This window comes from Canis lupus, chromosome X (assembly GCF_011100685.1).
Source record: "Canis lupus familiaris isolate Mischka breed German Shepherd chromosome X, alternate assembly UU_Cfam_GSD_1.0, whole genome shotgun sequence".
Lineage (NCBI taxonomy): Eukaryota > Metazoa > Chordata > Mammalia > Carnivora > Canidae > Canis > Canis lupus.
In genome coordinates this window covers 45,435,793-45,555,194 of record NC_049260.1, presented here as the reverse complement: position 1 = coordinate 45,555,194, position 119,402 = coordinate 45,435,793, and the positions used below count along the sequence as shown (strand labels likewise).

Here is a 119,402-nt window from a genome sequence, read left to right as displayed (position 1 = left end):
TCCTGCACTCAGCACCAAGCTCCCCAGTTACCCCAGGTGCAGGTCTGGCAGCCCATGCCATGGGGACATGGTGCCTCCACCCAGATTTCAATGGACCAGGCCTCCAGGCAAAGCTGCAGACTCATGCCCCCAGCCAGGAAAGCCAGGGGGCCACAGCAGAGAACTACCTGGGGACCAGCTGGGCAAAGCCTTAGGAGCCCAACCCATGCCCAGCAAAGCTGTGGAGAAGCCTGCCACCATGTGGCCTCTCCCCAGTGTGTCTGGAAGGCGGGACATCCATCTCAGTGGGCCTGGAGGGAAGAGCATCCAGCCAAAGAGGAATATTCTTGAGACTTTAAGTCTAATGGAATTTGCCCCTTGGATTTTGGACTTGCCTGGACCCTGTCACTCTTTCCTTCTCTCCTATTTCTCCCTTTTGGAATGGGAATGTCTACCCTTTGCCTGTGCCAACAGTGTATTTTGAAAGCACATGACTTGTTGGGTTCACACCTGGAAAGCAATTGGCCTCAGGATGAATCATACCTCGAGTCTCACTCATATCTGATTTAGATAATATTTATTTTTATTTTTAAAAGGTTTTATTTATTCATGAGAGATACAGAGAGAGAGGCAGAGACATAGAAAGAGGGAGAAGCAGGCTCTTCGCAAGGGAGCCCAATGTGGGACTTGATCCCAGGACCCTAGGATCATGACCTGAGCCAAAGGCAGATGCTCAACCGCTGAGCCACCCAGGTGTCCCTGGTTTAGATAATATTTAGATGAGACTTTTAGATTTAAGAGTTGATGCTGTAACAAATCAAGACTTTGGGGATTGTTGGGTTGGAATGAGTATATTTTGCATGTGAGAAGGACATAAATTTGGGGGCCAGGGGTAGAATGCTATACCCTTAATGTGTCCCCACAGTTCATATGTTGAAACCTAACCCCCAGTGTGATGGTATTTGGAGGTGGGGTCCTTGGGAGGTGATTGGGTCATGAGGGTAGAGCCCTTGAGAGTGAAATTGGTACCCCTATGAGAAAAGCTCCAGAGAGATTTCTGCCCCTTCCACCATGTGAGGACACAGTAAGAAGATAGCCATCTATGAGTGAGGAAGCAGATCTCAACAGACACCAAATCTGCAAGTTCCTTGATCTTGGACTTCCCAGCCTCCAGAAATATGAGAAGTAAATATTTGTTGTTTATAAACCACTCAGTCTATTATATTCTGTTAGAGCTGCCTGAACACACTAAGACAGGCTCTCTGTATTCAATGGGGATGATGGATTCCCAGAGAAGCTGAGACCAAGTGGCAACACTTAACTGCAAAAGACAAGGTGAGAACATCTACCATAAAGGGCAGCATTAATGTATAGGCAAATTGATCATGACGGCCCTAGGAATGAAATAGATGAATAACCTACTAGAATATTGCTAATATATATGATAAGAAAAGTTCTAGATCCAGTACCCAGAAATCTGACTCAAGTCACCAGAGTGGAGAGTTGGCATCTTGCTGTTTCCAGTCTGAAGTCATCTCACAGACCCAGAGACCTTTGATTGAAGGAGAGGCCAGGTTCCCTTGAGGAAGGAGCATGAATCATTGCTGCAAGAACATACTGTAAATCTTCCTCCAAGCCTTCCCCAAAGGGACCTCTATTTAAAATACAGTGAGTGTCCATTGGGGAAAAGGAAATACCCAGACTTTATGAGGACTCCTAGGTACTGATTCTGAAGTGACACTAATTGCTAAGGACCCAAAATGCTACTGTGGCCCAACAGTCAAAGTGGGGGCTTTACTTTTACTTTATAAAATGGTGGTCAGGTGATAACATTTTCCCACTGAGCCCAGTTGATCTAGTAACCCACCTTGTGGTTGTTTCCCCAGTTCCTAAATTTATTTTTGGAATAAATATACTTAGAAACAGGCATAATTCCCACATGGGTTTGCTGATAATAATGAGGGCCATTATGGTAAGAAGGGGCTAAGTGAAAGTGAATTTCCTCTCCCTTCAAAGTTACTAAACAAATGATAACATATCCCCAGAAGAATGCAGAGATTAGTGTCACTATAAAATACTTTAAAAAGGAAATGTGATACTTATCATGTCTCCCTTTAACTCTCCAGTTTGTCCTATGCAGAAATCAGCTGAATCTTGGATAATGACTGCAGACTATCATAAATTCAATCAGGTGGCGACACCAGTTGTATCCGTTGTTCCAGATACAGTATATTTAATGAAACAATTCAATATAACTCCTGGAATTTGGTATGCAGGTATTGGCCTGGCTAACGACTTTTTCTCCACACTAAATTTCAAGGACTACCAGAAACCGTTTGCTTTAATTGCCAAAAACAACAGTATAACTTGGGGGCATCTGGCTGACTCAGTTGGTAGAGCATGTGACTCTTGATCTCAGGGTTGTGAGTTCAAATCCCACATTGGGAGTAGAGCCTACTAAAACAAACAAACAAAAAAACCATCAAGAGTATAACTTGAAAAAAAAAAGAGTATAACTTGAAAGTGTTGCCTCAGGGATACACTAAATCTCCTGGTCTCTGCCATAACATAGTCTGCAAAGATCTTGGTCATCTTGACACTCAGCAAAACATCACACTGGGCTACATTGATGAAAGACTGATTAGATCTGGTGAAAAGGAAATATCAAGTATCTTGATGCCTTTTAAGAATGAAAAGGTTGGGGCAGCCCCCGTGGCTCAGCAGTTTAGCACTACCTTCAGCCCAGGGTGTGATCCTGGAGACCTGGGATCGAGTCCTGTGTCGGGCTCCCTGCATAGAGCCTGCTTCTCCCTCTGCCTGTGTCTCTGTCTCTGTCTCCCTCTGTCTCTCATGAATGAATAAATAAATAAATAAAATCTTTTTTAAAAAAAGAATGAAAAGGTCGGTGTGATGGTTAATTTTATAGCGTTGACTTGGCTGAGCCGGTGCCCACATATTTGGTCAAATATTATTCTAAGGTGGTCTGTGAAGGTGTTTTTCGGATAAGATTAACATTTAGATTGGCAAACTTTGAGTAAAGCAGATCATCCTTTATAATATGGGTGGGCCTCATCCAATCAATTGAAGGACTGACTAGAACAAAGACTGACTTCCCCTGAGCGAGAAGGAATTCTGCCAGCAGCTAGCCTTCAAACTTGAACTTCAACACTGGCTCTTTCCTGAGTCTTCAGCCTGCAAACACATCCTGCAGATTGTAGGCTTGCTAGCTTCCATAATCATGTGAGTCAATTCTTTAAAATAAATCTCTCTATAATATATACACAACCTATTCATTCTCTTTCCCTGAAGAATACTGACAATTATAGTTGGGAATAAACCCCACAAAAATTCAGGGACCTGCTACCTCACTGAAGTTTCTAGGAGTTAAATGGTTGAAAGTATATTGAAAAGTTCCCTCTGAGGTGAAAGACAAGTTGCTACACTTCATACCTCCTGCCACACAAAGGTATAACCCTTGTGCTATGGTCTGAATGTTTGTGTCCTCCCAAATTCATATGTTGAAATCCTAGTGCCCAATGTGAAGGTATTAGGAGGTGCTTTGAAATGTGGTTAGGTCATGAAAGTGGAGCCCTCATAAACGGGTCCAGTGCTCTTATGAAAGAGACTCCAGGGATCCCTGGGTGGCGCAGCGGTTTGGCGCCTGCCTTTGGCCCAGGGCGCGATCCTGGAGACCCGAGATCGGATCCCACGTCGGGCTCCCAGTGCGTGGAGCCTGCTTCTCCCTCTGCCTGTGTCTCTGCCTCTCTCTCTCTCTCTCTGTGACTATCATAAGTAAATAAATATTAAAAAAAAAAAAAAGAAAGAGACTCCAAAAGAGCTCCATCCTGCCTTCTACTATGTAAGGTTACAATGAGAAGAGAGCTGTCAGTGAGGGAGCAGGCCCTCACCACACATCAGATCTGCCAATGCCATGATCCTGGTCTTCCAGCCTTCAGAAATGTGAGAAATAAATGTTTGTCATTTATAAGTCACCCAGCCTGTGATGTTTTCTTATAGTAGCCCAAACAGACTCAGATGCCTTGGTAAGCTTCCTTGGATTTTGGAAGCAACATTGAGGATGCGACTTTGAACACATCTATAGAGTTGCCCACCAGGCTTCCGGTTTCAAATGGGATGAAAATGAGCTAAAGCTCTGCCATTCAGACTTTGGTACAAGCTACTCTTCAATTGCGGCCTTATGATCCAGCAGATCCACTGGCACTTAAAGTGTCTATGACAAATAAGAATGCTATGTGAAAGTTCTGGCAAGCACCAATGAGAGAATTAGCATATAATCCACTAGGATTTTAAAGCAAGTCTGTACCCTCTTTTTTTTTTTTAGATTTTATTTATTTATTCATAGAGATGCAGAGAGAGAGAGGCAGAGACACAGGCAAAGGGAGAAGCAGGCTCCATGCAGTGAGCCTGATGCGGGACTCGATCCCGGGTCTCCAGGATCACGCCCTGGGCTGCAGGCAGCGCTAAACCACTGCGCCACAGGGGCTGCCCTCTGTACCCTCTTTTCCAGATAACTATTCTCCTTTTGAGAAACAGCTTCTGGCTTACTACTCAGCCTTGGCAGAGACCAAACACCTAACCATGAGATATGGTAACCATACATCCTGAGATTTCCATGTGGGGTTCTTGTCTGACCCAAATAGACATAAGGTTAAACATGCATAGCAGCAATTTATTATCAAATGAAAATTGACCAATTTAGACAGGTCCAGAAAGTCCAAGTAAGTTGTATGAGCAAGTGGCTCAGACTCTTTTGATACCAAATCCTGTAATATTGCCTCCTCTCCTAAAGTCCATGTCTATGGTATCAAAGGGCATTCCTCATGATGAGTTGGCTGAAAAAGACAAGACTCAAGCCTGGTTTATATATGGATGCCTGCACGATTTGACATCATTTGGAAGTGGAAAGATGTGCATTACAGCTCTTCTCAGGGGTAACTCTGAATGACAGTGGTGAAGGAAAATCCTCTCCAGTGAGCAGTCACAGAGCAGTATATTTCATTGTCTACTGTATCTGGAGTGAGAGCCAAAAGAATGGACCTACACTGATGCATGTGGTCAGGGACTTGGAAAGAATAGTACTGGCATATTAGTGACAGAGAAGTCTAAGGAAGAGAGAGGTGCATGGATCCTCTGAATGGACACAGTGAAGATACTTGCATCCCATGTGAATGCCCACCAAAAGGCACTTACTGCAGAGGAGACTCTTGCTCTGTGCACATCAGTCAGCTTCTTTCACCAGCCACCCCAGAGTTTGATTAAAAAAAAAAAGGGCCCATGTGCTAGTCTTCTTAGGCTGTAATAACCAAGCACCATAGAACAGACTGGGTAGCTTAAACAACAGTAATTTATTTCTAACAGTTCTGGAGGCTGAGAAGTTCTAAAATCTGAGTGCAGGCAGATTTAGCTCCTGCTGAGAACTCTCTCCATGCCTTGCAGACAGCCATCTCCTTGTTGTGTCCTCACATAACAGAGAGAAGGCTCTTTCATGTCTCTTTTTACAAGGACACTAATCCTACCATGACCTACTTACTTTCCAAAGGCCCCATCTCCAAATACCATCACACTGCAGGTTAGGGTTTCAACATATAAATCTTGATGGACACAATTCAGTCCATAGCAGCCCAGGAACAAAATAGTGGAGGTGGAAACTATGTCTGGGCTCAATAATATGACCTTCCCTTCACTGAGGATGGCATGGTTAATGCTGTTGCTGAGTGCCTAACTGCCATCAAGCAGAGATGTAAATTGAGTCCCTGATATGGCACTATTCCTCGTGGGAACCAACCTGATGGCAGGTTGATTATATTGGACCTCTTCCATCATGAAGAGGGACAGAGATTCATTTTCATAGGAATAGACACATTTTCTAGATAGGATTTTCCCTCTCCCACCCATAATGCTTGTGCCAACACCACCATCGGTGGACCCTTTTGCACAGCATCGCATCTAATACAGAAACTCATTTCACAGCAAAGGAAGTATAGCAATGGGTTTATGCCTATGGAATTAACTCATCTTACCACATACCACATCATCTGGAAGCAGCTGGCCTAATTGAAAGGTGGAATGGCTTTGAAGACTCAATTATGATGCTAGTTAAGAAACAACACCCTGAAAAGATGAGATGCTGTTTTATAGAACAGAGTATATACTTTGAATCAGAGACTATTATATGGTGCTATCGTCCCCCATAGTCAGTGTATATGGGACCTGAAACCAAGGGGGAGGAGTAGGAATGGTACCTCTCACTATTACACCTAATAATCCACTCAGAATTTTTCCTTCCCATCATGGCAATTTTGAGTTCTGCTAGTTTGGAAATCTAAATCCCTATGATGGTTAATTTTGTGTGTCAACTTGACTGAGACATGGTGTGCCCAAATATTTGACTAAATATTATTCTGGGTGTGCCTGTGAGAGTATTTCTGAATGAGATTAAGATTTGAATTGGTAGACTGAGTGAAGTAGATTGCCTCCCCAATGCGAGTGGGCTTTGCACAGTCCATTGAAGGCCTGAATAGAACAAAAGGCTAACAGAGAATTCACTCTTTCTCTGCCTGACTGGCTGTCTTTAAACTAGGATATCAGTCTTCTTCTGCCTTCAGACTCAGACTGGAGTCTCTCCATTGTCTCTCCTGGTTCTCAGGTTTTTGGACTGGGACTAGAACTATACCATTAGATCTATATACTACATAATGTGTATTGTCCCACTATATACTACACCAGTACACAGTAGTACTGTATATATACTACACCTTCTCTGATGGCTGCAGATCTTGGGACTTCTCACCCTCCATAATCTCATGAGTCAATTCCTTGTAATAAATCTCTTTATATATAAGCATATCCTATTGGTTCTGTTTCTCTGAAGAACACTGACTAATACAGATTTTGGTGCCAGGTTTGGAGTTAGATGAACAGAATGTTAAGGATGAGTTTTCTAAATTGGTTCTGAAAGTTCTGGAGTTGGCTCTCTAATCTGATTAAATTTAAAGATGCTGAGGGGCAGGGAAGGTGGCAGAGGAGTAGGGTCCCCAAGTCACCTGTCCCCACCAATTTACCTAGATGACTTTCAAATAATCCTGAAGACCTACAAATTTGACTTGAGATTTAAAGAGAAAACAGCTGGAACGCTACAGAGAAGAGTTTGCACTTCTAACAAGTACAACTTGTTTTTAGCTGCTCTGCACTGAGCAAAATGACTAGAAAGAAGCACTCACCACAAAAGAAAGAATCAGAAACAGTCCTCTCTGCCACAGAGTTACAGAATTTGGATTACAATTCGATGTCAGAAAGCCAATTCAGAAGCACAATTATAAAGCTACTGGTGGCTCTAGAAAAAAAGCATAAGGGATTCAAGAGACTTCATGACTGCAGAATTTAGATCTAATTAGGACGAAATTAAAAATCAATTAAATAAGATGCAATCCAAACTGGAGGTCCTAACGACAAGGGTTAATGAGGTAGAAGAAAGAGTGAGTGACATAGAAGACAAGCTGATGGCAAGGAAGGAAGCTGAGGAAAAAAGAGAAAAACAATTAAAAGACCGTGAAGAAAGGTTAAGGAAAATAAATGACAGCCTCAGAAGGAAAAATCTACATTTAATTGGGGTTCCAGAGGGCGCCGAGAGGGACAGAGGACCAGATGTGAACAAATCATAGCTGAGAACTCCCCTAATTTGGGGAGAGAAACAGGCATTCAGATCCAGGAGATAGAAAGATCCCCCCTAAAATCAATAAAAACCGTTGAACACCTCGACATTTAATACTGAAACTTGCAAATTCCAAAGATAAAGAGAAAATCCTTAAAGCAGCAAGGGACAAGAGATCCCTAACTTATATGGGGAGAAATATTAGATTAACAGCAGATCTCTCCATAGACACCTGGCAGGCCAGAAAAGACTGGCAGGATATACTCGGGGTCCTAAATGAGAAGAACCCGCAGCCAAGAATTCTTTATACTGCAAGGCTCTCATTCAGAATAAAAGAGATAAAGGGGTTCCAAGATAGGAAGAAATTGAAAGAATATGTGACCACCAAACCAGCTCTGCAAGAAATGTTAAGGGGGACTCTGTAAAAGAAAGAGGATGCCCAAAGAAATAATCCACAAAAAACAGGGACTGACTAGGTATATGATGACACTAAATTCATATCTTTCAATAGTAACTCTGAACGTGAATAGGCTTAATGATCCCATCAAAAGATGCAGGGTTTCAGACTGGATAAAAAAGCAAGACCCATCTATTTGCTGTCTACAAGAGACTCATTTTAGACCTAAGGACACCTCCAGCCTGAAAATGAAAGTTGGAGAACCATTTATCATTCAAATGGTCCCCAAAAGAAAGCAGGGGTAGCCATCCTCATATCAGATAAATTAAAGTTTATCCCAAAGACTGTAGTAAGAGATGAAGAGGGACACTATATCATACTTAAAGGATCTATCCAACAAGAAGACCTAACAATCATGAATCTTTATGCCCCTAATGTGAGAGCTGCCAAGTATCTCAATCAATTAATAACCAAAGTAAAGACATACTTAGATAATAATACACTAATCCTGGGAGACTTCAACATGGAGCTCTCTGCAAATGACAGATATTCTAAGCACAACATCTCCAAAAAAACAAGAGCTTTAAATGATACAATCAACCAGATGGATTTCACAGATATTTACAAAACTTTACATCCAAACTCAACTGAATACGCATTCATCTCAAGTGCACATGAAACTTTCTCCAGAATAGACCACATACTGGGTCACAAATCAGGTCTTAACCAATACCAAAAGATTGGGATTCACCCCAGCATATTTTCAGACCATAATGCTTTGAAACTTGAACTCAATCACAAGAAGAAATTTGGAAGAAATTCAAACACATGAGATCAAAGACCATCCTGCTAAAGGATGAAAGGGTCAACCAGGAAATTAGGGAAGAATTAAAAAGATTCATGGAAACTAATGAAAATGAAGATACAACCCTTCAAAATCTTTGGTATATAGCAAAAGCAGTCTGGAGAGGGAAATACATTGCAATACAAGCATCCCTCAAAAAATTGGAAAAAACTCAAATATACAAGCTAACCCTGCACCTAAAAGAACTGGAGAAAGAACAGCAAATAAAACCTACACAAGCAGAAGAAGAGAGTTCATAAAGATTTGAGCAGAACTCAATGAAATAGAGACCAGAAGAACTGTAGAACAGATCAACAAAACCAGGAGTTGGTTCTGTTTTTTTTTTTTTTAAGATTTATTTATTTATTTATTTATTTATTTATTTATTTATTTATGATAGACATAGAGAGAGAGAAAGGTAGAGACACAGGAGGAGGGAGAAGCAGGCTCCATGCAGGGAGCCCAAAGCGGGACTCATCCCGGGACTCCAGAATTGCGCCCTGGGCCAAAGGCAGGCGCTAAACCGCTGAGCCGCCCAGGTATCCCGGAGTCAGTTCTTTGAAAGAATTAATAAGATAAACCATTAGCCAGGCTAATTAAAAACAAAATAGAAAAGACTCAAATTAATAAAATCACGGATGAAAAAGGAGATATCACAACCAATACCAAGGAAATACAAACGATTTTAAAAATATATTAGGAGCAGCTATATGCCAATAAATTAGGCAATCTAGAAGAAATGGACGCATTTCTGGAAAACCACAAACTACCAAAATTGGAACAGGAAGGAAGAGAAAACCTGAACAGGCGGATAACTAGGGAGGAAATTGAAGCAGTCATCAAAAACCTCCCAAGACACAAAAGTCCAGGGCCAGATGGGTTCATAGGGCAATTCTACCAAAAGTATAAAGAAGAAACCATACCTATTCTACTAAAGCTTTTCCTAAAGATAGAAAGGGATGGAACACTTTCAAACTTGTTTTATGAGGACAGCATCACCTTAATTCCAAAACCACACAAAGACCCCACCAAAAAGGAGAATTATAGACCAATATCCCTGATGAACAAAGATGCAAACATTCTCAACAAGATACTAGCCAATGGATCCAACAATATATTAAGAAGATTATTCACCATGACCAAGTGGGATTTATCCCCGAGATGCAAGGCTGGTTCAACACTCGTAAAACAATCAACGTGACAGATCATATCAACAAGAGAAAAAACAAGAACCATATGATCCTCTCAATAGATGCAGAGAAAGCATTTGTTAAAATACAGCATCCATTCCTAATCAAAACTCTTCAGAGTGTAGGGATAGAGGGACCATTCCTCAGCATCTTAAAAGCCATCTATGAAAAGCCCACAGCAAATATCATTCTCAATGGGGAAACACTGGGAGCCTTTCCCCTAAGATCAGGAACAGGATAGGGATGTCCACTCTCACCACTGCTATTGAACATAGGACTAGAAGTCCTAGCTTCAGCAATGAGACAACAAAAAGAAATAAAAGGCATTCAAATTGGCAAAGAAGAAGTCAAACTCTCTCTTCGCCGATGACATGATGCTGTACCTAGAAAACCCAAAAGACTCCACCCCAAGATTGCTAGAACTCATACAGCAATTCGGCAGTGTGGCAGGATACAAAATCAATGCCCAGAAATCAATGACATTTCTATACACTAACAATGAGATTGAAGAAAGAGAAATTAAGGAGTCAATCCCATTTACAGTTGCTCCCAAAAGCATAAGATACCTAGGAATAAACCTAACCAAAGAAGGAAAGGATCTATACCCTAAAAACTATAGAACAATTTTGAAAGAAATTGAGGAAGACACAAAGAGATGGAAAAATATTCCATGCTCATGGATTAGAAGAATTAATATTGTGAAAATATCAATGCTACCCAGGGCAATTTACACATTCAATGCAATCCCTATCAGAATACCATGAACTTTTCAGAGAGTTGGAACAAATCATCTTAAGATTTGTGTGCAATCAGAAAAGACCCCAAATAGCCAGGGGAATATTGAAAAAGAAAACCAGAGCTGGGGGCTTCACAATGCCGGATTTCAGGTTGTACTACAAAGCTGTGATCATCAAGACAATGTGGTACTGGCACAAAAACAGACACATAGATCAATGGAACAGAATAGAGAATCTAGAAATGGGTCCTCAACTCTATGGTCAACTAATATTCGATAAAGCAGGAAAGACTATCCACTGGAAAAAGGACAGTCTCTTCAATAAATGGTGTTGGGAAAATTGGACAACCACGTGGAGAAGAATGAGACTAGACCATTCTCTTACACCATACACAAAGATAAACTCAAAATGGATGAAAGATCTAAATGTGAGATAAGAATCCATCAAAATCCTAGAGGAGAACACAGGCAACACCCTTTTTGAACTTGACCACAGCAACTTTGCAAGATACATCTATGAAGGCAAGAGAAACAAAAGCAAAAATGAACTATTGGGACTTCACATCAAGATAAAAAAGCTTCTGCACAGCAAAAGAAACAGTCAACATAACTCAAAGACAACCTACAGAATGGGAGAAGATATTTGCAATGACATATCAGATAAAGGGCTAGTATCCAAGACCTATAGAGAACGTATTAAACTCAACACCATAGAAACAAACAATCCAGTCATGAAATGGGCAAAAGACATGAAGAGAAATCTCACAGAGGAAGACATAGACATGGCCAACAAGCACATGAGAAAATGCTCCGCATCACTTGCCATCAGGGAAATACAAATCAAAACCACAATGAGATACCACCTCACACCAGTGAGAATGGGGAAAATTAACAAGGCAGGAAACCACAAAAGTTGGAGAGGATGCGGAGAAAAGGGAACCCTCTTGCACTGTTGGTGGGAATGTGAACTGGTGCAGCCACTCTGGAAAACTGTGTGGAGGTTCCTCAAAGAGTTAAAAATAGACCTGCCCTACGACCCAGCAATTGCACTGCTGGGGATTTACCCCAAAGATACAGAGGCAGTGAAACGCCGGGACACCTGCACCCCGATGTTTCTAGCAGCAATGTCCACAATAGCTAAACTGTGGAAGGAGCCTCGGTGTCCATCGAAAGATGAATGGATAAAGAAGATGTGGTCTATGTGTACAATGGAATATTACTCAGCCATTAGAAACGATGAATACCCACCATTTGCTTTGACGTGGACAGAACTGGAGGGTATTATGCTGAGTGAAGTAAGTCAATCGGAGAAGGACAAACATTATATGGTCTCCTTCATTTGGGGAATACAAAAATAGTGAAGGAATAAAGGGGAAAGTAGAGAAAATGAGTGGGAAATATCAGTGAGGGTGACAGAACATGAGAGACACCTAACTCTGGAAAATGAACAAGAGGTGGTGGAAAGGTAGGTGGGCAGGGGGTTGGGGTGACTGGGTGATGGGCACTGAGGGGGGCTCCTGATGGGATGAGCACTCGGTGTTATACTATATGTTGGCAAGTCAAGCTCCAATAAAAAAATACATACAAAAAAATTTAAAGATGCTGATGCCTCAATTTCCAATATAAAGAGAGCACTGATAGAACATGGCCTGATCTAGCAATAGAGATACAGAAAATATCTCCATTGGATACTCCTAATCAACTACTTTTCAGAAAGAGCTGAGTGACAGTGTATATGACAGTTTCAAACATTTTTAGGAAACAAACAAATATAATAGGATTGTCCAGTTGTTCCTAATGTTGCTGGACAAAGTGGAGAAAGTAAAGGATGAGCTCAGAGATTTGAATTCCCAGCTCAAGCACCACACAAATGACCTAAGAACTAGGTGTGTCCTAAAGGAGACCCTAATCTCCTGTAGCCAGAGAGCTGAAATTACTGAAAATCAACTGAGGAGCCCCATCCTGCATTTGGCTTAATTACAATGGAAATTGAACTTGCAGCCTTGCAGTATATCTACTGTTAAAGTGAAGGCATTGATGGGAAAGGATTAGGGTCCTGTAAGTTGGCTTGGGTATATGTGGGAAGACCCTAATGAAGCTGGAGATACTGCCCCCTAAATTTTGATGATTCTTTGCCAGTGGGAGAAGCCTCTACCAGGGAGCACAACCATAGTTCTACTGAATTGGAAGTTGAGACATTTTGGACATTTCGGCTCCTATGCCAGTAAAGCTAGGGGCAAATAAACATGGGGGGAGGTAGAGTTAATGCACTGGCTGGAGCGATTAATTTTCATTACCAAAGGGAAATCAGATTGCTTACACAATAGAGGCGAGGAAGACTATGCCCGCAACTCAGAAGTTTATCTGGAGTGCCTCTTAGTACTACCATGCCCGAGTAAAAGTTCATGAAGATCTAAAACAACTCACAACAGACAGGATGATGGAGGACTCAGACCCTTTAGAAATGAAAGTTTGGATCACTCCATCAGATAAAAAGACCACCCGAGGTGCTGGAGGAAGGCAGGGGAAATACGGAATTGATAGAGGAGGAGGAAAGCCACAGATGGGAATACAGTTTCATGATCAATTACAGAAATGAGTACTATTGTAGCTTTGCTTTCTTTATTTTTGCCGGTTATATTTTTGTGTTTCCCTGTATGTGCTAGCTATTTTCTTTTTCTCCCTCTTTCCCATTTTTATTTTATATACAAAGAGTCATTGGAGGTCAATCTTACAATTTAGTCTTCCAATACTAGAGTATCAGTGGGGCTGTGACTAAATTTGAGGAATAATTAATATAGGCAACAATGGATACAACGACCCTTGGGATTATGTGTCTCATTTGGAGGAAAGAATGATAACTTCCTCTTTAAGAGAAGGAAAGCTACACATATGTAGAAATAAAATGGTTTGGTTGTATAAAGATTCAAATATTTGTAGAGGGGTGCACATGCAAGCTGAGTAGTCAAAAGGGTGGACTGTGCTGCTTACTGACTTTTCCTCTTGGCTTCAAATCCATTCTTTATGCCTGCTCTGTGAAAATGGATCTGGCCCATTTAAATGTTTTCCCTTTGCCAGTTGGCACTGAAGCTTTGCCAGTAGAGGGCACTGGAGAGACATTGCAAGAAGGAAAATGGTTCTGCTTCCTGACTGTTGTGCCTACTCAGCAGGTTCCTGCAGCAGACACAGGTTTCTCCAGCACCAGGGTCCTCCTAGATTCTCCAGGGCCTGGTTCCTGCAGGGCATGATGACCACCAGCACCAAGGGGCCAGCAACTTCTCCCTGAAATCCACCATCACATGGGCTAGTAGCAGTTTGCTTTTGGCTTCTGAAGCACGCACAGCTCCCCATGAACAGCTTTCTTTGGTATCGTAGAGGGTGGATTTCTGGCAAGTTCCAAAACAGATTTTGAGCAAGTTCCACCATGTCAGCTCTGAATTTGGGATAGTATCTTCCTTGGGTGTGGTATTTTAGCCATGCTCATGCTTTCCCCTACCTTCTTGAACATATGGATTACATTTATAATAGCTTTTTTTTTTAAAGATTTTATTTATTCATGAGAGACACACAGAGATAGAGACACAGGCAGAGGGAGAAGCAGTCTCCTCGGAAGGAGCCCAATGTGGGACTCGATCCCAGGACCTGGATCACGCTTGAGCTAAAAGCAGATGCTCAACTGCTGAGCCACTCAGGCATCCCTATAATAGCTGTTTTTTTTATATATATATATAATAGCTGTTTTAATGTTACTTGTCTATTGGTTCTATCGTCTGGGTCATTTCTAATGGATTATTTTTCTCCTCATTAAGAGTTGTATTTTCCTGCTTCTTTGCATGCCTGATCATCTTTTATTGGATGCCAAACATTGTAAATTTTACCTTGTTGATTGCTGAATTTTGAGGGAGAGTTACTTAAAACACTGTGTGTGGAGGGGTATTCTAGGGCACAGTTAATCAATGTGATCCTTTTGAGGCTTGCTTTTAAGTTCTTAAAGCTGGACCTGAATGGTTTTTAGTTCAGAGCTAATTTGATAGTCTAGAGCTAATTGGGTACAGAGGCAATACCCTTCTGAGTTCTCTATTCAGTGACTCATAGGCTTTTCCACTCAGACTAGTGTGGAGATAACTCCTGCCTCTGAGGTTTTTTTCTTCCTGATCTTTTTCAGTGGACTTTTCTTGGCTTCAGGCAGTTTCCTCACATATGTTTGCCGATCAGTACTTGGTTGAAGACTTGAAGGGACCACTCTGTAGACCTCCAGAATTTTCTGTCTCTGTGAAGCTTTCTTCTCCATAGTACTCTGCCTTGTTCTGAGAATTCTGGCTATTGTGACCTCCAAAACTCTTACTATGTCTTCTAAACTCAAGGAGATGACCAGGCTCCTTTAGAATCCCTCCCACATCCCACAGAGCACCTGGAAATTCTCTCCAGGCAGTCCTATGGTTCATTCATTTGTTTACCTTCTTTCAGGGATCATGGTCCCATGTGACCTGTTGTTTAATGTCTAGAAACCACTGTTCCATATATCATCCATTTTTTCAGTTGTTTAAGGAAGGAGAGTAAATCTAATCCCTGGTACTTTATCATAGCTGTAAACAGAGGTCCCCAAACTCTCTTTTCTGACCCTTCTGAGACATTGGCCTTCTGCAACTCACACTCAGTCCTCACCAGAATCCCTATATCCTCAACTTCTTTGCTGAAGGTTGAATTGACCTTCTTGCTCCAATGGGAACCTGAATCTTCCTGGACAATACTGTAGCTCTCTCAAGCACTGCATTCTCTCCCATAGCTCATGCCAGTGATTCAGGAGGCATAGGTATCCTCCCGGAAGTTCATGCACAACCCCAGACCATGCTCCTTCCCTTCCTCAGGAAGTCCCCCAGTTCATTTGAGGCACAAACATCAGGTTATATGGCCCTCTATGCATCTTTATTACAGTCATCTACCAAAAGCCCCTTCATCACTCCCCTTTGGGTTTTGAGGATTTTTTCCTGGCTCACTGTGACTGCCTCCAATACCTCTCTTGTCCAGAATCTTGGTGATTTCATAACCCAAATCGATGGTGGATTCAAAATACACATTCCAGCCACCTAGCAATTCTCTGTGACATCAGCTGGGCGTCCTATGACAACTTAATTCTAACACTAACTGCCTACAGATAATGTCAGATCCCACAGGTTAAAGGCTCAGTCCTATAACACTGCCCCAGCCCCAAGTTCAGATGTCAGTCACAAGTCCAGGTTATCACCTATGCTCCTGACCAATAGGCTATAGATATGAGAGTCTAATGATCCCCCTCCTTGGGTTTGATTAATTTGCTAGAGGGGCTCACAGACCTCAGAGAAAGATTTACTTATGTTTACCAGATGTAAGAGATGTGAAGGGCAAGCTAGGGGGGAAGAGGCACTGAGCTTCCATGTCCTCTCTGAACATGCCACTTTCTCAACACCTTTGCACCTTGTTCATTAACCCAGAAGCTCTACAGACCTTGTACTTTGGGGATTTTATGGAGGCTTCATCATGTAGGCACAGTCAGTCATTAACTCCATTTTCAGCCCTTTTCCTTTCTTTTTCTTTTTAAAGATTTATTTATTTATTCATGAGAGACACAGAGAGAGAGGCAGAGACATAGGCAGAGAGAGAAGCAGGCTCCCCACAGGTAGCCCGATGTGGGACTCGATCCTGGATCCCAGGATCATGCCCTGAGCCGAAGGCAGACGCTCAACCACTGAGCCACCTAAGCGTCCCTGCCCTTTTCCTTTCTCAAGTGAATGGAGGGATAAGCCTGAAAATTCCAAGTTTCTAATCATGGTTTGGTTTTTCTGGTGACCAGCCCTCTTCCAGGAGCCATCCAGAAGCCCACCCAGAGTCACTTCATTAGAATAAAAGATACTCCTCCTGGGATCCCTGGGTGGCTCAGTGGTTGAGAGGCATAGGGAGCCCAAAGTGTCCAGGCGGCAGTCTCAACTTCCGGTTCAATGGAATCGTTGTTGTGTCTTCTGTTAGAAGTATTCCTCTTTTTGGAAATAAGGCCTTCAGAGTTTAAGGTCATGGGACCAGGAAGCACTCTGTGGCCCAAATTGACGCATAAGATTAACCATCACACACTTCAACCCCATTAGCACCTAGAATCTATTGACTCTATTACCTTTTCACTCTTCCATACCTCTCTCCGTCCTCACTTCCCAACTTACCCAGCTTAAATTCTATGCTCCATAATTATGTCCCTCTATTACACCATTTAATTCACTGTAGCCTAGCTGCTAACAAAATCATGGATCTAAGCAGTGATCACTAATGGTTGCTATACCCCAAGAAGAGACACACGGGATATCATCGGTTATGCATGATGATGCTGTCTTTCTGTTTGCCTGTGTCTGACAGTGAGGGTTTTTTTAAAGATTTTATTTATTCATGAAAAACAGAGAGAGAGAGGAAGAGACACAGGCAGAGACAGAAGCAGGCTCCCTTCAGGGAGCCCGATGTGGGACTCGATTCGATTCCAGGACTCCAGGATCACACCCCCGGCCAAAGGCAGGCACTCAACCGCTGCCACCCAGGCATCCCTGACAGTGTGTTTTAAGAAAATTTCTATGGGGGATCCCTGGGTGGCGCAGCGGTTTGGCGCCTGCCTTTGGCCCAGGGCGCGATCCTGGAGACCCGGGATCGAATCCCACATCGGGCTCCCGGTGCATGGAGCCTGCTTCTCCCTCTGCCTGTGTCTCTGCCTCTCTCTCTCTCTCTGTGACTATCATGAATAAATAAATAAATAAAATCTTTAAAAAAAAAAAAAAAAAGAAAATTTCTATGGCTGGCTCTGGGTATATATGACCCCAGTCTGCATGCTCCTCTGTTTTTTAGTATCTTTGTTTGTGAGTGTGTACCTTTGTGACTGTGTCTGCACAGATCTGGTTTGGTATCACTATATGTCAGCCTGTGTAGGCTCTGCCCATGTGTGGGTTTGTAGGCTGTGTCTATGCTTGGCATGTGGGCCTCTATGTGACTTATGTCTCTTTGTGAGTGGCTGACAGTCACTACACTCAGTGTTTCTGAGGGACTGTGTCTGCATGTGTCTGTTTGCTGTTGCCATATGTCAGAGTATGTGTGCCTGTATCTATGTTTGTGCTGTGTGTCTGTGTATGTATGAGTAATGCATGGTCACTCTCTGTGGGTGTCTCCGGGTGATTCAGGGGCTGTGCCTGTGCTGGCCCTTTTCTATATGTTTGTGCCTCTGACTGAAAAGAGGGAGAGAGAAAGCAAGAGCAAGCAAAAAGACTCTGATCTAAAATTTGCTCCCTACTCACTCTCAGACCAAGGCAACCATCTTGCAGCCTCAGGCATATACTACAGGAATCAGGTGATACACTGGGTGGGAAACACCTGCCATCTGTCCCCAAGGCTCTGCCCAGATGCAGGAGGGGCTTTCCCTCAGGGAGGGAGCAAAGGAAAGAAAGGGGAAGGAAGATGAGGTGGCCCCTTGGTACCCTCTGCAGGGTCCAGGAATCCTACACCTCCCTGTCTACGTTCCCTCCCTGTCTTCCCACTCCCCACATTCTAACTCTGACTTACCTTCAAGTCTTAGTTCTATGCTGACCCTACCCCCAGCAGAGTCACTGAAATGCCATACACCCATACCTATCTCCTGTGCCCGTGATCCTTCCCACCACCATCTGTACCTGTCCTGCTCCAGGAAAGCCTCTCCCCTCCCTCATCCCTCTGTGCTACTAGATTGAGATACGCTGGAATGTGTACCTGGCAAAAACCTGAGCCCCTAGCATTTCTGCCTTTATTGGATCCTAGTCACTAGCCAAGCTTATTTCCAACTCAAGACCTTTACACTATCCTCTGCCTGGAACACCCATTCCCCCAGATCAGGGCATATTTGGCTCTTTCAGGTCACCATTCCAATCTAAGTTCACATGTCACTGAAGTGTACCCTCCCTGCTTCATTTCCTTAAGGGAATTCATCACCACCTGACATAATGTGCTGATTTGTTTGTTCACTGTTTGCTGTCCCTGTCAGAATGGCAGCTTCCCTGGGGCAGGGGTTTAGAGCTGTTTTGTTCACCATCATTTCCCCAGCACCTAGAATAGTATAAGTGCTCAATAAAGAACTGATTGGATAAATTAAAAGATCTTCTGGTGTTAGATGTGGGCCCTAATCTCCCCAGCCCACCACTGGGCCTCGCTGCTAATGGCCCTAACAGAGGGCAGGACAGAGCAGGCTGAAGGTAAAATCACAGAACCAATTTGGTAAGGGGCACCAGGCCAGCCTGCACCTGGCAATTCCCATGCTGGGCACATTCCCTACACCCAGAGTTGGTTCTAGGGACCTCACACCTGGGGAGCTGGTGCCTTAACCATGCCAGCTCAGATTAGCAACATGGAGATTTTGTACAGCTGAGAAGCCTCTGGTAGCCTGGGGTAGAGGGTAGGCCCAGAGTCCCTCTAGGGAGGGTCCCCCTGCCACCCCTCCCACCCCCCTGGCCCTGAAAGTGGCAGAAATGAAGGGTCCAGATGCCCACCATGTCCAGATGCCCACTGTGACTCTGGGATGAACAATTGCCTTCATGTATGATTTATTCTTCCTGGGTTTCTTTCTTTGTAAAGATAAGCAGACACATGTCTATATTCTTTTAAAATATTTATTTATTTATTTATTTATTTATTTATTTATGAAAAAGAGAGTGGCGGGAGGTGGGCAAAGAAGAGGGAAAGGGAGAGAATTTCAAGCAGACTCCACACTGAGCATGGAGCCAGACAAGGGGCTTGATCTCATGACTCTGAGATCATGACCTGAACCAAAACCAAGAGTCAGTGACTTAACCAACTGATCTACCCACGTGCCCTGACACGTCTATATTCTTATTTCTTCTTCTTTATTATCAAGATAACACTTTATTTTTATTTATTTTTAAAAGATATTTATTTATTTGAGAGAGAGAGCATGAACAGGGGGCAGAGAGAGAGGGAGAAGCAGACTCCCACTGAGTAGGGAGCCCAAAACAAGGCTCCATCCCAGGACTCTGGGATCATGACCTGAGCTGAAGGCAGATGCTCAACTGATTGAGCCACTCAGGTGTCCCAACACTTTCTTTTTGAAACCCAATAGATGATGTTGCCAATTCACCAAACCATCAAGTCTCCTAGAACCCAACTGATGAAGCTAACTTGCTGAAAAACCAACGTGCTGAATTCTTGAGAATTTGGGAAAATTTTAGTTTTACTCTAGTCTTGGGTAGTACCAGACAAACACCTTCAACCAAGACTAGGTCAATTCACTGCAGCTGTTCTGCAGCCAGAGGCAGCAGCATGGATAATCAAAAAGCAAAATCTTGGGGAAAAACCCCAGGCACGGGTTGTCTTGCTCACTTGTCAATTCAGGATACAGGCGAGAATCCCAGGCAGCAGAGTAGCTTCCTTCTGTGGGGCTCAAAGCTGGGGTGAGGCAGGAGTCAGAAAGTGAAGATGAGAGGGAGCAAGGTCTATCTCAAAGTCAAGCTTCTCTAGATACTGAGAGCCATAAGCTGAGCCTCACCCCAAGAAGAGGCTCTAGTAATCTTTATGATCTCAGGTTTGACAATGGAGTCTTAGGTATGATACCAAAGTACAGAAAACAAAATACAAAATAGATAAATTGGATTTCATCAAAATGAAAAACTTCTGTGTATCAAAGGAGAATATCGAGACAATGAAAAGACAACCTATAGAACAGGAGAAGGTATTTGTAAACCATATATCTGATATATATTCAGAATATGTATAGAACTCTTACAACTCAGCAATAAAAACAATTTGATTTTTAAAATGGGAAAAGGGCTTGAATAAATATTTCTCCAAAGGTATTTGCCTAGGAAGCACACAAAAAGATGCTTAACAACATTCATCATTAGGGAAATATAAATGAAACCCACAGTGAGGCACCATCCCCACTAGGAGGGCTATAATACAAACAAAATATGTATAAGCAATGATGTGGAGAAATTGGAACCCTTGTGCACTGCTGGTGGGAATGAAATATGGCTCAACCACCGTGGAAACAGTTTAGAAGTTCCTCAAAAAGCTAAACAGAATTGCCACAATTCTGGCAATTCTGCTCTTGGGTAGACACCCAAAAAGGAACTGAAAACTGGTACTCAACAAATACATGGACACACACGTTCACAGCATCACTACTGACAATCACCAAAAGGTAGAAACAGCCCCTATGTCCATCAACAGATGAATGGGTAAACAAAATGTGATATACACAGACAGTTGAATATTATTCAGTCATAAAAAGGTATGAAGGACGTGATACATGCTACAATGTGGATGAATCTTGAAAACATTGTTATGTGAAAGAAGCCAGACACAAAAGGGCATATACTGTATAAAAATCTAGAATAGGTAAATCTATTGAGATAGAACACAGATTGGTGACTGTCAGAGGCTGGGAGGGGCAAGGGGGGGGAACAGAGAACAATTGTTTAATGGGTACAGGGTTTTCTTTTGAGGGTGATGGAAACATTTTCGAGCTACAAAGAGGTAGTAGCTATACAACACTGTGAATATACTAATTGCCGCTGAATTACTCACTTTATAATAATTTTATTACAAACTTCTAAAAAAGCAAAAAGGAATAAGGAGGAGGAGAAAAAGAAGAAAGGGAAGGATGGGGTGGATCCTGGATCCAACTCTGATGGGCCCTAGGAGAGTGAGTTTTCCTTCAGACATTTTTTTCCAGCTTTATTTTTTTTAAGATTTATTTATTTGAGAGAGAGAGAGCACAGGGGGAGGAGCAGAGGGAGAGAGAAACTCAAGTATACTCCGTGCAGAGCAGGGAGCCAACACAGGGCTGGATCTCAAGACCCTGAGATTAAACCTGAGCTGAAGCCAATACTTGGACACTTAATGGACTGAGTCACCCAGGCGCCCCTTTTCCAGCTTTATTGAGATATAATTGACATATAACAGTGTGTAAGTTTAAGGTATACAATGTGTTGACTTGATACACATTTATTGTGAAGTGTTTATCACAATAAGGTTAGTTAATGCCTCCTTTATCTCACATAATTATCACTTTGTTGTTGTTGTTATGTTATGGTGAGAATATTAAAGCACTATTCTCCCAGTAACTTTCAAGTATACAATATAGTATTGTTAACTATAGTCACCACATTGTACATTAAATCCCAGGAACTTACTCACCTTATAACTGAAAGTTTGTACCCTTTGACCTTTAAACATTTTTATCACAGCAATTCATGAAGATGGGAATAAGTCCCACAGTACAAAGGGGCTTTTGGTGAAAAGCAAGATTTCTGTCTGCCCTTCCCCACCCCATATTGCAGCCTCATCGACAGCCACTTCCACCTCTTAAACTTCGTTTTGATTTTAGTTCTTCCAGTGCTTTCTGCCATAACTCTAAACCAGCACTGTCCAATAAAATGCTCTGAATGACAGAAATGTTCTATATTTGCACTGTTCAATACAGTAGCCACTAGGCATATATGGTTATTGAGCACTTAAAATGTGGCAAGTGTAACTGAAGAACTGAATTTTTACTTTATTAAGTGTGGTAAAATACACAAAATAGTAACAAAGTAACATGAAATTTACCATCTTAACCATTTTTAAGCATACAGTTGAGTGGAATTAGATACATTTCATTGGTATGCAACCATCATCACCACCATGCATCTCCAGAACATTTTTCCTCTTGCAAAACTAAAACTCTGTAATCAAACAATCATTCCTTTGTCCTTGGCAACCACCATTCTACTTTCTGACTCTATGAATTGGACTATTCCAGGTACTTTATATAAGTGGAATCATATAGAATTTATCCTTTTGTAATTGTTTTATTTCACTTAGCATAATTTCTTCAAGATTCATCCATGTCACAGCATGTGTCAGATATTTTATTTTAATTAATTCATTTTCAGGGATCCCTGGGTGGAGCAGCGGTTTGGCGCCTGCCTTTGGCCCAGGGCGTGATCCTGGAGACCTGGGATCGAATCCCACATCGGGCTCCCGGTGCATGGAGCCTGCTTCTCCCTCTGCCTGTGTCTCTGCCTCTCTCTCTCTCTCTCTGTATCTGTCATAAATAAATAAAATATTTTTTAAAAATTAATTCATTTTCAAAAAGATTTTATTTATTTGAGAGAGAGAGAGAACATGAGCAGGAGGGAGGGGTAGAGGGAGAGGGAGATGCAGACTCCCCACTGAGCAGGGATCTCCATGCAGGGCTCCATCCCAGGACCCTGGGATCATGACTTGAGCCGAAGGCAGATGCTTAACCGACTGAGCCACCCAGACACCCTAATTTTAATTAATTTAAATGTAAATAGATACATATACCTAGTGGCTACCATACTGGATGGTACAGCTCTAGATATGTTTCTATCACTTTGTCTCAATTTATCAACTAGATATATACACTGTTCCAGAATAAAGAAAAAGGAAATTCCCCAACTGACCTATTGTGATTCAAGTAACTCTATGTACTGGGAATTTGTCCAGAGAATGTTGATAGAATTTTATTCCTCATTTTCTTCCACTCTGGGAAAAGAGAAACAGAAGTCATATTTATTTGTATTGAGGACTGAGGGAGTGTATTTTCTAACAAAATGTGCAATAGCCTTTGAAGATGAGCCATGAGCCCCACTTCTGCCTTAATGTCCTGGGGAAGGGCTTGGAAATAAGGTGCCCACCTCCTTCCAATGGACAGAAAACAGGTGGGAGAATTATCATGAGGGCTGAGCTGGGCTGGGACTACTGCTCTGATGCTCTGCCAGATCCATTCACTCATGTATGCATTTATTCCACAGATGTTTATGTATTGCTTAAATCTGTACCAGGCCATGTTCTAGCTGCTGGGGACACAGCAACACAGCAGACAAAGACCCTGGCTTCATCAATGTCACTTTTTTTGTAGGACACAGACAAATAATAAACAAATAATGAAAATTAAAAACTCAGAAAATAGGGGCACTTGGGTGGCTCACTGGTTCAGCAACTGCCTTTGGCTCAGGTCGTGATCCTGGGGTCTTGGGATCGAGTCCTGCATTGGGCTCCCTGTGGGGAGCCTGCTTCTTCCTCTGTCTATGTCTCTGCCTCTCTCTGTGTGTCTTTCATGAGTAAATAAATAAAATCTTTGAAAAAAACTCAGATGATGATACTGAGTGCAAAGCAAAGGGATGAGTGCCAGGTGGTTGGGGATAAGGGAGGATATACTATTTTATATGAGATGGTCAGGGCAGACCTCACTGAGGAGGTGAGCTTCAAGTACGAACCTGAAGGAATTATTAAGCTGATTATTTCTCATGGTCTTGTTCAACATGTTCCTCTGTTGCCTAGATATCTATAAAATGGGAGTTGGATCCCCAGGTTGATCCAGTCTTTAGGCAAGTATACTTCATAGGTGGTAGTATGAGTGCTTCCATCAGGAGGCATGTATGTCTGGCTCTCTCACAAAACTTTCTGGCCCTAGATAGCCATTGTTTGGATCCATTATTTCCTTAGGAGTTTGCATGTGAAAAAAAAAAAAAAAGGAGTTTGCATGTGATGAGAATCAATCATTCTTTTTTCAATGCAAGAGTTCTTTTTAAATCCCTGGGGTATAGAGGATATATTCAAACACTCTCCCTCCCTTCTTCCCAAAACCTGTCAGTTCTTTTACATTTTAATTCCAGTATAGTTAACATACACTGTTATATTAGTTTGAGCTGTACAATATAGTGATTCCACAATTCCATACATCACCCAGTGCTCATCACAAGTGCACTCCTCAAACCCATCACCTATTTCACCCATCCCTCCTTAACCCCGCTCTGGTAACCATCAGTTTAGTTTGTTCTCTATAGTTTGCCTTTGCTCATTGTTTTGTTTCTTAAGTTCTACATATGAGTGAAATCATATGATATTTGTCTTTCTCTGATTTATTTTGCTTAGTGTTATACTCTATGGATCCATCCATGTTGTTGCAAATGGCAAGGTTTTGTTCTTTTTTTTTTTGAGAGAGAGAGAGAGAGAGAGAGAGAGAGAGAGAGTGTGTATGACTGGGGTGGGGGTAGGGGCAGAGGAAGATAGAGAATTCCAAGCAGGCCCTATGCTCTGTGCAGAGCCTGATGTGGGCCTTGATCCTCAACCTTGAGATCATGACCTGAGCCCAAAAAAAGAGTCAGACACTTAACCAACTGAGCCACCCAGGCAGGCATCTAAGGGTTTCATTCTTTTTTATGGCTGAATAATATATTCCATTGTATATGTGTGTGTTCATTATCCATTTATCTATGGATGGACACTTGGGCTGCTTCCATAATTTGGCTATTGTAAATAATGCTGCTACAAACAGGGGTATGTGTATTCCTTTGCATTCGTGGTTTTTGTATTCTTTGGGTAAATACTCAGTAGTGCAATTACTGGACTGTACGGTAGCTCTATTTTTAACTTTCTGAGGAACCTACATACTGTCTTCCACAGTGGCTGCAGCAGCTTGCATTCCCACCAACAGTGCACAAGGGTTTCTTGTTCTCCATATCCTTACCAACACCTGTTGTTTCTTGTGTTTCTGATTTTAGACATTCTGACAGGTGTAAGGTGATAAACTCATTGTAGTTTTTTTTTTAATTTTTATTTATTTATGATAGTCACACACACACACACACACACAGAGAGGCAGAGACACAGGCAGAGGGAGAAGCAGGCTTCATGCACCGGGAGCCCAACGTGGGATTCGATCCTGGGTCTCCAGGATCGCACCCTGGGCCAAAGGCAGGCGCTAAACCGCTGCGCCACCCAGGGATCCCTCATTGTAGTTTTTTAAGATTTTATTTACTTGTTTGAGAGAGAGAGAGAGAGAGTGCCGATGAGAGTGAGAGAGATCACAGAGGGATAGGAAGAGGGAGAAGCAGACTCGTCACTGAGCAGGGAGCCCGATGCAGGGATTGATCCCAGGACCCTGAGATCATGACCTGAGCCAAAGGCAGATGCCCCACCGACTGAACCACCCAGGCCCCCTTCATTGTAGTTTTGATTTGCATTTCCCTGATGATAAGTGATGCTGAGCATCTTTTCATGTGTCTGGATATCTTCTTTGGGGAAATGTCTGTTTATGTCCTCTGACCATTTTTTAGTTGGATTATTTGTTTTTTGGGTGTTGAGTTGGATAAGTTCTTTATAGTTTTTGGATACGTCATTTGCAAATATCTTCTCCCATTCAGTAGGTTGTCTTTTAGTTTTGTTGATTGTTTCCTTTGTTGTGCAGAAGCTTTTTTTAAAAAATTATTTAAATTCAATTTACCATCATACGGTATGACATCCAGTGCTCATCTCACCATGGTGCAAGAGCTTTTTATTTTGATGTAGTCCCAATAGTTTATTTTTGCTTTTGTTTCCCTGCCTCAGGAGACACATCTAGAAAGATGGTGCTATGGCCAATGTCAGAGAAATTACTGCCTATGCTCTCTTCTGGGATTTTTATGGTTTCAGGTCTCCCATTTAGGTCTTTAATCCATTTTGAATTTATTTATGTGTATGGTGTAAGACAGTGGTCCAGTTTTCCCAACACCATTTATTGAAGAGACTGTCTTTTTCCCATTGGATATTCTTGCCTCCTTTGTCAAAAGTTAATGAACCATATAATTGTAGGTTTATTTCTGGGTTTTCTGTTCTGTTGATCTATGTGCCTATTTTTGTGACAGTACCATACTGTTTTTTAAAGATTATTTACTTATTTATTCATGAGAGACACACAGAGAGAGGCAGAGACATAGGCAGAGGGAGAAACAGGCTCCCCGCAGGGATCATGTCCTGAGCTGAAGGCAGATGCTCAACCACTGAGCCACTCAGGCGTCCCAGTACCATACTGTTTTGATGACTACAGCTTTGTAATATAGCTTGAAGTCTGGAATTGTGATGCCTCCAGCTTTGTTTTTCTTTTTCAAGATTTTCTTTTTCAAGATTCAGGAGTCAAAAAAAAAAAAAAAAAAAAAAAAAAAAAGATTCAGGAGTCTTCTGTGTTTCCATACAAATGTTAGGATTGTTTGTTCTGGTTCTGTAAAAAAATGCTGTTGATATTTTGATAGGGATTGCATTTAGTGTGTAGATTTCTTTGGGTAGTATGGATATTTTAACAATATTTGTTCTTCCAAGCCATGAGCATGGAATGTCTTTCCATTTCTTTGTGTCGTCTTTGATTTCTCTCATCAGAATTTTATAGTTTTAAGAATACAGGTCTTTCACCTCTTTGGTTAAGCTTGTTCCTAGGTATTTTATTATTTTTGGTGCAATTTAAATGAGATTGCTTTCTTAATTTCTCTTTTTAAAATTTTTTTTGGTTTACTTTTAAGCAATCTCTACATCCAATTTGGAGCTCAAAGTCACAACCCTGAGATCAAGAGTCTCATGCTCTATAATGAGCCAGCTAGGTGCCCCATATTTTCTCTTTGTGGTGCTTCATTATTAGCGTGTAGAAATGCAAAAGATTTCTGTGCATCAATCTTGTATCCTGTGACTTTACTGAATTCACTTATCAGTTCTAACAGTTTTTTGGTGGAGTCTTTAGGGTTTTCTATATATAGTATCATGTCATCTACATATAGTGAAAGTTTTACTTCTTCCTTACCAATTTGGATGCCCCTACCCCCACCCCAGTCATACGTACTCTCTCACTCTCTCAAAAAAGAAAGAAGAAAGAAGAAAGAAAGAAAGAAAAAAAAAAAACCTTGCCATTTGCAACAACATGGATGGATCCAGAGAGTATAACACTAAGCAAAATAAATCAGAGAAAGACAAATATCATATGATTTCACTCATGTAGAACTTAAGAGGGCAGCCCGGTGGGGGGGGGGGGGGGGCGCTCAACTGTTTAGCGCCACCTTCAGCCCAGGGCTTGATCTTGGAGACCCGGGATCGAGTCCCACGTCCGGCTCCCTGCATGGAGCTTGCTTCTCCCTCTGCTTGTGTCTCTGCCTCTCTCTCTGCCTCTCATGGATAAAAAAATAAAAATCTTTAAAAATAAATAAAGAACTTAAGAAACAAAACAATGAGCAAAAACAAACTATAGAGAACAAACTAAATTGATGGTTACCAGAGCAGGGGTGAGGAGGGATGGGTGAAATAGATGGGTTTGAGGAGTACACTTGTGATGAACACTGGGTGATGTATGGAATTGTGGAATCACTATATTGTACAGCTCAAACTAATATAACAGTGTATGTTAACTATACTGGAATTAAAATTGAAAGCTTAATTAAAAAAAAGGGCGGTGATCCACTGGCTCACACAATTAGGGTATTGGTCAGCCATTTCCACATAATAATAACTACATGAATCTAAAAGAAAAAATACTGATGCCTGGGTTCCATCCCTAGACCATGCAAATTAGAATCTCTGGGGAAAGGGGGCATTGGAGCCCAGGCATGGATTTTTTTTTAAGATTTTATTTATTTATTCACGAGACACATAGAGAGGCAGAGACACAGGCAGAGGCAGAAGCAGGATCCCCTTGGGGATCTCAATGTGGGACCCCAGAATCACACCCTGAGTCGAAGGCAGACAACCACTGGGCCAGCCAGGCGTCCCCAGGCATGGATATTTTTAAAAAGCGCTTCAGATGGTTTTGCTCATTTGTATCAGATTATTGGTCCCCTTGCTGCACTGAGATATATCAGGCTCATTCCTGCCTCCACATTTCCCCCTACCCCTGCTTGGGAAGCCTTTTTCTCCACCCCATATCCCTGCCTGTTGAAATTCTATCATTTCCAAGCCCCAATTAGATGCCCTCTCTTCCATGAGGACCTCGTTGTTCTCCCCCACACTCTTCTCTTTGATCAAGATTCCGTGATGCCTAGAGGGTGTAAAAAAAAAAAAAAAAAAGAACAGGCCCACCTTTCGGACCTCGTCACCTGCTTCTGTTCCACTGCATAGTCATCCCTTGGGCTTCTACCATACTAATTTGCAGCTCCACTTATACCTAACTCTTTGCAGGTGCTCTTCCCAACCCCCAGCCTCAACTACGTCCTGAAACAACTCCTACTTGCCCTTTGACACTCAGCTCAGGCAGCACGCCTATAAAGCTCACCCTGAGCCCCTCTGCCAGTCTCCCTGAGACTCCTCTCTCTGCCCTCTGTTCCCTAGCACTTTAGATTGATCACTGGCACTCAGCACATTGTGTTCTCTTGTATTTGTCTGGTTGCCTGTTAGTATGAGTTTCCTGAGAGCAAGGGCTGTGATTTTTTTCCATCTCTCTTACTTCCCAGCAGCACAGACCTTGCATAAAGGAAGTACTCAGAGAATGTTTGCTGAATGCTTTTTACTCTGTGGGGGGTTACTGGTATCCATTGTGAAAATTGCTGGTCTTCCCTTCAAGTTAAAGCCCGGTAACTGAACACAATAGTATAAGCCTAGTATGAACAGCACCAAGGAAACTGGATTATCACCTCTTTCGTTTTAGCCCATTTCTTTCCATACAATCTAGGGCTAAGATCTCAATACCTTATTTACATTGCATTATCAAGCCAGGCTTTGAGGTCGAAGATCTTATTAATGTTAATAAGCCAGTCTTTGAGTACCGCCTCCTCAACCAATTCACTGCTTGATAAATTGCTTTGCTTAGTCAATGGTTCACAGCCTCAGCTATACATTCAAAACCAGCTGGGGAGCTTTTCAACATCCAGCTGCTCAGGCCACCCTGCAGGCCAATTACATTAGATCTCTGGGGGTGGATTTCAGGCAACAGTATTTTTCTGAGGCTCCCAGGCGATCCCAAAGAGTGGCCAACAGTGAGAATCACTGGTAGATTTAAAGCCATACAGCTCCCTCCATTGGTTCTGCCCTTTTATTTCTTCCTCCCTTATCTACCTTTACTTCCTACCCTCATCTCCAAGCTCCTCTCCTCTCCTCTCCCTCCCACTTGCCGCTCTCGGGTCTGTCGCTCACACTTGTCTTGCTGACACAACTCACATTATCACCCAGATGGTAGTTAACTAGTGGAAACTGCACCGAGCTAGGAACTGGTAAGCCTGGGCCTCTGCCCCTCTGCGGCCCTGGGGCAAGTCCCTTCACTCCCTGAATCGTCGTTTCTTCTTGAGCTGAATAAGGATCATAACACTTGTTTAGCTTCCTTAGGAGGTCTATGTGAAGATCACAGGAAATAATGGACCCTAAAGTCCTTTGGGTGCTGGAAGCACCATGTAAATATAGAGAATTCTACAGCTTCACTACCAACACAGGGGCCACACAGTGTTAACAATGCTGGTAGAGAACAAGACTATGTCATGTTTACAAAATACTATGAAACATTTATGGATGCTTTGAAATAAAGTTGGAGAACAAAACCTGCATGAGCTTGATGAACTCCAGATTCAGGATAATGGTAACTGGAGAAGGAAAAGGGATGCACCTGAGGGAATTGCAGAGATAATTAACCACTTTGTTAATGCTCTCTTTAAAAAAAAAAATCAGATCTTGAAGTAAACATGCCAAAACATGAAGATCTGATGAAACTGGGGATGTTTTATATTATGATCTGCCTTTCTGCACACTTGAAAAGAAGATGACAAAATAACTATATGCAACATAAGTACTCAATATAAACATTTTTAAAGCAAAATAAATAGGGGCACCTGGCTGGCTCAGTCAGAAGTGTACAACTCTTGATATCAGGGTTGTGAGTTCAAGCCCCATGTTGCGTATAGAGATTACTTAAAAATAAAAGCTTTAAAAATATAAAGCAAGACAAATGAAGAGATTCTTATCATCATCTTGCCCTACGTTCGTTCTATCATCCACCTTAGTATAGTGGCAGGAAAAGATAACTCTTTTGACAGCCGCTTCAAATCCTTTACATAAAATAGAAAGGTATAAATCAGTAACTCAATACATTTAGAAAAACGTGTCTGTTTCCTCTACCTGATTTTGGGGACACCAGTGAGGACATTTTTGCATGCACTGTACCAGGTAATGAATGCTCAATTCTGTTGAAATAAAAGGAATGGGAAGGAGAGACCCAGAGAGAGCCTGAAGGGGGAGAGAGAAGGGGGATGCAGGAGGAGGGGGCTAAAAGGGGTTCAGTCACCCGAATGAAGTCACACTCAAGTATCAGTGAGTACTGGATGTATCACACTTTCCTCTGTTTAGTCCTCACTGCTGTTTCTCCATGGAGGGGTTGAACACGCCCACCGGATTACCACTATGGGCCCTGTGATAAGGTAATGTACATTCATTGTTCATGGCACTGGTTTTTTGTTTTTGTTTTTAAGACAACTACTCGGGTGCTTCAGCTTTTCCAGTAACCTCATACCTGGTCTGCTACCCTGGCAACTACTAGCTCAGCACCTGGCACACAAGCCACAGCTTGCCTATTTAGCACCTTCATTCTGTATAGACAAAGGTGCCGTTCTGGGCAGCCTGCCCCTCCTGCTCACAGTATGGCTGGCCTGTAGTTATTAGAAAAAGGCACCCCTCTCTCCTGGCCGATGCAGCCCTGTACAGCTGGGTGACCATAGGAAAGGTTAACTTTAAAAACAAATTTTTTTTAGGGGCACCTGGGTGGCTCAGTGGCTGAGCATCTGCCTTTGGCTCAGGTCGTGATCCTGGGGTCCTGGGATGGAGTCCCGCGTCGGGTTCCCCACAGGGAGCCTTCTTATGTCTCTGCCTCTCCCTCTGTGTCTCTCATAAATAAAATAAAATCTTAAAAAAAGATTTTTAAAATTCATTTGAGAGAGAGAGAGCACGTGAGCACAAGCAGGAGGAGGGGCAGAGGGAGAGGGAGAAGCAGGCTTCCCGCTGAGCAGGGAGCCTGACATGCAGGGCTCAATAATAGGACCCAAGCAGAAGGCAGATACCCAAACAACTGAGCCACCCAGCCTTCTCCCTCCTCCCTCATCCTCCCTTTAAAATACCCAGTCACGGGGTACCTGGGTGGCTCAGTTGGTTAAGCATCTGACTCTTGGTTTCAGCTCAGGTTGTGATCTCAGGGTACAGAGATAGAGCCCCGACCTGGCTCTTGGCTCAGCGGGGAGTCTGCTCTCCCTCTCCCTCTCCCCACCCCCTCACTCACTGTCTCTCTGAAATAAATAAATCTTTAAAAAATAAAATACCCAGTCACTTCTGCAAAAATTGGAATGGAGCTCAACTCTTTCCCCTACTGGCAGTAGTTACTGGATAAAATCTGTCTTCATTGCTTTAACAAATGTTGGGTTTTGTTGATCTTTGACACCCTCCACCTTCACCCTCCCTCCGAGACTCCAGGACAGGGACCATGTCCGTTTGGGTCACTGCTGAATCCTCAGTGCCTGCAAGAACATTTGCATGACAAACATCTGCTGAATGAACAAATAAATGTTTGTTAAAATGCATGTAGTAAAAAAAAAAAAAGGCCCCAGGATTGAGAGATAGAACTAGATTTTAGTCTCCTCAGCTGTCTTGGCTAACTAATTTGTTACCAAGTTGCTTCATCAACTTGGTCCAGCTACTCTCTGTGACCTGGGCAGGATACAGAACCTCTATCAGTTTCCTCCACTTCCTTCCTTACAGAGTTGTTGGAAAGATTGAAATAATGTGTGAGAAACACAATAGTGTGAGAGTAGGTACTCAGAAAATGAGTTTCAATCTTCATCTTCTACTGAGATTCTCTTATGTGGTCTCTATACCCAGAGCAATACAAGCTTGTGCTCATAAGAATGCAGACTCTGAAACCAGATTAAGTCCTGCTTTCCTCCTTACTAGTTACATGAGTTTGCAAAGTGGCTTAACTTTCCAGAACTTACTTTTCTCATCTGTAAATGGGGATGATTGTAATGCCTACCTCGTAGGGTTGTTGTGAGGATTAACAGAGTAAATACACTCACAACAGAGCCTGACCCATCATATAGTTAGATGGTACGATTGGGCCTCAGGATCCTCATTTATAAGAAGTACTTAGGCTTTAAGCTCCTTGAAGCTTCTGTGACTTTGCACCTGGCTGGAGAAGCCAATGGCTCCTTTCCCTTTCTGTACAGGGGTCATGTGTCAGTCATTAATTTAGTCTCACGCTGGGCTCCTGTGCACCTCTTTCAGGCTTCACTTCCTGATCAGTGGTCTGAAGTCACTCTTCTGGGGGCTTGCCAGGCCCGTCTGGCGTCTTCCTCAGGTCCAGTGCTGGATGAGGAAGCAGCCGTTCTTCCCAGGCCATGGAGGCAGGAGGCTCCATAGCAGGTCTTTCAACCCCCGCCCTCACAGAACCTCCTCTTTTTGACTTAGAGTCCTCCAGAGTGTGGGGTGGGGCCCTGGAACTGCCTGGAAGACTAGGGGTGGAGTGCAGCGCAATTACTGTCCAAATGTAGATTTTCTTCCGAGGGGGATATTTTTGTTCCATTCTTATGTACTATTTTTTTTCCTTCTACAGGCTTTTTCATTTATATTTCTTGAAAAAGTTCTTACTCTTGCTTTCCCCGTCATCCCTCCCCCAGTTTCTTTTATTTAAAGTTTTGAGAATTTCTGGAGCTGGGTAAGACAACAATTACAGTGTTGAAAAAAAGCATAATATGCTTTACAACTTGTACAAACCGATGACAGCCAAATGTCATTTGCTTTCAGTGAGAGGCTCCAGTATCTTTACAGTGAAAAATGCTTTGTACTTCTTTGCTCTCAATTTGATTGTAGCACATTAATACTAATATGCCTTGTTTAAATATACTTTGTGCATAGTTTAATTTTTTAAAAGTTGTATCTAATAAAATGTCCTTTAACCATTATTATTTGACTATACAGTTGTATTACATTTTGTTTACAAAAAAAAAAAAAAAAAAGGGCGACCAGACTTGATTGAGTCCCTTTTAGGGCATGGAGATGTAAGGACGGGATGGAGAGGTGTTTCCTCCGGGTTTAACACTCTCACTCCCTTCAGTCCTCTGGTTTCCAGTCTCCTTCGGGAGACAGCAAATTGCAATCCAGGCGAAAAGAGCAACCCCAATTGCCCTTCAACCTCTGAGGACTCTGGACCGGTGTAAACCGCCCTTGGGGGCCGCACTTATCCTCTTCAGCCCTCTGACTCGTCGCTGTCACACACCGCTTCGTCCAAATCCCCAAACAGCCACCCCCTATGGGCTGGGCTATGGCCCTTCCACTCAATCTCCCAGCCAGCTCCACAGGGGACTCCTCCAGCTCCACTGGGAACTTGAGAGCGGGATACGCATGCGCGGACAGCACTTCCACCGAGTACCGCCCGACTCTTGAGGGAAGGCCCGGTCTGAGCGGAGAGCGCATGCGCGGACGTCGCGCGCCGCTCCAGCAGGCTAGGTTCTGTGAGTGGCGGCGCCGAGCTGGGCTGGCCCATCTCCGAGTCCCCTGCCACCCTCCTTCCTCTCCCTGGATCTTGTCTTCTCACAGTAATTCAGGTCTGTAGGACGGCCCCATATTGGAGTCTAAGTGTGAATCCTTCTGTTTAGCTAGCAGTCCCTCTAAAAGAGTAAGTAACAAGCATCGTGAATCTAAGATGACTTAGAGGGGGTGCAGCCTGTACGTCGCTGTCCAATCCTTGGTCCCAGAGCGGGCGTCTTTCTGGAAGTTGCAGAAATAAAAAAAAATAGGATTTGCGGCCAGCCCAAGCCCCTTCACCAGGCCTTTTAGGTTCCCTCAGGCCTTTTGAGGGCTTGAGCCACCTTTGGGCTCCCTGTGGTGACGAATCAGAGTCTCCTCACTGTGCCCTACACCTCCACATGGCAGTCCCACATGGTGCAAGTGGACTAAGGTAGAGGGCACAGCAATGAGGATGATCGTTACTACTCCCCCTGCCGTCTGGCTCTACTCCTCCTCTGATGCCAACTGACTCCTCATTTCTATTCATTCCTACCTGCTTGCTCTTCTGCCTTTCCTTCAAGCTGTCCTCATTCTCTTTCTTTCCTCCCCCACTTCTTCCCTTGCTCCCGTCCTCTTTGCCTTCCTTGACCTCCATGTAGTCAGAATAGGGGTAGTCTTCCACTGCTTTTCTTCCTCCGACAAGAACCCCAAACCGGTCCTATAATGGCTTCACTAAGCCTGCAGATGACTTTTGGCTTTCTAGCTTGTCTGCGGGGTGAATGTGTAAACCTTGAGGTAATTCTTTCAAAGCTGTGAAGGGGAGGTGGATATAAGTGGAACTGACTCTATGTACTGATCATAACACTTGTTGATTCTGTAAAAATCAATAAAAGGAAACCCCATTTAGAATGGAATTCGGAGGCTGGCAGGGGGAGCTCTCACTCCAGCACTAGTTATGAATACAGACCCAAAAGGATTCGGAAACACATCTTGCAAGTTCATGCTACTTTTCGAACCCAGCAGGGGGAAGGAAGATTTCTTCCTCCTACTGTCTCAACAGCCCAGCCAATGAGAGACGGTGACATTTTAGCCAATGAGAAGCCGCTATACTTCTCCCAGTTTACTCCAAGAGACTTTTAATTTATAACAGCTCCTCCCACCCCCACCCCCACCCCCGACTTTTCTTTTATAAAAGAGAGTTCCCCCCTTTTGTTCTCCTGACTTGCTTATGGCTTTGTCTTAGCTTATTTGTGTTGGATTGCAATTCTCGGGTATTCCTTTTATTTTTCTGGTAAAATAACTGAGAGTTTCAATTTTTTTAAAGATTTTATTTATTTTTATTTTAAAGAAAGAACGCACAAGCAGCGGGAGGTAGAGGGTAAGCAGACTCCCCACAGAGCATAGAGCCAACCCAGGGCTTAAACCCATGACTCTGAGAATCCTACCAGAGCTGAAACTAAGACTCAGACACAACCCATTGAGCCACCCAGGTACCCCCTGAGAGTTTTATTTTTAAGCTTAATATTACTTGGTGGTGGGCAGCCCGGGTAGCTTGGCGGTTTAGCGCCGCCTTTGGCCCAGGGCCTGATCCTGGAGACCCAGGATGGAGTCCCACGTCGGGCTCCCTGCGTGGAGCCTGCTTCTCCTGTCTGTATCTCTGCCTCTCTCTCTCTCTCTCTCTCTCTCTCTCTCTCTCTCTCTCTGTGTGTGTGTGTGTCTCATGAATAAATCAATAAAATCTTTAAAAAAAATACTTGGTGGCCTTGGGACACCTAGGTGGCTCAGCCATTGGGCCTCTGCCTTCAGCTTAGGGTGTGATCCTGGAGTCCCCGGATCGAGTCCTGCATCGGGCTCCCTGCGTGGAGCCTGCTTCTCCCTCTGCCTCTCTCCCTCTGTGTGTCTCTCATGAATGAATAAATGAAATATTTTAAAAAGTATATTACTTGGTGGCCCTAAATGGTATCCAGAAAACATCCCAATAACTACAAGGCTGGTGAACAAATAGATAACCCATTGGGCTCACTGCTTTCTTACAGACCTTGAGGCTTTGAAAGTAAGTTTTCTCCTGGTTTTCTAGCTTAATGCTTTGTGTCTGAGCTCTCCAGAATTTACTCGGGGTCTATTTAAGGTCTTGTTTGTTCGTTGTTTTTTTAAATCTCTGACATTACTCATTTGGCCTGGTGGAACTGTGCTGACCTTTGGTCTGAGTCATGTTTGGAACCAGACTGTTCCTGTTGGAATGGGTGCCTGTTTGAAACATGTAGGACTTTGGACCAACTCCATTTTGAGATGGGACTGTTCTGGTTGGAACTGTACTTTAAAAAAAAATTCATTTATTCATGAAAATCTAGAAAGAAAGAAAGAAAGAAAGAAAGAAAGAAAGAAAGAAAGAAAGAAAGAAAGAAAGAAAGAAAGAAAACAAACCATAGAAAGAAGCCAAAATGGGGATCCCTGGGTGGCGCAGCTGTTTGGCGCCTGCCTTTGGCCCAGGGCGCGATCCTGGAGACCTGGGATCGAATCCCACGTCGGGCTCCCGGTGCATGGAGCCTGCTTCTCCCTCTGCCTGTGTCTCTGCCTCTCTCTCTCTCTCTGTAACTATCATAAATAAATAAAATTAAAAAAAAAAAAAAAAAGCATTTGCCAAAATTTCTCCCAAAGGGGGGGGGGAGTAATTCTAGAATTTGACAGTAGTGATCAAAATAGCCAACTTGGGGAATTAAATGGCTGACATCTTTTATTTGTTCTGTCTCTGATGCCATTATAGCTGAGTCCAGGGGCACTGATCATGTGCTCCTGTTGGATCAACTACCCTCTTTATGGGCAAAATTTTCAACTGATGTTGGCAAAATCCATACCGCACTTCCGGTCAAGATTCAAATAGATCCTTCAAAACCTCTTCCCATAATTAAGGCCCTCTAAATAAAGAAGCCCTCAGGGCATCAGGCCCATAGTAAATTACAAGGCTTAGGGCCTCATTATTCCCTAGTTATAGGGGATATTATCCCCCCTCATTATCACTAGTTCCTGTAACACCCCTATTTTACCTGTGAGAAAACCCAATGGCCAAGGATGGAGGCTTGTGCAGCACCTCTGAACAATAAATAATACTGTTATCCCTTAGCACACTGTTGTTCCTAAGCTTCACATGCTACTGACATCCATGCCCACTGAAAGCACATTTATCACTGTAACTAATCTATGCGGTACATTTTTAGTACTCCAGATGATAAGGATAGCCAATATCTTTTTGCTTTCACTCAGGAGGAATGGCAATACACCTTGACAGATGAACACTTGTCCCAGGGTTTTACAGAGTCCTTGCTTTTCACAAACCTTAAAAGCTCACATGGATGATATAAAGTTTTCTGCAGGCTCTACCTTGTTATAATACATAGATGATTTGCCTCTCTGCTCCTTTACTCAAACCTCTTCACAGGAGACAGCAAACACCTGTTAACACTTTTGGCCTTGGACCCCACCAGAGCCACCTCTGCCAGCAACATGTTTAAGGTAATTCAGAGGTCTGTGGAGCCAGCCAGTCTGAGTCTGCTCACCTTCAGTCTATGCTTCACCTAAAAAGCACCTCACAAAACTTCCATGAAGGTTGAGGCACCTGGGTGGCTTTGTGGTTGAGCATCTTCCCTTTGGCTCAGGTCTTGATCCCGGGGTCCTGGGATTGAGTCCTGCCTCCGGCTCCCTGCAGGGAGCCTGCTTCCCCCTCTGCCTATGTCTCTGCCTTTCTCTCTGTGTCTCTTATGAATAAATAAATAAAATCTTTTTAAAAACCCAGCTTCTGTGAAGGTTAATGAGCTTTCACTCTACTCCATTCTTGAGGGTCAGTCTAAATATGTAGAGGAACCAAGGACCCAACTTGAAAGCATCTCACATCACCAACATTATTGCAAGCCATATACAAATTAGTGTTAGGAAATATACTCACAAATTAAGCCCAAGATGCAGAGCTTGGTTAGATAGCTATGAATATCTCCAAAATATACTTCCTGGATTTTTTCCAAGACTTGGTGTTATTGGTTTTGCTGGCATTGTTGGACTACATTTGGCTAGAAGTTCAAAAATTAAAAAAAAAACTGGTGTATATACCTGGGTTCATGGGATTAACAGCCTCTGTTTATTATCCACAATAAGCCATCGTATTTGTCCAGGTCAGTAGGGAGAAATTATATGACTGGGGTTTACAAGGATACAGAATCGTAGATTTGTGGAAGGAGGACTTTCAAAAGCCAGGAAATGTGAAAAATTCACCTGGAAATTAGTAGAATGCTCCATGCTCTACCCATTATTTTTTTTTAAAGTAGGTACCATGCCCAGTATGGAGCCCAATTCAGGGCTTGAACTCACCACCCTGAGATCAAGACCTGAGCTGGATACCTAACTGACTGAGCCACCCAGGTGCCCCTGCTCTGCCCATTTTTATCAGTTATAGGTAAATATTGGAAGCTCCATGCCGTAAATCAATATTTCTACAGAAAAATGGTACAGAAGTCAGTACTGAATATACCAAGTTGGCTTTATTCTTCAGGAAAAACTATACTAAGCTTCTTTGTTATCTTGGGTGATGCCATACTACAAGTGAGCTAATCAGAAATTCTTTATTTTTTCTTTTACGATTTTATTTACTTATTTGTCAGAGAGAGAAAGAGAGCACATGCATAAGCAGGAGGAGCAGCAGACAGGGGGAGAAGCAGGCTCTCGCCAAGCAGGAAGCACAACGTGGGACTCGTTCCCAGGACCCTGGGATCATGACCCGAACCAAAGGCAGATGCTCAACCAACTGAGCCACCCAAGCATCCCATCAGAAATCCTTTCACCTAGAGATAATGTCCAGCCTTAGAACCCCTCCTTCTCATGTTGCTATTTATGTACATAATTAAAATTCCAAGGTAAAAAAAAAAAAGTTTGGCCTTAAGTGGACATAAAGTCTCCAAAGAAAAATTAGTTTGTTCAAGCTCAGGTTAAATACTTAGGGCATCTGATCTTACAATAAGAGCTACATTTGGATCCAGGTGAGACCCCTCATGACTGCTGAACATTGACAGATTACCTTTTGACTCTCCATGACACTTTACAGGAAACTCGTGACCAAGGCAGATTTCTCATGGTTTATTGACAGTTACTTAAAGGATAAAAATGGCAAATATTGTGCTGGGTATGCTATTGCGTATTTCCTTTTCATGCCATTGCAATAGCACCTTTACATTTTGGCTACTTCAGCACAATAGGCTGAATTATACACCCTCATATGGGCTTGTACCTTAGCCAAAGGTAAAACCACAAACATTTATAATGATAGTTGGTATGCCTTCAGGATAGCTCATGACTTTGGAATGTTATAGAAACAAGGAGATTGCCTTATCTCCAATGGGGATGAACTTAAAAATGGCTTCTATGCCCTAAGTTTCTTAGATTACTATACTTTTGCTGGTGGCCATAGCTGTTATTAAGTTTCCTGGGCATTCCATACTTGATTCTCTGGAAGCCAAAATAAACCACCTCACTGACATTTCCTCCATAATTGCTACTCTCAAGAAAACCAATAGCCAACCCTCTGGCCCCAGGGGGTATTCTGCCATAAGATTTTAGAAAAATTGACTAAGAGATATCCCAGAATTTGCCCCAGAGGAAAAAAAAACAATATTGGAAATCTAATAATTGTTGGTTTGATAAAAATGAGAGAACTCTGGTTTGAGCCAGATAACAATCCAGCCCTACCAGAAATTCTAAAATGTCAACTGTATAGGCTCAAACCATTGGACTATTGAGGAAACGATGGTATTCATGAACCAGTTTTGGCGGAAAAAGGTTAATAATTCTGTAAAGGTGCCTCTATTACTTTTTCCACCTGTCCAAAGTATAACTCAGGAAAAGTTGTTCATATGAATGGATTTCATATTGCTTCCCCATATCATGGATATAAATATGTTTTAGTCAAGATCCATATGTTTACTCACTGGACTTAAGCTTTCTCTTGTAGACAGGCCTCTGCTGCTTCTGTTAGAAAAGATTGTCCCTACCTGAGGAACCCCTCACTAACTTCATAGTGATCAGGGAACCCATTTTACTGGCCAGGTGCCTCAGTGAGTATGTGATGTTTGCTTTCGTTGTGCATGATTATCCCCAGTTTTCAGTTTGTCACATGAACTAATGTCACCATTCAGACTCAATTAGCACAAGTTCTAGCAACCCTCCAAATACCTTCGCCAAAAGCGTTGTCTTGGTACTTCAATTTTGTGAAGGCCTAACTGCTTATATTAAAAATAACTGTGCTTTGATAAAGCAATCTTTTCACAGTGCACTCTTGGGGAATGATAACCTTAAGCATCACACCTTGCATCCTGGAGATTTCTTAGGTTGGAAAAGACATGTCCAGAAAGACTCTTCAACCTCGCTGAAAAGGCCCTTATCAGGAACTGCAAACCAGCCCCTATGCTGCCAAACTCCAGGGAATAGACACTTAGATTCATGTGATGCATCTAAAGAAAACACGAAACCTTGACCTGCACACCATCTGAAAGTACAGATTTCCCGGAATTGAAGGAGATGACATCTGATGAGACAACTTTTTCAAGAGGTCCAGATCACACCTGTACACCTTTTTCTCACTGTTGCTTCTCTCTTTTTTGTGGAAAGACAAGGCCCTCATCTGCATTTCCCAAATCCTTGTGGAAGGAGGAAACCTCTTCTTTTGATTATGGCCTTTCAGAAACAGTCTCATGATGATCCCAGGACAAGTTAATTTTCATTTGCTTTTTCCAAAGGGTTGGGAGGTTCAGAATTCACAAAAGTCTTTCTTTCATCTGAACTATTAACTGACTTTGGATTCTTATCCAAATACATGGTCTCTGAGTTAGCAACCTTACAGACTGTATTATCAATAACATGCTTGGTTCCACACAGTTTTTTGAGATAATACTATTTTAAAATGTCTTTGAAATTTTGCTGTTTTGCAAAGAGTTAATCAGATGTTGCTTCATGTTTATGTTTGCACTGTATCTTCTTCCCAAATACATTCAGTTAATTCTTTCAGTGTGCTCTTGCAGTATTCACTATTCGGTGTTCATGGCCACTTTAAGCAGAGACTTCCATGAGGCATACATGACTCCAGCTTTGCCTTCATAAGGAGAAAGTTTCTCCCCTAAGTTGGAATGGGTGCCAATAGACATTTCAGCTGGCTACTTTCAGATCTAGCATCCTTATTTGGAACCATCATACATTTTGAAATTGTAAATGTTATTTCTGTTTTGTATAATTATTTTAAGTTTCATATTTTGTCACCTATCAAACTTTAAAAAACTTAATATACCCAATAAGGCTATCTGGCTCAACCCTTCAAGATGATTTCCAACACATGACCTTGAGAAGATAAAGACTTTAGGTGGGAAGTACCTAAGGTTTCTCCCTCCTAACCTTCCTGGTTGCTCAAATGTGGCCTTAAGTGATTTCTAACTGCTAGGCGCTTTCCCTCCCACGTAGGACATAACAGCCAGAAAAGGTCCTTCCTGATACTGAGGGACAAAACCACTCAATATAAAGAACCTGAGCATTGATCAGTGATGCTTTCAAAGAAAGATCTTGATCAAAAGGGGAAAATATGAAAATTAATAAAAGGAAATCTCATTTATTTATTTTTTAAAGATTTTATTTATTTATTCATGAGAGACACACACACACACAGAGAGAGAGAGAGAGGTAGGGACACAGGCAGAATGAGAAACAGGCTCTATGCAGGGAGCCCGATGTGGGTCTCAATCCCTGGACCCCAGGACAATGCCCTGGGCCAAAGGCAGGCGCTAAACCACCGAGCCACCCAGGGATCCCTGGAAATCTCATTTAGAATGAAATTGGGAGGCTGGCAGGGGGAACTCTCACACCCCTACTAGTTATCCATTGCAGAACTAACAGGAGGAGGTGGACCTTGCATGTGGAAACTACTAATACCGTAGAGGAAATGAAGATTTCTTCTTCTTTCAGCAACAGCTCGCCCAATGAGAAACCACTATATTTCAAAGTCCCAGTTTACTCCAATGGATATTTAGTTTGTATCAGATCCTCCCAACTCCCCCTTTTCCTCTATAAGAGTTCCTCCCTTCTGTTCTCTGGAGTTTCCTGTAGTTTTGCCATAGTTTTCTTGTCCTAGATTGCAATTCTCAGCTATTCCCAAATAATCTCCCCCCGCCCTTTTTTTCTGGTAAAATAACTGGTAGTTTTATTTTTAAGGTTAACAATTCCACCAAATGATGCAGGTTTATTGCAATGTCACGCATACACATTTATTCACTCAACAGACACTGCCATCTGTTCTACATCAGGCCCTGTATCAGGTTAAGTGTGGGACTCTTGATTTCAGCTTAGGTTGTGAGATCAAGCCCCTTGTGGGCTCCAAGCTCAGCAGGGAGTCTGCTTCTCTCTCTCTCTCTCTCTCTGCCCCTCCCTTCACCCTCTGCCCTTACCCTTCTCCCTCTGCCCCTCTCCCCACTTGTGCTCTCTCTCTCTAATAAATAAATATATTTTAAAAAAACATTTCATTTATTTATTCACGAGAGACACACACACACACAGAGGCAGAGACACAGGCAGAGGGAGAAGCAGGCTCCCCGCATGCAGTCCAATGCGGGACTCAATCCCGCACCCTGGGATCACACCCTGAGTCAAAGGCAAGTGCTCAACCGCTGAGCCACCCAGGCGTCCCAATAAATCCATCTTTAAAAAAAAAAGAGGAAGGGATCCCTGATCTCTCAGGAGGGTAAGTATTGGTTCAGAGGTGGGCATGCAGAGCTGTGGGAGCCTGATGAGGGGGATCTCACCAGTGGTATCCTGGGGGTTAACTATGGGGTAGACTTGGCAGATTTAGCAAATAAAAATACAGGCTATCCACTCAGATATAATTTCATAAAAATAACAAAAAATTTTAAGCATGTCTCAGATATTGCATGGGAGATACACTAAAAATTATTTGCTGTTCATTTGAATTCAAATTTAGTTACTGGGCACCCTGTATTTTATCTGGTGGCATTACTGTGGATAGTTTTGTTGAGGGAAACAAAGGCAATAGAAATGCAGATTAAGTTAAATCTCCTTACAGTTTACAGCCCACCGATAGATACCTGAAACATACAGAGCATGGCCTTCCTCAAGGAACTCATGGCTGCCTTAATGCCTTACTCTTTCTGTTTTATTAAAGACTAAAATAACCGTATCTTTTAAAAATTTTTATTTTATTTAAATTGAATTAATTAACATAGAGTGCATTATTAGTTTCAAAGGTAGAGTTCAGTGATTCATCAGTTGCATATAACACCCAATGCTGATTATATCACACGCCCTCCTTAATGCACATCACCCAGTTACCCCATCCCCCCACTGACCTCCCCTCCAGCAACTTTCAGTTTGTTTCCTATAGTTAAGAGTTTCTTATGGTTTGTCTCCCTTTCTGATTTTGCCTTATTTTATTTTCCCCCATTTTCCTATGATCTTCTGTTTTTTTCTTAAATTCCTTGTATGAGTGAAATCATCTGATAATTGTCTTTCTCTGATTAACTTATTTCACTTAGCATAATACCGTCTAGTTCCATCCACGTCGTTGCAAATGGTAAGATTTTTTAAAATACTGTATATATATATATACCACATCTTCTTTATCCATTCATCTGTTGATGAACATCTGGGCTCTTTCCATAGTTTGGCTATTGTGGTCATTGCTGCTATAAACATTGGGTTAGGGCAGCCCCGGTGGCTCAGCGGTTTAGCGCCGCCCTCAGCCCAGGGTGTGATCCTGGAGACCCAGGATCCACGTAGGGCTCCCTGCATGGAGCCTGCTTCTCCCTCTGCCTGTGTCTCTGCCTCTCTCTCTCTCTGTGTGTCTCATGAATGAATAAATAAAAAATATATATAAAAACATTGAGTTGCAGGTGCCCCTTTGGATCACTATGTTTGTATCCTTTTGGTAAATACCTAGCAGTGCAATTGCTGGGTTGTAGGGTACTCTCTTTTTAACTTTTTGAGGAACCTCCATACTGTTTTCCAGAGTGGCTATACCAGCTTGCGTTCCTATCAGCAGTGTAAGAGGTTTCCCCTTTCTCTGCATCCTTGCAAACATTTATTTCCTGACTTGTTCATTTTAGCCATTGTGACTAGTATGAAAATAGTATCTCGTTGTGGTTTTGATTTGTATTTCCCTGATGCCCAGTGATGTTGAGCATTTTTTCATGTGTCTGTTGGCCATTTGTATATCTTCTAAACACTTTATCTTAACAGCAGCTAGTCCCTCAAGGTCCTGAAAGTCTTGTTTCCAAATTCTTTAGAGACTTACGCTATCCCTAACCCCCACTAATTTAAAAGTATGTTATCAGTCACTTCTCACAATCCCAGTGCAGCTCTTTCTGCCCACAGGTCCTGTCCCTGCGCTACAGTAAAATCACCTTTTTGCACCCAAAACATCTCAATAATTCTTTCTTGGCTGCTTGCTCACAAACCCAAAAACTTCCAAGTTTCATCGGTATCAAGTAGTGCATCGTTGCTGGAAAGTACAGTGTTATACATACTGAAGTCAGACATCAGACAGCAGATTATGGAGAACACTAAAAGCAAGGAGGAACCCCTGAAAAGGTTTAAAACAAGGAGGATAAACTAATAAAATTTGAGTTTTAGGAAGAGGCTTCTTCTGGTTTCTTGAAAGAGGGATGATTGTGGGATCTGACCAGTTACAATAGACAAGAGATTTGGAGTGGTGATAATTGTAAGCTAAAAGGAGGCGCCAGATTCAAGAAGTATGTAGGAGTTAAATCAACAGGATCTGGCAATCAATTAGAATAAAGAGGGCATCAGTCCCAAGATCCAGCTTGGGAGCCTGGGAAGATGGTGTTATTACCAACTGAGATAAAGAAGGTTTAAAGGGCAATGATTGAGTTTAGTTTAGGACAAGTGTAGGTGCCTGAGGGACAGCTGGTATAGGGGGACCAGCATATGATTCGCTACCTCATTCTGAAGTTCAGTGGAGAAAGGTGAGCTGGAGGTAGAGATTGGTAAGTCCTCAGCAGAGAGGCAGCATTGAAACTAAGAGATGATTGAGCTCCCCAAAGACAGGGAGTGCAGAAGAAAAGGAACCCAGGGAGAAGACCAAGAAGGAACAGTCAGAGAAGTAGGAGGAACCAGGGGAGTTAGGTGTCATGGAAACCTAGGGGAGTTTTCTAAAAGAGGAAGTGATCAAACATGCCAAAGGCAGCCAGAAAGTTCTGAGTATACAAAGGTTAAACAATGGCCATTGATTTGGGCAATGGTAAAGTCATGATGAACTTAGGCTGGCATCAAAAGGGTTCATTCAGATATCAGTCCCATTATTCAAGTGGTAAATATTCAGGCAGCATGCATCCTCAGCACACTCTCAGATGCTGGCCACACTCTCGTGTTCCACACATGCCTTCAGAATTTAAACCATTCATTCAAATTGTGCCCCAACAGGCACACATTTGGAGGCTCCCCATCATCTGGAGTCCTTTATATTTGCCAATGCCACCTCAGAGTCAGCTGAAGCCAGTGCAGTTCTGTCTTTACAGGGGTAATGGCAGGCACCCACAAGGGTTAAATGGGTTATTTTGTGATTTTTATCTCCCAAGGGTGAAACCACCTTTGTTTTTCTCTTATCTCCTGGTAGGGCAAATACCCCCCCGGGGATTGTGAGGTAATGCTGGATGTTGCTTGTTACAATGTCCCTGACATACCCCTTTTCTCACTTCTCGCCCACATACACCCAAAGTAATGATTATCTGTTGTGTGCAAAAGTTGATTTTGCTCAGTTCCTTGTTTTCTTTTCTTCTTCTCCTTTTTTAAAAAGATATTACTTATTTATTTGACACAGACAGCAAGAAAGCGGAGCAGAGAGCCCGATTGGGGGGGGGGGGCCTCAATCCCAGGACTCTGAGATCATGATCTGAGCCGAAGGCAGACACTTAACTGACTGAGCCACCCAGGTGCCCCTCAGTTCCCTGTTTTCTAATGATCTTGAGACAGAGGTGTGTACAATAGAGAGGATGCTCAATGGCACAAAGCCCCGAGCAAAAGAGAAGGGCTGGGACCCAGAGCCCAGTGGGAAGAGCAAGCCCCAAATAGGACCTCTTTTCTCTGAGACCCAATGAAAGGATAGTGTGAGTAGAGACAAGAGAGGAAGTGTTCACTTAATGGCCTCCATTTGCTCTAAACACAAGTGTTCTTAACCCAGGGTCCATAGCCCCTTCAGAGACTGTAGGGAGAATTCAAGCAGCCCATGGACTTGGATAGGGGCAAATTGCATCTTTATTTTCACTATCACCAACACAAGTGTAGTATGTCCTTCCAGAGGATGTGAGTAACAAAGTACAGTAGTATTAGCAGTACCTGTGGCTTTGTTACCAGTAGAAATCAGATTTTCGTAGCATATCAGGATTGTTACAGATCTCTCAAAATAACGTCACTATTTTGAAATCATGGTAGTCACGAGACCTGTTGATAGAGCTTGGGATTTAATATATAAAGAAGCACATATATTACTACATTGCAGATGTGTTTCTTTTTATGTTGGTAATTATATTTCTTTTGCAATCCTATTTTTATATCCTATTTAATGCAGTATTATTTTGGGAAGGGATTCCTTAGGTTTCACCAGACTGCCAGAGGTTTTTACAGCATAAAAAAGGCTAAGAGGCACTGCTCAGAAGAGTAAGAATAGCTAACATTTACGTAGCTCTTGCTAGAGGCTAGGTACTGCTCTTAGTACCTTTTTTTCTTATATAGTCATTCACTCATTTATTCCTAATAACTACAAGATAGGTGCTTTGATTATACCCATTTTATTGAAGAGAAGACTGAGGTACAACAGTTAAGTAACTTGCCCAAGGTCATTCAGCTAGTAAATGATGGAGCTGAAATTCAAACCCAGGCCTTCTGGCTTCAGAGTCTGTGCTGAACAGTCAAGAAGTTGAATTAGTAGATGTCAAGGGACAAATGGGTGGAGGGTGCCAGCAAGAGTGGTTAAAGAGAGAAGGGGAATGAGAGAGGGTCTACACTGGCTAGAAGAAAAGTAGGAAGAGGCTGCTAGGTTGAAATAAAATGGAAAGACCCATGGAATAACAGGGTTCAAGAAGAAAAGAAATGGTGAGATGAAGAAGAGCCAAAATGACTGGGACAACATGTTCAGAGTGTGATAGTGATGTGTAGATGCCAGGGAAGTGGGGGAGTCATTCTAGGGCATGGCAAGATTAATAATGTTGCCTAGACAGAAGTGGTTAAAATCAAGAGGAGGTGAAGGTCTCTGGAGTTAAGCAGAGGAAGGAATCATGAAGCTGGGCCCCCAAATTCTCCCAAGATTGACTGATTGACTTATTTATTCATTCATTCATTGGTATTGATTGTCTAGTACATGCCAGGCAGTGCTCTGGGGATTGGGTAGCCAAGAGGTGAAACAGTAGGACAAGACCCTGCCACCATGGGGCTTACCTTCTAGTAGGGAGAGAACTACAACACACACACACACACACACACACACACACAAAACTGGGTTAGACAGGGGATCCCTGGGTGGCGCAGTGGTTTGGCGCTTGCCTTTGGCCCAGGGCACGATTCTGGAGATCTGGGATCGAATCCCACGTTGGGCTCCCGGTGCATGGAGCCTGCTTCTCCCTCTGCCTCTCTCTCTCTCTGTCTCTCTCTCTCTCTGTGACTATCATAAATAAATTTAAAAAAATTAAAAAAAATTTAACAACAACAACAAAACAAGGTTAGACAAGGCTCAAGCCTTTAGGCATAATTCCATGACCCCCAAAGTTCTGAAAAGCATAAGGTTGTTTTCTCATACTTTGGAACCCAAACTCATTAGGTGACAAAACCTGACCTGAGGTAATGTGAGGCTATCTATAGTCTTGATTCACACTTCATGTTAACGTTCATACTTTTCATTCTAGAAATATTAATGTTTCATTATAAGTTATGCTCTAGACCTTTCTCGGTAGTTACATAGTATACAGTATATGCAGTATACAGAGTTATGTAATATACAGTAAGTCTTCCTTTCTAAAATTGAAAAAAATTTGAATTCCAAAGTGCATCTAGCCCCAAGGTTAGAAAAAAGATGACCTGTAAGTGCTATGCAGAGAATTCAAATATGCAACGTGGTGGCTCACAAATTGGCACCTGTACATGGAGAACATGGAGAGACCAGAGTCAGATTACTCCAGATCGGCAGGTGGCAGATTTAATAAACCAGGGAATTTACATACAAGACTTGTCTTGGACAGCTGGAAGAGGAGTAGATCTCTGCAGCCACCGACTGGAATCTTAAAAATTTATGTAGAGGCTTTAGCTGGTTTCAAGCATGTGTTCATTCCAGATGGTCTCAACAACATCTTACTCTCTCAAGGCTATGTCCCTGAAATGGCTCCAGCCGTGGGAAGACTGGGCAGAGCCTACATTCCAAAGACAGGGGAAAGGGTGAAGAGATACCCATTGCCTCGCTCCAGCTCTCAGGTCAACCAGTGGTCACGTCCTCGATAAACTCCTCCAACATAATGGGATAGCAAGTAGGTGTCTACAGCTTAAGTGGTCAGAGAGAGGAGGTGACATTTAAGCTTAGTTCTAAATGATCAAAAGAAGAAAAAGGCAGTCATGCAAACATCAGGGAGCGAGAATTCCAAGCAGAGGGAGCAGCTAACACAAAGATGAACACAAAGAGGCCACTGTGGCTGGAGCATATTGGGTTCAGTGAAGAGTGGTATAAATTGCTGGGGGGACTTCATGTCATCAGAAAGATTATAAATCTTGTGCTAAATCATTTGAGGAATATGGTATAGCAACCATGAGTGTGGTGGTTGTCAACAACTTGGCTGGGAGGGAAGTCTTCTGGGTGGGAAAGCATGTTGGGAGATACTTCAGACAGAGGAAACATAAAGACTAATGGGGCTGAAAATATAGATAAAGATCTATGGCCTGAAGATATTGGTTTGGGGAAGAGTATAAAAGGAAGTCAGATTAGGTAGATTAGGTGGGCTCAAGATTCTTTTTTTTAAATTTTTTATTTATTTATGATAGTCATATCAGAGAGAGAGAGAGAGAGAGAGAGAGAGACAGGCAGAGACAGAAGCAGGCTCCATGCCCCGGGAGCCCGACATGGGATTCGATCCCGGGTCTCCAGGATCGCGCCCCGGGCCAAAGGCAGGCGCTAAACCGCTGCGCCACCCAGGGATCCCAAGAGTCTTTTTTTTTTTTTTAAGATTTTATTTATCTACTCATGAGAGACAGAGAGGCAGAGACATAGGCCTCAGAGGGAGAAGCAGGCTTGCTGCAGGAAGCCCAATGCAGAACTCTATCCCAGAACTCCGATCCCACAACTCCGGGATCACACCCTGAGCCGAAGGCGGTTGCTCAATCACTAAACCACCCAGGCATCCCTCAAGATTCTAATTGGGATGCTGGTTGAAAGATGTTCCAGGATGACCAAAGACCTGAAACTAAAGTGACAGTGTCTGGTTGAGGTCCAGTCAGCAACGTGTGATTAATGTGGGCTTTGGGATGTAAAATAGGTTTGACACAGGGGACAGTAGCAAAGGCTGAATTGATGAACAATGTTTTTGTTTCTCTGTTTATGCCTCTCTGGGCTTATGCGTCTCAACAGCTCTGTCTCAGAATGTCTGTCTCCCAGCTTCTCTGTCTCTTAGTGGTTCCCCATATCCATATCTGTGATCCTGTCTGGCATCTGTTTCTCTGATCTCTTCCTTAACATATTTCTCTTCAGTGGCTCTCAGAATCTCCATCTTTGGCTATCCGTGTCTGTCTCAGAATTTAGTTCTCTGCCCCTTCCTTTGTCTGTGTCTGTACTGTAATTACCTTTTTCCCCCAACTGAAGTGTGTCCTTCTGTAAAGCACGAACCTTTTAGTATTCCTCTTGGTATCGTCCCCAGGGACCCGCACAGAGCCTGGCATATAGGAGTCTCTCATATGTTTATGCTTGAATGAAGGCTTTTTCTGAGAGGTAAGGAAAACTCCCAATCTCCTGTCCGCCTACTTCCCGCAGAGCTGGCCGCCTGCCCAGAAACTAGGCTGACAGTCGGGCGGAGAGGGTGGTTGCCATTGTGCGGCTGCTACGGAGTTCTTACCCCAGGTGAAAGAACTCTGGAGGCACCTCGCCGAAGCCTCGCCCTCTGGGCTGCGGCGGCGAGCAGCCGACGCCACGCCCCGGAGTCTGGCGCAGCGGCCCGCCCCCTCGCCCGCCCCGCCACACGCCTCTGCGTCGGCCAATCTGCGCCTGCCCCACCGCCCTGCCCGCGGAGAGTTCGGAGCAAAATGGCTGCGGCCTGTCGGGGCGTGAAGGTAGTTGGGACTTCGCATCTACTGGCTGGTCCGCTGCGCCTGCTGGGACCACGCGGCCGTGGCTCTAGGGGGTAGAGATCGGTGCTGGGAGAAAGGATCACACTTGTCTAGGCCTGCTAGTGCGGCGGTTGGGCTCGGGAGGTGAAGGTCAACTCTCCTACGCATATGTGTGTGGGGTGACTGGATGGGCTGTCTGGGGATGAGACACCCAGAGGTCCTATTCTGAAGGAGAGGAAACACACCTGGGTCACCCCGGGGAGCCTCCGTTGCAGAAGCCTGGAGAACAAACAGGCAGATGAAAGGGTGGGGTTGGTCTGCATCGAGTACCGTTGACCGTTCCTTTCTTCACAGGGCCTGGTTGCTCTAGTAACCGGAGGAGCCTCTGGTTTAGGTCTGGCCACGGCAGAGCGACTGGTGGGGCAAGGGGCCACTGCTGTGCTTCTGGACCTGCCCAACTCTGATGGCGAGGTACAAGCCAAGAAGTTGGGGAAGAACTGCACCTTTGCCGCAGCTGATGTAAGTGTGAGCATGAGGTCACTGAAACTGGCCTGGGAACCCGTGGGGTCCCCTTCGGTAAGGGTCTGTGTGGACAGTGGACCCATCTCCTTGTCCCTTTTGGCCTGAGCCATCTGTCAAGCACTGTGGGAGCACCTGCAATAAGGAATGTACAAAGCCTGGAGCCACAGCAGTGGGGATGGGAATTGGATATATCAGAATCTCGCGGAGGGGGTATGTATAGTTTGAAAATGCATATTGTGCCCTATAATTTTGTATTTACAAAGTTGAAAATTTTTTTATGAGGCTACGGAAAGCAAGCTTGGTGAAATCATCTTGGAAAGTCGAGGTACAAAAAAAACCAGTTCATCATCATAATAATTCTTGAAACTGCTCTGGTCTACAGAAATCTCCAGGGGTATGTGAATTTATCGAAACAGGATATAGATTTGAAAAATGTGACACTGCTCTACAGTATCTCACATTTTCACTTTTGCCCCACTCTCATGTTTTCTTTTGGCCTCCTCCTTGCTTACAGAATTCTGTTGTTACTCAAAGACTGGACTTGCTCTCCCCTTGCCCAGGTTTAGTGGTGAGTGTGTGTGCTGGGAGATGAATACCTTCTCCACTTCTCCCTTTGAAGGTGACCTCAGAGAAGGACGTGCAAGCAGCCCTGACTCTAGCAAAAGAAAAGTTCGGCCGTGTGGATGTGGCAGTCAACTGTGCAGGTATTGCAGTGGCCATCAAGACATACAACTTAAAGAAGAATCAGGCCCATACCTTGGAGGACTTCCAGCGAGTTCTCAATGTAAGGCCTCTGAGGGCTGTAAGAGGTATTTGGCTGTGGGTGCCCCCAAAGATTTTAGGGGACAAATGGTCCTACACCATGTCTCTTCTGGTCTTTCAGGTGAATCTCTTAGGCACCTTCAATGTGATCCGCCTGGTAGCTGGTGAGATGGGCCAGAATGAACCAGACCAGGGAGGCCAACGTGGGGTCATCATCAACACTGCCAGCGTGGCTGCCTTTGAGGGCCAGGTGTGTGGGTAGGGGTTATGGCTTGTGCCTCTTTGGTGACTTGTTAGGGCCCTTCCATGTATGACCTCTACTCCTTCCCCAGGTTGGACAAGCTGCATACTCTGCTTCCAAAGGGGGCATAGTGGGCATGACCCTGCCCATTGCTCGGGATCTGGCTCCTGTGGGCATCCGAGTGATGACCATTGCTCCAGGTAGACATATTCCCTCCCTGCCACACCTGGTATAGGGTAGGTAGGATTCATGGGCAGTTGAGAGGACGGAAAGTATCTCCCGGCTAAGCAGCAGTAGCCTTCCATTTCTGGGCATCGGGAAGTACCCGATGGTAGAGCTAAAGTGAGAAGGGACCAGGGAAATAAGAAAGGAAGGATGAGCCTCTGACTCCGACTGTCTTGCCTAGGCCTATTTGGCACCCCGCTGCTGACCAGCCTCCCAGAAAAAGTGCGCAACTTCTTGGCCAGCCAAGTGCCCTTCCCCAACCGACTGGGTGATCCCGCTGAGTATGCTCATCTGGTACAAGCCATCATCGAGAATCCATTCATCAACGGAGAGGTCATCCGGCTGGATGGGGCCATCCGCATGCAGCCTTGAAGGCAAGGGGCAGAGAAAACATGTGCCCTTCTTTTCTTGCTTCCCTTGGAGTACTGTACTACAGCTTGGGAGGAAGTCCAGTAGCCATCTTGTAACTGCTCAACACTCTGTGCCTAATAAAGTCTCTCTTTCTCACAGGGAGTGGGTAACGCTGTGTGCTGGGGAAACTGGCATGGGGAAGTCAGGTGAATGGGTGAAGACTAACAGGGTCAGATGCAGGCCTAGGGGTTGGGTGGGAAAGGCAGCACCTCATACCTTTTGTGTCCCATTACAACACATGGCCTTGATGTTAGTAATAACTTTATTATCTAGGGCCAAAGGCAGGGATAGTGGGGGAATGGATTTGGGAAGGGAGTCTGCAGCCTCTTCCTCTCTGACTCCCAGCTTTCATGAGCTCAGTGAGGGAGAAGAGAATGATGGTCATTTGGAGCTCAGCGGCTGCTGGTGTTGAACTGCAGGTGATATTGGGTTGTAGGCTGATTGGTGTAGATTATGGAATTCAGATAATTCTGCCTGTGAAAGAAGTTCAGAGGCCTCTGATGCTGATGAACTTTTCCTCTCCCTCTGGCCCTTCCCATCCCTCCCTTGGCATTCATCCATGTCCCCCACCCCTAGAACTTACTGGGCTTTTTGCTCCATAGCCAGCTGCTGATTGAAAGACCCCAGACCCCTTCGAAATTCAGCACAAAGTTCCCTCTCCTGCTCTTCTAACTCCATTGCTGCCTGGGCTGAGTGCAAGGCCTGGTTTTCCCATTTGACATCCAGTGCTTGTTCGGCCTGGCGCTGTGCCTCCTTTTCGTGGCGTTGCACCTCCTGGACTTTCCTGATGGCAGTTCTCTGCTCTGGAGTCATGCCCTTCCAACAATAGGGCAAGACCCGGTGGGGAGCCACTGGGTGCTGAGCAACCTGAGGGTTCTCAGTCAGTAGGTCACTCGTGATCTGGTTCTGGATCTCCATGAAATTGGCCTCCTGTTCACGCTGATGCTCACGGCGCTGCCGTTCAGCCAGTTCAGCTGCCTGGTGGGGCCCCTGAATATGAGCATTTGGGTGCCCAACTTCAGGGAACTCTCAGTCACAGGGGAGGGGAAGACATGGCCCTACTCTCCTCCGTCTTTGGGAGAGAGGGAACAGATCTTGCCTGGCCTTTGAATGACCTAACATGGGGGAAGCGGAATGGACAGGGAACTTCCTGCCCTCTGGAAACCCTTAGACTGAGTGGCTGGGGAAGGGAAGGTGATGTTCTGTTCTCCGGTCATCCTGAATCTGGATGTGGGGAAGAGCATCTTCTGTCCTCAGAGGGTCCTTAGGTGAAAGGAGATACCCTCAGGTAGATGAAGGGGCTGGTGCTGATTCAAGAAAGGTTGTGTGGGCAAAGACATGGCTAAGTTCCCCAGGGCTTTGTTCAAGGGGTTGGGGAGAGCCCGGTATACTGAGTGGCTCAGGCCATACCTGGGCTTTGTTGGCATTGGCCATGGCAGACATCATGGCCACACGGCAGGACTCCTCTAGCTTGGCCAACTGGGTGGCCCGCATGTCCATGGCTAGGCGCAGCTGGTCATTGAGCATATCTACACAGAAAAATATGGCCAGGCACTATAGTGGCCTGCTCCATTCCTGGTTCACTCATTCAGCCATTTGTTCAACAAGCTTGGTAGATGTGTGGATGTGTATGTTTGGGAGGAGAATGTTCTAATTGTAGGATGTGGAAGGAGTTACTTTTGGGGGCTTAGGGATAGCCACAGTAGCAGCAACAAGGATTTCTCAAGTGCCTAAATGAAAGATGCAGGGAGATGGATCAAACATAGATCATACCACAATGTAGGAAGGGCAATGAAAGAGGTGTATACAGGGCATTAATGAGAGCTTTGTGAGGAAGGTGAGAGGAAGACCTCCAGGAGGAGGTGATCCTTGAAATGTGTGTTGTGTATAGAAAGAAAGAGCAAAGGGCATTCCAGGGCATGTTTTAGTCCAGCCACACCAGTCTCCTTGCAGTTTCTAGATCATGCCAGATACTCCTGCATCAGGGATTTGCAACAGATGTTATTCTTGGCTCATGTTTTCTCTTGCTTCCCCTAGGCCTTGCTCAAATATTGCCACTTCAGTGAGGCCTTCCCTGTGTCTCCTACCTAAAATTGCAACCTTCCTGTCCCCAATATTTATCCCCCTTCCCTGATTTTTCTCCCTACAATTTGTCACCATCCCATATACTCAACATTTCAGTTATTTTGTCTATTGCCTGTCTCTCTCCTCAATAGAAAGTAACATTGTTGAGGGCAGGGATTTTGTCAGTTTTATTTACTACCATGCCCAGCACCCAGATCAGAGCCTGGCACATAGTAGGTGCTCAATAAATATTTGTCAAATGGATGAAGGAAATCAAGACACCGTATGGTCTGTGTCTGAAACTATAATTAATCTGCTCTTGCTGGAGCATAAAATGCAAGTGGCTAGGGAACTTTGCAGGGGTGAGATAAAGGGCCAGAAACTTGCCCTGTAGGTGGTGGAAAAATGGAAATATTTTAAGTAAGGGGGCAACACAGATTTATATTTTAGAAAGCTCCTTCTGGGGGCCAATATAGAAAACAGTCAGGCTGGTGGGAGACAATGGAGGTAGCGAAGCCATCTTGGAGGGCTTAAAGCAGGCCAAATATATAGAACGTTACATCAGCAGTACTGATGAGAGAGTAAAGACGTGGGGAGATTTGGATGCTTCATAGGGTCCTGGCTTGGATACGTGGATGCCATGGTGTGGCCACCACAGGAAGTAGAAGATACAGAATGAAGTACATGGATGAATTCTGTTTAGGAAGCTGAGTTGAAGGTAGTCAGCAGGCATCTGGCTATCTGGTTTTGTGGGTAGAGAGTCCTCAGCACAGAGGTGGTGGGTGATGTGGCAGCTGAAACCAGGACAAGGGCCAGGGGCACCTGCAGTAAGTATGCAGGGTAGGGAAAGCAGTGTGACATAGACCGAGTCTCAAGAAAGGAGCAAGGGAAAAGGAGCCCACAAAGGGCAGATACACAGAAGGAATGGCCAGAGAGCCAGAGAGCTAATAGCAGGATGTACTATGACAGAAGCCAAGGAAGAGAGAGGATTAAGAAGGATGTGATCAGAGTCAAGGGTGGCAAGAATGGTCCAGTCAAGGAGGAAAGACTTAACTAGAGTCTCTGGTACTTGATAATACAAAGGCATTGGTGATTTTAGTAAGAGTAGTGTCAGTGAAGTTGGGTGGGGAGAAAGGAGATCTCGGGGTTGTGGTGTAATGGAAAGGAAGAAAACACAGCAAGTGGAAGCAGATTTTTCAAAAAGTATGGCTGTAAAGGAAAACAGCTCACAGTATTCAGAGAAATCACAGGGTGCAAGGATGCTTTTTTTTTTTTTTTAAATATGGGTTAGACATAAGCATGTTTACAGCAGGCACAGAAGGGACCAGTGGAAGAGGAAACGTTGAAAACACAGGGCAGGGGATACTGTAAAGAGCACAGCCTGGGGGCAGGTGGAGGGAGGGACACGGATAATGGGGTCCAGAACATAGGCTTAAGGCTTAGCTTTGAAGAGGTCCAAGGAACAGATTTCAGAGGCTGGAGGGTGGCAGAGGTTAGGGAGGATGGATAGGGGTGTGTGGTTTCATTTCATTCCTCACTGCAACCCAGAGAGGAAAGGATCAGCACCATTTTTTAGGTGGAGACACTAAGAGGTCCAGAGGTGAAATAAAATGCCCAAGGTCACACAGTCAGCAAATAGTTGGTTGGGATTTGAATCCAGGTCTCTTGAGGAAATAGCCCATGCTGTTTTCATTATACAACATGTACCCTCCCTTGGTATCCTGCTGTTCCTGCTGCCTAGCTCTGCCTTCTCATACATCAGCCTGCTGCCATAGGGCAGCTGGCCCCATGGCGCCTCTGCAACTAGTCTGACAAAAGTCCCCAGATACTTTTAATTTCAAAATCCAATAGACAGGTTTCTGTTCCTACCTAAACTTCTCCAGAGCATTTGACATTATCGATGACTCCCATTCTGAGACTCTCCCTTAATCTCTGACCCTACTTTCTCATGGAGATTGAGAGAAGGCAAGTATGGTGTAGTGGCCAAGAATGTGGGCTCTGGAGCCAGTCTGCCTGAGTTTACTTTCCGCCTCCATCACCCACTAACTGTATGACTGGGCAAGTTACTTAACATCTCTGTTAAAGTTTGTTTCCTCCACTAACAATGGGGATAATAGTAGTGCTTGCCTCACGGAGTGGCGGGGAGGACTGCATGAGTTACTCTATGGTAGCAAGCTCAGCAAAGTGTCTGATACACAGTAAGTGCCCAGTAAAGGTTAGCTATTAGTATTTTATGCATCTTTTATCCTACCTCCCTGATCCCTTTATTATGCACTCCTTTTTCCTCTATCACTCCTTCACTCAAGATACATTTCCTGAGCACCCACTACATACGAGGCAGAGTATGTAAGTCACCAGAGTTGTTGTGGTTAATAAGATAGCTCTGACCTTTGTCCTCACAGAGTGCACTATTTTCCCAGGCTCCATCCAGGCTTAGTATTCTGCTCCTGTGCAAACCCTTCCCCGCCTGTGGGCCTCCAGATCTCTCCCTCCAGCCCAGACTGGCTATATGCCACCTTGGGATCATATAGCTACATGGCTGCCTGTTGGCCACTTCCTCTTGGCTGCAATAGTCTTCTATCTTATTTCTTTGCCTCTGGTCTTCCCCTGTAATCCAATTTCCACAATTGCTTGCGAAGTTTTATGTATAAAACACAAATCAGGGATCCCTGGGTGGCGCAGCGGTTTAGCGCCTGCCTTTGGCCCAGGGCGCGATCCTGGAGACCCGGGATCGAATCCCACGTCGGGCTCCCGGTGCATGGAGCCTGCTTCTCCCTCTCCCTGTGTCTCTGCCTCTCTCTCTCTCTCTGTGTGACTATCATAAATAAATAAAAATTAAAAAAATCTTTAAAAAAAAAACCCACAAATCATGTCACCCCGATACATAAAACCCTCCTGTGGCTCCTCCCTCCCCCAGTTAAAGCCAAAATCTGCACTATGGCCTAGAAGGCCCACTGGATCTAGCCCCTTCACCTCTCTGACCTCATTTCCTATCACTCTTCCCCTCACTTGGTCTACTTCAGCTACTCTGGCCGTACTGCCTTCCTCAAACATTCCAGACACCCTCTCTCCTGCCTCCAGGTCTTTGTACTAGTTACTTTCTCTACTTGTGACAGTTCTTCCCTCAGTTGTTTGCATTGCTCAATCCTTTATCTTCAGATCTGTATTCAAAGATGACCTCAGTGAGGTTTTCCTTATTTAAAATGGCAACTGTGCACCACTCTAAGTCCCCAAGTCCCCCCTTTTGTGCTTTATTTTTCTCCCTAGCAACCATCTTAATTACCTTATACAGTTGACCCTTGAACAATGCAGGGCTTAGGCACACCAATGTCCCCCGTGCCCCCTTGCACCCCGCCCTGCCTCCTACAGAGTCAAAAATCCACATGTAGCTTGAATCCCCCAAAACTTAACTCAGCCTCCTGCTGTTGTTGATCTTATCAGTAATGTAAAGTTGATGAACACATATTTTGTATATTAAATGTATTATATATTGTAGCCCTAAAATAAAGCTAGGGAAAAGTAAACGTTATTTTTTTTTTTTTTAAAGTAAACGTTATTAAGAAAATCTTAAGGGAGGGGTGGTGGGTAGCTCAGTTGGCTAAGCATCTGACTCTTGGTTTTGGCTCAGGTCATGATCTCAGGGTCCTGAGATGGAGCCCCACTTCGGGCTCTGAGCTCAGTGCAGAGTCTGCCTGTCCCTCTCTCTGCTCCTCCCCCTGCACTCTCTCTCTCTCTCTGGAAAAAATAAATAAAATATTTTTTTAAAAAAAGAAAACCATAAGGGAGAGAAAATATGTTTACAGTATTGTATTTAAAAAATTCCACATATAAGTGGACCTATGCAGTTCAAACCTGTGTTCAAGGGTCCACTGTATAGTTTACTATTTTATCTTGTTTATTTTCTGTTTGTCCCCATTAGAATGTGAACTCCATGACAGCAAGGATTTTTCTATTTTGTTCACTGTGCCAGGCACAAAATAGGTGGCTTAATATATGCCAAATATTGAAATAGTCTTGTCACTCTGCTTAAAACCCTTAAATGGTTACTCACTGTCTACATAATAAAGTCACAATTCCTTAGTTTGGCGTAGAAAATTCTTGCACATTTTCTCTTCCTCTAAGCCCTCAACCCTAGGCTGCACTAACATGAAACTGTTCACGCATCCTACACTCTTGGACTATTCACAACCCCAGTTCTCTACCTCTTCCTGCCCCTTTTCTTGTTCCCTTACCCTGCCTTGGAAAAATTGTACCCAACTTTCCAAAACTGATTCCTGATAGCTGACTTGTGCTACCTCCCCATCCTGCCTCCCTTTCCTTGTGAGAATTGACCACTCCCATGTTGATGTTCCCTCCATGTCCTATATACACTTATATCACAATACCTACCACTGTTAAAGCATAAATATTTGCTGATGAATAACTTGTGCATGTTATCTTTTCCTCTTCAACTAAACTGATTTTTGGGGTGCCTGGGTGGCTCAGTCCGTTAAGTGTCTGCCTTCAGCTTAGGTCATGATTTAGGGTCCTGGGATTGAGCCCTGTGTTGGGCTCCCTGCTTAGAGGGGAGTCTGCTTCTCCTTTTCCCTTTGCCACTTCCCCTGCTCGTGCTCTCTCTCTCTCAAATAATTAAAAAAATAAACTGTTTTTCTAGAAGGGGCATGGTTTCATGGGATCATGGAGGGCAGGGTGCTTGTCTTGTTTACTTTGGTCTCCAGTTGTTCATTTGACAATGATTTATTGAGCTCCTGACACCGTGGCAGGCTCTGTATGAGGCCACTGGGAGACAGGCGTAGAAAATTTGTCTTTAGTGAGCTGACATTTTGGAGAAAAGACAGACATTCCACAAATACTTTCAGAATTAGTGACATCCACGACAAGTGGTAAACTGAATAGGATGCTCTAACAGGGATGATTTGAAAGGTGAGCAGTACAAATAGGTAAGAGGTGATCCTTGCCCTTAAAGGGCTTACTCTAATAAAAAAGGAGGATGTGGTCATAGGCAGTGTCATAGTAATAGTAGCTACTGGTTACTGAGCACTGATGCTTGTGCTTTTCATACAGTATCTCATGTCATTCTTCTATGAGCTTTTTTTTTTTTCTATGAGCTTTTTGTGGCATGGATTATTATCCCCATTTTAAGGATGAGGAAGCTGAAGCACTAAGAAAATTCAATTGCCCAAACCAGGTGGTAAGTGGCAGAACCGATAGGTCTGTCTTCACTATGTTGCCTCCATATAATGGAATTTGAGGCTGAGTGGGTACTGATGGCTACACTGTCAGTTACTGAAGGAAATCAGGGAGTTTGGGGTCTGCTCAGTCTAACCTTTTGGCATCAGCTTTATGGGTCACTGGACCTCCCCACACAGTTCTGACCTTGTGGGTGCTGTACCTGGCTCAGAACAACTCCCCACTAGGCCCTAGGTCTCAGTCTGGAGTGCACGGCTACTAACCTGAACACTTCTCATCAACCTTGACTTGTCGTTGCTCCTGCAGTTGCCTCTCCAGGCTGTATTTGAACTGCTCCTGCTGCATTTTCAGGCATGCAGCCCTGTCCAGGTCCTCTCCAGCAAAGCACTGCAGGCTGGCTGGGCCATAGTAGGGGTCACTGTCACCGAAACGGCCTGGAAACTCCATGCAGAAACGGCCAGGATCCCAGAAGTCAAATTCTTGTCTGTTCTTGAGCTGCTGCTTTTGCTCCCGAAATTCCTGGACTTTCCTGGCCAGCCGACGTGTTCGTTCTGCCTGTTCCTTCTCTAGCATCTGGGCTACCAGATCATACTGCATCTGGTAGGTACCTGGGGGTGGTGGGCAGGGACATGGAGAAAGCCCCACAGAAGAGACAGAGCCCACTCTGCATGGCCTCTGCTCCAAAGGTCCATCTGGTTTGTCCCACCACACCCCAGGCCTCAGGCCCTACTCCAAGGCAGAACTGCCCTACCTCAGCCCACTCAGGCCCTTACACTATCCTTCTTAGCTTGCCCTGGGCCTTGGGCTTTTACCATAAGCTGCTTCCTTGCTCTGCTCTGTTGCCTCTCGAAGCTTTCGCTCTTCCACCTGGCTGTTGAGGGCTTTGACATCCACCTGATCCCAAAGAAATGAGGTAAATCAGGGTAGGGGACCAACAGTGGGTCTTGAATGCTCTAACACAAACTTCTCAGAATATACTTGCTTCAGAATTCTCCTATAGGTCCCCATTATACCTCCTGGAATATGTTCTACTATCTGAATATGGTTTGTAAGCCCCTCATTGGTCTAGTCTTTGTCTCTTTCTCTAGCTTTATCTCAGTACCTTCTTCTCTGACCCACCTTCAGGAGCTCTGTGCTTACAGTTCCCTGTACTTCTTAGGTTGTTTTGAATAAATAGCCTTTGCTCCAGCTGCTCCCTCCACTTGGAACTTTCTTCCTCTTTTTCCTAAACTCCTATTTATCCTTCAAGACTGGCTCAGGCTTCACCTTCCTGATTCCTTAGGCAGGTGCTACTCCCATAGAATCTAGGACCCACTATCCACATTATGTTGATGTTTGCCTCTGACAATGATCTCCCCCACCAGACTGTGAGCCTATTAAGGGCAGAGACTGGGCCTTAGCTTTGTGCCCTACTGCTCAATCAAGTTCTTGGCACAGAACAGATCCTGAGGAAATGCTTGCCAGCTGGATCTCAATCACACCACACATCTCTCAGCCAAATACTTACTTGTGTCAGGCACTATGCTCTGGTTTCCACAGCCACCACCATATGTTAATATTCACTTTTACACTTCCTTTATTTAGCTTCATTTTACTGAGGAGGAGCCTAGAGCTCAGAGAAGACAGGTGACTCATTCAAAGCCACATATCTAGTAAACAGCAGACCTCGCCCTTGAGGTAGGAGGTCTTTTCCAGGATACCATGCTGCAGCCCCCTGATCTCTATCCACCTACCCAGCAACCTATTTTTTCTAAAACTATCAATGTTTTCTGTTTATTTTGATTGTGATTCCTTTGAAACATTTCAAGATAGTGTAAAAGGGAATACAGTTTAGTGAAGAGTAAGTCCTTCCCATCTCTGTGTCTCAGCCTGGTTAACAGTTTCTTATGTAGCCTTCCAGACAGCACTTAGGCATACACAATACCAAATATTCTTTAGACATCTTTTGGCTCCGTGTTGCCTGTCTCTCAAGAACCAGGTCACTCAGCCCAGAGCTGACTGGAGGAGTAGGCTGTCACTGACTTCTCTTCCCCTGCACCCCTAGCCCTCTTCCTTCCCTCACCTGGTACTGGATGCCCTCTCTCCATCTCCTTCCTTTCCAGCTGGAGGGGCCACTCAAATCAATGAGGGCTGTAACAGACACTGCTACATTCCTCTATGGGTGCAGGAGTGAGGTGACCCCTGGTCCCAAGAAAGTCCCTGTTGAAAAAAAAAAAAAAAAAAAAAAAGAAAGTCCCTGTTGCCTACTTACCCCCATGACTCGGGTCCGCACATTGAAGAATCGGCTCTGTCGATCTTTTTCTCGATTTCTTCTAGCCTCAATGGCCGCCACCTCCTTTGGATCTGGTGACACGTCTACCTTATACATCTGGAGTAAGAGTGGAGTGGAATGGCCAATCAGTGCTGACCACCATTCTTGACTACATCCCCACCTCTATTCCTTTCTCCCTACAGCAACTCACCAGTTGTTGATTCCTACTGATTTTACTTCCTGATGTATTTCATATCTGTGTCCTACATCTTTGCTGTCACGGCCCTAATTCAGGTCTCACAATCAGGTGCCAGACAATGTTCTCAGGAGCCTCAGTGGCCTCTCTTGCTCTCGTGTCACCCTGTCTATTCCTTTCTCTGCACTAGCTATCAGAGTGATCTTTCTGAAAGCAAATCTGACCATGGCACACCTCAGCTTAAAACCTTTAAAAGCGGGATGCCTGGGTGGCTTAGCGGTTGCATGCCTGCCTTCGGCCCAAGGCATGATCCTGGAGTCTCGGGATCAAGTCCTGCATCGGGCTCCCTGCATGGAACCTGCTTGGGACGCCTGAGCGGCTCAGTGGTTGAGTGTCTGCCTTTGGCTCAGGGTGTGATCCCAGGGTCCTGGGATCAAATCCCGCATCAGGCTCCCTGCATGGAACCTGCTTCTCCTCCCTCTGCCTGTGTCTCTGCCTCTTTCTCTGTGTCTCTCATGAATAAATAAATAGAATCTCTTTTTAAAAAAACCCAACAACCTTTAAAAGCAACGAGGCACCTGGATGGCTCAGTCAGTGGAGCATGGGACTCAATTTCAGGGTTCTAAGTTCAGGCTCCATGTTCGGTGTAGAGATCGCTTAAAAATAAAAAATCTTTTTAAAGAAACCTTTAAGAGCATCTTTAGGGGCACCTGAGTGGCTTAGTCAGTTAAGTGTCTGCCTTTGGCTCAGGTCATGATCTTGGGGTCCTGAGATCTGGCCAGCATTGGGCCCCCTGCTCAGCAGGGAGTCTGCTTCTTCCTCTTTCTCTGCCCCACACCCCTGGTTATGCTCTCTCATAAATAAATAAATAAATAAATAAATAAATAAATAAATAAATAAATAAATAAAATCTTTAAAAAAAAAGAGCAAATGGGGGACGCCTGGGTGACTCAGTGGTTACGCATCTGCCTTCAGCTCAGGTTGTGATCCTGGAGTCCTGGGATCAAGTCCCACATCAGGCTCCCTGCACGGAGCCTGCTTCTCCCTCTGCCTATGTCTCTGCCTCTCTCTCAATGGGTCTCTCATGAATAAATAAAATCTTTTTTTAAAAAGTGTAAATGGCTTTAAAGCAGATGGCTCCCCAGTATTTATAAAGTCTAACCCCCTTTGCCAGATTTATAAGTCTTCATGATTTGACCCTTGCTCACCTTTCCAAGTCTCAAAAACTTATTTACAACTCTTCCCCCATTCACATTACACTCGATTTGGTTTTCCCCGTTTCAGTAAATGGCACCACTATTTCCTATTTGTTACTTATTCTTTAGTCAAGTAAAAGGCTAGAAGGCTTAAATTTGCCTGTGTTCTTTCATATTTTGGGAAGCCCAGTTTTGGCATGTGAGCCAGCCAAAGTCACAGCCAAAAACATTTTTGCAAACATAAATGTGATCGTGTCTCTCACCTGCTTAGAATCCTCCATTGGCTTCCCACTGCACTTAGAATCAGATCCAAACTCCTTACCATGGGTTTGAAGTTCCGGCTCCCGCACAGCTTTCTAATTCATCCTACATCAGTCTCCCTCACTTGCGGTCATACAGGCACACTGGCCTCCTATCAAGTCCTTCAACACAACAACTGTTCCTACCTCAGGGTCTTTGTATATGGTGTTTCTTTGTTTAGAATACCATTCCTGAACTTCTCCTATAGCTAGTTCTGATCCTTTTATAATTCTTATTTTTTAAAAGATTTTATTTATTTGAGACAGAGGGAGACAGAGTGAGCGCATGAGTGGGGTGGCAGGTGTGCAGAGAGGGAGAAGCAGACCCTCCACTGAGCAGGGAAGGGCTCCATCACAGGACCCTGGGATCATGACCTGAGCTAAAGGCAGATGCTTAACTGACTGAGCTACCCAGATACCCATGATCCTTTATTTTTAAAAAATTGTTACTGAATAATTTGATATATACAGAATATATATAACCTATATGCAAGTTAAGAAACATGATAAAAGAGACCCATGAACCAACTCCCCACCTTAAGAAATAGAACTCAATCAATATTCTTAAAGTATCTTATGTCTCTTTTCCCTCATCCTTACCCTAAGAGATAACCATCATGCAAATGTTAGCATTTGCTTACTAATAGGCATTAACATACTGTGTATGTATATGATTCCCTGGACAATATTTTGAAACATTCTCTTGTTTTGGAACTTGATAATGTATCATATAGTGTGCATTTTTTTCTTCATCTTACTTTTTTAACTCATGTTCATTCTATCATTTAACAAATTGTTGTGGATTTCCTACTGTCAGACACTCCTATAAGGAGCTGGGAGACATCAAAGAACAAAACCGACGAGAATCTGAGTCTTCTGTGGAGGTTACTTTTTAGTGGGGGCAGGGAGACAATAAACAGTATGCTGAAGAGTTTGTAAGAAGATGATATGTGCTATGGGGGAAAAGATAGAGCAGGATAAAGGGAACTGGAGTGCCAAGGACATGGGGCGTATTGCCATTTTATTTTTTTAAAAGATTTTATTTATTTATTAATGGGAGACAGAGAGGGGAGAGAGAGAGAGAGAGAGAGAGAGAGAGAGAATTTATTTATTAAAAAATAATTTTAATTATTTATTAAAAAATAATCATTTTATTATTTTTTAAATGATATTTATTTATTTTCAAAGTAAGCTCTATGCCCAACATGGGGCCTGAACTCATGACCCTGAGATTCAGAGCCACATGCTCTACTGACTGAGCCAGTCTGGTGCCCCTTCACTTTATCATTATTTTATGGAAATTTTATGGTTACAGTGGATACATAAAAAGGAATATGGTTAACACACATGTAGACACAGGCAGAGGGAGAAGCAGGCTCCATGCAGGGAGCCTGATGTGGGACTCTGTCCCAGGTCTCCAGGATCAGGCCCTGGGCTGAATGTGGCGCTAAACCGCTGAGCCACCTGGGCTGCCCCGTATTGCCATTTTAAATGTGGAAGCCAGGGAAGGCATAGTTGAAAAGGTAATATTTGAGCAAATACTTGGAAGGTGAGGGAGTCACCTATGCGGGTATCTAGGATGAGAGCACTCCAGGCAGAGGGGACAAACACAGAGGTCTTATGGTGGACACAAAAAGGCACACACTCAGGGGAACAACAGGGAGGCAAGTGAGTGCAGGAGAGGTAGGTAGGAAATGATATTAGAGAGATAACAGGAGGGCACAGAGCATGTAGAACTGTGTAGAACATTGTTAAAGGCTGTGGCTTTTACTCTGAATGGGCAGCCACTGGAGGGTTTTGAGCAGTGGGAATGATGTGCTCTGCCTTTGGTTTTTAAAGAATTATGTCTGGCTGCTGTGTAGATAGACTGAGGGGACCAGAGGCAAGGCTAGAAGCAGGGAGACTAGACAGGAGGTGACTGCAGTTGTCCAGGCAAGAGGTGATGCTGAATCATGTCAAGTTTGTAGCAGCAGAGAGTGAGAAGTGGTCAGATTCTGGATATATGTCAAAGGCAGAGCCAATAGGACTTCCTGTTAGATTAGATGTGCAGTATAAAAGCAGTATTAAGAATGATTTCAAAGATTTGAGCTGGGGTAACCCGAGGGATGGAGTTGCTATCAACTGAGTAGTCTGTGTAGCAAGAACAGTATGGGATGGAGGCAGGGGGAGGATCAAGAGATCAGTTTTGGAAATGTTGAGTTTGAGAGGTCTGTTAGATATCCACTGATAGCACACAGACGGTATGGTGAATTTTATTATTGTTCAAAAAGATCTGCTGCTCCTCCCTGCAGAAGGCTTATTCATCCATATCTCATTGCCCTCAAGGTTAGCCACGTGGTTGGTTTTGCCCTCTGCAATGGGAAAATTGACACATGCTAGTCCCAAACAGAACTAAGAGCCATTATGTGATTGCCCTCCACTTTTTCCTCTTCGCTCTCTGCTAAGCGAAGTCTTAGCAGAAGACATTGAGTCTGGCAATGTCCCATGTAAGGGCTTCTCCTTCAGCGTTGATTCTGGAATGATGACGTAGAGCAGAGATGTAGCCAACCCACATCAGACAAGCATGGGTGAGAAATCCTTGTTTTTCTAAGCTGCAGAGATTTGGGGGTTGTTTGTAACCTCAGCACAATTCAGCTTATCCTGACTGATACAAAGGAATTTTTGAAAAAGATTCTCTTTATTTATTCATGAGAGACACACACACACAGAGACAGAGACAAAGGCAGAGGGAGAAGCAGGCTCCCTGCAAGGAGCCTGATGTGTTGAGCCACCAGGTGTCCCTGATACAAAGGAATTTAAAGCTTTGAGGCTGTAAGAGATCTCTGAGTCAGTGTAGATGGGTAAGAATGCCCCAGGGGAGATGGGGAAAGGAGGAGTCAGCACTGGAGGCAAAGGTTGAGCGTCTGGTGAGGCGGGAGGAAAACCATAATTGTGGTGTCTGAGAAGCTTTTGGGAGAGAGTGAGCAACTGATGATATGTCAAGAGGAGGGCTGAGAACTGACAGGTTTAGTAATGTGAGGGTTGCTGATGACCTTAACATTTTTGGTGGGGTTTTGGGGATAAAAACCTGACTGAAGTAAGCTCAAGAGAGACTAGGACTCCGCAACACAAACAACCCAGTTTATAATTATTGTTAATTGCAAAAGAGGGAGGAGGAACCTGTAGATTAAAGAAATATATATACAGGTGGGAAAGTTTCCCTAGCATATACCTAGGAGTGCAAGTGCTGGTCATAAGTCAAAGGCAGGGATCCCTGGGTGGCGCAGCGGTTTAGCGCCTGCCTTTGGCCCAGGGCGCGATCCTGGAGACCCGGGATTCGAATCCCACGTCGGGCTCCCGGTGCATGGAGCCTGCTTCTCCCTCTGCCTATGTCTCTGCCTCTCTCTCTCTCTCTCTCTCTCTGTGTAACTATCATAAATAAATAAATAAATTTAATTAAAAAAAATAAGTCAAAGGCATATTTAACTTTACAAGATAACACTAAGTTGTTTTCCAAGGAGATTATACCAATTTACACTTCACTCAGGTATATAAAAACTCCAGCTACTTTATATCCTCAGCAATACTTGGTATGGCAGACTTTAAAATTTTTGCCAGTTTGTATTATAATTAACAATTATAATTAACAATCTTTATTGACATTATCATTATTGCTAGTGAGGTTGCACATCTTTTCACATGTGTTTTGGCCATTTTTGATTACTCTTCTGTGAAGTGCTCATTCATACCTTTTATTCATGTTTTTAAAAAATCAAGTTGCTTGTCCTTTTCTTATTAATTTTAGTTCTTTATTACTGACACACTAATCATTTCTTAGTTTAAATGTGGCAGACACCTCCAATTTGTGACTTTTCATTTTATTATTTTTAAAATGATATTTATTTATTTTCAAAGTAAGCTCTATGCCCAACATGGGGCCTGAACTCATGACCCTGAGATCCAGAGCCACATGCTCTACTGACTGAGCCAGTCTGGTGCCCCTTCACTTTATCATTATTTTATGGAAATTTTATGGTTACAGTGGATACATAAAAAGGAATATGGTTAACACACATGTAAGTTATGAAGCACAACAACAAAATGAACACCTGTAAACTCTCAGCAGAAGCCAGAAAATAAATTATCAAGCTTCTAGAGTTAGAAGCTTTCTGTGTGCACCCACCCATTTTTTCACTTTATGTTGTAACTTGGATGAATTTAAATGTAGTCAAATTCAGCAATCTTTTCCTTTAAGCTTAGAAGTTTTCATTATTTAAGAAATTCCCTGAGGTCATATTCTGCTATATATTCTAAAATGTCTAGAATTTTGCCTTTCTCATTTAAGTTTTTTTTTCTTTTTTTTTTTAAGTTTTTAATCCATTTGGAATTGCACTTTATATACAGTGTGAGAGGTAGGGATCCAATTTGATTTTTTTCCAAGTTTCATCTTTTTATTTATTTTTAAATATTTTATGTATTTATTCATAGAAATGCAGAGACAGAGAGAGAGAGAGAGAGAGAGAGAGGCAGGCAGAGACACAGGCAGGGGGAGAAGCAGGCTCCACGCAGAGAGCCTGACATGGGACTCGATCCAGGGTCTCCAGATCACGCTAAACCGCTGCACCACCTGGGCTGCCCCAAGTTTCATCTTTTTAAATGGAACACTAGTTCTTGTCAGTTATATGAGATTGCTGCCCTTTGATAATTTTGTCCCCTTAGCCTGATTGTGACTGTTTCTCCCAGTTGAATTCATTTATGGTTCCTCTACTAGATTCCATCAATCAAGCTTTCTTGCTTTCCTGGACTTGTCCTAAGACTTTTATACTCTTCCCAGCCTCCATACGTCATTTTAAAAATGGTTTCAGGAATAGCCATGGCAACCACCAGACCCTTTCCATGTCCAAGTCTAGGCACCAACCCCAACCTACTCACTCATTCCCATTTGTCACCACAATGTAAGGTCACTGAAGGGGAAGATTTTGCAGATATTTTAAGCTTCTTGGATTGCTAAGACCATGACCTTGTAATGAGCAGGTATAAGGTGATAGGAGGATGAAAGTATGAAGGAGAAGGATAGAAAATACGGGGACGAGAGAAGGGAAAGGGACAGAGGTGGCAGAGCATGGTGGGGGGAGGCAAAAAAAGGAAAGGGGAAGGAGAGCAACAGAACAGTAGACAGAGATGGAGGACGGAGAGCAAGAGAAGGGGAAGGAGGAAAGCAAGGAGGGGGGTTAGATGGAGAAGAGGAAATGGGATGGGGATGAAGCATGGAGGAGACAGATAAAATGGGGAGATAAGGGTGGAGAGCACTGGCTTAGGGACTGTGACTCCCAGGGGTTCACACGAAATACCTTTCTTAGCAACGAGTGTCAATTTTGAAGCTCCCAGCTCAAGCAGCCAACAAGTGGCTCAGGTCCAAGACTGTTCTTGGGCTACAGCAGCAGTCCCTGAGCTCTGCTTGGAGGAAAATGAGGGAGATGGATAAAGACAGTATCTCTGGCCGTAGCTTTCCTTACCCCATAGCGTTCCCCAGCCCGTAACCCAGATGCTCCAGAGTACCCTCATCTCCCTTCACATTCCATCCCCCTTCCCACCCCAACCCATCCCTACTCCCATTCCACTGCACTTCCAACCCTACTTCAACCTCTGCACGGTCTGAGCTCACCCAACACCGCGTCCTCCCGCTGGCCCCTCTGTCCTGGGGGTCCTTCCAATTCCCGACCCTGTTCTTGTTTGATCCTTCAGGCCGGCCAGGCTAAAGCCACAGCTAAGCTCCCACCTTCCTCTTGCCCTGGAGGGCATAACTCTGCTGTCACTTCTGTCTCAGCAAGGGTGGGCTCCAGTCCTGTCTGCTTCCTCGGATCTGAAAAGCTGCTGAGTCCGCCGTCACTGCCTCCTCTAAGGTTCGGTAGGCAGAGTCAGCCTTTTGCGTTGCCACGCAACAAGAAAGGGGGGGCGGGACCCAACTCTTGTTTCAAGCTCGCGCCCTGGCAACGGATCAACAAAACTTCCACGCCCCGCCCCTGGTTCCGCTCTCGCCGGAAGCCGGAAATCCCGTTAGGCCTGCACTTATTCTCGCGAGGTTTGTCCTACGCCCGGCCTGCACTGCGGTGTTTCCCGCGCGGGCTATCCCAGTTCCCGGGTGTACGGCGCGGCCTTTTGTACAGCCGCCGGCGCCGCCGCCGTCATGGGTTTCCTGAAACTGATTGAGATCGAGAACTTTAAGTCGTACAAGGGTCGGCAGATTATCGGACCGTTTCAGAGGTTCACCGCCATCATTGGACCCAATGGCTCTGGTGAGAAATAAACGGGGCTGCGGCCCTGCGCACGTCCCGGCCTGGACCCCCTAATCCGGCAGCAGAGTAGTACAACCCAACCCGTGCGACCTGAAATGTCGCGAACCCTTACAGGTTTTTTTCCCTCCTGAGCGGGTGCGGGTCGAACCCGCTTTCCCCGCTCGTGTGCTCTGACTCCAACCTCTTCCCCAAGTGTCACTTGCCTGCTCTCTGCGCGGCCCCCGCCCGGGAGCGAGTGGTACGGGCCGATCTGTACGTTACCCCGCCCACTGCCCCCTCCCGCCAAAAGTGGCGCGTCCGGAGTTGTCCGCCAGCTGCGGGCCGCGCAGTTACCCGCGGACTTGCTGCATCCGGCCACTTCCTCTGCCTTGTTTGAACTCTCCGGAAAGCGCGGGACCGCTGGTAGCCCTCCCAAAGCCTCCGGTCCCCAGCAGTACACTTCTCTTTCTGCCCAGCGTCCCCTCCCGCCTCACTTTGGTATGCTCCAATTCCTCCTTTTTTTTCACTCTCCTCCCAAGGCGGCACTTTTGAATTTCTGACTCAGCCCTCCTGTCTCCCGCGGGAGTGCTTGGGACGTCCGTCCTCCACCCCCATCTCAGAGATGGGAATGCTTCGAAATCCCCCCCTTTGCTATCACTGAAACCCTTTAAAGAACTCATTTGCTCGCTAAATTTATTGAATGCTTATTGTTTTATAAGTAGTTATTCAAGGTGCTATAGAAACAGCGGAGAATAGAGTAAGCCTTGCTCTCAGGGGACTTGCAATGGAAAGACAATAATAAAGGAGAAAATAATACAATTTTTTACTGTGATGAATGCTAGACAGGAAATTAAGTTGATGGAATACAGTGAGTTGAGTGGTGTCTTTAGAAAGAGTGGTTAGTAGATACTGTATTATATATTTGAAAGTTTCTGCGAGAATAGATTTTAAAAGTTCTCATCACAAGGGAAAAATTGTGAGGTGATGGATGTTAACTTACTGTGATAATCATTGCTTCATATATATAAATATGGAATCATTATGTTGTATACCTGAAACTAATACAGTGTTATATGTCAGTTATATCTCACCAAAACTGGAGGAGGGGAAAGGTGGTCAGGTCTTTCATAGCTTGACTCCTCATCTCTAAATGATAAACTATTGAGAGCTTGGGTGGCTCAGTTGGTTAAGTGTTTGGGACTCTTGATCTCAGCCCAGGTCTTTATCTCAGGGTCGTGAGTTCAAGACCCCTGTTGGGCTCCATGCTGGGCATGGAGCCTACTTAAAAAAAAAAAAAAAAAAGTAAATGATACACTATGGATTCCTCCCATCTACCCCCACAAGCAATCTGGAATCCTGCTGTGTTCCTCCGCCCTAGAGATGTTCTAGCTAAATCATTTCCTAAAATGAGGGGCTATCCTTATGACATAGCTCAAACTCATGAACCTTCCCTGGAGTTTTGCCTGTTTTTGGTGCTCTTTGTAGAGCAAGTTTTTTCAACAGCGCCACTGTTGACGTTTCTAAGATAACTCTTTGCTATGGGTTTCTTCCTGTACATTGTAGGATGTTTAGTGGCATCCTTGTCTTTTACAAACTAGGTGGTAGCTCCCCAGTCCCCAGGTGTGACAACCAAAAATGTCTCCAGACATTGCCAATGTCCCCTGAGAGGTGGGGCAAATCACTCCCTGCTTCCTCCAACCTCGCTTCAGAACCAGTGGCCTAGAGGGGCTGATGCTTGGGGTTCCACTCCAGTTTCTTAGGATTTTCCTTTGGAAAGAGCCAGAATCCACCTCTTAGCATTCACTCCTCTCAGTGTGGGTAGCTGTTCAAAAAAGACCTTTGGTTTGGACCCCTCCCCCACCCCCTAGTTCTTCAATGCTCACCTCCACAAGCCATTCCTTGGGTCCTCTCAGTGAATTACTCTTTTTCTCTGGAACGCAATAGACACTTGGCATGTGTTAATGTTTATTTTCTTCTGTCTTGGTATTCATGGGATGTGTTTTTGTACCTTAATCACTGGTTTATGAGTGCCCCCAAAGAAGACATTCCTTAAAACATTTTATCCGTGTTTAGCTCATAATGCATGTTATAAAAATGTTTGCAATAGTGAATGATTGCTAGTAGGGAGGGCTTTGGTTCTGAGACATTCTTACTATAAATGTTTGCAATAGTGAATGATTGCTAGTAGGGAGGGCTTTGGTTCTGAGACATTCCCTGGAGAGCATGGGAGAAGCCCAAAGTTTGGAAGTGAATGCCTAAAAGTCTGACTCCTGGTCTGCATGGTGTGCTAGTCCTGCTCTGATACGGGAGCCGGAGCTAAGAGTCCAGACCTGTGTTAGGAGAGAACTGCCATTTATTGAGTACCACTGTGTGTCAAATACTTTATTTATTGGAGCCTTTTACATTTAAATTCTCAAAGTGACCCTATCAGGGAGATATCTTGGTTTTATAGATGGGAAGACTGAAGCACAGTTGTGATCACTTGCACACTAATTGATTCTCAGAGCCAGGATCAGAACCTGTGCCTGTCATGCTTCAAAGCCTATGCTTCTGCCACTTCAATAGAGAACTATGTGCCAAGCATTATTTAAAAGGTTTTGCCTATCCGTTATGGTTTTTTAGATTTTCCAGGTGAGGGAATGGAAGGTCAGCTAAGAATTAGTGAAACTAAGAACCTGATCTATTGGACTAGAACCTGAGCTTTTTTTGTTGTTTTTTTAAGATTTCATTTACATATTTGAGAGAGCAAGCATGGGGGTGGGGCGCAGAGGGAGAGGGACAAGCGGACTCCACACTGAGCATGGATCCTGACATGGGTCTTGATCTCATGACCCCAGATCACACCCTGAGCCTAAATCAAGAGTCCAGTGCTCTACTGAATGAGCCCAGGCACTCCTAGAACCCATGCTCTTAATCACTGCCTTGTATTGCTTCTGTGGAAGGAATGGGGCTGCCATTTTTATAGCTGGGTAAAAAGGTGTGGGAAATCATGTCCTCAGTTCGAGGTCATATAACATATTAGGGGAGAATCTTGAGATAGAATTTATAGCGATTTATAGAGATTAAGCTGTCCTCCAGTACTCCCCTAACCCCAGTCTTAATTAAAAAAATTTTTCCCTGAGGTTAAAATGAAGAAATTAACAATTGTGACTCCACTATTGAAAAGATAACCACTCTTAATGTTAAAAATCTTATTTATTTGAATAGCTGATACGTGCACACAATATAAAATACAAAAAAAAAAAAAAAAATCCCAAAGGATAAATAGTAAGACTGCCTTCCCTGACCTATTACCTATTTTCCATTTGGGAAGTGACCACTGGTTACACTGTTTACATTTTCAGATTTATTCCTATGCCTTTGCCCCTCCTCAAGTTTTTACTTGAAAATATTCAGACCCACATGTGTGTTTTTGCTTAATCATTTGAAAGTAAGTTACAGACTTAATTATATTTCACCTCTAGGGATTCAACATTTGACTCCTACAATCATCATTCTCTTGTATCACCAGTAGATCATGATCATGTCTGGGAAAATTAATTTCCTTGTTATCAATTATCTAGTTTTTATTCAAGCTTCCCTAATTGTTCCCCAAAACGTCTTTTGGGTTTTTTGAAGGGAATCCGGAATCCAGTCAAAGTTCGTATACTGCCTTTGGTTGTTTCTCAATAATCGCTTTCTGGAGTGGTTCTCCAAACCTTTCTTTTTAGACATTGAATTTTTTTTTTTAAAGATTTATTTGAGAGAGCGAGTGTGAGCGTGTGGGGGTGGGGTGGGGGGTAGGGGAGGGCAGAGGGAGAGAAGTGGACTCCTGCTGAGCAGGAAGCCCTGCCTGAGACATGGGGCTCATCTCAGGACCCTGAGATCATAACCTGAGCGGAAATCAAGAATCAGATGCTTAACTGAGCCACCCAGGCACACCAGACATCGACTTTTTGAAACGATCAGGCTAGTTGTCTTGAAGAGCATCCTACATTCTCTTAGGGTTTCCTCATGGTGTCATTTACTATGTTCCTATAACTGCTGCTGTAAACTGGAAATTTGTTTAGATTCAGGTTAAATATTTTTGGCAAGATACTTCATACATGATGCTCTATGGGTCCTATTATATCACAATAAGAATATGCCCCTTTTTTGAGAGAGAGAGCACCATGATTGTGTGTGTAGGGTGGAAGGGGCAGAAGGAGAGAATCTTAAGCAGATGATGTGCTGAGTGGGGACCCCTATGTGGGGCTTGATTCCATAACCCCAAGATCACGACCCAAGCTAAAATCAAGAGTCAGACGCCCAACCAACTCATCTACCCTGGTGTCCCTAGCAATATGCCTTTTAAAAAATTATAGTAAAATATACATAGCAAAATTTGCCATCTTAACAAATTTTTGAGTGTACAGTTCAGTTGTGTTAAGTATCTTTACATTGTACAACTGATTTGAACTTTTTCATCCTGCAAAATTGAAATTGTACTCAATAAACAGCAACTCCCCATTATTACCTTCCCTCAGCTCTTCTTTTGTTTTGTTTTCTTTTTTACTTTTAAACTTGGTTGCGATGATACTATGTTGAGTTTTATATCTGCTTATTTCTTCTATTGTGGGCATTTCCTCATGTCATTAAAGGTTGTAGAACAATCCATTATGTGAATATGCCCTTTCCTTAGATGGGGTTCTAGTCTTGCTTTAGGTAATAACTGCATGGGGACTGTTTTTCTAAGCTTTTGAACCAAGGCTTTAGTGAGGGTGGAGCAGTATTTCCTGACTTCCTTCTCCTCCTTTGCTTTGCCCCCTACTCCCTTAGGTAAGTCAAATCTCATGGATGCAATCAGCTTTGTGTTGGGTGAGAAAACCAGCAACCTGCGAGTAAAGACCTTGAGGGACCTGATCCACGGAGCACCTGTGGGCAAGCCAGCTGCCAACCGGGCCTTTGTCAGCATGGTCTACTCTGAGGAGGGTGCTGAGGACCGCACCTTTGCTCGTGTCATTGTTGGTGGGTGAGGCTGGCCAGAAGGCTCCCCTTGGGTCCTGGGAGGTTACTAGACTAGTTGGCTGGGATAAGAGGGAGATCTGACCTTCAGCCAACTCCTTCTCTGTCTTGTAGGGGGTTCCTCTGAGTACAAGATCAACAACAAAGTGGTCCAGCTACATGAGTACAGTGAGGAATTAGAGAAGTTGGGCATTCTCATCAAAGCTCGTAACTTCCTCGTCTTCCAGGTGAGCATTTTTGACAGTTACTGGCTATCTGCTGTTTGCCCATCCTCAATGGGCCTGCTCCATCTTGAGCTTCATCTCTCCCCTGAACTAATGTAGTAGCTTCCTCACTGGGCTTACTGACTCCAGTCTGGATCCTTCTAGTTCATCCCTTAGGCTAGGTTCATCTTAGGAGGGCACAGATCTGTTTCTTTCCTTTTTCTTCTTAAAGCATTTCAATGATTTGTCATTGCCTCATGATGGTGGTTCTCAAATTGTAGTCTCTGGATCAGCATCAACTTGGGGACATGTTAGAATTGCACATTCTCTGGTTCCATCCCGGACCTATGGACATAGAGAACATGTGGTGGGGCCCAGCACTGGGTATTTTACCAAGCTTTCCAGGTTATTATGCCTGCTAAAGTTTGAGAACCATTGCTTTAGCATAAACTCAAACTTATGCCCTTTGGTTCTTGCCCACCTCGCTAGCCCCTCATCTGCCAGTAGTTTTCCCTTCCAACCTGCATTCCAGCCCAATTAAACCATTATAGGTCCCACAATTCACCTGCTTCCTTTGGCCTGAGGGCCTTTGCATATTAATTGTCCTTTACATGAAATAACCTTCTCTCTTAACTTTCTTCCCCATTTTTCAAACTCAGCATAGATGTCACTCACCTTTGGGAAGCTTTCCTGGATAGAAACCCCTACCAGTCTCCCACTCGCAAGCTTCATTTAGTCCTTTTTCTGTGCTACTTCTGTCACTGCATGTAACACACAGTGTTGTCTTTGCTTCTGTCCCTTTTGGTTCCTGTGCACCTCAAGAGGCAGGAATGTGCCCTTAAAGCCCAGTGTGAAATGTAGCACCTAGTGCAGGGAGAGGGTCAGTAACCTTGATTGAGTGGAAATGGGTAGAGGGAACTGGGATGGCTAAGCTCTAAGTGGGGAGAATGTTTTGACCTTTACTAGGGTGCTGTAGAATCTATTGCCATGAAGAACCCCAAAGAGAGGACAGCTCTATTTGAAGAGATCAGTCGCTCTGGGGAGTTGGCCCAGGAATATGACAAGCGAAAGAAGGAAATGGTAAAGGCTGAAGAGGACACACAGTTTAATTACCATCGCAAAAAAAACATCGCGGCTGAACGCAAGGAAGCCAAACAGGAGAAAGAAGAGGTAGGTGGCCAGGCTGCTACTGGGCTCTGAGGGGCCAGGATGGAGCTAGTGCCTTAGTGACGTACCCCTGCTTCCGTGTCCCTGTCTGCACAGGCTGACCGCTACCAGCGCCTGAAGGATGAGGTGGTGCGAGCTCAGGTGCAGCTGCAGCTCTTTAAGCTTTATCACAACGAAGTGGAAATTGAGAAACTCAATAAGGAACTGGCCTCTAAGAACAAGGAGATCGAGAAGGACAAGAAGCGAATGGACAAGGTAGAGGATGAGCTGAAGGAGAAGAAGAAGGAGCTGGGCAAAATGATGCGGGAGCAGCAGCAGATTGAGAAGGAGATCAAGTAAGAGGCAGGCCTGGGCCTGCAACCTGTGGGAAACCAAGAGACTATGCTGTTTCCTAGGGCTCCTCTGAGCCTAGAGTCCAGTGCTTGCACTAGTTTGTCTTCCTCTTGACTTGCTTTGGCCAGAACCAAGCACATTTCTTGACTTGCGTTTTTAGACAAAAAGAGCATTTAAGTACTCAGACTGGGTAGATGGCTACTCATAAAAGAGAGGACTTGAAAGGGGTGGTGACCTTGGCAAGTGAGAGGAAGTGATGGGAGAGGCCCAGCTACTAGAGTGGCTGGGAATGCCTTCCTGGAAGAGGAAAAATGGAGCTAGAAGTTTAAAGGACAGGAATTTGAAACGGTTAGATCAGATGGGGGCAACTAAACACAGGGCGTTCTTGGGAGTTGTTCCTGAGGGGCCTGGCCCAGCTAGGGCCGAGGTAGGAGTGGTAGTTTTACCTTATGGAGTGGCCGGGATGTCAGGCTGAAGCCATCACTTCCAGAGGGTAGTCAGATTGCCCCTTTTCTGAAGATCTGTGCAGCGTCAGGCCCTTGTTCTTTAGGCAATTCCCTGAGGCTGACTGGGGGCCTCAGGCCTCCCTTTGGGTATAAAGCCAGGGAACCCTCCCTTCTCCCACACTGCTAACCAATTTACTCCCCTCCGCACTGGCAAAAGGGAGAAGGACTCAGAGCTGAACCAGAAGCGGCCTCAGTATATCAAAGCCAAGGAGAATACCTCCCACAAAATCAAGAAGCTGGAAGCAGCCAAAAAGTCCCTACAGAATGCTCAGAAGCATTACAAGAAGCGTAAAGGTGATATGGATGAGCTGGAAAAGGAGATGCTGTCAGTAGAGAAAGCCCGGCAGGAGTTTGAGGAACGGATGGAAGAGGAGAGTCAGAGTCAGGGCAGAGACTTGACCTTGGAGGAGAATCAAGTAAGCTCTGGGAGGGTTGGGGCTGGAGTGGAGGATTGCTGTGCTGACAGAGACTGATTCGGTTGGTTGTTCGTAATGTAGGTGAAGAAATACCATCGGTTGAAAGAAGAAGCCAGCAAGAGAGCGGCTACCTTGGCCCAGGAGCTAGAGAAGTTCAATCGGGATCAGAAAGCTGACCAGGACCGGCTGGATTTGGAAGAGCGGAAGAAAGTAGAGACAGAGGTGGGCATGTGTTTTAAGATGAGAGATACTGGACTGAGAAGAAGTGATAGTCTTAACAGTGATGACAATAGCTAACGACTAATGAACACTTACTATGTGCTAGGCACTGTATTTTATATATATCCACTCATTTAATTCATTTTCTAAATGAGGAAACAGTAGTGCAGATGTGAATTAATTTGTCTAAGGTCACATTGTTACGAAGTGGCAGAACCAGGATATGAACCTGGGCAGTCTAGCTCTGAAGCCACAGTCTTATCAAGTATACCTTGCTTACCGCCTTCCTAATAACAATACTAATAAAATAATAATAATAATAATAGTTGTCATAGTACTCCAAGAAAAGCCTACAGTGTTCCAGGTATTCTACTAAGCTCTTTCTTTAAAGATCTAAAAGAAGATGGTGGGCATTAATATTAATAGCGGTACTGTGTTAAGCACTTAATATGTGTCCTATGAAGTGGAGGTTGCCTATATTTTACAGATGAGAAAACAGGGCAGAAAGGCCTGGAAAGCTCTATTTTGCATTGGTTTGAGCCTTCCTGATTGGTGAGGAAGGTAGCCTGGGCTAGGAAGAACACCATGAGAGGGTCTCAGGGCTCTGGGAGGCCCATCAGTTAGTGGTGCCACGCTGAACACTTGTGTGTCTGCTTTTTGGTGGGTCTTCCCCATTAGTGACAGATTGTCCTGGACTGTTGGGCTCTTGAATGAATGGGAACATAGTGGTTATAAGCTGCTTATAGATAAGTCTATAACTCTAGGCCCCATAGTCTTATTAGAGATAACTTGCTCAGCCCCTGGTGATGATGTATATTTGTCTTTCTTCCAGGCTAAGATCAAGCAAAAGCTGCGGGAGATTGAAGAGAATCAGAAACGGATTGAGAAACTAGAGGAATACATCACCACTAGCAAGTATGTGGCTCTGCAGCCTTTCCTTTTCCAGGCCTGTTCTTGTGAACCCTGTCTGTCCTTGTGAGTCCCTCTGCCAGGAATATTTTCTCATCAGCCAGAGTAACCCCTGTATTCCCTCACTTTGTAGGCAGTCCCTAGAGGAGCAGAAGAAGTTAGAGGGGGAGCTGACAGAGGAGGTGGAGATGGCCAAGCGGCGTATTGATGAGATCAACAAAGAGCTGAACCAGGTGATGGAACAGCTGGGGGATGCCCGTATTGACCGCCAGGAGAGCAGCCGCCAACAGCGAAAGGCAGAGATTATGGAAAGCATCAAGCGCCTGTACCCTGGCTCTGTGGTAAGAATGGAAAGGGAGCTCCTTTCCTGAGCACCTACTCTCCCACTCAAAGTCAGATAATTTTCCCAGCAGCCCTTTGAGGACAAGATTGCTAATCCCTTATTTAAAGCTGGGGGAACAGGCTCAGAGAGGTTAAATGACTTGCCAAAACAGCACAGCTTGTAAATGGAAGGATTACAGTTTAAACCCAACTTGTTCTGACTTATGACCTCATGTTTTCATCACACCGCTTGCATCTTCCTGAAGGTTCTGTCTTGCTTTGTTCATTCCTCTGTGGAAGACAGGGAGACAGGAGAGGCCTTTCCAAAGGGTAGGGGCCATGGATAGGGATTAGTCTCCTAGGAAGTAACTCTGTAGGCTTCTATATGATCTCCCTTGGCATGTACCAAACTATTCAACCTATTAATTTGCATATAGATACATCTTAGGCTTGGCCTCTTGAACCAAATCCTGAGTTCCTAGATTCCCTGAATATTATCTGTTGCTGTAATTCCATCCCTGAGTTCAACTTAATTTGTTTCCATAAATAGTTCCTGATCTCTCCTCTAGACACTGCTGGGGAATTCATAAGGATGAATTAGGCTCATTCCTTGCCCTTGAAAATCTTCCTCTTTATCTGATAGTTCTTTTTTTTTTTTTTTTTTAAAGATCACCACACTTTATTTTATTTTTATTTTTTATTTTTTTTATTTATGACAGTCACAGAGAGAGAGAGAGAGAGAGAGGCAGAGACACAGGCAGAGGGAGAAGCAGGCTCCATGCACCGGGAGCCCGATGTGGGATTCGATCCCAGGCCTCCAGGATCGCGCCCTGGGCCAAAGGCAGGCGCCAAACCGCTGCGCCACCCAGGGATCCCTATCTGATAGTTCTTAGGGAAGCACAATTAGTTTAGGGGAGCATGGGGGGTGTGAATTAGAAAAAGATGTATTTTGCTGGGTGCTTGTAAGAATTTGAGGTAACGTATGTAAGGTATCTGATATAGTGCCTGGGGTAGCAGTGCTCTGTGAAATGGTAAAAATGAGGTTCAGAAAGATGCTTTTGTGATTTAGGCATGAATGAAGTGATTGTTGTTTTGGGGCCAGAGTAGGCTTTTCCTCCATGGCATGGAAGCTGTGTTCTTCACACAGATTTTGGTCTTCCTCTTTCTAAGCTAGGAATTGAGCCAGTTCCCAAAAGCCTCATGCTTCAATTTGCTCTTCCACTTTCCTCAGTATGGCCGCCTCATTGACCTCTGTCAGCCTACACAAAAGAAGTACCAGATTGCTGTAACCAAAGTTTTGGGAAAGAACATGGATGCCATTATCGTGGACTCTGAGAAGACAGGTCGGGACTGCATTCAGTACATCAAGGAACAGCGTGGGGAGCCTGAGACCTTCTTGCCTCTTGACTACCTGGAGGTGAGGCTGGTGGGGATGGGGTCAGGGCAGTGTGAGAGGGTCCCTCCTAGCCCTCCATGTTCTACCACTTACTGAGTTTATTCCCACAGGTGAAACCTACAGATGAGAAGCTCCGGGAACTGAAGGGGGCCAAGCTGGTGATTGATGTGATTCGCTATGAGCCACCCCACATCAAAAAGGCCCTGCAGTATGCTTGTGGCAATGCCCTTGTCTGTGACAATGTGGAAGATGCTCGTCGCATTGCCTTTGGAGGCCACCAGCGTCACAAGGTATGGATTCCCTTGTCCATGTTGGAGCTGGAGATTCCTTGTCCCCATTAGTATTGGAGATTCTTTTATTCATCTTTTCCCCCCTCTCCTCATCTCTTCTCTCTACTGTGTGTAGACAGTGGCACTGGATGGGACCTTGTTCCAGAAGTCAGGGGTGATCTCTGGTGGGGCCAGTGATTTGAAGGCCAAGGCTCGGCGATGGGATGAGAAAGCAGTAGATAAGTTGAAAGAGAAGAAGGAGCGGTTGACAGAGGAGCTGAAAGTAAGTCACAGGCTGTAACATCCCTAGGGGTTGGAGTCCTAAACTACCAGGCTGGCCAGTCCGTTTCTTATGCCCTACCCCTTCTCTCTTGTCTATTTCAGGAACAGATGAAGGCAAAGCGGAAGGAAGCAGAGCTACGTCAGGTGCAGTCTCAGGCCCACGGACTGCAGATGCGGCTCAAGTACTCACAGAGTGACCTGGAACAGACCAAGACACGACATCTAGCCCTGAATCTACAGGTGGGGCTTGGCCTTCAACCCTGTCCTCCAAAGGCCACCCTCACATTCCTGGCTGAGGTTTCTCTGGGGTGGGAACTCCTCTCATTTCCCTCCTCCCAGCATGCTTTAGGGAACCAAGCCTAGCAGCTCAGACAGCCAGAGTTTTAGATTTCGGCTCTGTATGACAGGAGGCAACTTACTTAACCTGTCAGCATCAGGTTTTCATCTGTTTGTAAAGTGGGAGTTAGAATTACCACCTGCTTTATACCATTCTTACAAAAATTGAATAAACTCATACACGTAAACTACTTAGACTGACTTCTTGCACCCAGTAAGTGCCCAGTAAATTTTAAGATGCTATTATTAGCATCATTCATTCAACAGATATTTGAGCTGCTTTGGAAAGTGAATTGAAATACTGGCATTTCGGTCTCTGTGGGTGGACGTACTCTCCTAGATGTGTTAATGTGTTTGATCGTGGGGTGCTTCCCGAGACCAACCTGGGGGCATTATGTAAAATGTAGTATAAATATCCTTTTACCTTTTTCTAAAATCAAAAAGTCTGAATTCTGAGGATTATGGATAAGGGAGTGTGGACCTGTAATTGATGATGTTTGCCATGTTCCCAGCCCCACGGATTGAAGCTAGCTGACTGGAGGCTGGGAAGGAAGCTGTGTGACAGTTCACGCGGGAGATGATGGGACCCTTACTGGGCAGTTCTAAGCCAAGTTCTCCCAGCCTGTGGAGAGCTAGCCCTTCCTGTCCAGGGGCCAGTGTGTTCTTGATAGCTCTTTTCCTTCAAAGAGCCTGGTCTCTTTTTTTTTTTTTTTTTCCCCTCTCAACCCTGTTTCCTGCAGGAAAAATCCAAACTGGAGAGTGAGCTAGCCAACTTTGGGCCTCGCATTAATGATATCAAGAGGATCATCCAGAGCCGAGAGAGGGAAATGAAAGACTTGAAGGAGAAAATGAACCAGGTTGGTAGGGGACAAGCCATGCCAATGTGTGCAGTGGAGTGTGACTGGGGCTGGAAGCAGCACTCTGACCCAGGGGGCTTTTGCCCTTCCTCGCTTTTCCCCTCAGGTAGAAGATGAGGTGTTTGAAGAGTTTTGTCGGGAGATTGGTGTGCGCAACATCCGGGAGTTTGAGGAAGAGAAGGTGAAGCGGCAGAACGAAATTGCCAAGAAGCGGTAGGTGAAAGTGTGGGTCCAAGAGGACATGAGGGTGCCCTCGAACCCCCAGCCCAGATATCCTGAGAAATCGCATGCTATCATAAGACAGGAAGGAGCTCTTAGAATGATGGGTGTTTGTTGTAGGTCAGCTTTAAAGAACAGGGATGTCAGGGAGGCAGTGTGGCATAGTCTCGTGGTTAAGAGGACCAGCTTTATTTTTAAAGATTTTATTTATTTATTCATAAGAGACACAGAGGGGCAGAGACATAGGCATAGGGAGAAGCAGGCTCCCCACAGGGAGCCCCATGTGGGACTTGATCCCTGGATCCTGGGATCACGCCCTAAGCCAAAGGCAGATGCTCAACCACTGAGCCACCCGGGCATCCCAAGAGGGCCAGCTTTAAATATGGTTTACCTGGGTTAGAATCCTAGCTCCACAACTTTTTATCTTGGGCAGTGACTCAACCTCTCTCTCTCTCTCTCTCTCTCTCTCTCTCTCTCTCTCTCTCTCTGTCTCTTGCTCTCAGCCCCAGTTTCATTATCTGTAAAGTGGGTTAATATCAATGCCTATCTCATGGCATTATTGGGCACGTCAGATGAACTAATCCTTCTAAAGTATTTAGTATAATACTTAGCGCCTACTAAGAATACTAAATGCTAGCTTTTATTACTGTCATTTCTTGATAGGCAATGAGGAGGGGTTGGGGAAGAATGAAGTTCTAGATTGGAAGAGTAGTAAGAGCAAAACAAAACGGTTTCTCTTCTCTTCTCTTTAGTTTATTTGCTCATTTAACAAACTTTCCTTGAGTGCCTCTGTTGTACCAAGTGGTCCTGTGGTAGTTATTGGTGAGGGGATCGGGGATAAGACGAACATGACACAGTCTCTGAAAGAGGTCACCCCCTGGGCCCAGTCTGCAGTTCATGTAGCTCATGGCCCATATAAATAAACATTTCATTGCCCTCCTAACCCTAAGCCAGGCTCAAGGGATATAGAATGAATCGTCCTGACCTGTCCCTGACCTCAAGGAGTTATGAAATAATTGGGGAAGCAATTAGATCAACAATTTCAGAACAGTGCCATTGATGCTGTACTTGAGGTACATAGAAAATACAGAAGAAATGTTCCAAGAACTGCAAATCAAGAGGAACAGTAAAAACAAGAGACCCTGGCAGCCTGGGTGGCTAAGCGGTTTAGCGCCACCTTCAGCCCAGGGTGTGATCCTGGAGACCTGGGATCAAGTCCCATGTCAGGCTTCCTGCGTGGAGCCTGCTTCTCCCTCTGCCTGTGTCTCTGCCTCTCTCTCTCTGTCTCTCGTGAATAAATAAATAAAATCTTAAAAAAAAAAAGAGAGACCCAGTAGAGAAAAGGACAAAGGATGTAGTTAGCATTTCATAGAAAGAGAAGCATGCGTGTGTCTAATAACTACAAATTGATGTTCAGTCTTGTTCTTAATCAGAAATGCAAATTAAAACAGTCTAGCAGTATTTGGTGAAAATAAGTCTACATAAGCTCTATGACACAGCAAAGCCACTCCTGAATATATATGAGAGAGAGAGAGTCTTGCCACAGGGTCACAAAGAAACACATTGAGGGTTGTGTATCTCGGCATCATTTGTGGTGTAGGACATTGGTGGCAATGTAAACAGCCATCACTTGGGGGAAATACAAGTTAAGTGTTATGAATATACAGACTATGCAATCCTGTATAGCAAGGACTGGATTTATAGGCAGTAACATGGATAAATTAATAACATGCATTTGTGTAAATATGAAAACCAGGATATTTCCCAAGAATATGCATTTTTAAGGCTATATATGTATGTTTGTATACACATACATCACTTTGGAATGCATGCTCACCGTAGGGAAGATAATGGTAGTGGAAGTCAGGGATGGATTGAGCCAAAGGAGACACGGGTCTTGCATAGACAGCGAACATCAACATGTTTATGAACTGTAGGATATAATTAACTGCACCAGAAAAGAGAGAAAACCCAGAAAAGTGTAATAGAAATGAAGAACCTGCTCACAACTGTCAGGAAAGCTTTTACAGGACAAGGAGTGACGAAATAGATGCTTATAGAGTGAGTAGGACTTAGCCAGCTGGGCAGCAGATAGAAGGAAGTTCCAGGCAGTGAGAACAGCATGCTCAGAGGTGTGAGAGAGTGTGCCTTGTACTGGAAACTAAGTAGTTTTGAATGTCTGGAGCATAAAAATGGGGTCAGGAAGAAGGTGGGAGTGGTGGACAGGTCAGCAGGGGCCAGATCACAGAGGGCTTTGTGAGTCATGCTTAGGAGATTGGGCTTAAAATTGCATAGCTCAAAATTATAGAGTTAATTACATTCCATTTGGATTATAGTGACTAATAGGTTTAAGCTGCTAGTGTGACATCTGGCAGCATCTGTCACACCATATGGGGGGAGTGGGGAGGCGGTTGGAAATTAGCCCTGCCTGACCTGCTAATATCTGGCTGCTGGTTACATACTCTGAGTTTCTGAAGAGACAGGGGGCAGGGCAATGGCAGGAATATAGTATTTTCTACATGTTCCTTGAAGGTTATGGGAAGGTGTGTGTGTGTGTGTGTGTGTGTGTGTTGCGGGGGGGGGGGTAGTTGGAAAGAGCCAAAGTCTGTGAGCAAATATGAGCTGAATGCAGCCAGTATTCCTATCAATACTGATGATAAAAATTTATTAAGTTTTGGGACGCCTGGGTGGCTCAGCAGTTAAGCATCTGCCTTTGGCTTGGGGCGTGATCCCGGAGTCCCAGGAAAGAGTCCTATGTCCGGCTCTTAGCATGAATAAATCTTATTTGAGATTTATGGATTTTTGTGGATATGAGAGAGAGACAGAGAGAGAAAGAGGCAGAGACACAGGCAGAGGGAGAAGCAGGCTCCATGCAGGGAGCCTGATGTACTCGATTCCAGGACTCCAGGATCATGCCCTGGGCCGAAGGCTGGCGCTAAACTGCTGAGCCACCCAGGGATCCCCAATTAATAAAATCTTTTTTAAAAATTTTATTAAGTATTTACTGTGTGTCCAACATGCTTCTAAGGACTTGATGCATATTAATTCATTAAAAAAATCTCCTAATAACTCTGAAGTAAGTACTATCATTATTTGCATTTTATACATAAAGAGAGGCATGGAGAGTATAACTGACTTGCCTGAAGTTATACTACTAGTAAAGGGCAGAGTTTGGAAGCCAGACCTGTTTTCCTACCACATTATATTGCGGTGGTGCCTTAGGAAAAGGAGCCTGGGTTTTGGTGTTAGACCTGGTTTCGAAGCTCACATGTGCCATTTACTAGCTGTGTGGCCTTAAGTAAGGTCTTTTACCTCTTGGCCCTTATTTCCTCATTTGTAAAATTAGGATAATAATGCTTACTTGTGGAGCTATTAATTAGAGGATTGGAGGTAATTATGTCAAGTACACAGAAACTTAATAAGTAAGAATTATAGCTAGTGGGTTCAGGTGGACCTTTTTGTGCCTCCGCGGAACTTGGGAGGGCTCTGGAGTCTTCTAGTGTATAAAGGGGGATTAGTGGAGTTTGGCTGGATCTCCCCTGCCTTGTGCCATATCCACAGGCTAGGCTGAGGGACTTAGTTCTCCAACTTCAGGGAACAGTTTTATGTGGATATGAGGGATGACCTGAGAGGTAATTGAAATCCAGTAGTCCCTGTGTCCTGGAGCTAGTTCTCCTTTCTCCCTGCAGTTTGGAATTTGAGAATCAGAAGACTCGCTTGGGCATCCAGTTGGATTTTGAAAAGAACCAACTGAAAGAAGACCAGGATAAAGTACACATGTGGGAGCAGACAGTGAAAAAGGATGAAAATGAGATAGAAAAGCTCAAGAAGGTAAGGAAGGAGAGCAAGAAAAGACATACTAAAAACTGGGAGGAAAACTTGGAAGAGATATGATAGAAGGGTAATATCCATAATTTATAAAGCCCTGTTGAAATAAGAAAACACCAAGACCTAAATAGGGAAAAAAAAAAAAAGAACGAGTAAGAAGCACAAATGGTTCAAGATGATTCAAATAGCCTGGAAACATATACACATAATTTAGCCTTATTAGAAGTCAAAGAAATGCAAATGAAAGCAACAATCAGATGTAATTTGCTTCCTATCACATTACCCAAGATCTTAAAAAAAAAGCCCCCCCCCCCCCCCAAAAAAAGAAGCCAAATGATTAATACTGGCCACGGTGCAGAAGACCAGCATTCTTTTGCCATATGGCACCATCCATCAAGAATCTTTGGAATATACTTATCCCCACTTAGTAATACCTGAGGAAATCCAAAATGCTGGCACAGCTTTGTGCACAGAGGTTGATGTTTATTACAAACATTTATAGTTCCATATTGAAAACTCTACAGTGTCCTCTGGGAATTAAAAGTTTAGCAAATTATGCTATATTCATACATGCATTTGCATAGTTTAGTCTTCAAATTTTAGTAATATACGGACTCCATTTAAATAGCTAAGATCTTTAGTGTTGACTTAAAAAATCCTTGATGTTAAATATATACAGACATGCATACTTAGAGCACTTCACGAAAAAGCCAGAACTTACAAATTAATTTGTATAATTAATCACATTAATTTAGTACAACAGGTGATGGTGTTTTGCTGAAACCGAATCCCTTTTCACATTGCACCTGTGCTGCTAACTGCCCCGGCTCAGTTCGAGTCGAGCATGCCTGAGTCGCTGGGTATTGTCTGACGATTTACTTTTCCCACATTCCTTCTCTTTAAATTCCTGTGAAACATTTGTTCCTCTCACAGCATCCCCTCCTGAGGTGATTTGATCCTCCTCACTTGGCTTAAACATACCATTTTGATTTTTTATGTCTACCGATGTTTGGTAGTGGGGTGTGTGTGTGTGTGTGTGTGTGTGAGTGAGTGAGTGAGTGAGAGAAAGAGAGAATTTGATCCTCCTCACTTGGCTTAAACATACCATTTTGACTTTTTATGTTTGCCGATGTTTGTTGTTGGTGGGGTGTGTGTGTGTGTATGTGTGTTTTCATTAAACCCTGATAATGAAAATAGTCCTCTTTGGTGTCATCTGAATCTTAAATGCAAATGCAGATCAGGTAGGAGTAAGTGGACATCTAGGTGATCCAGAATCATATTTCTATGACTGACTTTTTATTTTGGGATCATTTGAAACTTAGAAGTGATGAGACTATTACAAAGAACTCCCACCTACCTGTCACCAAGATTCATCAATCACTAGCATGCCATATTTGCTTCTGCATTGTCTGTGCCTGCATATTATTTTTATGGGCTGTTTGGGAAGTGGCAGATAGGTTCCCTTTATGTGACTTGAAGATCAAAATGGAAACCAAACTTTCTTCGTTTAAACAATCAAATCTAAGGGTGCCTAGGTGGCTCAGTTGGATAAGCATCTGCCTTCGGCTTGGGGTGTGATCCCCGGTTACAGGGGTCAAGACTCACATCTGGCTTTCTACTCAGCAGGGAAGTCTGCTTCTCCCTCTCCCTCTGCCCCTGCGCTCTCGCTCTCTTTCGCTCGCTCGCTCGCTTACTGTCTCAAATTAAAATCTCAAAATCAGATCTGTTAAGTAAGACTACGATCCCCTTGACTGACCACTCTCAGTGCCACTCCCTTTCCTCTCCCTGGAGCTAATCCCACGTAGTGGGTATTCTGCCAGACCTTGCAGGCATTTAAATAGTTGTGCATTTATGTAGGTGTACTCATAGAAAATAAATAGTATTGTTTGTGTGGATTTTTTTAAAAGAAAAATTCATGTTATATTGCCTGTGACAGTAATTTTGATGTGGAAAAGGTGGTCAAATATATTCTAATGTTAGAATATAGGGTTTTAATTACAATCTAGTCTCCACTTTGTAGACCCATCTATAAGTAGTGTTAGGAAGAAATAGGCTAACACATTAATTGATGGGATTAAGAGTGATTTTTTTTTTCTCCTACTTGATGCTGTTTCAATACTTTGAACTTTTCTACATTAGGCAATTTGTGTATTGGGGTGTGTGGGGGAGGGCAACCAAATTAAAAAAAAAGATAAGAAGATGCCTAAAGGGTAATGGTGGTATGTGAAAGCAGAGCTTCCTGAAGAGAGGCTTTGATACACCTGGAAGCTCCTTTTGCCTGGGGGAAAGGGTTGGGGCAAGGGGAGAAGATCCCAAGAGGAGATGAGGAAAGCGTTCACTTCTTGTCCTGTTCCCCCTGCTGGGACCAGGAGGAGCAAAGACACATGAAGATCATAGATGAGACCATGGCCCAGCTGCAAGACCTGAAGAATCAGCACCTGGCCAAGAAGTCGGAGGTGAATGACAAGAATCATGAGATGGAGGAGATTCGTAAGAAACTGGGGGGCGCCAACAAGTGAGTGGGTTCAGGCCTGGGGTTGGGGGAACTAGGTAGAGCAGGCAGCCTGCTGGATTTGGATCTTACCTCTTTATCTGGACTTTTTAGGGAAATGACCCATTTACAGAAGGAGGTGACAGCCATTGAGACCAAGCTGGAACAGAAACGCAGTGACCGCCACAACCTGCTGCAGGCCTGCAAGATGCAGGACATCAAGTTGCCACTGTCTAAGGGCACTATGGATGACATTAGTCAGGAAGAGGTGAGTATCAGGGCAGGCTGTAGGAGTGGGCAGTGGACAACGTTACCCAGAGGTGGGGGATAAAAGTGGATGGGGAGAAGGGGAGGAAAGGATGGTGGGCAGGGGTGATGGGGAACACTAAGGAGGGATGCAGGGGAGATAAGCCAGGATGAGGCTATGAAGGCAGGTAGGGGTAAGGTAATAGCTTTGGTGTGAAAGGGAAGTTGAGTGGGGGGTAATGCCGGATGTCAGTAGGTGGTGAGGGAGGGAAGGCAGGAGAAGATGAAATCATTCTGTAACCTTAGGGACTTGAGCTAAAAAAAAGTTAGCTCCGATAGGTGTTGGATAGTGCTAAGAGTGGCAATTGAGGGACATTAGCCAAGAGCAAAGGAAGACAGAAGCTAGGGGACCTGACAGATGATGGCCTAGCTGCAGTGAGGGAGGTTGGCCAGGAGAGGGTTGGGTAAGGGACATTAGCAATGCAGTGGTGATAAGGCTTAGTCATAGGAAAGGGAGGGACACTGGCCAATAGAGGAGCCAAAGCATTTTATGTCCTGAAAGTGAAGATTGGTGGGAACATTAACTGAGAGAAGGTTTGTGTACATATCTGTCTTGGACCTGAGCATGTATCTCGGCCCCACGTATCTTTCTCCCTCCCTCTTCCCAAATGCATTTCAGTTTAATTCAGCAAAAATATTTTGAACACCAAAAATGTGCCAGGCACCAGGATAACATGACATAATTACTCCTCATCCTAAACACAACCCTGCCAGGCAGGCAGTATGCCTTGTTACAGTTGAGGGTGTGTGTGTTTAAATCAGGATTCAGGTGTCAGGATCTGATACCATGACTTGCCCAGGATCACACTGTTAGTCAGTGGCAGAGCCCAATTTTGAGCTGAGGTCTTTGTGACTTCAGAACTGCTCTTCTGCCATAGTTTCTCTCTAGCAAGGTGCTTCTCAAAGACTTTGAAAGCTGTAGAGGAGCCCTCCGTCCCCCATGTGCCCCCTTTAGAGGACATTCTCACAGCCAGCGTGCTCCATTGAACTCTCCTCACCATTACAGGGTAGCTCTCAGGGGGAGGATTCAGTGAGTGGTTCCCAGCGAACTTCCAGCATCTATGCACGAGAGGCCCTCATCGAGATTGACTACGGTGACCTGTGTGAAGATCTGAAGGTGAGGATCTGCCACGGGGGTGGCCACGTCTTCCCAGCTGTTCAGAGGGAGAGTCAGCCCACCTGGGGGCCCCATCGTGGAGACCACGGCTGGAAAGAGGGGCAAGCTGGCGAGAGGAAGGAAGGGAGTTGTGATATAGGGTCTTCCCCCAGCTATGCACACACAGACACAGGCACATCTCCCACCACCACCCTCAGTTACCCCTGGTCCCTGCCTGCTGCCACTCTTCCCCTTCCATGCACGTGCATTCATCCCAGATGCACACACGAAGGACATGCTCCTTTATAGCACACAGATGGGCCTTAGATGTTCCTCCGTGATCTGTCCTAGGTACTCTTTCCTTCTCACTTTTGGCATTCTCTCATCTCTCTCATTCTGGGTATCTCTTTTAGTCCCCTGGCCTCAGCTGCCATGTGTGCTGTGCTCCACAGGTACCTGCAACCCCAGCCTTCCTCCCCAAACCTGCCTTCACTCCTTGGTGCCAGACACAGGTTCAAACCAGAAGTCTGAGCCTCATCTTCACTTCCCTCTCTCATGTGGCATATTCATTGAATTACCAAGCCCTATCCATTTTACCTCCTAAATATCCATTGAATTCTGCTTTTTTTCGGTTTCAAACTGTCTTTATGGTATAGGCCACTTCACCTCTCACATGGCCTACTGCAGGAGCCTCCTAAACAGTTCCTCATGCTTTTCCATCCATCACTATAGCCAGGGGGACTTGATTTTTTTTTAAAGGAATCTTTATTGTGGAAAATTTCAAACATATACGGAAATAGAATCATATAATGGACCCCAGTACCCGTCATCTAGCTTCAACAATTAGCAACATATGGTATCTTGTTTTTTATACCCTTTCCTTCCCTGTTGGCATATTTTAAATCAAATTCCAGGTAACATTTCATTCATAATTACTTCAACATATATCTTTAGAAAGGACATTTTAAAAAGCAACCACAGTATCCTACCAAAAAAATTTTAAGACTAATTGGAATACCATCTAATTTCAGTAAATGTTTAGATTTGCACGAATATCCCATAAATACCTTTAAAAAAAAGAAAACACAGTCTGTGTATTTAAATCAGGATTCAAGTGAGGTTCATATGTTAAAAGTGGTCTCTTCTAGTCTGTACCATTTTCTTATCCCTTTTTATTTTTTCTACCTATTTATGGAAGAAACTAGGTCATTGGTCCTGTACAATTTTCTACATTCTGAATTTGGCTGATTATATCCTATGATGTTACTTAATGTGTTTTTCCATTCCCTGTATTTCCTGTAAACTGGTACTTAAATCTAGGGTTTGATTGGATGTAGTTCATTTTTTTATTTTTGGCAGGAATATATATCATAGGTGGTGCTACTTGTGAACTTTCTTTTGCGTCACATCAGTTGACATTGAATGTCATTTCTATCTTTGTAATAAGTTTGGTCAGTGTTCGACATTACCTGTGAAATAGTCTCGTCAAAAACTAAAACAAGGATCTGATCAAGCTTTTATATCCACCAATTATATGAAACACTAGTGCAAGAGAATCATGTTAAATAAAAACACAGGGATGCAGTTCTAAATCTGGACTATGGGAAACCATAGACCTGGTCCCTCCCAAGGATAAACAAGAAGAAAGAAAATAAACAGAGGGGCAGATTTTTTTATTGGCATATAAGAGACAAATCAACCAATTGGAATATGTGGGATTTCCTTGAATCCATTGCAGAGAGAAGGGGAATTTATAGGTTAAATGAGACTTAAGAGATAGACCGGCCAATTGCAATGTGTGTACCTTATTTGAAACCTGCTTTGAAAATCCTGTAAAAAAATTTTTAAATAAAACAATCAGGATAATTTGAACACTGACCAGATGATTTATCATGTTCAGAAATTGCTGTTAATATTTTTAGGTGAAAAAATATATTTTTAGGTGAGATGATGGTATTATGGCTTAATTTTTTTAAGTGTCCTTATGTTTTATAACAGTGGTTCTCAATGGTGTGTGGATTTTACTTCCCCAGGGGACATATGGTAATGTCTGGAGACACTTGTGACACCCACTTTTCATAATTGGTTACTGACGGTGTCTAGTAGGTAGATGCAAGGGATGCTGCTAAACATCTTACAGTGCACAAAGGACAGCCCTCACAACAGTGAATCATCTGGCCCAAAATGTCGATAGTGCTGAGATTCAGAAAGCATTTTAGAGATACATACTGAAGTATTTATAGGTGAAGTGGAAGTCGTGTGTCTGAGATTCGCCTTAGAATAATTGAAGATAAAGAGGAATTGGGTATAGATAGCAGAGTATTGGCCATGAGTTGATGATTTTTGAAGCTTGGTAATAGGTACATAGGAGGTGCATTATATTATTCTCTACATTTTTGTGTGTATGTTAAAAATTTACATAATATAAAGTTAAGAGAAAAATAATCATGATCATCAGGTTCAGGTGTTGTTAGCCCATGTTTTTTATAAAGTTCCCTGTCAGCTTTTTAGAAGTTGGTTTTAGCAGCTTTTTTTTTTTTTTTAAGAAAGATTTTTATTTATTTATTTGAGAAAGAGAGAGCACATGCCTGCATACTTGCGCCCATGGGGGAAAGGGCAGAGGGAGAGGGAGAGAGAGAATCCAAGCAGACTCCCCGCTAAGTGCAGAGACCTATGTGGGGCTCCATCTCAGGACCATGGGATCATGACCTGAGCCAAAATCAAGAGTCCTGACACTTAACTGACAGCCACCCAGGCACCTCAGTTTTAGCAGCTCTTAATCATCATTGCCTAGGTCTATTAAGGGTTGCAAAATGGTAATTTCCTAATTCTTCCATTCCTCCTCCATTTATTTATTGGAATTCTAAAAAGAATTGTCTCATATCAACCATTTAGTTCCTTTGAAATACAGCCAGTACAGGAAAGGTAGGATAAATGCTTCATTCTTTTCCTTTATTTATCATCTTTCAGAATGAGGCGGTTGCTCTTATAACCGTTGAAGGTGACCAGTGAGTTTTTCATTTGTATGTATTGTGAATTTAACATATTAAATGTACTTTGATGTTTGTCTACTGGAGTCATTTTTCTTTTTGATGTTCATATGGTCCCATCCTTGTCCAATAGGAGCCACTTCAAGTTGATTTTTGTTGTTCTTATTTTTAGATTTTTATTATGGAAAATTACACAAAAGTAAAATAGCACAGTGCTATCTCGTGTAGCCATCATCAGTTTCAGCAGTTATCAACTCATGGCCAAACTTATTTTATGTGCACCCCATCCTCTTCCTCCTCTCTTCTCACCCTTGTATTATTTAAAAATACAGTCAACCCTTGAACAACATGAGTGTGAACTGTGCGGTCCACTTATACATAGATTGCTTTCAATAAATACAGTACTTTAAATAGATTTTAATAACATTTTCTTTTCACCAGCTTACTTTACAGTATGTGTTAATCACTGTTTATGTTATTGGTAATGCTTCCAGTCAACAATAGGCTATTAGTAATTAAGTTTTTTTGGAGAGTCATAAATTAGTATATAAGTGGATTTTGGGCTGTGTAAGGGGCGAACACCCCAACCCCCTTATTCAGGGTTCAGCTGCAAGTTGTGGACATCATGCCATTTCATTTGTAAATATTTCAGAATGTATCTCTAAAAGAGATAATTCTTTAAAATATTTAGAATCATTATCATATAAAAAGCCCAATAATTCCTTAATATTGGAGTTTTATAAAATAATTCCTTATTATTCGTATTATGATTAGTATTCACATTTGCCGAATTGTCCTGAACACACACAGTTTGCTTGCTTGCACTGAGAGTCAAATAAGATGACAGACATAGATAGATAGGTGACTGATAGAGTGATTGGCTGATATATCTCTTAAGTCTCATTTAATCTACAGTAGTCCCCGCCTTGTGCATGCCTTTCCGTGGTTTCATTCCCCACGGTCAACTGCAATCTGGAAACATGATCCTCCTGACCTATCGTTAGAAGGTCAATAGTAACCTAGTGCTATGTCACAGTGCCTACGTCATTCACCTTACTTCATCTCATCGTGTGGGCATTTTTTTTATCATCTCGCATCACAAGAAGGGTGAGTACAGTACAATAAGATAGTGTGAGAGTGAGACCATTCATGTAACTTTTATTACAGAGTTGTTATAATTGTCCTATTGTATTATTGCTGTTAACCTTTTATGGTGCCTAATTTATAAATTAAGCTTTATTGTAGGCATATATGTATAGGAAAAAACATGATATGTAGCATTTGGCACTGTCCATAGTTTTAGATAGCCACTAGGGGTCTTAGGATGTTAAGGGGGATAGGATGACCTTCCATCAGTTTATATTTTTCTTTGCAGTATTTTTTTGTTTTTGAAGAAATTGGCTCATTTCTCCTAGAGGATTTTCTGCATTCTGTACTTTGTTGATTGTATCCTATGATTTTTTTTTAAAGATTATTTATTTAAGAGAGAGAGTATGTGCATGCTCTTGAACACTAAGAGGGACAGACGGGAAGGGAGAAGACAAGCAGACTCGGCCCTGAGTGCAGAGCCCACAGTGTGGGGCTTGATTCTATGACTCTGAGACCATGAACTGAACTGAAACCAAGAGTCAGACACTCAACCAGCTGAACCACCCAGGTGCCCCTGTATCCTATAATTTTTTTATGTTCCCCCAGAACAAAGCAAAAAAAAAAAAAAATAGTTCTTGTATCCCCTATAGTTCCTTTAAGTGGGTAGCTAGATCAGTGCTGTTAGAGATATAATATGACCCACATGACCTATTAAAAAGTAAAATTCATTTTGGTACTGTATTTTTGCCTAATCCAGTATACTCCAAAACAATTTCCATGTGTAAACAGCATAAAAATTATTGATGAGATATTTGACAGTCTCTTTGTACTAAGTCTTCAAAGTACAGAGTATCTATTTATGTTTCCAGCAATCTCAATTTGGATGCTATATTTTCCTCAGATAAATTTGATTTATATTTAGATTTGATTTGTATTTAGCTATCTTAAACTGTACAATTGAAAAAAAGAGAACCACATAACCAAGTTTGTTTCAGATAAAAGTTTTCTAGTAACTAAGTTGAATATCAGTTTTTAAATCAGTCAATGATCATTAAAATCAGTAGCCATGGGACACCACCTGGGTGGCTCAGCACTTGAGCAGATGTCTGCTTTCGGCTCAGGGCATGATCCCGAGGTCCTGGGACCAAGTCCCACATCAGGCTCCTCCCAGGGAGCCTGCTTCTCCCTCTGCCTATGTCTCTCTGCCTCTCTCTGTGTGTCTCTCATGAATGAATGAATGAATGAATGAATGACTACATAAAATATTTTTAAAAAATCAGTAGTCATGTGTGGGCTTATGGCTATTATATTGGACAGCTCAGATCTAGAGACTTGATTAAATTCAAGTTTGGGGGTTTGTTTTGGTCAAGACTACCTCCTAAGTGACATTGTTAACATCCATCAGGAGGTTGGTAATATCTGGTTGTAGTTCTTTTTGTGTGGTTTGCAGCTGTGGTGGTTATTGCCTAGATTCATTAATTTGTCTGTGGTTGCAAAATGAAATCATTTTCTCTTTATTAGCTGGAATACTGTAAAGAGAGATTTCCTCCTATCAGTTATTTGGTTACCCTGAGGTACAGTTTATATAATAAAAGCAGAATGTATTCTTTTACTTACTAGTTGATAAAAAAAAAAATGAGTTGGTTCTCTTTCTCAAGATTTGTTCACTGAGTTTTTTTTTTTTTTTTGTATCATTTTGCACTTAAGGATTTAAACATATTAGATGTGTTAGATTTTGTTGTGGTGGTTATTCTTGTTGATCAAGTTGTTTGCATCTTTGGCCAGTGGGGAACCCATTAAAGTTGGCTGGTGAATCATTTTGACACAACTCTTACAGTCTTATGTTTTCCCTGCTTTCTGGTATGTCCAGGCTCATCCTTTACATTTCCCAAGATCTGGCATTAGCCATTTCTCTTTGAGAATCTCTAACTTGTAGTGGGAAATACTGCTTAGTGACTACCATCTGAAAATCGGAGTGCTCATGACTGCTGGGTTGCTCAGTGCTTCTAGAATGTTTCAGTAGACTGGGCTACAAGAGGCGTTTTTTATTTTGAAGGAAAAATGTGTTGTAAGCTCATTTGATACTTCAATTAAAATTATAATTTTCACAGTTTAACATCATTGATTTTATGTTTGAGTCTCCCCGATTATTCTTGCTGAAAATCTTGGTTCCTAACAACACTAACATAATAATATATTTATCCTATTCCGTGTATAATAGTTTGAAAATCACAATGAGGGATCCCTCAGTGGCTCAGCGGTTTAGCACCTGCCTTTGGCCCAGGGCGTGATCCTGGAGACCCAGGATCGAGTTCCACGTCAGGCTCCCTGTATGGAGCCTGCTTCTCCCTCTGCCCCCCCCCCCCTCTCTCTCTCTGTCTCTCATGAATAAATAAAATCTTAAAAAAAAATCACAATGAGGTGTTATTAGTAACAATTTGATTATTGAATGCTATTGAAGATTTCCTTGAGGTCCGTTCTGCTGTTAAGCTAATAATAGCTTATTGAGCATGTATGGCCGTGTTCCTCTATTTTAAAGTAACTTGAAAGAATTCTCTTAGTGTTTAACCAGCTTATTAATCTATTGTCATGTTTCTTTGTTTAGTTTTCCATTTTTAAGAGGGTTGCTTAATTTGCATTTTGATTTATTTTTTTCAACTTTATTTTGAAAAATTTCAAACCTACAGAAAAATTGAAAGAACAGTAAACACCCATTTGCCTTTCACCTTAGATTCACCAATAAATATTTTCCCAGGTTTTTTTTTCCCTCTATTCATCTCTCTTGATTCCCTCCCTCCACACTACACATTTTTTGTTTTTGCTGAACCATGTAAAGGAAGCTGCAGACTTCAACTCTAAATACTTAGGATGCTAAGAACAAGGCATTCTGTTCCATAACCGCAATTCCATATTACACCTGAGAAAATTAATAATTTCATATTGACTATCCTGCCCATACTCACATTTCCTTGTCCTAAAATCATTTTTTTTTTTTTTTCTAAAATCATTTTTTATAATTGTTTTAAACTATAATCCAGTCAAGATTTATGTATTGCTTTTGGGTGTTTTTTTAGTTTCTTTTATTTTTTTTTTTTTTTTTTTTTTTTTTTTTTTTTTTTTTTTAATTTTTATTTATTTATGATAGTCACACACAGAGAGAGAGAGAGAGGCAGAGACATAGGCAGAGGGAGAAGCAGGCTCCATGCACCGGGAGCCCGACGTGGGATTCGATCCCGGGTCTCCAGGATCGCGCCCTGGGCCAAAGGCAGGCGCTAAACCGCTGCGCCAGCCAGGGATCCCTTTTTTAGTTTCTTTTAATGTGGAGCAGCCCCTCACCTTTTTCATGACACTGATCTTTTGAAGAGTCTACGTGCTGTCTTGAATGGTGGATATGTTATAGATATATTTGTTTCCTTTTGTTATTGCTTAATTTGTTCTACCTACCCTGTTTCCTATAAATCTGAAAGTTTGATATAGTCTCAGCCTTGATGGATTTGGGTTAAGTAATTTTTTGGCCAGAACATTTCATTGGTGATGCTATGTACTGTCTTTTGGATCATGCCAGGAGGTATGTAATGTGAGGATGTTCCGCTACTCATGATGTTAAGTTTGATCCTCATTTAAGGTATCAATTGCCAGATTTCTTACCTTTGCAAGTAATAAGTAATCTTTAGGGTGATTCTTTGGTATTTTGTGAATATTTTGTTTCCAACAATTTTTTTGCCCTGTGTTTTACACATTTTTATTTATTTATTTATTTTTATAATTCTGTAAAATCTCCATTGGTTATAAAACCAAAAGTATAATACAAGGTACATGAAGAGATGTTTTGCTTGCTTTTGTGTCCCCTCCGCCTCCCTTACTCAATGTGTAATCATTTTAATTCGTTTTTGGATTATCCTTTTGTTGTATTTTAAAAATAAAAATATATTTGTCTATAAATATACTCATATTCCTTCTCTTAGATAAAAATAACATTCTGTTGTGTAGCTTTCATTTCACTTACAACATATCCAAGAGATCACTTCATAGCAGTATATAGAGATTTGTAGAAGGGCTTTTCTAAGATGTATATATTTATGTATACATTTGTGCATATTCATGTCCTTCCTATGCTTGAAGTCATTCAATGGTACCTCATTGCCCTTGGGATAAAATCCAAACCTCTTACGAGACTTGAAAGGCCGTTTATCATTGGGCTTCTGCACATGTTTCCAGCCTTGCCTCTTCCCCCAGCATGTGCACATGCACACACATAAGTGCTATTACTGCCATACTGAATTGCCCCTTTTTTTGGCTTTGAAATATATTAAAATTGATTGTTCTTTGGAATTGCTTTGATTTCCTTGAATAGACCATGAGCAAATCCTTGATTTTGCGTATAATACTCCTCTCTGCATAGACAGTTCCTTCTCTCTGTCCTCACTACTCATCCTGTAAGCCTGAGCTGAAACATATTCCTGGGAGCCTTCCATAGCCCAAGTCTGAGTTAGGTGCCCTTCTGTGCTCACCCAACACCATTTATTTATCATTGTTTTGGTATTCAGTGTACAGTGTTCTGATTATTTATATATATGCCTTCCTCTGTTAGTCCATGAGCTTTGTGAACACAGGAACCATGGCTCGCAGGATATGAGGGCCCCAATGCCTGGCATTTGGAAGGCATTCAGTAAATATTTATTGACTAAAAGTGGCAGAAAGGCACAAGCCCGGACATATATTGTAATATCCATAGACCTGAAACCAAACTCAAATGGAATTTGCTCAGATGTGGTGATCTGAGCAGAAAACGTGAGTTGCCTTATTCATTATGGCGCTGTAGGCAGAGTCCAGACCAGCCTGTGTGGGGGCCTTTAAGTCACCCTGGGATGGTGCTGGCTCATGGCCTGGGCTGAGAGCCAGAGAGGGGCACCATCAGCTGCTCCTCCTGAGAGACAGAGATTGACAGGGCCTGGGGGTAGGGCTAGAGATGAGAAAGTGGTGTCAGTCTGTAATTTCCAGGGGTGGTGGGAATGCTTACTGGAGGTGGGACCCGGTAGACAGAACCAAGCTAAGGAAGAACCTGCCTTCTGCATGGGAGCAAATGCTCAGGCCTTGCTTGGTGGAGCATCTCTTGTGGGGGTCTAGGCTCAGGGGCCTGGCCCTTCTTGATGTCGTTGGGCCTGGGGTTTACAGGATGCCCAGGCTGAGGAGGAGATCAAACAGGAGATGAATACACTGCAGCAGAAGCTGAATGAGCAGCAGAGTGTACTCCAGCGTATTGCTGCCCCTAACATGAAAGCCATGGAAAAGCTGGAAAGTGTCCGAGACAAGTTCCAGGAGACCTCAGATGGTAAGATTTTTCCCTTTTACTTGGGTCTAAGGTGAAGACAGAAGGCTGGAGTTATGAAACAAGGGATTGTTACACATCACAACACTCCTGTTTTTACATGCTTTCTTGAAACTCCCAAGAGCCCTAAAGAGTAGGGGTCAGTAATCACACCTGTTTTTTATAGAGTCGAATACTGCTGAGATTCAGAGAGGGTGAATGGCCTGCCCAAGGATGCACAGCTAGTTGTTGGTTGAGCCCAGGGTAGAATTCATGTTTCTGTGGCTCCAAGCCCAAATTTCTTCTTTTGTACTAGTGACCAGCCCAGTGGTCATGAGCAGTCATGGGGCCATTTTCCTGGGGCCCTCCCCAGATGTCCCTCTCCCTTTGGGATATTCCCTGCTCTGTGGATTGTCATTTACAGGCCATTCTTGCCAGGGTATGGTCCTCAGCCTTGGCGGAACCTGGGCACTGAGGAGTCACCTGTCTTTCCCTCGTGGCAGAGTTTGAGGCAGCCCGAAAGCGAGCCAAGAAAGCCAAGCAGGCATTCGAACAGATCAAGAAGGAGCGTTTTGACCGCTTTAATGCTTGCTTTGAATCTGTGGCCACCAACATTGATGAGATCTACAAGGCCCTATCCCGCAACAGCAGTGCCCAGGTAAGCCAGAATCCCTTACCCAGCCAATCCCCACCATCATGTTGCCCTTTCCTTTAGGCTTCCTACCCCTCTCCTCCTCTAGATCCAGACCCAGATTCTGACCTGTCTGCCTTTTCCCTAGGCATTTCTGGGCCCTGAGAACCCTGAGGAGCCCTACCTAGATGGCATCAACTACAACTGTGTGGCTCCTGGCAAACGCTTCCGGCCTATGGACAACTTGTCAGGGGGGGAGAAAACAGTGGCGGCTCTGGCCTTGCTCTTTGCCATCCACAGGTAAGGCTGCTCCTCCCAGGGCAGTTGATGGAGAGACTGAACTGAGGCTACCAGAGGCTCTGGGGTCCAAGGACATGCAGAGATCTGCAGAGGTGAAGATGTTCTGGTGGAATCTGGATTGCGTCCCTATTTCCCTACTTACTACAGCACATCTGGCCTTGGTTTCCTGGACCTGTCTTTCCCATCCATTCAGCATGCCCTCGCTGGCCCCTGCATGTCTTCAGTCCCACCACCAGGCTTTTGCTTACATGGTTGCTGGCTAATTAGTCCTTTCTGTGCAAATCTAGCTTGACCATCACCTACCATGCCTTCACATCTCATTTTCCTCCTCCTGTTCCTCTAGGAAGCTTGCTTTGACCAACTGTGGCATACCCTGACCTCCCCCTCCTGAATGCCAGTAGTACTTGAATCTGACCCCCACAACTTAATACTTGATTGATTATACAGCGTCATTCAGCAAGCATTTCTTGAGGGCTGCTTTATACCAGACTGTTGGGGGATTAGGGACACAGATGAGTCAGACATGGTCTCTGTCCTTGAGGAGCTCATGGTCTAGTGAAGGCCAGATGTGTAAACAGTGAGCTAAGTGTTATAACCGGGTGAGTGCGTGTGCTGTGGATGCACGGAGGAGGAACATCTAACCCAGTCTGAGGGAGGGTGTGGGTGGCCAGGGAAGGCTTTGAAGGACAGGTAACACTTGAGTAGGAAATGCAAAGGATGAGTAGAAGTGAGCTGAGACACTGGGGGCAGGTGGGGGGGTGGTCGTGCTAGGCAGAGGGTGCCGCATGTGCAAAGAGGCAGGGAGCCACAACAGTATGGTGCAGGTGGGTGGGATAGACCTCCAGGTAGGTTGGACAGTGTGCTCAGAGCTAGGACAGCTTTATCTCCCTAGCTGGTCTGGAAGCTCTGGAGAAAACTGTGTCTTCTCCTGGTTCTGAAGGATCCTGGAGCACAAGGTTGGATGCAGAGGAGGGTTCAATTGGTAAACTGGCCTTTAGGGGCTCAGGCAACATTAAGACCTGGGTGTTTTTAGTCTCTGAAGAAGTGGAGGGGGATGCTGGCCTGTGTGATGGGCCCTGGGGCTACCCTGCCCCACCACTGCCCCCATCGGTGTCAGCTCACCTACTGGTTCCCTCCCAGCTACAAGCCAGCCCCCTTCTTCGTCCTGGATGAGATCGATGCTGCCCTGGATAACACCAACATTGGCAAGGTGGGTGCAAGGAAAGTGGGGCCCGGGAGGGAAGCCCCTAGGTTGGGGCTGGGTTTCAGGGAGCAACTCCTGAGTGTGCTCTAGCCGTTCCTGCTGCCTGCTCTCTGTGCCCGGGAGGCTGGGCTCAGGGTCATTCATTCACGCCGTGCTAGTCAGTGGCCTCTTAGCCTCTCTTCCCCCCTACCCTCCACCCCTTACCCCACCCCTCTGACTCTGGTTCTGACTGGAAAACACAAGGGAGTGTTACGGCTTCAGCCCTGCTAAGTGCCTGGCGGCCCCTCCCACAGGTGGCAAATTACATCAAGGAGCAGTCGACTTGCAACTTCCAGGCCATCGTCATCTCTCTCAAGGAGGAGTTCTACACCAAGGCTGAGAGCCTCATTGGAGTCTACCCCGAGGTAGGGCGGGCCTGGCTCAGGAGCCAGCCCCACTCCCTGCCTGACTCCCCAGGGCAGGAAGGGAAGGCTGCAGTGGAGGGCCACGGGGGTGGGGGAGCATAGGGATTCAGGTCCTAAACAGCTATCTGGGCTTGTTGGAGCCCTGCCTTAGAGGCTTAGCCAGCCCAGCTGGGCAGGGCTATTGCGTCTGGGGACAGGTGGAAAGGCCAGGCAGAGGCAGCCAGACGGCAGAGAAAAGGAGAATGTAGAGGTAGGCAGGGAGAGAAGGCACATGGGACCGAGCACATCCTCTCACACCCAGAGAGAACCATTGCCTGGGCTTTGGGCAGGTATGTAGGGAGGAGGGTTTGAGGCCCCCCAGTCCTGGGGCGCTAGACCTCCCCCCCCCCCAATTCTCTCCTTACAATTTCATTTTTCTTTTTCTCCCTCCTCCTTCAGCAAGGGGACTGTGTGATCAGCAAAGTCCTGACCTTCGACCTCACCAAGTACCCAGATGCCAACCCCAACCCCAATGAGCAGTAGCAGTAGTTCTGCCCTCCTGCCCTGTCTGGATCCCTAAGCTGCCCCTCTCCCAATCTCTGGATATTTGGTTCCCAGCCTTCCCCTACCTCCTGTCCCTGTTTGGTATAGTCATGGGATTTAGGCACTGCTGTCAAGCACGAAGAGGAACAGAGGTGATGTTAGGTCTGGAGCAAAAATTCCTGAGCTTCAGGGAGCATCCTGGCCTTTGGAAGGAGGTGCTGAGCTGAACTGAGCTGAACAGGGCCATCTGTCCATTCCCTACCTTCCCCTCTCCCAAACCTTCCCTCCCCTCTTCACCCATAATCATGGGTCCCTTGGGCCCTTTGCATCTTGCTTATGTGTGGGTATGTATGTGTGTATATATGTGTCTGTATGTGTGCATATGGGTGTGTTTGCAAAATAATAAAGATATTGGAGACCCATTTTAGAAGGAGCCTAGGCTGCATTTGATTCTAAGAGAGCTTAGTATGACAGCACCCCAGAGCTGGGCAAAGGTGTTCAGGACCTCATAGGAATCAGTCATATGGAATTGCCCTCATTCACTTGTGTGTTTTCATTCATTTGTGTATTCATCAGACATATATTGAGCACCCTATGTTTGTCAGGCTCTATTCTAGAAATACTGAGCTGAATCAGACATGATCTCTACTGTCCTACTCAGAAGATGCAGTGGGTTCATGATTTCCCATGGTCAGCTGAATCATATTTATAGGTACTTGGAATTTGAGAAGAGGACGATCACCTCCAGGCTTCCTGGAGAAGGGTCACATTTGAAAAAAAAAGTTGATAGGATTTAGTTGGGCACTAGGAATGGAGCCTGGGCTCTGGGGACAGACATTTGTGGGTTCTAGTCCTTTTTTTAAAAAAATCACTTAACTAGTTTGATGTTGGGCAAGTCATTTGACCTTTCTGTGCCTCAGTTTCCTCATCTGTAAAATGGGGCTAACAATATTACCTACCTCATAGGATTTAATGATGTCAAGCTCCTCACTGGGGGCCTTATCCCTGCTTGGAGCCCACTAGGTGCCGACCCCTCAGAATAAAAACTTTCACATACCTAGACCCCTGAGGGCTCTGATCCCAGTTGTTGGGGACAGAAGGAGCCTCCAGATCTGGGAAACACTAAATGCCCTGGTTATTGAAAAAGTTCCAGGGCACCAATGGTGTTTGCCTGATAAGTGAAGGGCCTAGGAAGCCTAAAGCTTCAATCATGTATGGTAACCAGGTGCCTGGGCCCCATCCTGGGTCGTGAGGAAATAGGGGAGAGGTAGCCTGGGCCACATCCCAGCTGAATGTGTGTCAGGTTCCTTCTGGGAACTGTGTCAGCTGCAGGGACTGTGCAGGGGCAGCACAGCTTGCTGCCATGAGGTCAGCCTTTGCTCGTTCACATACACTGTCAAACCATCACCTTGTCCTGATTGTATATCACATTCTTGTTTTTTAAAAGGTAAAGCCGTTCTAAACTACTCAAGTAATGCATGAATCCATTCTCTAAGACATGAGATTTATAAGTAAACTAGCCTTGTTTGGCTACCATTGCCCGGCCCCCTCTAAACTGCTGTTGTTTGTTGTACATCCATCTAGACAGTTTTAAGACTTTGACATATGAGTTCATTGAAAATATTATTGTGTATTTAATACAAATGGTATATTGAGTCATTCTGCAGTTTGCTTTCTTCGTTTAATGGTGTTCTTGAGATCTATGCATGTTGTTTGGGCTAAATGTAGATTGAATTCAGCCTTTGTAATTGCTGTATGGAGTGCCATCATATGACTGTACCACATCGTACTCATTTCTTTTGTGATAGCTAGATAAGACTGTTTTCTCTTTTTGCTATTATAAAATACTACACAGGAACATTTGTGCGTGCGTGTGCGCGCGTGCTTGTGTGTGTATGCGTGCGCGCACGTGTGCATATGAGTTTACCTAGGGTTGCTTCCTAGAAGTTGAATTGCAGAGTCATAGACTATTTATATTTTTGTTTTGAATAGATACTTCCAAATTGCCCTCCTGTACTATTTACTCAGTATTTTTTTTTAGGTTGTCTTAGGTATAACATTGTTATCTACTTCGGTTTCATCCTAAGTAGTGATATCCGTGAAACCATGGGTCTGATGTGCTAATTATGTATTTTTCTAATACATATTAAAAGGCATAACTTAAAATAAATTTGTCTGTGTTCAACCAAAGAAGTCATATACCACCAGTGGTACATGTGCTGTAGTATGGGAAATACTGGCATATCTGAAAGAGCACAATTTGGGAGTCACCCTGGTTCAAATCCTAGCTGTAGAAACTTGAGCTCATTACCTCACCTCCCTGAATCTCAGTTTCCTCACCTAGAAAGGGAGGTAATACGTGCCCTACTCTGTGGCAGTATAGGGAAGAGGAAGTTTGAAGTGATTTGGCTGGCACCTAGATCATTATAGACCTCTCAAGGTAGCAATTGCTATTCTCCCCACTTTATAGAGGAGGAAACTGAGGCCTAGGAAGGTGAAGTGACCCAGCTACCAGATAACAGTAGAATTTGAACCCAGGCCCCCAATTTGGTATTGTGCTTTCTCTACTGTGAGGGTGGTTATCAGTCTTGGCTGTGCACCAGAATCACTTGTGAAACTTTTTCCTTTTTTAAAAATCAAAGCAATATATACACTGGTTAGAAAGTAAAATAGTACAGAAGGGCTTATAATGCAAAGCAGCTGTTCCTGCTGCACCCCCACATCCAAAGGGTGTGGAGCTCCTTGCTCTGGTCCCGCCCCTGGAAATCTAATTCAGTAGGTGTGGATAATAATCTGGATAACAAATTCTTACCTCACAGGGTGGAAAGGATTAAATGAGATGCCTTGGACTAAAGCCCTGGCCTATAGGGACACAAGTGCTCCAGAGGACTTAGGTCCTGAGGATCAGAGAGGTGAGAGGCTTTGTCCTAGGTCCCAGTTGGTTCGTTGGCAGAACCTAGACTTCAACCAGGAGGGATCTCTGTGCTTGCCCAGTGCTTTCCCACTGTGCCACACTGCCTCCTGTCATTGTAATGCAACACGAGCTTAGTGAAGGCTGTGTTCAAATGAGAGCTGACACCACAGTGTGTCTGGATCCAAATAGTATCCCTAGGGCTTTTGAGAGGACACTACGTTGATTCCCTTATACCCTGGACCTAGTAGCCTTGGTCTAGGGAGTTGAAGAGTACTCCATGACCATGTTTACCTTTAACTGGGCATTTCACTGGGAATTGCTGTGTTGCCCACCAGGAACATAAACATGTGTCTAATTTTTACCCTGCCTTTGAGGAGCTCAATAGTTGGGGGAGGCAACTCATAGAACAGCTGCTAACCATACAGTATGCTAGCACTCTGCCAGGAGCATGGAAAAGGGAGGGCCAGTAGCCTATGTAGAGGTTCAGGGAAGGCATCCTCTAGTCCCAGAGATGACACCTGAGCTGATCTTGAGAGACTGGTAGGAATTACCCAGTTGAAGTGGAAGGAATTTCCAGGTAGTAGGGACATTTATGCCCAAAGACCTGGAGGTAAGAAGCAGCAAGACAGTTTAGAAATCCCGAAGTAAGATTTGATAGAGTTCAAATCTACCTCGTGGGACAGCGTGGCTCCCAAACTGGCTTTGCATCAGAACCACATGGAACATCCCAGGCCCCGGCCTCTGAAAGTTCAATTTCTGTAACTGGGGTGAGCCCTCGGGATCTTGAGTGCTTAGAAAAACTAGCACATGACTCTAGGGTACAGCCAGGTTTGGGAACTGTGGCCTGAAGGCAGCGTGGGAGCCATGGAATGGTTTTAAGTAGGGGAGACCCTGAATCGGATGCGAATTTTATAAACCTCTTTCTGGCAAGCCACTATAGAATGGATTAGGTTAAATGTGCATCCTGTATGCTGCCATGCCTGGAGTTTCCCTGTTGGCTCAATTTCTCACACTGTGTTTGCTTGTTTTTTTTCTGAATAAGCTGAAAGCACCACAGGTATGGGTCTGGGGTTATCTTGCTACTGGCATATCCCCAGCAAAAAGCACAGTGCCTGACCCCAAACAGGCACCCAATAAATAGTTTTTGCATGAGTGAATGTGTGAATGAATGCATTTGTGACAGAGAATGGAGACAGTGGGATGAGTTTGGAAACTGTTGAAAAGCCTAGGAGGCCTACTCAAGGGCAAGGGCAGTGGGAATGGATCAGAGGCAATAAAAGTGTGAGCCAGACTTGATGCCTGAGGATTACTGGATGTGGAGGGTGACTGAGGATAGAATGTGTGCCCATTAGTAGCCCAGATTCCTCCCCTATCCCAGTCATTCTCTTTCCTCATTCATCTAAGTCAGAATCTCCTTCCAGCCTCAGCCACTGGAATTCCTCCCTCAAGTTAGTTAAGCATTCTGTGTGCTGTGTGGTCCCCTCCCCCTCCACCCCCACCTCCCCACTCCCACCTTACCCCCCAGCCATTGATTCATTCATCCAGTTCAATAAATCTTGGCTAAGCACCTCCTGTATGCAGTGAGGCTCTTCCAAGCCAGGACTCTGACTCCCTCTTTCCTACCTCAAGAGATGTTTTTGAGGGCTTCCCCAGGTAAGACTTCCCATCCCTTAGACAGTAAGTAACCTAAAGCAAGATGCCCAGATGTCAGACCTGTAAGGGAACTTACAGACTTTGTCCAACCCCCCTCCTGAGGCCCTGGGAGGGGAAGGAGCTTGCCCAAGGTCCCATTACTAGAAAGTGTCAAAGCCAGAACCGGAACCTAAGTTCCCTTTCCACATCACCACTAGAGCCTTGATCTCTCCCATCACAGATCAGGACAGGCAGAGGCGGCCAGGGAGAAGGTGGGACTTAGGTCGGCCTTGAAGGTCAGTGTACTGGATAGGCCAATTACACTGCCCCCTTCTGGAAACCCTCAGCAAACCTGCCATGCCCACAGTCCCTTCCAAGGGGTTTCTTAAGCATGAGTTGCCATGCTCTGTACCATGTGACCTCACTATCCTGGCCACAAGTGGTTAGTTTGGGATAGTATCGGATTCGAAGACAGCCAATCTCTAGGCTATAGCCTATTAGGTGGACTGCTGTAAAAGTTCCACCTCATAGTGATGGCGTGTGTCAAATGGCCTCCAGGGAGGCCAGATGTGAGGCATTCAGAAGTGAACGATTTTAATTAGAACTTAGCAAGACAGAAGTGGTGGTGGATGAGGGGTGCCAGAAGCTAAACAGCAAAAGCTAGGAGAAAGCTGCAGGGACCATGAGACGTTTATATCATGAGAACATGGGGCCACAGGTAGCAGAAGCCATGAAGCAGCAAGACAACCATGGGCCAAAAGGACACAGAAGCCATGAAGCAATAGGAGCCACAATGTAGCAGGAGCCACAAGGAACAGAAACCACGAGACAAAACCATGAATACGAGATCCACGAAGCAGCAGAAGGCTTGAACAGACAAGATCACGAGCAGAAGCACTGAGACTTGTCAGAGCCACAAGGTAGCGAGGCAACAGGAATCGAAGAGGCTGCAGGAGTTATGCGGCGGGCAGAAGCTACAGCACAGAGAAGCCCTGGATTAACTGGAACCGAAGCCCCCAGAAGCCAGGAAGCTGCAGGAGCTAGGAGGCCGAGAAGCCGTGAGGCCCCTGAAGGCCAAGTGCTAGCGAGGGAGGGTAGCAGGGGGAAACATTTTTAAAAAAAGGTAGTCTAAGTAGCAGTAGGAGGAGTATAAATACATCCAGAAAGAAGTTGAGTCACCATTTTGGGAAGCACTATAGAGAAGGGAGCAACAGATGCCTGCAGCTGAGGGGGTGACAAGATAAGCCAGGCTCTAGAGCTGCTTTGGATCATGAACCATTTTCAAGTTTCTGTTCCTCCATGAGGCTGCCTGTGTAGCTGTTTTTGTCTTCCTTATTTCCCTGTGAATGCTTCAATAAATTTCCATCACTAACCTGAGTGTGTCTGTTTTTGTGATCTAAAAGAAGTTAATACTGCGGTGTGCACTGTAGATGGGTGGATAGCAGGGCAGAAGGTCATCCAGGTGGGTTTGAAACAAGACACAGGTGGGAATTCACTCATCCTTCTTCTCATGCCCTCAGTGGCACAGGTACTTCTCATTCATTTACTCCCTGGCTCCTTTTTCTCATTCATGCCCCCACTTACTGTCCATTTGTTCATCATTTTGTGCATAATTCATTCATTCACTTATTAGCTTGTGCACTCAGGCATTAATATAAGCGTTCACTCATTTGTTGGCTCCACCTTTGCACCCGATTGGTCAGAATACATGGGAGTTCCTGCATCCTGTCAGGACCAGGGCTAGGTTCTAGGGATAAGATAGAATTCCTGAATTCTAGGAATTCACGGTTTAATTGGGAACTCAAGTAGAGGAGTGCACCAAAGGCGAGAGATTATACGGCAGAGGTCTGGATGAGGCAGGGTGAGAATATAGGACTGTGCCCATGTGGGGTGGAGCAGGATGGAGGGAGTACTTGAAACCTTTATGGAGGAAGGGGCACTCGAACTGCCTCTTAAAGGAAGAGTTGGTGTTTACCATGTAGAAAGGATATAGAACATTCCAGGCAGAAGAGCTGCCTGAGCAAAGTTAACATGAAGAGTGGAAGTGCATGGATTTAGGGGTGGGCTGGGGAATGGGCCTTGTCCCGTGTGGTGGAAGAAGTGGCAGAAACCAGGCAGTGGAGCATTAACTTTGACTCCAGGGGCGATAGGAAACTGTTAGAAGGGTTTGAAGCAAGGGAGTGACAGAGTCAGACTGGTATTTTAGGATGATCACTCTGGTAGCTGGCATGAAAGATGGTTGCAGGCGTGAGATACTGACCTAAGTAACACACCTGGAGAGAGAACATCTAAGTGTCATAATTAGAGGCATGAGTGAAAACTCGAGGAGTCCCTGATGAAAGAGGAAAAAGTTCTACCAGGGGACCAAGGCAGACTTTTCAGAAGAGGACTGAGCCAAGCCTTGAAAAGTAAATAGGATTCCAACTGGTAGAGGTGAGGAGTAAGGGCTTTCCAGGCCTGGGAGACCTGAAAACAAGCCAGGAGGTAGGTGTTAATGAGGTAACTTCAAGCTAACAAAGATTGCAGTTTGATTGCAGCAGAGCTGCACCTAAGCTAAAGGCAGGAAGGGAGACTGCAAGTTTCACAAAGTTTTTTCTATAATGCTGCCTTCAGGTCTGCAGATACAAGAGAATTTGGGAGGGAGGGAGTAAGTGGTGGGCAGGAATGTCCTTTTCCTGCGTTTTTAAGATTAATTTTAAGTACATGTTCATTTTAAAATAGGATCAGTGCACACACATTATTTAGAAGGCAAATCAATAAACTTAAATCAGTACAAAAGGACATGAAAAGTTGAGTCTCAGCCCCACTCTCTACTGCTTTTCATTATTAGCAACCACTGTTCGTTATTTCTTCTGATTGTGACCTCCATATTTAAATATTGTGTTATGTGAGCATTTGTCTTTTATCAGTTTCAGACATTAACCCATTGATGTCCTGCAAATGACAAGTGAGAATTTAGGTCACGTCAAGTTCAACTCTTGTCTTTCCTGCTTCCGGTATAGTTTTGTTTCTGTGCTACTTTTCTGAATTTAAATGATACTCTTCATTTTCCATGACTTAGAGACAATATTTCTTGACCAGAATTTTGTTAGATGAGAATGTCTTTTCTTTTTCCCCCTTCCTCCGCTCTCAACCTCCCCAACTTCTGTCATCTGGTCTTTTATATTGTCAAAGTTGATAACATTTGAATCCTGTAATCATGATTATAGTTTTTGATATGCATGTTGTCTGTAGTTTGATTTGAAAAGTTGAAAAGGGATAAGCAATTGTAGAATATGACTGTAAATACTCACTGAAGAAGCCATTTAATGTACTTTTTATAATTTTTCCTTGTAGTTTTCATTTTTCCTCAAGTTTCTTTTTTTTTAAAGGTTTTATTTATTTATTCATGAGAGACACAGAGAGAGAGAGAGAGAGAGGTAGAGACACAGGCAGAGGGAGAAGCAGGCTCCATGCAGGGTGCCTGACGTGGGACTCTATCCTGGATCTCCAGGATCACGCCCTGGGCTGAAGGTGGCGCTAAACCGCTGAGCCACTTGGGCTGCCCTTTCCTCAAGTTTCTAATTCTCTTTTCATCTTTCACTGTTTTACTTTATTGTATATTCCATTTTTTTTTCTTCTCAAAATTCTCTATTAAACATTCCATCAGGCCTACTTTTTTTTTTTTCCTCCAGGAAGAAGGTCTCTTGGAGGAAAAAAAAAAAGATCTAAGAGACCTTCTTCCTGGAGCTCACTATATTCTTTCTCAAATTGGACTAGTTGCTCTTTAGGCCTGATGCAGGGCTGTCATTTCTGGACCTTCCTTCACTGCTTTCCTTGCTTAGATCCACTATTTGCTGATTCCCAGGGGTTTTGTTTTGTTTATTTTTTTCCATTGATGGTTGGAGCACATCCTCAAGTAACTTTCTCAGAAAAGTGCGTAGGAGTTAGACTTCCCAAGTCTGCACATTGAAAATGTCTAGTCCTCCTTGTACTTGACTGTAAAGGTTAAAGTTCATCATTTTCCCACTGTGAAGGAACTGTTCCACTTTCTTCTAGCATCCAATTTTGATGATACACAGTCTTGATACCAGTCTACATCTCATGGCTCTGTAGGGAACTTTCCCCACATCTTTTTTTTCCACCTTCCAGATCTCCATGATATAAATGTGAGATCTTTTGTTACCGTTTCACAGGTTCCCTAAGGTTCCGTTCACTATTTTTTCCAGTCTATTTTCTCTGTTTTCCAGATTAATTCCTATTGTTCTATCTCCCAAGTTCACAGATTCTTTACTCTGTTCTCTCCATTTTGATATTAGCCCTATCCATTGAGGTTTTTGTTTTGGTTTTTCACTTCTAAAATTTCCACTTGGTTCTTTTTATCTTCTGTTTCTTTGCTGACAGTTTCTATTTTTAATTTGTTTTAAGCCTGTTCCTAATTGTGCATTGAGGCACTTTATGATGGCTCCTTAAAAACCCTTGTCAGATAGTTTTTAACATATCGGTGTTGGAGTCTATTAAGTGTCTTTTTGTCATTCAAGTTGTGATCCTCTTGGTTCTTGGTATGATGAGTAATTTTCTGTTGAAACCTGCGCATTCTGTTTCAACTTGCCTCCTCAGACACTGTTGTTCCAGCAGTGAAAGAGGGGACATTGCCTCATTACCGCTAGGTGGGCGTGGACAGTCCAGACTATGGATAGTCATTACTCTTGGGTGGGGAGATAGGAGTTGCAGCTCCCTCCTCAACCTTCTCTGATACCACCCCAGCAGGAAGGGAGAGGGGCGACTTTTTATAGCCAGCGAGGGTAGAAGTCTAAGCTTCCCACCTGGTGTTTGCTGGTGGGACCACAGTTGTTTTCTGTGGTATTGGCTGGAGTGGAGTTATCTAATGGCCACTTCTAGCCAAGTGGAGTTATCTAATGGCCACTTCCTCCCCCCAAGTCTAGGGTATGCAAGCCAAAAAGCAAACCAAGGGAACTCACCACCATGTTGCTTCTCTGCTGCCAAGGTTTCTAGCATGTTTGCCTTCTTCTCTTCACTTCTCAGAGTCATGTTTATATACAATGCCCCAGGATCTTAAATGTACTTGAGAAGAGAAATAAGGAAAAGTACTTCACCCACCCAACCCCACTTTAAATAGTTATTTTTTAGGAATTATATTCTTGGTGTTCTGAAATTTTATAATTATGTGTTTAGGTTTGGGGATTTGTCATTCATTGTACTGGTTACTGGTTAGGTCCCTTCATTTTGAAGTTCTTTAACTCTGGGGAATTCTTTTATTTATTTAATACATTACTCCCTTCCGATTATTTGTTCTCTCTGGGAACTCCTGAATTGATCTTTTGTAGTTTTTATCTGTTCTCTCCCTCAGTCTCATTCCCCCCCTCCTCCTTGCCTAGTTTTCTCCCTCTCTTCCTTTTGGAAGAAGATTTAACTTTTATCTTTCAACTCTTCTGTTGCTTTTTTTTTCTTTCATTTTGATGATCACATTTTTAAATTTCCAAATATCCGTTCATGTGCCTTTTCCTTTCTTACAGCATCCTATCTTTGTTTATTTGATGCTCTAGTATCTTGACTCTCTGGGTACACTAAAGGGTTTTTTTTTTCTTTAAAAAAATATGTTTCCTTTGTGATTTGTTTTACCCTTTTTGCTTATTTTGGTCTCTCTTAATTTGTGGTCATTTCTCAAGTGCCTGGTAATCCATGGTTGTATACTCATATTTAGGAATGTAACAACATATCTGATTGGAAGCTCTGTGTATGGGGGGCAGCGCTAGGTGACTGGTGGCTTCCCTTTAGGATGATTGGTTGGAGAAGAACTGCCTGCTATGCTGCAGAGTCCCTGAATGCCAGAAAGCAAAGATCTTTTCTCTGAGGTTGTTTAGTTTCCTTAGTTAAGAACCCTCTGGGTTTTGCCTAATGGGTAGACACCTGGCTGCTGTGAATTACACACAAGGGGGTGGGATAATGGTTCAATATACAACCTTCCAATTAATCTCCCTGTTTTCAGCCCAACATCTCACTCCTACTTTACATCATACCTGGCATTGTTAAGACCCAAGACATTCCAGGCTTCTGCAGAGAAAGATCAATTCCTTCCTCGGTGGCATCATCATGCATACTCCAGGCTATGGCTTCCTCCACCATGCTTCATCAGTTACCATTTGTCCATTACTTTCTGTCTTCCAGAAATGTGTTAAAATCTCTCTTGCTGATGGACCTGCTCTCATTCTCTTCATCACTGTGTTTTTATACCTTTTTTTAAATTCCTTTACTGTCATTTTAGCAAGGTCTCAGGTGGGAGTGGAGATAAACACATGGTAAGTCTGCCATCTTGAGCTGGAAATCTAGTCGATAATGGTTTGTTATTAATTTTTCTGGTAATTATCTTAATATCTCTAAGTAATATGCAGATTTTTCTATTTATCAACTTAATTATCACTTTTAGACATTATCTGTTGACTTCCTGCTATTTAAATCATCCAACTACCCTCCTCCCATGCCCCCAATATAACTCTACTATTAATTATATATCCTCTATTCCTTACCTTTGTACCTTTCAATAACAGATTTACATTCCTTTCAGTATCTCAACTTGTCATTTTTATTTTTACTTCGATTAATAAGATTAATAACATTTACATTCTGGTCTATAACCATAATTAAGTCATCCATACTTAGCTGGCAGGTCATTCTAAAAGTTTAAAGTCAATAAAGTGTTTTTGTTATTATAATTATGTAAATGTTGTTCCCTGAAGCTCCAATTAGTGTACTAGGATTACGTTTCTTTTCTTACACAGTATTTTTTTTCCTGGAGTTTCTAATTGCCTTTCTTTTTTCCTTGCATTGTCTGACTATCTCCTTCTTAAGTTGTTCCAAATTCTCAAAGGAAAGTATAAAATCATTTGAATCCCCTTTTTTCCCAGATACCTTCCTCCTGGAGCCCTCCGTCTTCCTGCTCCAATTTGGACTGATTGCTCTGTAGGCCTGCAGCACAACTGTCATCCTGGGACGTCCCTTCATTACTCTTCTGGGCTGGACCCAATCTTTCCCGGACCCCATATCTTCCTCTTTCTTAGTTTACTCCTTTGTAGTGGACTTTGTGGTTGTTTTCCAACATCCATTCCTCTCCTCTCCCGTTGTATAACAACTATACAATTCGAGTGGGATTGACTCCACTGCCAGCTCTAGGTATAGGCCTTTATTGGTATAAGCCAATCTGAGTGTCATGCCCCTTGCCACAGTGATGATTGGTTCTGGCATGATCCAGTCACACTGAAGCTTAGAACTTTTGTTCAGTTTTTGAGGGAAGAGGTGGCCTGTCTTCCCTTGGATATGAACAAAGAAGCATGTGGCCTGTTTGCTGCTGTTAGCCATCTTGTGAACATGCAGAAGGCCTACCTGAGGATGGAGCTGACAAATGGAGAAGGCAAAAGAATCACAGAGAAATGGAACCATATTCCTGATCATACCATGCCTGAAGTCTGCCCTGCCTTCGGACTTCTCAGTTAAGTGAGCCAATAAATTACATTTATTATTTAAGCCGGCTTGAGTTGACTTTTATATTACTTGTACCTGAAAGCATTCTTAAACTTTTTGCTGTCTCCTTTTACAGAGGGAATGTGAGTGTATTTTTGGTTATATAAGGTGGAATTATATAGGTGGAAAGCATTTTTGTGGAGTAACTTTGAAAAGGGTGTATGTAGATGTTTGACAATCAAAAGAGTAAACTCGGTGGCTACCTACTATCTAAATCCTCATCCTGTTAGGGAGATTCCCCCCTCCTATGAGTCTTGGTTGGAGGCAGGGCTCCACTTCCTACTGTGGAAACTGAAGGAGGTCAGAAACCTCCTTTCCCTGCCCACCAGGGGTTGAATATTCTGTTCATGGCCTTGAATCTAGAGTCAGGTCAACAGTATAAGGGAGAGAGGAATATACAAAGTTAATGTATGAATGATAGATTAGGAGAATATATTTGCAATGTGTAAGACTGGCAAAAGATGGATAACTAGAAAAAGAAGATAGTAAACCCAATAGGAAAATAGGCAAATGATGTGAAAAATAACTAACAGAAGGATAACCTTGAATTTGTACAAGGGAAAACTTGAATATATTAAGATAGTTTCAACTTTGCTAATAATTAGAAAAGAAAAAATTAAAATAACAAATTGCTATAAGAATGGCAACATGCAGAAAGTCAGTATTATCAAATACTGATGAGGATGTGCAGAAAAGGAAGTTCATGGGTGGGAGCATGAGCTGATCCAGGTATTCCAGAGATTAATTTGGCAGTACCTCCTGAAGTTCAGTGTGTGTAGGCCCTACAACATAGCAATTGCACTCCTAAATATATATTCTGGAGAAATATATTCCTGGGAAATTCTCACATAGGTCCTTAAGGAAATATAGTTGAGGTTGTTTGTTATAGTGTTGTTTGTGTTAAGTGAAGAATTGGGAGCAATCTAAATGTCCATCACCATGGGACCAGATAAGCAAACTATGGTATATTTATAGGATGGGAAATAGAAAACAGTAAAAAGAAATGAGCTAAATTTACTATAGCCACACAGATAGGTCTTGAAAGCCTGGTGTTGTGTGAAAAGGTAAAAACGGAATGAGATTTCCAGCATAACACCATTTATGTAATTGTAAAACAACACTATTTTCATGGATATGCATATATCTAAATAAACATATGGAAGATGAATTGGAAGTGTATATACATGAAATACCCTCGAGTAGCTCACTGAGGTGGGCAGTCAAATGGGAGTGGGGATGGGAACCGGAAGGGAAAAATTATAGTACAATGAAATAAAGCAAAAGAGGGGTCTTCAGTGAACTGGGGAAAATAATGTGCCATGGATTGAAGAGCATGAGTAAGACCATGCGGACGTTGACCACAAATGAATGATAGCAGACAGGAGGATGGCTGGAGGTCATCCAGAGTGGTGGTTGGTGGTAGGATGACATCCAGGGGTTGCAGCATTGGGGATAGCAGGACCAGTAGCGGCATTATATCTTGGCTGTTCCCATGGTGTGGCCTTATCTGTAGCTTCTCCTACCCACATCTCCAGGCTTCTGTGAACTACATGATAATCTTGTAATAAGTCCCTTTTCTGCTTAAGTTAACTAGAGTCAGTTTCTGTTACTGGCATCCAGAATCCTGACTGAGACATCACGCATTTCATTGGAGAACATCCTCAAGTAACTTCCTTAAGAAAGGTAAATAAAATTCGGGGTCTTTGCATGTCCGAAAATGTAGCATTATTTTATCTTCATGTTTGCATGATCATTTGGCTTTAGAATTCTATGTTCAAAAGATCTTTCCTGGGCAGCCCGGGTGGCTCAGCAGTTTAGCACCGCCTTCAGCCAAGGGTGTGATCCTGAAGACCCGGGATCGAGTCCCACGTCAGGTTCCCTGCATGGAGCCTGCTTCTCCCTCTGCCTGTGTCTCTGCCTCTCTCTCTCTCTCTCTCTCTCTCTGTCTTTCATGAATAAATAAATAAAAATCTTAAAGAGAAAGATCTTCTGAATTTTGAAGGTATTGCATTTAGCGTGTAGTGTTGCTGATTAGAAGTAGTGTGCTAATATTCTCATTCCTTCCTTGGTGACCTGTTTTCCTCACCTCTGGAAGCTTACTGTTTTTCTCATTCATGTGTTTTGAAATATCAGAATGATGAGCTCAGGACTGTTTTTTCCCCATCTGTTTTCTGGGCACTTGATAGTTGGATTCTTCCAATCTGAAGACTCATGGTCCTCTCTGAGAAATCACACTGTTTTATTTCTTTGTTAATTTTCTCTCCTTTATTTTCTCTGTTCTCTCATCCTGGACCTCTTATTGATTGGGTGTGAGATCTCCTAGATTATTGTCTTTGTCTTTTTACTTTCTCTCATATTCTCCATGTATTTGTTTTTTTATTCTGTAGTCCGAGACATTTTCTTGAGTTTATCTTCTATTGTACTTGTTTTATTTTGGCAGTCATTTTAAATTCCTAACTCTTTTAGTCTCCAAAGGTGCCTTTTTCATGGCATCCTTTTCTTTAATGGATGCAGTGTCTTCTGTGTATGTGTGTGTAATAGAGCTTTACAGGAGTCTTGGGGATAACATGATAATTACCAAGCCAGGAAGGAAAATTGTAAATGGATGTCGGATATTACCTCTCCAAGAAAATGCCACCACTCATGCCCCTCTGAATGGGGCTGTGTATTGGCAGTCCCTCTCCTTAGCCCCCAGGACTGAAACCATGTGTGGGCAAGGTGATCATCCAACAACTGGATGGTTTTGGGCCATGTGCTCAGATCTCCAGCTTTTACCTTGACACCAGAGAAAGGAGGTCATTGTTCTTTTCCCCACTCCCAGGCCTACATGAGGCAATCACGATACTTGGCAGCACATTTCACAGAGTGGATTTTTTTTAACATTATATAATATATATATTGGAAATGACAATCCTGTCTAGTTCCCTTGTGCAATCTTCCTTCAACAGGAGTCAACAGCAATCGAACCTGGCATATCTCTTGATGTGGTTCAAACTGAGTATCTTCTGTGAGCAAAGGCCTGGGCAAAAATGTGCACACACATCTCTCAGGAACAAATAATTTTCAGGGGCAGTCCAGCCCAAACCCATGTTTGGGATAAAAAACGAACTCAATGGAAGCATAATGCTGTAAAGTACACCCAAATTATGTCACTGTTCAAAACATTGAATATTTTAATCAGAGTGGATAACAGTTGCTGAATGCTTACTTTATACCTGGCCCTTGAATTATCTTCATTTCATGGAGAAGGAAAGTGAGGCTCCCAGTTGTCACTTGCCCAGAGTCACAGAGCTAATAAATGGCAGACAGGAAATTGCACCAGGACTGTCTAACCACAGTCAACCCATGTAAGTGTTACAAGTGCTGTACTGGTTTCCATAAGTCACATTAGAGTTAATGGTGATAGCACAATTCTCTCTAAGATCAGGGTTGGACACCTGTGATACCTTTGTCTAAGTAACAGACTTATTCTGGTAAGTTTGCTTCCAAGGTGAATTGATGTCCTTTCCTCTAGAGACAGAAAACTGCTACCAGCTTTTATTTTGTTTTTAATGTTTTTCTTTCAGAGAAACCATAACACTTCTAAATTTTAATTTTTCATCAAAGTAACACTCGCATATGCTTTAAAAAAATACGGTTGTGCTGAAGAGCTCATAAGAGAACCCAGCCATACCCTGTCCCCTCCTGCTGCCAGTCCCTGCTTCGTAGAGGCAACTACATGAAGGATTTTACCAGTCTTGGGCTGTTTCTTCTGGCATTCACCACCCCCAACCCCCTTCCCCTTTGTCATCTCCCATTCAGAGGCTGAAGAGCCACTTTTTTAAGCTTCCTTGCAGCTAGAGATGGTTATGTGTGCCAGTTATGGCCAGGAGAGGTTTGCTGGGGAGGGGGTGGGGGGACCTTCTGAAAAGGCTTTTGCTTTCAGAGACTCGCATAACTAACACTGTCCCTTCCCTTCTTTTCTCTGCCTTGACTATAGCCGTGCTGCCTGGAGCTGTGACAGCAATCTTGTGACAGTGAGGGGATGAACATGAGGGTGAAGACACAACACATGAAGGCAGACAAAGTTAGAGCCTGGTTCCCTGATGGCATCATTGAGCAGCTGAACCCATGCCACACTGATGTTAATAATAAATGAACTTCCTGAAAAATAAATAAATGAACGAATAAATAAAGCTAGATATGTTTAAGCCACTGTCGGTTTGGTTTTGTGTTGCTTGTAGCTGAAAGGATTTTTAACTGAAGGATCACTATGTTTCTATAGAATACATTGATACTACTATTTCTTTTTTTAATTGAAGTAGAGTAGACCTACAATATTATATCACACTATTTCTTTAACTTAGCAATTCGAGACATGATCTCTTGAGATCTCCTTAGAGTAGAAGAGGATTTTAATCCCCCTCCTCACACATACATCCCTATATCCCTCCCTTCACTCTTCCAGTATGTTTATATCCCAATTTCTGGTAAATCAGTAGTTGCCACAGGGCCAAGAAATGTACTATAATGACCTGGATTTATTTTGCATTTTTTAATGTTCCTGAACTTAATAATTGCTTGCTTTTTTTTTTTTTTACCCCCGCTTGAGATGGGTACAGCCTTCATTTTTCCCATTTGCTTCATCAGTTCATTCATAACCCTATAAGCATGTTTTTTTCACAGATGTTCAAACCTCCCAGCCCATTGATTTAAGAAGAAACCAATAAAAAGTT

The 119,402-nt window shown here is 43.7% G+C and overlaps 3 protein-coding genes and 1 pseudogene across 10 annotated transcripts; 3 read left to right on the top strand and 1 right to left on the bottom strand.

Moving 5' to 3' along the window:
* The first annotated feature begins 37,372 nt into the window (after window positions 1-37,372).
* Window positions 37,373-38,354, top strand: LOC100688397 (annotated as a pseudogene).
* An 11,921-nt stretch (window positions 38,355-50,275) lies between these two features.
* On the top strand, window positions 50,276-52,686 carry HSD17B10 (hydroxysteroid 17-beta dehydrogenase 10). The gene is made up of 6 exons (XM_038587501.1): window positions 50,276-50,430; window positions 50,782-50,946; window positions 51,569-51,733; window positions 51,833-51,961; window positions 52,044-52,152; window positions 52,359-52,686. The coding sequence occupies exons 1-6, from the start codon at window positions 50,404-50,406 to the stop codon at window positions 52,547-52,549; spliced, it is 786 nt and encodes a 261-aa protein (XP_038443429.1). The 5' UTR covers window positions 50,276-50,403; the 3' UTR covers window positions 52,550-52,686.
* A 146-nt stretch (window positions 52,687-52,832) lies between these two features.
* On the bottom strand, window positions 52,833-69,810 carry RIBC1 (RIB43A domain with coiled-coils 1). Of its 3 annotated transcripts, none has more exons than XM_038587499.1 (8): window positions 69,429-69,810; window positions 69,115-69,217; window positions 62,094-62,210; window positions 60,655-60,736; window positions 60,106-60,450; window positions 53,999-54,117; window positions 53,172-53,578; window positions 52,833-53,062 (listed from the first exon to the last, which is right to left on the bottom strand). In XM_038587499.1, the coding sequence occupies exons 3-8, from the start codon at window positions 62,208-62,210 to the stop codon at window positions 52,981-52,983; spliced, it is 1,152 nt and encodes a 383-aa protein (XP_038443427.1). In that variant the 5' UTR covers window positions 69,115-69,217; window positions 69,429-69,810; the 3' UTR covers window positions 52,833-52,980. The 3 variants fall into 3 exon arrangements, with proteins under 3 accessions (XP_038443427.1, XP_038443426.1, XP_038443428.1); XM_038587498.1 differs by having other exon boundaries at window positions 69,543-69,810; XM_038587500.1 differs by having other exon boundaries at window positions 53,172-53,566; window positions 69,543-69,808.
* Window positions 69,811-69,843: 33 nt separating this feature from the next.
* Window positions 69,844-118,881, top strand: SMC1A (structural maintenance of chromosomes 1A). 6 transcript variants are annotated; one of them, XR_005386282.1, is made up of 27 exons: window positions 69,845-70,059; window positions 74,836-75,024; window positions 75,136-75,248; window positions 76,191-76,394; window positions 76,488-76,726; window positions 77,388-77,646; window positions 77,728-77,868; window positions 78,698-78,780; window positions 78,908-79,115; window positions 80,327-80,512; window positions 80,602-80,781; window positions 80,897-81,043; window positions 81,145-81,282; window positions 82,119-82,235; window positions 82,342-82,448; window positions 86,144-86,285; window positions 88,652-88,797; window positions 88,888-89,041; window positions 90,086-90,196; window positions 99,430-99,586; window positions 100,066-100,220; window positions 100,342-100,493; window positions 101,634-101,703; window positions 101,991-102,101; window positions 114,448-114,655; window positions 116,274-116,370; window positions 118,667-118,881. XR_005386282.1 is itself a non-coding variant. In XM_038587495.1 (25 exons), exons 1-25 carry the CDS (start codon window positions 69,951-69,953, stop codon window positions 107,966-107,968), a joined length of 3,699 nt encoding a protein of 1,232 aa, XP_038443423.1. In that variant the 5' UTR covers window positions 69,845-69,950; the 3' UTR covers window positions 107,969-108,541. The 6 variants fall into 6 exon arrangements, 4 of the variants coding, with proteins under 4 accessions (XP_038443424.1, XP_038443423.1, XP_038443425.1 ...); XR_005386283.1 differs by having other exon boundaries at window positions 114,448-114,660; XM_038587495.1 differs by lacking the exons at window positions 114,448-114,655; window positions 116,274-116,370; window positions 118,667-118,881 and adding an exon at window positions 107,888-108,541.
* The last annotated feature ends 521 nt before the right edge of the window (window positions 118,882-119,402 follow it).

Coding starts and splice junctions, on each gene's coding strand:
- HSD17B10 (XM_038587501.1), top strand. CDS start 50,404: ATGGCTGCGGCCTGTCGGGGCGTGAAG. Junction 51,734..51,832: donor ACTTCCAGCGAGTTCTCAAT/GTAAGGCCTCTG, acceptor CTGGTCTTTCAG/GTGAATCTCTTAGGCACCTT. Junction 52,153..52,358: donor AGTGATGACCATTGCTCCAG/GTAGACATATTC, acceptor TGTCTTGCCTAG/GCCTATTTGGCACCCCGCTG.
- RIBC1 (XM_038587499.1), bottom strand. CDS start 62,210: ATGTATAAGGTAGACGTGTCACCAGATCCAAAGGAGGTGGCGGCCATT. Junction 54,118..60,105: donor GGTTGATGAGAAGTGTTCAG/GTTAGTAGCCGT, acceptor TTTTCTGTGTAG/ATATGCTCAATGACCAGCTG. Junction 53,579..53,998: donor CCAATGCCAACAAAGCCCAG/GTATGGCCTGAG, acceptor GCTCATATTCAG/GGGCCCCACCAGGCAGCTGA.
- SMC1A (XM_038587494.1), top strand. CDS start 69,951: ATGGGTTTCCTGAAACTGATTGAGATCGAGAACTTTAAGTCGTACAAG. Junction 75,025..75,135: donor CTTTGCTCGTGTCATTGTTG/GTGGGTGAGGCT, acceptor TCTGTCTTGTAG/GGGGTTCCTCTGAGTACAAG. Junction 100,221..100,341: donor CCCGCAACAGCAGTGCCCAG/GTAAGCCAGAAT, acceptor CCTTTTCCCTAG/GCATTTCTGGGCCCTGAGAA.